The following is a 144,179-nucleotide window of genomic DNA, read 5'->3' as shown; positions in this document are numbered from 1 at the left end:
CTTGAAACCATACGACTTACAAAAATATGTTACAGACATAAACTGTAGGAAATATCCCTCTCTTTATTTTACTACTTAACCACGTTTTGCGTAAACAGATTTCTTTGCAAGTTATGAGATGAAAACCACTAAAAAAGGGTACATTTAGTGGTTTTCTGCTGATTTCTCGTATTTTTCGGAATAGGTTTTGTTTAACAACTCCAGATTCGTGTTCCGTAGAACAGAAAACATAAAATAAGCCACTAAAAACAATTACACCACAACTTTCAACTTCAAACTACCATTTGACTGAGCTGTGGTTGACAGCCGAAACTGAGGTCTAACGGGACCGTAAACTACCATTTGCCTGAACTATATACCTGTGGTTGACAGCCGAATCTAAGGTCTATCGGGACCGTTTCTCGTACATCTGCTACCTCGAACTTGTGTCCCTCCCCCCTCTCCCCCCTCCCGTCCCTTACCGTGTATGGGCATCAGCAAAACGTGGCCCGAATTTATTAGAGGCTTCAAATATTTTCGCGTGTCTATCAACCAGTCTAGCATTTAATTCTAGAAGTTCTTTATTACCTTCCTCTTGTCTCCCGTCGTGCTCTGATAGATCTTTAGAAAAAGCATCGCCGCTTTCGACTTGTATTTTATACAAATCAGCATCGCCTTCGGCTTGTTTCGTAGCCAAATCAGCATCGCGTTCAGCTTGTTACATTCCGAAGCTTTTAATACGTACGAGCAAAACCCAGAAAGTAGTCAGTTTCCAGGAGTACTATTGGTGCATTGTCCACCGTTCCAGGTGTCTCGTCGACTTTTTCGGTCCCTTTCACCACTTTGGAATTCATCTCTACCACACTAGAGGCCATCTGAACACTTTTAGAAGGTTGCTAAATTCAGAAATTGGAATACTGCGAGGAATCATTTCCTGATCATTTTCTAATTCGACGTCTTCTTCATCTTGCGAATTCTTCCTTGACCCTAACTCTATCAGCTGTTGCGTTTCTAACCTTCCGCGCCAAATGCGTTTAACCATTTTCAATTTAATAAAGTGTTAAAAGTCCTGTTTCAAATTTACAAAGAAAAAAAACCTGATTTTAAGCTTCACATGCTTCGTTTGTACCTCTTCCGCGGTACTCTATCAAAAGCAATGCAATATAACGTCCAAAAGATGAAAAAAATAAGCGCAGTGTAAATATCCAGATAGAGAAATAAAATGTATGAAATAAGGCCGGATCTCGCAATTTCCATTGTCTTATCTTTACGTTGATATTGTCCAGATATCTTCAGATTTCACGAGAATAATAAATTCACAGTAATTACCTTTTTCGTTTTCTTCTTGGGCCCCACGTTGCGTCTGCATCAATGAAATCGTCCCTGCCTGGCTGGATGAACATAATGTCTGCTTCTTCCACCCGACTTCACTGGGACCTCAGGGACGCAATTTAGATCAATTATTATGGCAGGAAGTGGCACAGTTTTTTGTATGGGGCACTAATTTATAATGTGAGTGAGACAACTATGTGCTTTGCCTTCTTGTTCACTGCATGCATTTAGGTGTCTTAAGATAGTTGGTATTGGAACAGCATGCGTTATTTCGCTAACTAGTCAGTTACAATCACTTTTCTGGAATAGGTTACTTCCTATATAAAGTCTATTCAGGAAAAGTGGCTGCATTTCTCACAAAATAACTTGGATGGGCTTGTTTCGTAATTATTTAGAAATGTTTATGGCGGCCAGAGATATTAGCTTTTTGCAGTCGTGGAGAGTCAACTCTCAAAAATGTCTGGTGCGTCTCTGACTTTTCGTTGCGAATTATTATTCAGACAAAAAGCTTCCTGATTTTAAACTGTCTTTAACGTTTGCTTTAATCCTTTAGATTCGGATTTAAGTCAGTTAATTCCTTTTTGTAATGAAGCGCTTGTTTGGACAAAGACGTTGTTTTCAAAGATTAAGTTTTTCAATTTAATCAGAACACGAATACAGCATGAAATACTTTTCTCCAATAAATTTTCACAAACTTCACTTCACAAGACATAAATGGCTCACATTAAGACGTACATTGAACAAGGATTTTTCTCAATATTCTTCTTACTTTCACATTGTCGAGGCCATGTAGTAGAAAGGATAGCTTCGCCTTCACGCCATGTGAGTTGAATTTGGCAGGGTTTCCCTGGCAAACAGTTGTTAAATGCACCACACATTTCTTCCTTTAACATTGCAGAGCGTCCCTTGGCTAACTGCTCTTGACAGTCCTTTGACTGCAGATTTTAATCACCATTATGTTATCACAAAGTGATTCTGTAATAGTGTAAGCAGATTCAATTTCTTCTTGCTAAACAGAGTACCAGGCATGGTGTAATTTTGCCAGCGTCTGTAGCAGGACTGTCCAGATTCTCCAATAATATTCACAAACCAAAGCATTCTTCAGTTTGCATCCTCTTCTTTCCTAGTAGCTGGGGATGATTAGCACTTTGGAGCAATGAACGATAACACTTTCCTCTACCACAGAAGACTGATCAGTTATTGTCACCGAACATCTTTTTACGCTGAAGATCAAGGATGGCACCACTTATGATCGCCTGGCCGGCCGAAGTGGCCGAGCGGTTCTAGGCACTGCAGTCTGGAACCGCGCGACCGCTACGGTCGCAGGATCGAATCCTGCCTCGGGCATGGATGTGTGTGATGCCCTTAGGTTAGTTAGGTTTAAGTAGCTTAAGTTCTACTGGACTGATGACCTCAGAAGTTAAGTCCCATAGTGCTCAGAGCCATTTGAACCATTTTTGAACTTATGATCGCCTACACACGTATTCATAAATGAAGCATCTGGGCTAGGTGACATATTGATTTCAGCATCACAGTTCCTTGCTGATTTTGTTATATTCCATTACTTTTAGCTGTAGAGAAACTACTTGAAAGCGTGGATTCAAACACCGAAACAAAATGTGATGTTGTAACTACAAACATTATGGTACACTTCGACCAACTTGTCATAGACTCGCTATATTTGGCAGTCGGTTCAGAAGTGAATACTGCAGACTCCTTAAAACAGAATTTGAAAATTACCTTGTAAAGGATCCATGACTGCGAGATCGGAGTTCGTGGCAGCTACAATTCATTTTCAATAGGCCGGGAAATGTTATGCTTGTATAACAACAGCGCAAAGGTCTTCGCTGCCAGTTTCAAGAAGGTTCTTTGAAAAACTACGAGCAACGAATCTTTGGATTACGGACGATTACAACTTTCTGATTAAAAAAAAAAAAAACGATGAAGAGAAATTAATAGTGGTCTTAAAACCAGGAGGTACGAATATACAGTATTATGTTACCAGCCATAAATTTTTCGGCACACTATATGAAACTTTCAACAGAACAGGCCAAAATATTCCACATGACGTTGTAGTGTTGTTCCTAAATTTATTTATTTATTTATTTATGTACATGTCAAGTTCCGTAGAACCAAACTGAGGAGCCAAACTCTAAGGTCATGGAACGTGTCAGAACATGAAATTACAACATAAAACTAATAATAGATAAAAATAAAATGTTTATGAACCCAAAAAAAGTCAAGCCATGAGTTTCAGTACACGAATGTCAAACGAAAGTAGTGCACCAGGAAACGGCATTCTTGTGAAACCAATAGTCAGTTCTAAGTTATATTCAAGATTTAAATCGATCTGATAGTGGCGAAAATAAATTCATAATGTCGTACCCAGATCCAGTAGACCTTTTAAAAATAACGCAACTGAAGAAGCAGCATATCACCTTATTCAAATGTTTTTGACGCTGGCTAAAATCTGATAATTGTAGCGATGTCTGTAATGAAATCATATCCGAACTTTGCGCTATTTGGAAAGATATTAAGATAGTACATGTAAAGCCTCGTCATAGTCAAACACATGGCTCAGTTGAAAGGGCCAATCAGGATATACATGGTACGTCAACTGCATGAGTGAACGATAACCACACAAATATGCGGAAGTGTGGTTGGCCCTTTCTTCAGTTTGGCAGAATCACTACATACCGTGAGAAAAATTCCATTCCTGATGAAGCCATGTTCGGCGTTAAGCCAAAAGAGACATAATATCGTCATCGTTGCCTGGCGAACAAATTGCAAATATCCAAACCGAAGAACTGCTCGAAGAAATAATTAATTCTTTTGAAGAAATTTTCAGCAGTGGCCATGTCGAAAACCATATTCCAAATAGCAAAGAGGATCTGCAATCCATCATATCTACAGCCGGCCGAAGTGGCCGTGCGGTTAAAGGCGCTGCAGTCTGGAACCGCAAGACCGCTACGGTCGCAGGTTCGAATCCTGCCTCGGGCATGGATGTTTGTGATATCCTTAGGTTAGTTAGGTTTAACTAGTTCTAAGTTCTAGGGGACTAATGACCTCAGCAGTTGAGTCCCATAGTGCTCAGAGCCATTTGAACCATCATATCTACATTTCAAGTTTATTACTATAAAAACAGCTGCCACGAAGGAAATCTACCGCAAGCAACGAAAATTTTACGAACCTCAAAATGAAAATTTCCTATTACTCAAATTGGTGACATCGTACGAATACAACTCTCTGAAGTTGACCGTGATGGTACAGATAGATGTTCGGCATACGAGTATGTTGGCGGTCGTTGTTGGAATAGAAGACTACGATATTTGTAAATTAGAGGAAAAAAACGGTAAGCTGAATCAGCGTTACATCCGCATCTAGTTCGTGATTTGTAAAGAAAGGTTTTTTTTCTCCAAAGATGAGGTTTCTTCTCAAGAAACATAGCTGAGAGAAGAAGCTGCCGCTAATTCGGTAAGTGGAGAACAGGACAGTATACGTAATCCAAGCCCACCTTCGGTGCTGTAGCGGTTCTAACGTGCCTAGCGCTCCGGCCATGCTCCGTTAGCGCGAGCTTTGTTTCATTCCATGAAGCCTCGCGTAGCCATACATTGGTTACTGCAGCATAGGGGTGGTCAGGAATTCGATGAGTGGGCCGTGCCTCGCACAAATGCCATAGCTCTCACTCAACCTGGGTAACACGTTTCCCCCACCGCCACGCCACATTGTCTGAGCGAGAAGATGGGGAAACTGCTAACGCGCTACATTTAAATGTCAATACAGTCGCACTACGTAAGACTTGGTTTTACATTTTACATTTCTCAACAACATAGATGAGAAAGATAACAAATTTTAACTATTATTTCATTATTTTTGGCACGCTCAAGGCACATAATTTTATCAGCTAGGACAGACGCAGACAATTTGAAAGATTTTCGCTCTCATTTTGCCACGTAATCGTTATTTATTTTGTGTAAAAATATAAAAAACGTCTTTAGCACACGTATGTTGATCGATATATTGTAGCATTTTTGCAACCTCATTACGGATGCATGGAAATTCTAACAGCGGAAACAATGTATTGTCCTGGGCAGTGATAACATTAAAGAAATCTGTTTCAAATCGGAAATTACCTTGAGGAACAGTCAGTTACATCTCTTCGTGCACAGGATCGCTTTCAACTAAAACAGCAAACGGTCTCGAGAATACTCATACCTCGGAAACAGATGTAACACTGGCAGTCTCCCCAAAACTTGAAGCAAACCAATCTCGTATTTGTTTCAAGGCCGTTTGGAGGTAGTACCTGGCTGACAGTGGCTGTTGTATGAGGCAATCATGCAGATTATGGTGGCCTTGAAGCATTTCCAGATGCTAACATTTTGTCTTGGAAGACATGGAGTATACCTGAGACTACAGGACTCATGGCTAAACAGCCTTATGGTACTCTTGTTCCAAGTATGCCATTTGTTTTGAGTACGAGAAAGAAGAAGAAGTTAAATGCTGATCAGTACCTCTTTATATGGGCGAAAGTCGGCAATGGAAATTGTAAAATAAAGATCAACGGTGATTGTATGCTTTATTATAGACAAACACAGCGTTTTCGTTACCGTCAGTGAGCTTGGGTAACTGCACTGTGTTTGTCAGAACACTGCAACGCGATTTCCTCTTTAAATGCACCCCCATCAAACCATGAATACGTTTTCCTCTTCTTGAAATGTCCTACTGTGGGCAGTGGGCAGTCAAATGCACATACAACACCAGGTCTGCAATTCATTTTTGATATTCTAATTTTCATTACTGAACTCTTTTTTCCTTCACAAATTGGACTATAGCGAGTTTGAAATCGAAAAATCATTCCAGGCATGGTCCTCGACTTTACGAACGTACTTGGCAGTAATAAGTCTCGTTCAGTTCCATAGCAAATCGAAAGCTCTTGCCACTGATTGCGGAATTATGCGTGCGACTTCAGAAATTTTACTATTAGTACTGCCTGTTTCTTCTCGTGGTCAATGCCTGGAAATCTAGCACAGAGTGCTTCTTGGTGTATAGATCAGTGAATCCTTTCTGTCGATCTCTGTAATCTTTGGCTCTTTCATTGCAGACTAAATGTTTAAATTCTTTCTGCTTGATATTTTAACATCATTTCTTAGCGAATTTGCAGTATCCGTGGCTTAAGCGACTGCATAATGTGTACTGAGAATTCTCGTTCCTCTCTCCTATCACTCTCATTAATTTTTAAAAGCTTGTGCCGATAAATAGATAGCCTGCCTTGTCTGTGCAAACAGCCACTGTACATGTTAACGTCCTCCATACCACGAAGAAATAGCAGAGGGAAAACAGAACTGATACCAGGTTTCTGTCGAACTGAAGAGACTTGTGCCCACCGGAAAATGCCGCACTGCGGTGCTCAATGGAACGTCGCGCTGTTTCGGCTACTTCAGAGAATTACGAGGGAAATGCTGGGCCTTGGATCTCACGTCGCCCGCACACTCTGCACACGTGAAGTTTGGCACACCGTAGCCAACCCGAAGTTTGGCACACCGTAGCCAACCCTGCTGTAGAACATGCTGTCTCTTTCCCACCGAAGGGTGGCAATCAAGTTCCCCTTCGACACACAGTATACAAGACCAAAGGTACACGAATTCGAACATTTCATGCGCGATGTGGCGAAGCTAGACCCCCGGATGCTGACCAGCTGCCCGTGGTGTCCAGCATAGTATACGTCAAACGTATAGACGAGGCAGCGTGCGGAAGACTGTTTGGTTGAACCTAAGACGGTTACTGTTCTTAGCACGCCGGCGGGAACATCAGTGTGGTTTGTGTTGATCACGCCGGCCTCGCAGTTAGAATAGTACGTGTTTTGGAGCTTCGGTTCGAAGTACCTGTTGACATAGTTATCACAGAATTGCGCCCATTTGGCGCGATCCCTACTCGTGCTGCATAGAAACGGACCAACTTCGAGATGTATCTCGCACTCAGCGTGGTGTGTCAAATAAGGATTGAACTCCGGAAGAACATACCATCTTACGTGTCAATCTGTCGACGTCGAGCCATCGTCATAGACGATGGTCAACTTAGGACCTGTGCTGGTTGCTGGCAGGAAGTTCATGTCCGAATTGACTGTCTTCAGTCCGTATAGGACAGCTACTTCGGAGGATTTATTTATTTATTTGTTTCTCCAGTAAACACCCCGCAGCAGGTCGTATACATTGTGTTTCTATACAGTTCCAGCCATCTTGTCTGTGTATTAACTGTCTTATTACTTGGTTCCCTAACCTCGGTCTTATATATCCTAAGACGTCGAAGATGAGCAGGGTGTGTTCAGGTGTGTCACTTTCACCACAGGCACAAGTGGGATTCTGTTTTAGGCCAAACGTGTCAAGATGCGCTGGCGAAGAAAGTGTAGACGCATCTTCGCGTATTACTTGCGTTCCAATCTGTCTTCCGCGTATCAGTTCATGTCTAATGTCCGTTTGCCGTTTATTTCTTGCCTATTTATTTCTCTTACCTTGTCGTGGCTCCTCATCTTCAGCCAGTACATCGTTGCTCCACGGGGGAATTGTAATATCTATGGGCAAAACTCATAGTATCATACACAGTGCCTCAGTCGTGGTCGTGCCGAAAGCCCTCTACGCTCTGAGTTGAATACTCCTCCGTCCGCACCTCTTAAGTTAAGAACAACACAGATACCCATGCCCGAAGGGAGACTCGAACCTCTGGCGGGAGGGGCCGCGCAATCCGTGACACGGCACCTCTAACCTCGCGGCCACTCCATACCGCCGTACCTAAGTATAATCGATGTGCTATGCAGTAATCGCAAAACACGTTATTAACCCAAAGAGTGCTGTGTAATATGCCCTCATATTCTGTATGAATTGTCTGTATCGTACAGTGTTCAGTCTTGCAAATTTATGCTTGAGTTTCGCCTCTTTGTTCTTAAATGGTTCAAATGGCTCTAAGCACTATGGGACTTAACATCTGAGGTGATCAGTCCCCTGGAACTTAGAACTACTTAAAAATAACTAACCTAGGGACATCACACACATCCATGCCCGAGGCAGGATTCGAACCTGCGACCGTAGCGGTCGGGCGGTTCCAGACTAAAGCGCCTAGAGCTGCTCGGCCACATCAGCCTGCGCCTCGTTGTTAATTGTTAGTCTGGCATGTTTGTTAAAGTGTAAAATTTGTCAATATAAATGCCGATGTGTCATTTCATAGCTTTCCTTTTTCTAGATATGTTGTTTAACTCTGTAATTGGATATCTTTTCGGTAAACAGTTTTGTTAGTTGCTATTGTGAGTTTGTTGTTCGTGCACTGACGAACGCGAGGAGCCGTGTTGCTTTATACTCTAATTGGCACCTGTAGTATGCAGATACCATTACCATAAGGTCACCAGCGTACGCATCCATCCCCTTTGCCTGTGGTTGGCTCCTAGTGCATTCGGTACTGGCTCTATGGCTACGGCTCGGAAAATCGGTCTGCGTCTGCATCCTTGTGGACAACTGCTTGTTACCCGCTTTATAAGTTTTTGGGGACCAGTCTTCCATTGCATTATCCGGTTTTTAACTGTCTTTTCTTAGTCTTGTTGGTAGTGTTGACTATTGGTGCCCTTTATTTGGGTGCGTCGCATGCTGCAGATATTTCTGTAGCTTGTGCTCTCTGTAAGACGTCTCCAAAAATGTGAGCTCTGTAATCTATGCTCCCTTGAGTGCCGCATAGAGGAAACTCTTCAGTTACGTGCCTTATTTTTTGCCAGTTTGTTGTGCGTATCTGCAGCCTTGGGTATTGTGATGTGTCTGTGTTTGTTTTAGTGTATATAATTACTGCTTTATGATCAATGAGTATCCTGTTATCGAGCACTTGCCAGTTCGCTAACTGTATTAATGATGCGCCCTTTGCCTGAGAAATGTCTGCCTCCTTCACTATATCCGTGGTAAGTTGACCGCTGGCATAGTGTTCTTAAAAGGAAGAAATTACATTCCTTTACACCGCCGACTATCATTTGTCCTCTGGCGTCTATTCTGTCACTCTGCCGGAGCGGTGACCTAGAATTTATATCTGTTAAGATAAATAATCAGCTGCTACTCGCAAATCGCACGATTTCTTTTATTACTTCAGCAAAAGGCTCTGAAAACAAATGTTTGCTGGACTCAGATCGACTAGATGATACATGTTTCCCTGCCTGAAATTATATCGGCTGTAACAGAAGGTTGTCGCATAGTTGCGTTATTTGCGTTATTACTCGTATAATGTTAGGGTTTACTACAACGATCGTAGCCATGGCTTTGTTTGTGCCTTTATTTGCACGTACTGCCTCGGAAAGCCTGGAACTCTTTCACCTCGTGTGTAGGGTTTTTGGAGGCACAATATGTCCGCCCATACCTCGTTCACCAGCCTACCAAATGGTTCAAATGGCTCTGAGCACTATGGGACTTAACATCTGAGGTGATCAGTCCCCTAGAACTTAGAACTACTTAAACCTAACTAACCTAAGGACATCACACACATCCATGCCCGAGGCAGGATTCGAACCTGCGACTGTAGCAGTCGCGTGGTACCGGACTGAAGCGCCTATAACCGCTCAATCACCGCGGCCGGCCCAGCCTACCGAGCTCAACGTCCAACGTCGTGCCTGCCATACTGTTTTCACTACGGTAATTTAGAAAAAACAAAGCACTTGGTCCCGGTGTGGGTGTAATCGGGGTACACTCGTCCATGCGCCCTTATCAATTCCTTGTAGACATTGTCGAGAGTAAGGTCTTAATTTCTTCATCTATAGTATTTGTGTAAAAGATTACAGAGTTCGAGTTTGACTGTTGGTAGGTTTCTGTGCGTTGAATCATTCTGTCTGTCTTAGTGCATTTTGAAAACCTCTTTGCTTTTCCAGACGATTTGGGCGCAATATCACTTCGATGTATTAGTAGTCTACTTTGTTTCTGACTTCATGGCCTTGTCACTCTGTCTGATGTACTGGGTCATAGTATCTATCTCTTGATGTAGTTTCCGGCTTTGGGCAATTTAGTGTCTCGCCAGTTGAACATTGCTGTTTGCGTATTCATGCTGTTTCTAGTACACATATGGTGTGTGGTCACTTTTTGCTATCTAAAGTTGTCTGTTTGTGTTACTTTCAGACTGATAATTCTTTCTTGCACCTGAATTACCTTCTCATGTTTATTTCCACCGTAGACGAAACGTTTTGCATCTATGTTTTACATTTTGACATGTCATATTCATATTGTTCTGGACTTGTTATTTCATTATACGGCTACCTCTCCCCTGATGATGGAAGAATTATTTTATGTTTATGCTGTTCTCTGAGTCCAGATGTAATGGTGCTTTGTCTGTCTCATCATCCTGTTCTGGATGGGTTTCACCGTGTCTCGGATATCTGTCTTCATCCTTATGTACTTCCGTAATGTAGGGAGTGCTGCGTTTAATGACTATGTCATGATCCTGACCTTGATGGGTATGACCATGTCTTGGATGTTCATTGTTATTTTTATGTTCTTCTGTTGAGTGTAATGTGTTGTTTCCAATATCTTCTTTACTGAGGGCTTCGTCTTCCAGCTATTCTACTCTAGGAGTGTTCCCAATGGAGAAATTCGTCTATGATATGCCACCCCAAATTATAGTTTGTGGCAGGGCACTCGACTGTAGGCTTCTCACAAAGAAAATTTTGACTCTTTTAGTGTGTACGAGGCACACTGCGATCAAGTTATCTGTATCGTGCCAGTGATAAGGACGTGCTAGACTTCTAGTATATACAGCAATAGCATCATATGATATTGCGGCGACACGTGATATATAGAACATGTTTTGCCAGTTACTTGGGTTCGTTATTCACGGACTCGCCGACAAGCCGGGATGTTCAGGGTACGAGAAGTGAAATGAGAACTTATGTACTCAGGGAATTATATATCATTCTTATGTTAGCGAGAAGCCGATCTAGACACACGCTGACTCGGCCGTAGCAGGGTCGCGTTTCCTTGTTAGTGAATCTAGACGGTGTTTGGAGCCGTTCAACGCATGTATTTGTTGAATGGCACTTTTAGTTTCTATATGTTGTGTTCTGCACCTATCAATCGCAAAAAATTAAAATTGAAATGGGTTGCACCGTTGATCAGAAATCAAAACATCATTCCAGGACTCAACCGCGCCACCGTTTAAGTTTTGACCAAAAATCTCAAGCAATGGCGGCTGCAGACTTCCGGCGTAAGAATCCACCCTCATCCTGCCAACGGCCTTGTCAAAGAGGGTTGAGGAGCTGACAGAGGATCAGGGTGCTCTCTTGTTCTTGGAGTGGGAAACTGTCACTAAAGGCGAAAATCAGCAGTGATTAACGGCATAAGGGAGAGGAATGCAATAGAAAAAACTGTATTGAAGACACGTATTGTATACCCACAGGTCATGTGGCCTGTAACTGGCAAAGAGTGACGATGATCTCTCCAGTGGGAAAAGATTCCAGACCAGTCCCTCTTTCGGATATCAGGGAGGGGAATGCTAAGGGCGAGGTGAACATGAGAAAAAGTTTGAATAATTAACAGATAAGATTGTGAAGGAGGAGGCGTGGAATGCCAGAAGTTTGAAAGCGGTAGGGAAACTAGAAAATCTGATAAGGGAAATGGTAAGGTTCAATCTACACACATTAAAAAAAGTTTTGCATCACCCCAGTTCCCAGAACCCCTGATGTGAGATGTTGACTGTGGATATTGTATCGCAGACACATACCATTTGACGGTTAAGATATGTCACTAACCTCGCTCAAAGATGTAAACAACCTTGCATGAGCAGCACCTATTAGACAGAGCGGCCCGACAGCCGACCAGTTCCAGTCATTCCACCAGGAACGAGGTACAAGGCTCGTGTTGTCTGTGGTTTAACCATGCCTTGACGGTCAATACAGAGGTTCCATCGGGTCCGCATTGTTACACTGTGGAGGAGGAGGAGGAGGATATTAGTGTTTAACGTCCCGTCGACAACGAGGTCATTAGAGACGGAGCGCAAGCTCGTGTTAGGAAAGGATGGGTAAGGAAATCGGCCGTGCCCTTTCAAAGGAACCATCCCGGCATTTGCCTGAAGCGATTTAGGGAAATCACGGAAAACCTAAATCAGGATGGCCGGAGACGGGATTGAACCGTCGTCCTCCCGAATGCGAGTCCAGTGTGCTAACCACTGCGCCACCTCGTTCGGTTACACTGTGCTAGGAAGGGCTCTCAACAAGGGAATTTTCTAGGCGTCTCGGTGTCAACCAAACCGATGATGTTCGGATATTGAGGAGATACAGAGGGACAGGAACCGTCGATGACCGCCGCCAAGGGCTCCTACTGCTGTGGATGATCGCTACCTACGGATTACGGCTCAGAGGAACCCTGACACCTACGCCACCATGTTGCGTAATGCTTTTCGTGCAGCCACGGGACGTCGTGTTACGACTCAAATTGTGCGTAGTAGGCTGCATGATGCGCAACATCACTCCCGACGACCATGGCGAGGTCCATCTTTCTAAACCACGAAACTACGCCTCGCGGTACAGATGGATCCAACAACTTGGCGAATGGACCGCTCAGGATAAGCGTCACATTCTCTTCATCGACGAGTGTCGAATGTGCTTTCTACCAGACAATCGTTGGAGACGTGTTTGGAGCCAACCCGGTCGGGCTGAACACCTTAGACACACCGTCTAGCGAGTGCAGCTAGGTGGATGTTCCCTGATGTTTGGGGGGGGGGGGGGGGGGGGGGGCATTATGTGGGGCCCACGTAAGCCGCTGGTCTTCATGGACGACAATTCGCGCTCCATCGCGCACATCTTGTGAATGACCTCCTTCAGGATAACGACATCGCTCGACTAGAGTGGCAAGCCTGTTCTCCAGACATGAACCCTATCAAACATGCCTGGTTCAAATGGCTCAAATGGCTCTGAGCACTATGGGACTTAACTGCTTTGGTCATCAGTCCCCTAGAACTTAGAACTACTTAAACCTTATTAACCTAAGGACATCACACACATCATGCCCGAGGCAGGATTCGAACCTGCGACCGTAGCAGTTGCGCGGTTCCAGACTGTAAAGCCTAAAACCGCTCGGCCACTCTGGCCGGCCAAACATGCCCGGGATACATTGAAAATGGCTGTTTATGGACGACGTGACCCACCAATTGGGACAATCTGGACCAACAATGCCTTGATGAACTTTTAGATAGTATGCCACAACGAATACAGGCATGCATAAATTCAAGAGGACGTGCTACTGGGTATTAGAGGTACTGGTGTGTGCAGTGGACCACCACATCTGAAGGTCTCGCTGTATGGTGGTACAACATACAATGTGTGGTTTTCATGAGCAATAAAAAGGCGGAAATAATGTTTATGTCGTCTCTATTCCAATTTTATGTACAGTTTCCAGAACTCTCAGAACTGAGGTGATGCAAAACTTTTTTTGAGGTGTGTAGATATAGTGCGGGTAGGTGAAGTCAAATGGAATGAAGACATGGATTTCTGGTCAGATGGCTATAGGGTAATATAAAGAAAAACAGAATATGTTATAATGGAAGTAGGATTCGTTATGAGTAGGAAGGTAGAACAGAGAGAAAGTTACTGTGAACTGCTCAGTGACAGGTTTTTTCTCATCTGAATCGGTAGCAAACCAACATTTCATGTGTACCTGCCGACATTAGAAGCTGAAGATGAAGAGGTAGATAAAGTATATGAGCATATATATCGGGTAATTCAGTATATGAAGTAAGATGAAAATCTGATAACGATGAGGGGTTAAAATGCGGTTGTAGGGGAAAGAGTAGAACAAAGCGTTACTGGAGAATATAGCTTGGCACTAGAAATGAGAGAGGAGGAAGCCTAACGTAGTTCTCCATTACATGCCATCTAGTTACACCGGATATTCTGCTCCGATTCAAAATATGAAGGAGGTCTATTTGGAAAAGGCCGGGAGATACGAGAAGAATTCAGACGGATTACATCGTGATCAGCAGAGATTCCGATCTCACATAGTGGTTTGTACGTCCTAACAGGAGCGGATGTAGATTCCGATCACAATTTAGTAATGATGAAGAGTAGGCTGATGTTTAAGAGAGTTATAAGGAAGAAGCAATGCACAAAGAATAGGATACGAAAGTTACTACGGAACGAAACCAACCGCCTGGAGCTATCGATAAGGAATAGCTTAGTAGATAGTTCAGTTGAAAAGTAATGGACATCTCAGAGAAGAAAGAAAATCGCAGGTACAAGGAACATAACTGAGAAGAAACCGCGGATAACAGAAGAAATGCTTCAGATGGTCGATGAAAGAAAAAAGCACAAAAATGTTAAGGGAAATTAGGGAATACCGAAATACCAGTCACTAAGGAATAAGTAAATAGAAATTGCAGGGAAACTGAGGTGGAATGTCTGCTTGAAAAATGTGAAGAAATCGAAGGAAATGAGTGTCGGAAGGACTGGCTCAGCATACAGAGAAGTCGAAAGTGATCAGTGAAATCGAAAGCAGGAGTGGTAACATGAAGAGGGCAGTGGGAATTCCACTGTTGAACGCAGAGAGCGGATACGTAGATGGCTTGTATCTGGAGGAAGATTTGCCTGATTACGCGATATAAGGAGAAATAGGAGTTGGAAACAAAAGTTGATCCGGAGGAAATAGCGATCCAGTATTAGACACAGAATTTATAAGAGCTTTGGAAAACTTGAGATAAAGTAAGGCAGAGAGGACAGACAACATTCATCATAATTTCTGAAATCATTGGGGAAAGTGGTATGTAGAATGTAGGAATCTGGTGACATACATTTGACTTTCCGAAAAACATCATCTACACAACTCCGAAGACTGTAAGAGCTAAAAAGCGCGAGAATAATCACACAACCAGCTTAAGAGTTCATGATCCAAATTGCTGATAAGAATAATATACTGGCGACTGGAAAAGAAAACTGATGATCAATTAGGGAAGGTAAAGGCACAAGACAGCGAGTTCTGACGTTACGGTTGATAACTGAAGCACGCTTAAAGAAAAATCAAGACATCGTCGTAGGATTTGTCGACCTGGAAAAAGCGTTCCACGGTTTCAAGTGGTGCAAGATATTCTAAATTCTAAGAAAACGAGTAAGTCGTTAGGAAAGACAAGTAAGAGACCGGATGTACAAGAACCAAAAGGAAACAGTAAGAGTGGAAGGCCAAGAACGAATGCACGGATTAAAAAGGGTGTAGGACAGAGATGCATCCATTCGTCACTACTATCCGCTCTATGCTCCGTAGCAGCAATGACTGAAATAAAAAAAAGTTCAAGTGTGGAATTAAAATTCAAGGTGAAAGAATTATAATGATAAGACTCGCTGATGGGGCCGCTATCCTCAGTGTAACGAAAAAAAAAAAAAAAAATACCGAATCTACTGAACGATATGAACAGTCTAATGAGTACATAACATCGAATTGAGAGTAAACCGAAGCAGAAATAAGAACAGCGAGAAACGTAACGCCAGAATTGATGATCACGAGTTAGATAAAGTTACGGAATTCTGCAAACTGGGCAGCAAAATAACGCATGAACAACAGTACAAAGACGACATCAAAAGCGGACAAGCACTGGCAAAAAGGACATTCCTGGTCAAGGGAAGTCTCTTGGTATGAAACATAGCGATCAATTTCAGGAAGAAAGTTCTGAGAAGGTAAGTATGGAACACAGCATTGTTTAGTTGTGAAACATGGGCTGCGGGAGAACCAGAGACGTGGTGCTGTAGAGGAACGTTGAAAATTAGGTCTGTCGAGAAGGTAAGCAATGAATATATGGGAACACTAACAAGAAGAGGGGCACAGGATGGCAGGGCATCCATTAAGAGATCACGGAGTAACTTTCGTGGGACTAGAGGGAGTCGCAGAATGTGAAACCTCTAGAGGAAGACAGACACTGGAATAATTCCAGCATATAACTCAGGACACACGTTGATAGTGCTACCCTGAGGTGAAGAGGCTGGCACTGGACATGAATTCGTGACGGCCGCATCAAACCAGTCACAAGACTGATGACTAAAGAAAGAAGAAAAGAAAAGAAGGAATTAACGATATTTCGGGTTGAGAGACAGTATCCTGAATACTGAGAGAAATTGACTGAAAAGCTGACCAGTTTGCAACTAGAACAAGGTACCTTGAAATCCATCCTTCAACATTTAACATTACAAGGATAAGATCTTTAGATGGACCACGAAAAGGAAACAGAAGAATTTTTAAAGAAAAAGGACAATCAAACCACAGAAAGATTAGGAAGAGAATTTAAGGAGGGAATATAGCAAACTATTGCTGCAGTATATTGCGAAAATAGCACTTCTGTAATGGCTGTTAAAAATGAATTGGGCGTCATGCAATGGCCCTCCACATAGGATTTGCCTAAATGGCAAGAGGATTTTCAAACGCACGTTTACGGTCAGATAGGTAACAAAAAAACAAACAAAAAAAAACAACCAAAAAGCAGGTTAGGGTTACACATCCAGGGCAGCTTAGACAGCTGGGGCTTGTGATGTTTGTCATACCCCAGTGCCCAATGAAAATTCTTATGCTGATAAGATGCATTGTAGTAGTCAGCTGCCACACAACCACACAAGTAAAGGTATGGGAGAAGATCCCACTCCATCTTCTGCTTTATCGGACGAAAGTCTATTAAGACACATATAGCTTCAAACGTTCAGCTGTATGACAAGTAGTGATGGTGTCAATAACAAAAACTATAACAACAGCTGTGGTGCGAGTTATATCTAGCGGTTGCATATGATGTTTTGTTGGCGCGCTATGTCAAAAGGCGGAAACGTCAATATGTCACGCAGTCAATGACACGGCAGCTGCGTTACCCCCAGTTCGCATAGCGCGGCCCGCCTTATGTCAATAAACCGAGACTGACAGAAACCCAGACAGTTGTTGTCCTCCAGATTATAACACGTTTGCGATACATGACGCAATTCATATGCTGTGACGCGTTACGCATCATCAGAATGGATGGGGGCAATTTCATTCCAAATAAGTTATTTTCTAACATAACCAATTACCAAATAGGATTAAAGGATTTTATACGCACCGAGACCTTAAGAAATATTTTCCACAAATACATGTAAGCAACTAAGAAGTGAAAAGTAAACGATATGCTCAGTGAGGCACCACGGAATATATTCAAAATATGAATCACCTAGGGTAAAATAAAAGCAAACGTCTATCGTCTAACAACTATGGAATGAGTAAGAGGCCATATTATCTCTTACATACTCCAGCTATGGTTCATTACGCTAGTATTAATGCCATTTTATAAGTAACTCGGTACACATGTGGCTAGTCAAAGTTTTCAGTAGGTATGCACTTCTTATAGCTAAAAAACACAGTTATTACAACCAAAAAGTCAATTGACACGACCCAAATAAATAATTGGACGTAGTTTGGTCGAGAATATGGAGCTTTTTGAGGACACAAGAGCAGTGACCGTTCACAAGGAATGGAACTCAATTGATGGGCGAGTACAAAGGTGTATAAGGATTTTGTGAAATATATACGTGATGAAGCAGATGCTGTCTCATCTACAAGAGGAGTAAAAAAGATTAATATCATCTGCATTAGATAAAGAATAAGCTCCAGTGTTGTCAGAGATCTGGATGATTGGGTAATGTAGTGGCAAACGCCTAGAAGAAACACAAATTTAACTGTACTGATTAATAGAATAAATATGTATACTATAGCCTCAAGCACTGATTATAAACTTACAACCACTGTTTATTCACAATCTTTGTGTAAAAATATTCGCTTGCTATTCTATAGACTAAAGTGAGATTTTCCCCTCATGGAGATCAAAGTAAAGAACTGAATGCAATGAAAATAATGAGACTAATGAAATGCAGTTTACTAAACTAACTGGGGATTTTATTCCTTAGTATATAAGTAAATACCTATGTTTATAAATGAAAGCTGTAAAAATAGTTATAAAGAGCTTTCACAATTAAGTATCTGTTTTAGTAAAGTAACTAAAATGTAGTAAGTCTTTAGTCATCAAACTAACTCGGAATGAGCTGCACTCTTCCTCCAGCAATAAAACTATAAAACTCAATGCCGAGAACTTAATATAACCACGTACTACTAATAAAACTTACCCATATGAAGGACTGATGAAGTGAAAGAGATACATTGACCGAGTAGTTTACACAGTAGGTGATAAGAAACTTACCACTTAGTGTAAATTAGCAGACAATAATATGATGCCTGATACGTTACGTGCACATATCGGATTAAAGTTTTGAAAAAAAATGTAAAACTTTAAATAGCACATGTTAACTGAAATATCTTTTGTTTCCATAAATTCCCTTAAGTTTGTATAAGTAGTCCCACACAGGAATAATTATAGAGATGTTATTTGATGTGTTGGCAAATGAAGAAACACAGTTATGGCTCTAAAAAGCCCACTGTAAATAACCAGGTAAACGAAAAATTATGCTTTTATAGTAATATGCAAGATTTATTTTCATCGAGAAACAAGCGTACGAGAGGTATTACAGAATTATCTGTACAAGTCTCAGACAAATATAAGTTCAATTAATTGCTACTTTATCTTTCCGTAAGCTTCACAGCTTGAATTTCCATTTCTTGTCTCCTCTGGTGGGACTGATTTCTGCAGACATTGGTTCGTGCAACGAGTTATTTCGCGTCTCTGCAGTCTGTTACATTTACTTTTGAATAATTAATGAGTGGATGACGAGAAAAAGTACACGTATTAAGTTGTGTTCCCGTCTGAACGGAAACGAGGAATAAAATATTGCCAACCCATTCAATAGGATGTCCTCCCCACACACAGAAAGATAACTGGAAGTAAATAAAAATTTCTAACGCAATGTAAAAGCATCAGATGACTTCTAAGTAGCGTGCCGTCACACGTTTTGAGCACGCGAGCGAAATTGGGCGTTGTCCACTGCTATAGTCCGCTGTTCCTATCACCCCTTGGTGGAAGCCTGGTACACATTTTCTTCAGCACTGGACTCCACATTTCATTCAATTACACGCCCTCCTCCTTCCTCTGAAATTCAATTCTGTACTGTCGCAAGTGTGGATGGCGATCGCCACCAGAAACGCCTTCAGTAAATGTTTTTATGGAACCCAAGCACCTTTATCTGGGCCCGTAATATAAACAACATATACATGAATCTATCTTGTAACATACGAACCACTAATTAACAGTTCGCGTTTGTAAAACGCAAATAGACTCTGCAAATACACTTGAAAAAGGCGAATGTTGCGCATGAAGCACCTGGTTCAGGAATAAAGAACAAATTTTAATCATACGGGCGGCCAAACTTAGTCAGACAGCTCGAGCACCACTAGTTTAATCACACATACACACAAAAATGTAATCTTAGTGACATACTTTCAAGTATTCGTGAATGAAGAAGTTTACATTTCACGATAGCTGACCAGGATAGCAAGTTAGAATAGCCACTGCGCGGCATAACATTATCATGCACACGGCAGTCGGTCGATCACCGTAATTTCTTGCAGATGCAAGCGTAAGACTGAGAACCGCTCTATTAACGGATCAGGTAGGTGTTACGACGAGTTTGCTTCGAATCAGAAACCTACGGATGCTGTTCACCAGATTTCCCTGCACCTGTCTCTTGAATCTGGCAGACAGGAACCCATCCCGTTACCACAGTGGGCACAAGCTTTTTGCAAATTTCGGTACCAAGAACAAGCCGAGTTCCGTGTACCGCGCAAGACAGCTTTTACAAGGAGCACTCTTCACGGCCCAGTCGACACTCAGGCCCACCAAACCCGAATGCAACTTTTAGAAGCGGGGCAGGGGTAGTGTTGGTCATGACGTCACGGCGTTTCCTCCAGCGGCTGTCAAACACACCCCTCAACCACCCGTCACTTCGACAGCGCCTCCTAGCCACCACAGCGCTTAAATGCTGGACCACAAACCTGCCCTCCACAGGCGACGAAGTGCTCAAGAAGCTATTTCGGCCAGAGAGTGTAATAAGGAGCGGAACCTACGGATACGAAAGCGTGCCAACACAGCACAATTCTCTCTCACCCCTTAAGTTTGAACAGGTGAAGGCGGAGTGAGTGAACGGCTCGACTCTATCCCAGCATCCTGGTTACTCACGGCTACTTTGAGTTGGCTTATTTGGGCCGTAATAAGTTTTTGCGAAGTTGGATCCTGGATCAGGAAGGCTCCACGAACCTCTGAAGCAACTTAGCAGTGACATTCTGAGCACCTTTCCTTTGTGCCCGGAAGTTTTTCAAAAATACCATGCAGGCCACTGGTAACAAGATCGGTGACTCCACTGATTATAACGAGCGTCCTCATGTCTATGCGCCAGCTAAATATTCTTCCTTTCTGCCTCCCAGTTTTTTGTATTTGGTCTCGGGAGTACAGTGCTCTGGGAGCATATCAGTGATTCCCACAAGTTAGAGAGGGAACAAATTCATGTGTAAGCAAACATCGACCTAGCAGGGGTCGTCTTGTGGACCTCGTGCACAGCAACGTTCAGTGCAAAATTTAACCAACACTTCGTGTGTGACTGAGGGAAAGATGGTAAGTACCGACTTCAAATTACGGTTCACTCAGTCTATAAAAGACGGCTGGTGTATTAGGGGATGGTGGTTGCGTGAGATATCCCACTACAAAAACAGAACCTCTTTAAATCTTTAGACACAAACGCCAGCACATTATCACTCACCATTTCTTTGTGAGGGCCATACACAACAAATATCCGAGTCAAAAGCTCAATCGTAGTTCCCGAGATCGCTGACGTGCTCGGCATCAGCCCCACAAATCTAGAAAAGACATCAACCATCACTATTTCCATGCCAAGATAATCGACAAATATTTTGTTCACAGGGTTTGCCGTCCAGGTCGAAGCTAGTTCCCCTTTACGCGTGATGAATGGGGTTAGTCTTACGACATTCTTGGCACTGGCCTACTAACTTCCGGACATCTTCATTGAAGGTACACCAGGTTAGATGTTGCTTCATCTTCATCGTACATCCTAATGACCTCCCACACACGGTCTTTTGAAAGTCCTGGAATAAGGCAGGAACCAACTCCTTTGTCAGACACAACTTGCCTTTGCCGTGGTAGCGACTACGAAAACAAGGAATCCCCTTCGTAATGCAATATAACGGAACCTCTCCACCTTCACACAACTGCTGCTCTCCTGGAGCTAACTGAGGATCTTCATAAGTTCACCCATGTTTCCACGTTTCCAAACAACCAGGAAATCTCCTCAAACACTGCTCCCACACAAACACACTCTCGTCACATTTGCTATATTCGTCCGATTCGTCTTCAGAAAACATACTACTTAAGGCATTGGCTACTTGATTATCGATTTCCTTGATATGACACACCTGAAAACGGAAGGCCAAAATTCTTACCGCCCACTTACCTACACATCCCTTCCTGAAAGGCCAGGCAAGAACCAGCAGCAGCCCGTGGTCGTGCGCTAGCGTTCTCTCTCCCCGCGCCCTGGTTCACGGGTTCGATTCCAAGCGGGGTCAGGGATTTTTTCTGCCTCGTGATGACTGGGTGTTGTGTGATGACCTAAGGTTAGTTAGGTTTAAGTAGTTCTAAGTTCTAGAGGACTCATGACCATAGATGTTAAGTCCCATAGTGCTCAGTGCCATTTGAACCAGAACCAGCGGCAACACTTGGCTGTCAATTTCCAAACAGAACAATTGATGTTCAAGGTAAAACTTGAAACGCTGCAACCCGAATAACGCCACCAACGCCTCTATATCGTGAAGAGAATACATCTTTTCTGCGGAGACAAAGATATCGAGGCATAGCCAGTTGGCTGTATATCTCCATCGTTTTCACCTTCAGAACGTCGGAGGATGCTTCCTGGGATTCTCCCCAAACAAATTTCTCTGCCTTCCCCCTTAATTGATCAGTGGGTACCTCCAGCTGTGCAAAATTCTGGACAAATTTGCAGAAGAAGTTGGTCATCCCGACAAATCTAGCAATACCCTTCTCAATCTTTGGTTTTGGAAACTTCTTGCAAATTCAAATGCTGAGGACAAGTCTGGTTCCATGCAACGTGCAAGATGGTTTTTGCAGCAAGCAATTCCCCACAGCCGCAGCCGACACTCAGTCTCAACAAAACCGCAGCGACTAGAATCGCATATTTCAGCACCTGACTTGGGATAATGTCGGCTACAGGGTCACAGCGTTTAATCCAGCTGGTATCAAACAGGCCGGTTGAGAGCCCGTCACTTCGAGAGCGCTGAAGTTCTGAACCACAGACTGTCCTCTGCAGGCTACAAACCGCTCGAGATGCCACTGCGGCCAGAGAGATTAATAACGAGCGGGGAATATCGATATCAAAACGTGACTGCTTGGCGTAGAGACCCTCAGTACGGCCCAAACTTTCGGTGAACTTGCTAATGGTCTAATACGGCGCTATCGAAAGCAGAACAGTGGTAGACTTTTTTTTTTAATAGAATAACTCAAAGGACTATTGCAGAAGCACGGCGAATCAGTGGAACCCGAGAGGATTAGGAAACTGAACTCCCAAATTTATGAAATACCGCAGAATGTGGAGGCCGTTAGGGTGATTCCGCTTGAAGAACAGGGTTCTAAATTTTTTCTGAGTGATATTTCTGCTAATATGTCAAGCAGAATCAGAATAGAGAATCCAAGTAACTCATCTGGTGCCATAAGGATCGCTACGCAATTGGAGGGAATTGGCAAAGCTGCACAGAGATATAGAGATCGTAGCGTTTTTTCTTCTGAAGTGATGCATTTTAGATGTGGGGGCACGGGCCACCTAAGGAAACAATGTTATCAGTCCGAATGTTATGAATGTGGGAAGGTGGGCCATGAAGCGCGTGATTGTCGGAAGAAAGCACAGGGCGAGCAACGTACAAATAATCTGTGTTTAAATGGGAACGGTGGCACCTAATTCGTCGGTCGATATACGCAGTAGAAAACGAGACTGCAGAAAGGTATGTAGGGACAGATGTGGAGTGTTGTTTGCTAGGCAAGGTAAATGGTACGGAACATAAATTTCTGGGGGACACAGAGCCTCAGGTGTCAGTTGTCTGTCCTGATCTCTTGGGCAGAAGGAGGCTGCTATCTCCGCAGTATAGCTTACAAGGAGTAGGGAATAATGCCTTTAGAAGCATCGCCGGTTTTGGTGAGAAGTATCGTGAGTTTGTGAATCTCGACGTTCTTACTAAACATCACCCAAAAGTTGATCTCTACAGCGTACTGTCGAACCTGAGAGACATTGTTTCCGCTAGGGACAATAGCTACAACTGTTAGATTGTCACAAGGTTCAACTATCATGAGGTGGTACGCAATAAACTAAGGACACATGCACTAAATATCAGTTCGCGTCATACGATTCCGCGAAGTACAGGGAAGTTGATCTGGGTGGCCACGGATACGGACCTACCTAAAGATCTGTTTATACTACAGAGCTATTGGCAACCAACGAAGAACTAGATAAATCAGACTGCTTTGTACGCAGAAATACAGTACTCGTCAGTGAGGTGGACGAAGATTATATGGTTCGGGTCAGTTTGATAATTTTGGCAGGGATGAAGTAATTCTGCCAAAGGATTTGGTGATAGTTAACCTGCCTGTTTCGGCGGGAGATGATACGGATAGGTCAAATGAGGACCTCCATCGCAAGCAAACCGCCAATTCATCTTCATTACGTGTGAACCATGACGTATTTACAGCGAAATGACAGAGAAGTAATGGATGCTTTGTTCCTGCAGGTCACGGATATGTTTAATGCGAGTGGTCCGTTACCAGCAACGCCACTCGTCCAACATAGGAATACCAACAAGGAATAATGCTCCTGAGTACAAGAACCCATAGCGAATTCCGAAGTGTATGTACATAATAATGGAAGAATTTAGCGACCATCAGCTAGATGACGGTGTGATTGAGCATTGTGATAGTCCGTGGGTGTCACCGTTATTTTAGTCCACAAAAAGTCAGCAGATGGCACTAAAAAATACTGATTTTGATGTGACTACCGATACCTGAACGCAAGAAACAACAAGCGACGCATATCCGATATCAAACATAAGAAGGACTCACGACAACTTGGGTCAATGCAACTATCTCTGTACGGTGGATCTCGAGGGTGAATATCACCAAATAGTAGTAGCGCCAGAGGATCGATCAAAAACGAATTTCTCCGTCCCAGGATGTCATTTTTAATATCAGTATGTTCATTCGGACTCATGAATGCACTCGTCACCCCTTACAAACTACTGTATGGTGTACACACGAGATTTAAACCAAAATAATGTTCAGTCTATCTGGAAAACGTAACAGATTTATCAGAGGTATGGCAATGGATGTATGTCGCTTGGAGGAAGTACTGCAGAGATAGAGAACAGCACGACTAATGCTAAGCATCCGTAAGTGTCATTTTGCAGCCATAATAATAATAATGTCGTGTGACTAGGGCCTCCCGTCAGGTAGACCGTTCGCCTGGTGCAAGTCTTTTTCGATTTGACGCCACTTCGGTGACTTGCGCATCGATGGGGATGAAATGATGATGATTAGAACAACACAACACCCAGTCCCTGAGCGGAGAAAATTTCCGACCCAGCTGGGACTCGAACCCAGGCCCTTAGGATTGACATTCCATCGCGCTGACCGCTCAGCCAACGGGGGCGGACTTTGCAGCCACAAAACTAAATTATCTTGGGCATACAATTAGCAAGGAAGGGGTGAGAATAATTTCATGTTTGGACACAGCATTTCGAAGTTTTGGGCCACCGCAATAAGTTAAATGGTCGCAGATTTCATCGGTCTCTGTAATTATTACCGTCGAATTGTAAACGACTTTGTTGAAATTCCCGGACCTTTGAAACGTTTATTACGGAAAATAGCAAAATGTGAATGGTCTATCGAATGTCAGACGGCGTTCGATACTTTAAAGAGAGCACTGACATAGGACAGTTTTTATATTCCCTGATTGGAAAAAGAATTTATGCATTTTTGTGATGCAAATAGTAAGGCTCTCGGATGTGTCCTAGGACAGAATATAGATGGTAAAGAGTGCCTTATAGCTTCAGCATCCTGACAGCTGAACAAGCAGAGCAGAATTATTTCACCACTGAGGATGGGATGCCAAAAGTAACCTATGGTGTTACATATCTCTGCTGTTATTTATATGGCCAAAAGTTTAAGGTAGTGACGGATCACGCTGCTCTGTAATAGTTATTAGGATTGAAGGATCCTTGCTGGAGATTAACAATTACGGAAAAGAAATGCCAACAGCAAAAGTTTGAGTAAAAAACTTACAGTTCTACAACACTGGGCTAGAGCGTCGCTGAATGACGAAAGGGTCAAGTTGCTGATGATGACTATCAACAATTCAGATTTTAATCTCTCTTTGTGAGACATGACGGCTTGCTGTGCAGTACTTTCTACGAGTGATAGTACATGAGCCTAGCAGTCTAAGGCGCTGCAGTCATGGACTTTGCGGCTGGTCCTGGCGGAGGTTCGACTCCTTCCTTGGGCATGGGTGTGTGAGTCTCTCCTTCGGATAGTTTGGGTTAAGTAGTGTGTAAGCTTAGTGACTGATGGCCATAAGATTTCATACACATTTGAAAATTTATAATTGACCATTTCTCGCTTTATGTAGTAATGTCTGCAATTCTTGACCAAAAAGGACCTACAGTTGCTCAAGAGGTAGTAAATAACTAGTTGCTCACATTCTGCGTCCCGGACACACTAAACACAAAGCAGGTTACCAATGTCATGTTCAATCTTATGAAGCAATTTTGTCGACTGCACGGAATTCGCCAGCTGCGAACAAGCCCCTTCCACCCTCAAGCCAATAGGAGAACAGAGAGAGTTCATGACATGATTTCAAATATGTGGACCTGATTTTTTAACAGTGATCATGAAAATCGCGACGTATATTTCAATCTTGTAACCAGTGCGTACAATTCTCTAATGTAAACGACTACTGGTCTTTTACCACACGAGGTAATAAATGAGAGAAAAATACCTTTACCTTTCGAAGTGATTGAACCGGAGTTTGTATCCGACGTCGAATCAATAACACGTTTTGCAAAGAACTTACGAGACTTTTGGCAACAACTTTTTTTTTAACTATGGGACTTAACATCTGAGGTCATCAGTCCCCTAGAAGTTAGAACTACTTAAACCTAACTAACCTAAGGACATCACACACATCCATGCCCGAGGCAGGATTAGAACCTGCGACCGTAGCGGTCGAGAGGTTCCAGACTAAAGCGCCTAGAACCGCTCGGCCCCACCGGCCGGCGGCAACTACTAAAACGCGCAAATACGACCGCCTTCAGGACGATAAGGGCAGATAGGACAATGTGCAGGGAATTTACTGCAATACACGGTTCGCCAATGGGTATTAGTAACGAACCCATTTGCAGATAAAGGTAAAACAAAAAAAAAAAATGCTGATCCGATACCATGGACCATACCAAGTAGCGGAAATCACGTCACCTATCAATGGTCAGTCCAGAGGCCGCCGAAGATTTCGATTATTCACAACGGACATATTTAGCCTTTTGATGCCCTGCTACATATACCAGCAGCATCTGCCGTAGAGACTCTGAATCCTCATGAAACAAAAAAAGACATAGACGACTTGTGAGCAGAGTGCTTCTCAAATGCCTAACACCCTTACGTCACGTCTATAGATAACATTTGAGATTGATGTTTCCTATATTGCGCTTCGTTTGTTCTTATGTAGGTTATTAGGATGTCATATAATTTTATTTTGTTCTGTTTATATTACGTATTAAGTGTTTTTCTTTAATTTTTCACTATCGAAGAATCGATACAATAATAGTTATGTAACTGAGAGTGGTATAATTTTTTCGGGTGATCTCACCTTCGGGTGGGAGGGGAGAAAGTGATAAAGATACCTTTCAAGTAGCATATCATAATGGGTACAGGTCTGTGGTCATAGGTGCATTAATAATTTCAGAGCGAAGAGATGGCTACGCTCTAATGCCATCGGAAGACTTAGAGAGATGCCTGAGGTGTTATGATCTGCCCAAGTAGGATGATGCAGACTGGTGTACAGGCATATGAAGTCCAGTTATTCCTGGTCAAACCGAAGCAAGTGAATGTGAAAGGTATATGTAACGCGATATACATATTTTCCTCTGGCTCTACTCAGTTCTTTCAACAGAAGCAGTAGTGATACCCTTTAATTTGCGTAAAACAATAACTGTCCAGGAGCCGAGCCAGCAGGAAGGACCTTCGGAAGGGTGAAGTCACTAGCAGAGCTGAAAGCGAAGAAAAGGTAGCACACATATCATTGCCGACCTTCGGAAGGGTGAAGTCACTAGCAGAGCTGAAAGCGAAGAAAAGGTAGCACACATATCATTGCCACCCACACCGCTGCAGAGTACACGAGAGGCGCCAACACTAATACCTAATATCTGAGTTCTGATTGACGACTGCCCATTGTGTGGCCTCAGGCCTTGGATCACCTACTGGTGTCCACTGTGAGGGAATGCAATGCTCCTAGTGCCAGTTACATTCCAACTTCTGAGGCGACTCTAATGTGGAGCCAAGTTCACCACCACACTGCACGTGTGCTTGAGGCCTGACATGTAAAAACTGGACACTGTCCACTATCCGCCTGCGAGAGAGAAGGCCACTGCAGCTGCTCATCCCCTTTCTGTAGCAAACACCGATGATGTTGGCCACTGTCCTCTAAACGAGGTTGAGAGTCGACCCTTGTGTGCCACTGTGTACTTCAGGTGGATCTGGAGCGAGACTACTAAGTGCAACTTTTCAGTGTCAATGAGAGTAGTTTTGGAGATCGATACCTAGAGAAGGAGGTCTTGGGTCGACGCCTACCCTATGACGCAGCAGCCGTCACGACTATATGCTGTGCTGCAGTATCATGAAATGAGCGCACGCTCCACTCCAGCTGCTGACGAGGAGTTGCTCTACCATCCAGGCTGTGGCATGGCGCCCTGGAAGACAATCCTGTCTTACTGCAAAGTAAATTTATTATTTCCAACTATGTTTTCTTGGCATTCTTAAAAGTAGTTACATCCTTACCACGTCATCCAACCAAGTTGTCTCCAACGACAGTAGGAGTCTGTGACCAGACTCCTATATATTTCTAATGAATAAATGATGAAACAGTAATAAGTGGTGGTACAAAATAACTCAGTTGCCCATCGATTAAACTATGAGAAAATGATTCTTTTACAACTCCTGCGATATTATCGAGGTGGATGGCAATTCCACACACAAGAGGAGGCCGCCAACTGTGATATTCAGATTCGATTCATACTGCGCATAATAAAAGCTCATGGCCAGAGGTGTAATGTGGCAAAGCACCAAGATGCACTTCTCAGCCGTTGTCGAGAAAACCGACAGTTAAAAAGAAACCGTTGCGGTGAAATACTCTCTACGATTTACAAATCTCCATAGCGTTGTGGCGCAGCGGTAAACACTCTGGTTTGTAATCCGAAAGTCGCCGGATCGAATCTCGCGCCATGGAACTTTTTTTTAGTATTTGTTTTTTGTAATTTAAATGTGTATATGTATACACACGCACATATATATAATTCCCGGCAATCAGTTGCAACAATTATGCATATAATATGTTGTTGAAAGTCGTTTGTCGTGGAAAAACTGGTGACTTCGAACATCATTATGTTTTCCGCAAACAAAGTTGTATTTCACAAATGTTATTATTTGTCTTCATAATGTTTACCACGTATAGTTAACGGAAGACGTCGAAACGATATTCCGAAACGAATACGTATAGCGTAAGTGAAACGTTCGAATTAGAATAGAGACCCCACGACACAAATTTGCTGTGGCAGGTATGAAATATAAACGCCGTTACTCGCTCGGTACACTTGATGGATAGATGTTGAATGGGCCGAAACGAGCCGCCGCATAACAGCGTAGTTGCCTGCTAACTTCGAAAGAAGGTAGATGCAGTCCCTAGCGCAACTTATAACATCGTCGAAAATCAGTGCGGGCGTGAGAGCTTTGGTACACCCTGTTAAACAATCGGAAAAATGGAGGCGGTACAATTGGAGAGCGATTACCGCTGCGCCACGACGCTGCAGATTGATTATTGACCGCAGAAAGTATTTCACCGCAACGGTTTCTTTTAACTGACGATTTTCTCGACAACGGCTGAGAAGTGCATCTTGGTGCTTTGCCACATTACACCTCTGACCATGCGCATTTATTATGCGCAGTATGAATCGAATCTGAATTTCACAATTGGCGGCCTCCCCCTGTCAGTTAAAGGAGTGGTGCTTCATTCAGTGGAATCTGCCAAATTCTGTGAAATCGATGGTCATATACGCATCCGGAATATACATTAAATCAACGCTGCATTTGTAAGCACCTGTTAGCGCTGCAGCACGGCGCGAATCATCCTGTGGGTTGCCCAGTGTTGTGGCATTAAACCCAATTGTTGCCGGTTTACTGCTTCAAGAACCTACATTCTTAACATTTCACATGCAAATAAGACGTGATCTAAAGTTGACAAAACGATGCACAGGGACACTGTATATTGGGCCTGTGTTTATTTGTTTCTAGACAGGTCGGTTACTGCCAAAGACTATTTGGTAAATTACTATGGTATTCCGTCAATAAATTGTGTTAAAGCGAAGACTTTCACGATCGTACCACAATTTTTCGACCTCAAATTACACACAAGAGAATTTCTTGTAAATAAACTCTGCTGCAGGTATTAACGATTATTATGAGATGAACCGAGCGGTCTAAGGCGCTGCAGACGTGGACTGTGCGGGTGGTCCCGGCGGAGGTTCGAGTCCTCCCTCGAGCATCGGTGTGTGTGTTTGTCGTTAGGTTCAAAAATGGCTCTGAGCACTATGGGACTTAACATCTATGGTCATCAGTCCCCTAGAACTTAGAACTAGTTAAACCTAACTAACCTAAGAACAGCACACAACACCCAGTCATTACGAGGCAGAGAAAATCCCTGACCCCGCCAGTAATCGAACCCGGGAACCCGGGCGTGGGAAGCGAGAACGCTACCGCACGACCAAGAGCTGCGGACCTCCTGTTTGTCCTTAGGATATTTTAGGTTAAGTAGTGTGTAAGCTTAGGGAATGATGACCTTAGCAGTTAAGTCCCATAAGATTTCATACACACATTATGAGATGAAGACTAATTAAATGAGATGTACCATAATATAAGTTCTTCTTGTGCCGTATGCAGGTGTGTCGTGTGTGGAACTATCCTAATATAGGTCTGTTTATTGTTTCATGTATAAAACCATCATACGAATGGGAGAGCGGTGTGCTGACCGCACGCCCCTCCTAACCGCATCAGCCACTAGTGCTTTTTGTTTCATGTTTCATGTAATCCATCGAACGTGGACGTCGTCATAATCTCCATATCCAACAAGCTCTTGACCTTTGAAACTGGTTCAAATGGCTCTGAGCACTATGGGACTTAACATCTTAGGTCATCAGTCCCCCAGTACTTAGAACTACTTAAACCTAACTAACCTAAGGAGATTACACATATCCATGCCCGTAGCAGGATTCTGACCTGCGGCCGTAGCGGTCGCGCGGCTCCACACCTGCAAAGCATATCGTAATCTATAGTGTATTGTCCCAGATGTAAAAACGGGTCCGCGATTTCCTCTCTGTGAAATCGAAGTTGGTTCCACAGGTAAAAAAAGACCACTGCTGTTTTTAATCTGTATAAATGATTTACGAGGCAATCTGATCAGACGTCTTAGATTGGTTTCATATGAATCTTACGTTTACCATCTATTAGAGTTATCAGAAGGTCAGAAGCAACTAAAAAATGATTTAGACAGCGTATCTGTTGATTAGAAAAGATGGATGACACGGAACCTAACTTTGGAACAACCATGACATGAGAACTAAATAGTTCCGTTGAATTTCCGCAAACGAGATAAGTCATGCAAATTTAATTGTTGCGACTTGAGTAAGTACATAGCGATTACAACTGCCAACTAATTTTATTGGAAGCACCACAAAGAAGATTTTGTGTGGATATCGAACTGAAGACTGCGTTTCATTTGCAGAAGACTTACAATTACCTGTTACAATAATCTAGTAAACAGAATGCGTACACTACGCCTGTCGGCCCTTCTTCTGAAGTAGCTACGGCTGGGCCATATGAGACGCTCAGTTGGTAACACGGACAGAGTTGAAGGAAGTACACGTCGTTTTCGTTATCACCAAATAGGGGAGTGAATGTGATGGATATGGAAGGCAGGTTAGTGTAGGAAACAATAAAACAATGTTTTTCGTTGTGATATAGACTCTTCCCGAAATTACAATTACCATCTTTCTGCTCCGAAAGCCAAAATATTGTGTTGTGTTCCATGAACACTGCGATGAAAACGATTAAGACAAAGCAGTTCTTCGTTGCACCGAGACCAAGTCAAGAAAATACGGTCGTCTATTTTTCCTACGAATTTAAAGATAATTTCTTGATTCCCAAATATAAGGGGCGATCAAAATGATTTCTTCTGAGGGCGTTGCTGCAGCCGATACGAGTACACGACGTAGCGCGACTAGGACTTGTAGGCAAGGGATTAGTAAAGCATTCGTGTCTTTCCGACAAGCGTGCGGTATATGCGGATACGTGAACTATGGTAACGTTGAAGAAAAAGTGTCGAGAAAGGATCAACGGGCTGCTTTTATTTTCTGGGCTGCCAAAGGATAAAAGCTGGTAGACGTCCATTGGAGATTGAACAAAGCGTATGGGGCAGCTTATCTGTCGAAAGCCACCTACGCGATAACTGGGACAACGATTGCTGTTGCTTCATAATAACGCACGTCCCCAAATCGCAAATATCCTAACGCAGAAATTACACGAAGACAGCCGAGCATCCTGCCTATTATCCTGATTCCTCCCCATGCGATTATCTCGCCTTGGGTCGCTTAAAAATTCCTTGAAGGTTCGATGATCCCTGTCAAACGAGAATGTGCAGCAGGTAGTGACGGATATCTTCACGTAACAGGACGTGGTGTTGTACCAAACAGATAACTGCAACCTGGTGTGTCGGTGAAATGATAGCCTCAGTGTTCTGGACAGTACGGCCTTCGGACGGAATCTTTTTGATAGCCCATTACACATAGACTAAATAACCGTCGTGACGAAGTAAGAGAAATCGGAGCTTTAACGGACCAAGCTAAACGTTTATTTTCCTCGCTTGCTATTCGAGAATAAAACGGCGAACTGGGTGTCTGGAAGCGATTCTGTGACACGTGTGACAGACACTTGCGTGTGAAACGCAGAATAATAATGTAGCTGTTGATTACCTGAGAGGCTTTTGCCTTGAAACTCTTGAGGATTACGACGTTCTCAGTTGACGACCAGAAACTGAGATTGAGAAGACCATCACAGTCTCAATCAAGCAGAAAGAAATTCGCGCAGGTGATTTAAAGATTTTCGTATTCATATACTGATAATGAATGGCATCGAATGATTATCAAGTGTTCTGTGGACCTAATAAACGACTTTCGAGTCGGAAGCTATGAGTTAAATGATATCTTAGATGTAGGAGCTGGGCGAAACGTCGATTGTTCTATATCAGATTAAGAACATCACGCACACCATGCCCGAGGCAGGCCTCGAACCTGCGACCGTAGCAGTATCGCGGTTCCGGACTGAAGCGCGTAGAACCGCTCGGTCACCACGGCCGGCCAACACAAGTGTGAGAGGCATGATATCGCGTATGTTTGGATACCGTTGTCTTTTAACGCATGAAGGTTTACTACAAATTGAGATTTGTATTCAAAACAAGAACATCACTGTGGTGACGAGTCATTTACCGACGTTTATTGCAGAATAAGATTTCCCTTAAGAACAGGACTATACATTGATGTGACAGAGTGATATGCACGTATACAGACATCGGTAGTATTTCGTACACAAGGTATAAAAGGGCACTGCTTCGGAGGAACGGTCATTTGTATTGATGTGTTTTCACCATGATTATGGCCACACGTCGAGAATTACCAGCCTATAACCGCCAAATGATAGTTGCAGCTAAATGCATGGGACATTCTGTTTCTGAGAACGTAAAGAAATTCAGTATTCCAGGATCCACTCTGTCAAGAGTGTGCCCCGAATACCAAATTTCAGGCATTACGTCCAACCAAGGATAACGCTATGTTCGACGGCCTTCGTTTACCTACCGAGAGCCGCGGCGCTTAGAGTTATCAGACAAGCAACTATGGGTGAAATAACGGCAGAAATCAATGTGGGACGTACGACGAAAGTATCCGTTAGGACAATGGGGCCAAATGAGGCGTTAATGGGCTGTGTCACCAGACCGCGGCGCGACTGCTTTTGATAACAGCACGATATCTCCTGCAGCGCCTCTCGTGAGCTCATGACTGTATCGGTTGGATCCCAGACGACTGGAAAACCATGGGCTACTCAGATGAGTCCCAATTTCAGTCGGTAATAGATAATGATAGCGTTCGTGTATGGGACAGACCCCACGAAGCCATGGTCTCAAGTTGTCAACAACGCAGTGTGAAAGCTGGTGGTGGCTCCATAATAGTGGGGACGGTGTTTGCATGGAATCGTCTAGGTCCTCTGCTTCTACTGAACCGATCGCTGGGCTACTTGGAGACGGTTTATACCCGTTAATCGACTTCGTGTTTCGAAACAGCGATAGGATTTTCAATGGGTCACAGTTGTTCGAGACTGGTTTGAAGTAGATTTTTTTGACAATTCGAGCGAATGAATTGGGCATCTAAATCGCCCGACATGAGTGCCATCGAACGTTTGTGGGACATAATTGTGGGATCAGTTCGTGCACAAAATCCTCCAACAGCAACCCTTTTACAATTATGGAAGTCTATAGAGGCAGAAAGGCTCTATATAATGCGAGGGACTTCCAGAAACTTACTGGATCCATGCCACGTCGATATGTTGCACTATTCCGAAAAAAAAGGTCGTCTGACTAGGGTCTCCCGTCAGGTAGACCGTTCGCCGTGTGCAAGTCTTTCGATTTGACGCCACTTCGATGACTTGCGCGTCGATGGGGATGAAAGGATGATGATGACTGGGACAACACAAGAGCCAGTCCGTGAGCGGAGAAAATCTCAGATCCAGCCGGGAATAGAACCAAAGACTGCGAATCATTGGCAGAACACTTAGAAGGTGCAACAGATCTACCAAAGTGACTGCTTACATTACGCTTGCCCGCCCTATTCTGGAGTATTGCTGTGCGGTGTGGGATGCGCATCAGGTGGGACTGACGGATGACATCGAAAAAGTACAAAGAAGGGCAGCTCGTTTTTATGATCGCGAAATAGGAGAGATAGTGTCATAGACATGATACGTGAATTGAAGTGGCAATCATTAAGACAAAGGCGTTTTCCGTTGCGACGGGATCTTCTCATGAAATTTCAATCACCAGTTTTCTCCTCCGTTTGCAAAAACATTCCGATGGCACCCACCTACATAGGGAGAAATGATCATCGCGATAAAATAGGAGAAATCAGGCCTCGCACGGAAAAATGTAAGTGTTCGTTTCTCCCGCGTGCCGTTCGAGAGTGGAACGGTAGAGAGACAGCATGAAGGTGGTTCATTGAACCCTCTGCCAGGCACTTTATTGTGAACAGCAGAGTAATCACGTAGATGTAGAATCCGGGCCCTTAGGGCTGACATTCTGTCGCGCTGACCGCTCAGCTTCCGGGAGCGGACACTACGCCGGTAAAAGGAGCTCCGAATATCAGGACGTATCCCGTGACTCCTGTCAATCAGTGTATAACACATAACAGAAGACATAACCAAATGCAGAACGTGAACAACTGCTACGACAATTTACAGTAAAGCGATGTTCTTAGACGCACTTCCCTGAGGAGCGTGCTACTTGGTGGCATGCAGAGCCAAAAGGAGTCTTCCCGAAGGCCTTGGAAACGTTGATAGGTACCAGCACCACCATTTAGACGGGCTGCAACATTATATATCTACTTCCTTGCTTTGTGGCGTAGGGTGTGCGGGTGTGTGGAGGAGGGGGCGGGGGGGGGGGGGGGGGGCTGGGTGTCGGATTGATCAGTCGTATGACTGGTTAGATGCAGTCTGACGTGACTTCTTATCCTATACCACCTCTTTATCTCAGAGTAGCACTTGCATACAGCGGCATCAGTTATTCGTTGGCTGAAAACGTAACAACCGTACGAGATTATTGATCGAGATACCCACGTATGGACTACGTCGGCTGCCTGCTGCAAGTTTTTTCATTCTGACTCCGCTTCAGCGCGTCAGGAATGATGCTCTGATTACTAGGACAACAGAGCTTCCAGTTCCGGAGTCGAAAGAAACTCAATCCCCACTGCGATTAAAACACATGGCCCCAAACTCTAGAAGCGGCAGCGCAAACAGCTTTTAAAAAATCGTGTTTTACAACATTAATTTAACTGTTCGTCTGAAAATTAACTTGACTATCGGTTTCCTTAATGCATCGATATCATGACTGTATTCTGTAATGGAGGGTAAAATAACTCTAGCTGCGTCTTGTGTCAAATAAAATGTTTAAAAAACGCTTGTGAGTAGAATGAAAGGTGTTCATCTGCTTGCGAGACACCCGTATGAGTTGCGGCCTCTCCTATCACTGAATTACAACACAGCTGGCGGCTGAAGTCTCCTTATAAACATAACTTATACAGGCACCAGGAGGTTGTATTTCAGGAAGACAACAACCCAGTAATCGTAGAGATAATGATGGGGAGAACTATTCAACATCATTCGCTAGCAAGCAATTTATTAATCAACAATAATTACTTTTCCTCAACATCAACGAGGTACAAAGCTCAACTAAAAGGAATATATTAAAGATTAAACTTGATTTTGTATCGTTAAGAAGAGAGTGAAATACCAGAAGCGAAACAGTTTAGACATTATTTAAAGATATTTTTAGTTATATTTCATCAGAACATTAAGTATTAGTAATTCACCTTGAAAGTCATGCTGAGGCATACAGTAATCTGAAACTTACAATATGCAATTGAGCGGCCCCATTTCAGCTCAGGCCACACGCCTATAAATGAAACGACAGACTCCAGAAGCAGACTATAGGACCCAGCCCCTCGGCGACAACAAGCCGAGAGAGGATAGGTAGTACACTACAACAGACACAGCAAAGCTCTCTTAAACAGCGAACAGATTAAATACAACCATTGCCTTTGCCCCGTCTCTAAAATAAATCCAGTAACTAGCATTAAATTGACATTAAGGCACCACTGAATGTTAATTCGTCTCGTGACATTAATTAAAGTTAACAGGTTCGAGCGATGAATCACGTAAAACAGGAATTACTACCGCTCAGTTGTTAAAAAAAAGAACAAAAACTATTACGTGAAGTGTAGAACAAATACCACCACAATCTTAATAAACGCATGAGCTGCCTTCAAACCATTATTTACAACCCAAGGTAAACAAATAGCCTTTTTACTAGCTTAATGATCAAATCAGAGGTTCTCATGAACTCCAATTGTCCGTGTGATTTTGCTTTTAGTACAGTTTTACATACAGCTTAACAAAGGCAAGCATCGTGTAAGCATCGTATAAACTATTCGGCTTACTTCTTCTAAAAGTTGTTGTGGCTCCTAAAAGCTTACTGGCGGCAAGAAGCCGGTCAATGCCACTAAATAAAGCAGATATTTTGTCTTATAACCAACGTAGTGGCAAAATGTGTCCTAGAGTTGGGCACAGGCCTCTAGTGCTTAAAACAACAGTCTGCACTCTACTTAGAACTGGACGCCAAAATTTATTTCTTTAATTTTTTTTTTGAATGTTCGTTCTAAACATTAAGCCAGATTACCCACGGGAGAGAGCTGAGTGCCTGCCCAGTAGCTTTCAGAAACACAAACAAAAAAATTGAAAAACCAAGAGTCAGGCCAGGGCCGAGCTGCTTCAGACACAACCAACAGCAGGCAATGGAGACAAGTCTCTGCAGTACACATACGTTTGCTTCCCAAACATTGCCACGCCATACTGTACGATGAAATGCAGTAGTTTCCAGGTTCCAGCTTCAGTCTGACATCTTTTCGTGTTGTCCTTTGATTCATCTCAATATCGTTTGTGTCTTCATAGTTTTCTTTGACCATTCTTTAGCTGGAAATAGATAATCTGTGTTGGTAGACGGAGTCCAAGCATATGAACAATGTTGTCTGTCCAACAGAGTTGATGCTTGGTGATCATGGCTTCAATGTTCGTACAGTTTGCTCTTTCTAGAACACTGATGTTACTGCGCAATCTCAGGCAGCGCTGACGGTATTTTTCCAGACAACGTGTGTGCCTCTCATATGGAGACCATACTTCGCATCCACACTCGTAAGAGACGGTATAACAGTAGATTGATGTACATAGAGGTTTTATCGCTGATGTTATGATTCTCAAAGAGCGTTACTGGTTCTTATGAGGATATGTTGAATTTCAGCATATATTTGCAGTTGCTGCAGTAATGCTCCCAAGATATTGGAAGTGTTCTATCTCCTGCAGAACTATGTCTTGGACATAAATTGTTGGAGGTATGGCAACAGATTTAGGTGCAGATTTATGTGGGATCTGCGTCCTCTGGATATTATAGTTTAGTCCAATGCTCGTATATGGTTCATCAGTTAGATTTACTATTGGTTGTAGACCTTATTTTGAGATGAAAAGAACGACACTATAATCTGCATAGCCTTGAAGTCGCCACAAACCCGAAGTTGCCCATCTGGTCTCTTGAGGACGACCAAGGGTGTCACCCACGAACTGTAACGGACCGGAGCGACCACTCCCTCCGTGATTAGACGGTCCAGTTCCTGTTTAAGAGGATGCTGGAGGGTGAGGGGAACCTGTTGAGTCAGGAAGTACTTTGGGCGGGCAGATGGTTTCAGCTGGAGCGACACTTGAAAATTTTGAACACAGCCGACGCCTGGCAAGAAGAGGTCTTGGAATTATGTGCACAAGGTATCGACTGCCGGAAACGGAACCTGGGAGGACACCAGATGAACAATATCGTCTATGGCGAAGCCAAAGGCACGGAAGGCATCCAACCCAAAGAGGTCCGTGATGGCTGCATTGTTGACCACAAGGAAGGTAACTTCCCGGCGAACCGATTTATACAGGACAGAAGCCGTGAACTGACGCAAGAGAGCAATCGCTTGCTTATTATGAGTGAGGAGGCGCCGAGGTGTGGGCGCCAGGGGGTCTCCCCAAACTTGGCATAAAAGGAATAGTTGATCAGTGAGACCGCTGATCCGGTAGCCATCTGCATCTGAAGCGGCCGACCGTTGACCTGAACGCTGATCATCAGTTGGGAAAGTCCCGAAGACTGCACCTGGATGACGTCAATGGGTAGTGGCCTCCGACAGTCACTGGCCAGAGGTGGCCAGAGGAGGTGGAGGAGGAGGAGGAGGAGGAGGAGGCTGTCGAGAGCGCGAGACCGCACTGACATGTCCGTTACGGGTACACACTGTACAATACGCTGACCTGTCAGGGCAGTCTTCCCGGGCATGGTCCCGAAAGCATCATGGGAAGGACGGCAGCTGGGGGGGCCGGGGGCGTTGGCGAGGGCGCTGGGGTCTCTTTGCACCGACGGTGCGCACCGGACCCGCGGAGCCGGCCAAGGGTGCGAAGTCCTTGACAGGTCGGCTGCCCTGCCGACGCTGTGCTGAACCTGGCGGTCGGCGCCGGTCATCGGAATGGACGGCGGCAACGTCTTCGACCTCCGCCAGCAATGCCACGGGCTCCGAGATGTCGTGGTAACGGAGGGCCGCCATATCCGCACAGGTTTCCAAACGCTTGTCGGCCGCCGTAGAGACTTCGTACTTGAACGCCAGATGAATGAACTGGTCCAGAGTAGGATCGTCGAGTCTGAAGGCGTCGCGTCGGAAAGACGCGTCAGGGGCGGCCTGGGTGACGTGGTCGCGGAGCATCTCGTCCGCGTAGCATTCTTTGGAGATCCGTGTGCTTAATTGACACTTCTGGCTGAGACTCTTAGTTCCGCTGCCGACTGGCGATAGGATTGGCCTGCCCTCTTGCGACACTGGTAGAATTCGACCTGGGCAGCCAACATGTGGAACCATCGTCGGTAGCAAGGCGCGAGAACCCAACAAATCTCGGAGAAAGTTAAAGAATCCGGAGGTCGAGGTGGCAGTTTCGTCAAGAGAACATACACTTGGGACTGGTTGCAGGACAAAAAGTAGGATCGACGAGCAGCCTCTTGGACAACCTGGTGCATGTGAGAATGCTGAAGGAGCCGTTTCTCGTATGTTTCCCAGTATTCAGTATCTGGGAAACGGCGGCTGAGGCTGAACCGGTTGTTTTTTCAAGAGTTCCGTAAAGAAACGTTCCTGTGTGTCCTGAGATTTGTGGCAAAACTGTTGAAAAGCTTTTGGTAAGTCGTGCACACTTTGGATCAGCTGCTGAAGCTCTATTTACGCCATAATGAAGACACACACAGGCACAAACTCGTCGTCGCTTGCGTTGTAACTGACTTTCATTTACGAGAGTCTCCATGATAATGACTGAATAATAACGAAAAGTCACAATCACAAAGCCAGTAAGAATATCCTACTAGAGGCAACAAAAGATAACTTTCAAGTTTCCCACAAGAGTCCGTGGTAACACACGTACACTTAATGCCAAGTCCTATTCCGATGGCGAAGACGTAGTCTTCCGTGGACACGTCCTTGAGGTCGGTATTCGGCGTGAACTGAAGTCCGGTGCTGGTTCTAGCCTTTAAACAGTATTGGCCAGCCAATCAGATGTTGATGTAGTAATACTTCCTGCAGGCCATCTCGAAATCCCTCTGCAGGAAGTAGTACGCGGAGAGTCTGTTTCCAAAACAGCCGATTTTAACCATTGCTTACGCCTTTGGCATAGACAACCTCGCTCGTGTCTGGTGTTAGATGAGTTGGCTGCCAGCAGGGGCTACAACTATGATACCTTTTGCTCAACTCAAAAGAGATGCTCCTACATCAAAACCACGAACGTCGAATTTTTTCAGCACAATGAAGAAATTACATAAAACTTATGTTTGTGAGTAATTTCTGATCCTTGGGTTCACAGTCATATGGAACTTTTTAAACGACATCACGTTCGTCGTGACTGTAGAGGTTATTTACATCACAAACCCCCACTATCAAGTGGTACTGCAGAATATTTTGCTTCATCATGTGCTAAATTTTGAATTCGTCTGACGTATATACATGTCATTATCGGAATTGAGCCTTTTCATTCTATGAATACAACAGGTGTGAACAAGCGTGGAGCTCCGTGTAAATTACATGAGCTATTGCCGATGTTAACATCCTTCACACAAGTCGCCGTAAATTGATGTTGTTACACAGACTTACATGAGGAATGTGCTTCCTGCCGAAACGCAGAATGGAAGGGAGTGTTGCCAAATGTCGTGGAAGCGTTTAGAGGTACTCCTGAGACCATTTCGACGACTCTCTAAACTATAAATTTGTTACATGTATTTCGGGCGGAACGTGGGGTGGGTATAATCAGTCGTATGGTGTAACAAGATTGCTTTGCATTAATGTGTTGTATATACGTTTATATACATGATAGAGAATATCTAATTCATGTGCGAGAAGAATTTCACTGACACTAAGGTCAATAAAACTTCATTCTCTTCAAAAAGTCCGTACGGGAGTATCTTGTGAAGAGAACGTGTACGCTGTCCTAGCAGCCAGGCTGAAACTTCAAGAATGCCAGATATATGATTTACTTGCTTTCTGGAGCATTTATGCATTGTAATGTCCTTTTACGTATTGACTTATAAGCATCAATGAGTAGTTTCTCCATAACTTTGATTAGAATTTCACTATTTTAGTAGATAAATTAAGACAGTATTTATGTGTTTTCTGTGTAATGTGTTAGTGTTACATTGTAAAGTGAACATCAACAGCATTACGACACTAACATTTTTGCGTGTGTAGAGATTAATATAGACTCTTGTGCGAAGACTTAGTAGTGAAACTATCTGTTGCTTATTTACATTGTGATAGCTAGGTCCATGTTTAAAGCCAATAAGCAAGCACGTAATATCACGATGGCACAAAATCAAACAAGTAATGTAATTACATCCTCAAATAATGCCACAGAATTTCAACCCCGCATAGTTAGCGAAGTGTCGGTTACGGTTGAGGAACCTGCAGTAATTTCTGCGCTCACGTCGGCGACACAAACGGTTGCAATTTTCGACATTCACGTGTGGAGTTAAATCCAGAGACAGACGCAGCAACCAAATAGTAACATGAATATGATACAGAAGCATTCGCTAGGGGAAAAATTCCCGCAGCTACACGCTAAACCGAAATAACTATGGCGAAAACTGTGTCACTTTTCAATAAACCCAGTGCAAACCTCAATTGCTGAGAACACTGATTTGTTATCCCAGCTGCTGTCTAATTTGAGCGTCGTATCACAAGTGATTAATGTAACTTCGAATGAGATCCATACATAGGAAACTGCGCAAATTAATTTTGCAATGGCACAATCCACTTTTGCAAATGATATAAAAACCATGCAAACTAATTTCGCTACAGCACAGTTCACCTTCGCTCAGGAGCAATCCAAAAAACTAAAAGCAATAAGCGATAATATTACTGAAAAATCCAAAATTTGGAAGCAAAACACATGGTCAGTCAAGCATAACTTGTCGTCACACAAGAACAGCAATACAAAGAATTAACAACCAAATATTAAGATATCTTATATCGTCAAGATAAACAAAATAATCAACAGCAAGAAGGTATCTGTTGTGAATTGGCAGGAGCCAATTCACGGGGTTTGGAGGAAGCCGAAAGGCACGCGTTTAAGCTCACGCAGGCTGGCGTCAGGTCTGGAACAGGTAAAGTAATTATACTATCAATAAAAGTACGTAGCTGCTGGAATACTTAACTTTGATCCATAATTGGTGAACATCGGTCTGACTATACATGCATCAAAAGATAAATAGCAAATGATAATGGCGCCTTGCTAGGTCGTAGCAAATGACGTAGCTGAAGGCTATGCTAACTATCGTCTCGGCTAATGAGAGCGCAATTTGTCAGTGAACCATCGCTAGCAAAGTCGGCTGTACAACTGGGGCGAGTGCTAGGACGTCTCTCTAGACTTGCCGTGTGGCGGCGCTCGGTCTGCAATCACTGATAGTGGCGACACGCGGGTCCGACGTATACTAGCGGACCGCGGCCGATTTAAAGGCTACCACCTAGCAAGTGTGGTGTCTGGCTGTGACACCACATTATCCATGTACAGAACAGCATTGCACGGGACGTGACTACAATCAAGCATGAAAACCAGCAAGCAATCATTGATCTTACTCGGAGGATAGACACTCGTAGTCTCGAAGGAGAGAAACAAATAGAGAAACGTTTCAACCGACATAAGATCGCTTTTTCTAAGACCATAGAGGAATTGGCGAAAGAGCGAACTGAGACGGTGCGAAATTATGTAGATGAAACCTTGGCAGCAGCGGTTGCTAACGTACAAGTTAACAACAAAATTGCACAAGGGCAACTTAAATCAGAAATTCAAGAAATCAAATGAAATATGAGAGAAGAATTTTCTGCTTGGAAGGCAAAGATTGAAACTGAACTCAAACCACACCAGCAAGTTTTAGTAAATACTAGAGGGGCACCTGTTACCTGGAGTTTATCAAAAGCAAACATTATTCTTAACGAAATCAGTGAAACTGTATTCATGCTATAATATCCACGCATTGGTGCATATTCACGTAATCAACAGGAACCAAATTATCAGAAATATCATCCACCACGAAATAGTCACCAGAATACACATGTGACTATGAATGAAGATAAATTGCTTAAATATCGTCAATTTCAGATATTTAACTCCCAAAGAAATTCGATCAATCCTGTGGTCTTTATCTAGCAATTAGAGGGATATTGCCTCGAATATGGACTGAGCATCGACAAATTATGTACGTTGCAGGTTTCATACATGGGGATGGATCGATGTGGGCGTCAGAAGCATTCGAATGATGTCAGGAGTATCAGCAATTTGAAAACGCTTTCTTGCACAAATACTGGAATAAAGGAGTGCAAGAAAGACTACGCAATAAGTTTTTTCTCTACAACCACTTTCTTTCGAAAACAGAACTTTAAGGAAGTATTTCGAGAAATACATAAAGAAAAGCAAATAATGAAATGTACCAATCCCGACACAAGATGATATTCGAATATTAAAGGAAAAACTTCCGCTAGAAGTAAACTTCTACATGTGCCTGAACAACATGAGGAAGGTTTCTTAGCTACATTGGATTCTATAGACATCCTATTCCATGAATAGGACGTCTGCGCTATACCCAACCAAGTTACCAACCTGACAAATATAGTAGTAACAACAAAACGTGTGAAACCAAACACTTTACACACATTTCACCAAACCACAGGTGAACTACTTCCAGAAAAACGTGAAATCTTGTAATGAAAATCCTGACCAACGTAATCAAAATCAACAAAGTGAACAAACATATAAACGGAAATGGAGGAAAAATAATAAGAAGAGGAAAGGATATTATCAAGAGGGGAATTACCAGCCAAGACTCCGATATCAGCAACAAACCCGAGAGTATCACAACCAACGACTACCTTGAGGTTGGGAACCAAACGTTAATGCAAAAGAACAGTGAACCAACCTCCAGTAATAACTGACCTAACGCCCCAAACATCTAACAATAATGGAAAAGCATTAAACTAGGCTCGACTGTCAGAGGCCCCGACGGCGTAGTCGACGAAGTTTGGAGGGGCAAAAATTGAAGCACCAATTTTTCCAGGTACAATGATGACAGATTATTAATAGAAAAACTTCTGCAAGATATGATGCCTTGTCAAGAGAAACATACCACTGAACCTGTTGCGAAAATTCAAGCGGAAATTGAAGGCATTACTGTGCCGGTTACTTGAGACACGGGAGTGGCAGTAAATGTCGTTTCTGAGATCTTATTTCAAAAAATACTTCAGTAAGTAAATCCACCGATTTTCCCTGTTCAATGTTGTAGGACTGTGGGCCAAATTTGTCGTAAGTCTCCTCAGGTTAAAGTGCAGACTCAACTACAGTTATGTATAGGAGATATAGCTATAAATTGCATATTCCTTGTAATAGAAAAATTACTAGAGGACTGTGTCTTGGGAATCTATAGAGAGGAGTTGCCATATTTATTTTTCTCTTAACCCTGCCAGTTTTCCAATAATGAATCAGAGACATCAGGTGAATCTTCTCAGGGAACATAGTCGTCATGGATAATACTGCCAAGAACAAAACCTACAAATCAAATCGATACATTGTGAACCTGCACAGGAATACCAATTAATTATTTGCAACCAGTCTTAAAAACCGAAGATGTGGTGTGCGAAAAAGTACAATAACCTGAATATTTGCAACACCATCAAAGAAAGCAATTATACGATCTTCTATAGGAATATCATGAAACCTTTAAAGAAAAGATAGGTGTAATCAAGAGGTACACGTGCCATTTGGACGTGATTTCACACCAAGTTGTCTGTCGTACTTGTTACCCAGTACCGTAGCATCTAACAAAGGCAGTTGAAGCAGAAATCCAACAGATTCCTGAATGGGAGCTGATCGAACGTTCAACGAGTTCATACTGTAGCCCTACTCATATTGTCCCGAAACAGGAAGGAGAGATTCGTCTCGGGCTAGAAGCACGGTTAATAAATAAGATTATTGTGCCCATACGAACTCATCCGGTAAATAAAGGTGAGTTAGTTAAAAGATTCGAAGGATTAAAATACTTATCGAATATTGATCTCAGGAGTTCATTTTGGCAGGTGGCGCTAGACGAACAATCAAAAAAGTATACCGCGTTTGTACACGCAGGTAGAAGCTACTAATTTAAAGTTCTACCTTTCGGGCTGAACATGAGATCGGGAGTTTTTATAAATGTCCTAGATTACGCATAGGGGCCTGCGCTTCGTAGGAGTTTAACTGTGTTTTTGGACGACATGCTCATTGCTACGACCACATTGAACGCACACGTCAATTTAATGAGGAGAGTGTTGAAACGTTTCAAGGATGCAGGCATAACCGCAGATCAGCAGAAGTCCCATTTTGCTCGGGATAAAATTGAATTTTAAGTCATCTTACAAATGGAAAAGAAATGTTACCGGACTCCGAGAAATTGAAGGCAATCAAAAACTTTGTAGTTCCAACAACTATAAAGCAATTAAAGGGATTACTCGGAGATGCTTCTTTTTTCAGGAACTTCGTTTATGACCCCTCTATTAATGCAGAACAGTTGTACAGCTTGTTGTGAAAAAGTACTCCGTGGGTGTGGACGCAACAATGCCAGCATGCATTTGAAGCAATAAAAGATGCCTTAGTTAATTCACAGATATTATATAATCCAGATATGCGCCAAGAATTCGTTTTAATGGCGGATGCTTCGGAAATTGGAATCGGTTCCAGCCTCTTCCAAGTAAAAATAATATATGGAAAAACAACTTTCTGTTCCATAGCTTTCGCCAGCCACTATTAACTGCTTGTGAACGAGCGTATACAACTACCGAAAAGGCAGCACTGGCCGTAGTCTGGTCATTTAAAAAATTTCGCTATTACTTATACTGAGCAAAGACAACAGTATACTGTGACCGCAAAGCCTTAAGGTTTATGCAGATGTGTAAGTTATTATAGCCAAGATCAGTAAGATGGATGCTCTCACTCCAAGATTTCCAGTTTAAAATTAAATACATAACCGGACAAGATAATTTGATCACCGATGTACTGTCAAGAATGCCAGAAGGTGATGTGTCAACAGTTAACATCACGGACAATCCGTTGGAGCTCAATATTCTGTTAATGACTAATAAAAAACAAAGAAATCATTTTCTAAGAATGTGTAAACACATGGGAAAACTACAAAATGGAGATCCTCGTTGGCTTTCAATAAAAGAAGCTTTAGGAAAACCGGGAAACGAAGATCTGAAGCCACTGCACAAAGCTGAGGACGACGTCTTATTTTTCAGAGGGCACATTGATTCAGATAATTGGAGAGTGTGTATTCTCGAGAGGAATGAGGATGACTTAATTTTCTACACGCACATTACTTGGGGACATTTTGGAGTACTAAAATGTCCTGAATATGTTAAAGCATATTGCTACTTAACAAATACTAGCAGGAAAGTACGCCGACAGTTAAGAAAATGTAAAATTGGTCAGGTAGCCAAAACAGGAAATTTTATTCATGCCTACTAGACCACTGTCGATCGTTTCGGTTGACGTCTGTGGTCCTCTACCGCCATAAAGAGGAGGATGCAAGTATATTGTAGCTTCTCTCGATCTAATCAGTAAATATCTCAAACTACATCAGTCAAAATCAGCTACTGGTCAAAGATTATATAGTCAATGTAGGCAAACCCGAGGCTAATCTTTCTGTCAATGGGTAAACGTTCACTGGATTTCGTTGGAGGAAAACACTAAGTAACTGTGGTATAAACCAGATTCTAACATCAGTGTAGCACCCTTCGGCAAATCATGTTTTAACGTATCTTCCGGGAACTAAACCGATTCATGAGAACATATTGCCCCAACCAGCAAACGAAATGAATCTATATCTTGACAATATTCAGGATATTGTGAACAACATGACACATACTACAACAGAGTACACACCGTACAAACTGATGCTTGGAAAACAGGAGCAGAATGACTGGATTCGACAAATTCCTAAGACAGCATTTGGCGGAATGTCTCTAAAAAGTAAGTTACACCACGCCTTACTCAATATAATTTACAAGGCAAATATAATGAAAAGTCTATTTTGACAATCGACCTGGAAGAGTAAAAACATATCAAGTGAAAGACCAAGTTTTAGTAAAAACTCAGCCTAAGGATTCACTTATACAGAGGAGGAACAAAAAATCGCAATTATTGTATCAAGGACCATTTGTGATTACAAAAATACTTCATCCCAGAACTTATGTTTTGAAGGATGTGAGGAAAGATATGAGAAAGGAATGTGTCCTCATCATTTAATCTGAAATCTTGGCATGGAATCCAAAGACATATCGGCAAAGTATTTTCACTTGTAATTTTAACATCATTTCATGTGACTTAGATCACTATGTACTTATAAATTTCGAATTGGTTGGTTGCCCTACGTGGCCTTCTTCTTTCAATTCTTCTCCAAACAAGCATGTTTTGGCTAAGGCCATATTCAGTGTGATTATTCTACATCCCCTGAAGCCAACTGTAGCATTTCAACACTGCCTGAATTAACTGGCCCTGAGTTGAGTAGTTTTCCAAAATGAACACGGTTTATTTTCCTGGATATATTATTGACGCTGAAAGTTTAGTAAGCGTTGCCGAACTTAGTTTTCAGTGGTTTGAAAAATGAGTGGTCCACAAACTACAATAAGTGAAATCAGTGTGGAGGTAGATTCCCTATTTTTTTTTTTTTTTTTTTTTTTTACTGTGGAAAAACTAACATTACTAAAGAACACGTGAGTGACGTGCGCCCAACAAATGCGTTGGGTTTTCAATGCAAGGTATTACTTTCCTCCGTCAATTTCGGTTGAAAAAAATGTGGGAATGGTTGGGCGTCATGGTGAAGTATTCCTGGTTCATCCGATACAGATTCATGAGTACCCATATGTGGAGGCGCTATACACAGTCTTCAAAATGCTGTCTGTAACAGAGATGCGTTCCATACAGAAAGCTGCTATTGGGTTTCTTTTGGCGGGGAAACAGAGCATCACAGATATTCATAGGCGCTTGCAGAATGTCTACGGAGATCTGGCGGTGAAGAGAAGCACGATGGGTCGTTGGCTGAGGCGTCTGTCATAATCGCAACAAAGTAGCATAAACGTAACCGATCTCCACCTCAGAGTCCGAATCTTGTACCTTCCTACTTCAATCTGTTTGGACCAATGATGGATGCACTCTGAGGGAAGCAGGACGTGGATGAACTGGAGGTTATCGATGCACCGACACGTCAACCAGTAGAGTGGTTCCATGCAAGGACACAGGCCCTCCAAGTAAGGTAGCATAAGGCCATCGCACTGAACGGAGATTAAGTCGAAAAATGGCGTTTTGTAGCCAAAACAGTAGAAACTAATGTGGTGTATTCGAATCCTGAATAAAACCTAACCGCTTTCAGAAAATAAGTGATGCATTACTTATCGAAAACTCCTGTTAGAAGCAATACTTAGGCATCTCGTTTCCTGGAAGTGAAATGAGTTTTTAAATAATAAATAAAATGTTGCTATTTGCATACTCAGACTACTGAGCCATTCTCACAGTTGCAACAGACACCATTACATTGATACATTCCTGCCTTAGGTTTTCGTCCTTCACTACTGAACATGACGAAAGAGATGTTTCGTCAGCGTTGACATAACACTGAACGCATTTTCGCCAGATGTGACTGAGGTAAGTAAGATCTCTTGAACATCTGATTTGCTAAACCGCTTCCAGGCTCGTGGCGCAGCCGCAGTCCGGTTTCATCCATCTTGTGAATGTGCCCTCGTTTCCGAGGCTAATTGTTTCAGTGCGTAGCGGTTTTATGTCTTTGTTTATCCCTTTGGCGGCAAACACCTTCTGCCTCAGACGACAGACACAATCTGCTCTGCTATAACTGTAATTCTATTACGTCTAGGAAGGGAATTAAGCAGGTCATAAATCGCTTTATCTCATTCTTTACTGAAAGTATGTGGTACATTTAGCGTATCTACTAAAATTAATTACATACTACGTACTGGCTCATTAAAAGGTGTGGACCGGAATTCCTGTAAAATTTTAATGTGAGCTATGAACCTTAGGTCATTCCCAATCCCCAGGAGAGAAAGAGGTTCCTTACTACACAGTTTTTGTTTACCACAGTCTTTTGTTTAGTGTGTTTGCAAATACACAGAACACCGCAGCAGCAACATTTAAATCCATCAAATTGTTCCTTAAGGTATTCTTTGTTTTCAATGAGTCCTTTTTCCGTACTTCGTCTCGCCCAGTAAACCCAGTGCTTTTGCAATTAGTCAACATTTTATAAACCGGAAAGAGATCAACCACTGAACACCTTTTACAAATATAGATTAAGTTTCCATGAACCTTCAAGTTAAATGACGGGTCGAGACAACATTTCACAGTAAGATCACGTAAATTCACGTATTGAAAACTGAAATGTGGGTTTCTTCTGAGTAAAAGCATTGAAAGTGATTTCCTGCAAAGTGCCACAACCTGCGATGATGAATATTGAGCTCAAAGCCAATTCCGGGACTGAATTTAGAATACGACCAGTACAATTGAAATAGCGGACACTAGGAGAATTGCTGTTATGCTTAATGAGTGTGCTGGTATGTAATTTTTTGAAAGTGCAACAATTGCAGAATGTGTAACGCGCTAGCTGCTTCATCATGAGTGATGTCTGTTCTATAGTGCATGTCCCACAGAACACCACACCTACCTATACAGATGTACTCTGTAGGTTTGCTACTTTCAACTAACGAAGTGAAAGCAGACTGCCAAATTCACATTTCTGCAAACTCCAAAGAGACCTTTTACATGTCATGTAAACGGTCTCCGGTGTAGCGGTTTCACACGCAGACTGTTAAAACATGTCAGCAGCGGGCTTTGAACGCGGGGTCTTTCGCACGATGACCCCACACTCTACCAACTCAACCGTACGACATCTGCGAAACTGTTACTCACTAATACACTTTTTCTGTGCTCCGTAGCTCTGGTGTTACTTTTAATTACCATTTACGAATGTTCTACTGGACGACACCACACAGCAGGAACGAAAACGGTGTTTTTGTTGATACTCTGTCTATATACAACGTTTAGTACCGAACTAAGTGTCTGGCATCTGGAGGTTTGGGTGTGAGGTGCCCCCACAGTGACGGCAGCTGTACCATTGTACAGTGATTCATTGAGAGTTACTGCATAACTCTGACTTCTGCGTATGTGTCTTGTGCGTCTTCATTATTGCACGTTACACAGTCTTCACGACTGTGCAGATATTTTCATAGAATCAAGGGTGGTAATATTATTACACTGATAGGAAGGCGTCCTTGAACAACTTGCAAAGTTTGCCGCCGAAATTGTGGTTCATCCTATACGTTATCCCACCAATGTTCCTTCTTACCCATTCCTTCCCTTCATACGGCGAACAGTTTATTGCGATACAACTTGCATAAATATATACGAGGCTTGGAACTTTGATAGTGACAACTATTTGTTTACAGCTCTTACGAAATAAATACGTATTTCAAAGTTTTACTGACCTTTAAAGTGGTCACCAACATTGTGGATAGCCCGTTGCCAGTGATGTGGAAGTCGCAGGATACTCTTAGCAGTGCCAGTTGTGTTGACACTTCGAGTGGCGCGGTCTATTGCCCGACGAATTCGTAGCAGTTCTCACGCGAATGCCGTGAAGTGTTTCCTTCAGTTTATAAATATAGTTACTCTCACGAGGGCTTAACTCAGCGGAGTGCTGTAGGTAGTATAGTACTTATCAACCCCAACAAATCAGTGGCAGCTTGCACTGCAAGTGCATGAGCATTTTCCTGCGAGATGATGGTCATGTCCCGCAGAAAGCGTCATCACTGCTGTCTCTATGCTGTCCATTTTTGGAACACAACATACGGCCAGGTTAGAGACAGAAGTGATCACACATTCTGTAGGACCTGACCATCATTTTGCAGGACAATGCTCAAACACGTACAGTGCAAGCTGTTACTGATTTGTTTGATTGGTGGGGCTGCTAAGTGGTTTACCACCTACTCCACTCCTCTGACGTAAGCCCTTGTGACGTCAACTAGATTTCTAAACTGAAGGAAATACTTCTCGGAATATGCTTCAGAACAGATACAAATTCATCGGGCAATAGAACTCCCCGCTCGAAGTGGCAACACAACTGGCACAGCTAAGAGTAGCCTACGAAATCCATATCGCTGGCAACGGGTTAGACACAATGGTGATGACTACTTTGAAGGTCAGGAAAACATTGAATGACGTGTCTATTTTGTACGAGCTGTAAATAAATAGTTGCCACTATTAAAGTTCCAACCCCTCGTAGAACGCAATTCACTCCAAATTCAGCCAAATGCTTTGAATAATACAAAAATGTTGCAGTGCAACACTCGATATTTTGTTTTTATAACTTCACACAAAGCGCCATTTCCCATGCAGTGGTTGGGCAAAAATAGATAATACGCGAAAAATTATGCTTGAACATAAACGGAGATCCTCGCCAAATCTGCGATTTGAGCTGCTGTGTTTGAGCACAAACGGCGCCTATACAACGTCCTCAATACATTTCCAGCGTCAGTCGTTAACAGAACAGTGTTCCGTGTAGCTGCCAGTGCATTATGTCGGAGCCAAGCGAATTCGGATGTGGCCATGTTGTTGCTGCTCGCATGGTGGGTTCTTCCGTAAACAGTGCAGCCAACTGTTTCTTGTTTCAAGAGACACCGTAGGATATGTAAGACTTATACCGCGTGAGGCAAACGGAAAAACATGATCCGCTAAATGTCAACGCGGACGAAAATGGATTCCGACTGACCGAGACAGAGGGTCGTCGAACAGGATTGTTGCGAAAACCGATTGGACCACAGCTGAAAATGTCAGTGCAGAACTAAATGTCGCACTCACGAATCCAGTCAACAGCAAGACAACACGAATGGAGCTCCGTAAGCATGAGATTGCAGGGTGAGATAGAGTTCAAAAACCATTCATCAGTGACGCAAATGCACGAAACAGCATAACGTGGTGCCGAAGCCAGTCAACCTGTACAACGGAGCAATGGAAGAAAGTCATTTGGTTGGATGGTTCTTGTCGCACACTGTTTCTAGCTTCTAGCCGAATGGACGTCGCCAGGAGTGGAATGTGACAGGGTTCGGTGCTGATTTGGACATCTATATCACGGTTATCTACGGACCGCATGGTTTCTGTGCAAGCTCGTATTACTGCCGAGAATTGTGTGACCGTTTTGGATTATCAGGTACATCCCACAGTACAATGTTTACTACACAGCAGTGAAGCTGAGTTCAAAGACGACAGGGCCCCAGGTCACACAGTTCACCTCGAGCAGGACTGGTTCAGTGAGCACGTGGATGAACTGCCGCAACGCCCCTGGCCACCAGACTCACCTGATTTTCAGTACTACACATCCGCTGTGGTCTACTTTCTACGTAAGAGTGCGTGAATCCTACCCAACTTTATCATCTTTAAATGAACTTGCCATTATTTTGCAGGAAAAATTGCATACGATTACCTTGAAAATCACAAACGAACACTAGAAGCAGCTTTGAATGCCCAAGATTTTTCTACGTCATATTGGGCATGGTAATGAGTTGTGTTTTTGGTATTGTAACACTGAAAATGCAGGATGCATGGCACCTGCTACCGATATATAATTTTTTTTAATTGTATGTAAATATTTGTAATTTAAATGCTTTCTCTTAATAAGAATGGACACTGCTACTCTTAATGTGAACATTTAGGTAGAAGTCTGTTGACGTTTCATTGTATTCATCTGTGTCTTACTGGGAAACTTATCAGCTCTGGGAAAAAGCCAAAGGAATTGTTACGTGAATCGACTAGCAACGATAATAGCAGTGTTTGTGCGTTGTAAACTCTTTGGGTAGGGAGTTGTTGCGCAGAGCGCGCGGTGAGAGGGAGAGACGGGTTCCAGCGATTGTAGTGTGCGGAAGTGTAGTATTAACGCCGGCGCAGTAGAGAGTACCATTTTCGGCGGCATCATGTACGCGCGCCGGCCAGATGTCTAGAGCAGGAGTACGGACAGTTGACGGGCGGAAGAGGCTGTATTAATTACGATTGCCCGTTCCTGTAATTAGCCGTGGCTCCACAATATGCTACCGACTTCAACAACAGCAGCAGTTCCAGCAACACAGTTTCGTCGTCGGCTCCGAGTTTCGTCGAATGCATAGCACTGAAGTAAGATTGTTCATTGATAGAAAGTATCAACGGCTAACCCAGCAGCACAACTGAATGTGATTTGATCGATAAGATTTATTTAAATAATAATCAGTTAAACTCAGCGCGATAGTGTCCTCATTGTCCTCAGACATTGTTACCAAGCTGGATCCTTGTTCCTCTTTTTACTGATATGTTAACTGAGTGTCATAAGAAACAAATTGAATAGTTATAGCCAGTTTATTAATGAATAATTTCTCTTTTAAGAATTTTAACCTCAGTCTTCTTTCAATTAACTGTTTGTACAACAGAGGTTTCAGTATATGACTAAAGTAATGCAATTTAATTTTTCACGTTTGATAATCAACCACTGGAAAAAATCCAAATCTAAATAAATGCTCAAATTAAGAGTGCGGAAGTTTTATATATTTTACATATAGCTTGGAGCACATGGCTGTTTGGTTTGGTGCATATTCTAGTCCCCCCCTCTCTGTATATTATTCTGTTAAAGTCAGTAGAAAAAAAGGCTCAGTTCTTGAGACAATAACATGAGATCCAACAAGTAACGGCAAAGTAAAAAGTGCGTGCTTTTTTTTCTAAATTTCTTTGATAACGTTATTCTGAGGTCACTGAAAGTCATTGTTTACGTAACCAAGTTCAGAACTAACATCCAGTATAAACGCATATCTTCAAATCATTACCCGATTGCCGTTTTCAATATTTAATGCCAAACATAACGTAAGAGTGACTTCTCAGTTTTCTTTATTATTACATACTCACTTAAAATTAGTACCAAAAAATGTGAGAACCTTCAGTTGCCACGTCAGTGTTTGACAATCCATGTTTTACTTTCCCATCATCTTGTACAGGATTTTGGATGTAAATTTCCCTAGTGGGCTGGCGATCGTTAATTATTTCCTTTTCGTTCATTAGTGTAACTTTTCGATTCATGATAAGTGGTAACCCATTATGTCCAGTGTTGTTCGTGAGTGAATGCACAAAATAACTTTCATTTTCCTAATTATAGCCCTGTCCAGTTTAATTACTTTTATTTTTAGTACACTTTCCAGCAGAAGAGTCGGTTGTATACTTTCCTCCTACTTATCGGTATCACTTCTTCGGGAAAGATAGCCTTATGCAATTAGAAAAAATCCACTAGGCATACACGCGATCCACAGTCATATTTTATATCGCAGGCAGGATAGGTCGATTAGTAAGAGGGAGGTTACAGTGTTCCATATTTTTGTCCACCCCCGAAACACGCGCGCTTTTTGGATGAAAGGCAGAATGTTATTCTATGATGGAACGCAAGAATATAATCCTTTTCTTAAGTAGAGGACACTTCAGTCATATGAAATGGCCAGCACAGGCGAGAAATGGCTCGTTAGGATCTGCTAAAATGTCCACTGCAAAATGTTTCACATTACTGGACCGCAACACTGTTATGATGGATTTAAACCTGTGAAACGACAAATTACATCAAAATTTGCTGAATGAATGACAATGCCGCAACAAGCGATGAAAGTCTGGCGTGAGGTCAGTCGCTTGACGGCGCGTTTCGGCGCGGGCCCGCCCGTTGCCGGCGTGCCGTAAGGCACGGAGGCTCGCACTGGGGCGTATCGCTTCCCAGTCGGGTGTCCCGCGGCAGTCCTCACAGGGGAAGTGAAGCGTCTCTTATAGCCTCTCCCTCCCAAGTGGCTCTTTCCGCCTTCCCGTGGTGCCAGATGTTAAGCTTGGCATTCTGCCTTGCGACAAAAGGGAGAGCTGCGACCCAACCCGATGCGAAAGCGAAGGGTGGGTGGCACAGGGGGAGCTGTGTCGAGGGACGAACACCAGTCCCTTTCTGTTCGCAGGGCACAGACCAGCAGGTGCTCTGCATGCCGGCGACTTCGTTTGTCGGCGTGGGATCACGGCGCGAATCGGCAAGGGTGCGTCGCCGCGCCCCTGGGTAACCGGGGCGTGTTCTGCCAAACCCAGGAGGTGGTGACATCGCCTGGGCTAGGTTAGATGGGCCCAGACCGCTGAACGACTGGGGGACTGACCCACCACCTGAGTAGGAGTGGGTCCTCGGCCTTCTGGTGGAAGCTCGGGCAAGTAGGCGGCGAAGGGCGAGGGTTGCATCCGCCTCTCCGGAGTGCGGGGTGCAGTTGCCGAGGAGCGTCATGTGAAATCGTCGACGACGGGGCCATCGATGGGGACCAGTGCGCTGGTGACGGCGCGCTGAATCCGGCAGCTCTGGAGAGCCCTTGACCTTGGGGCGAGGTCGGTGGGCGAGCTGCAGAAGTTCCCCCCCCCCCCCCCCCCCCCCCATGCCAGAGGAGCCAGTCCGGGGCCAGAGACGGGCTCCCACCCCCCTTTTTTGATCACTCGTAAATCATGGCGACAAATGAAACGAGTGATTCGTGTGCGTCTCGAATGTCTTCCGCTGCGCCTGATCCCTCTCCCCAGGACGAGCAGGGACAGGCAGAGAATGAGACAGTTATGGAGAGGTACTCGAGAATCTCGTTGCTCATGGAGCAACAAATAAAGAATGGCAAAATCAGCCTAGCAGGACTTGCCATCATAAAAAATTAGTTGGCAGCATGGGCTATTCCCCACGCCAAACGTGAAGGAAGAGTAGAAGAACTTGAGAAAGAAAATGACAGGTTAAGAAGGCAACCGGCAAAGATGCGGGCAGCTGCGGCTGCGCAAGCGCCCACCAAGCGCCCACAGAGTACGACTAGAGACATCATTGACAAGGTCACAAAAAGGACAGACACGGGTGTCTTCCTCAGGACACTACCTGGGCAAGACACAAGTGTCAAGAAAATACAGGAACTTTTTACAAAAACTATCGACCCCGTTAAAGACAAGATCAAAATCAAAAAGGTAAAACCAAGCAGAAACTCCGTGATCGTTGAAGTTGCCTCGGAAAAAGATAAAGAAAAGCTACTGAACAACCAGAAATTGAACTCGGTGGTCAAATGTGAACCACCGAGAAAAAGAAACCCTCTCGTCATATTATATGACGTACCTGCAATTATGACGAATGAAGAAGTAGCAGAAACAATTAGGTTACAGAACTTTGACAAAATGAAAGAAGATGAATTCAAGAACAACTTTAAGTTAAAATTTAAGACTGGTCCGCGGGGTCGTGATGTTGTTCATCACGTCGCCGAGGTATCGGCGCCGATGTGGAAAAATGTAACAACAATGGGCAGATTGTATGTTGGTTTCCATGCCATCAACACAAGAGACTATGTCGTGGTACCTCGTTGCCACAACTGTGGTGACCTGGATCACATCCTAAGGCTGTGCACCAGGAAGCCGGCGTGCACCAAGTGCGGGGAGAAAGGTCATAGCCGCAAAGACTGCAAGGCGGCGGCAGTTTGCATACCGTGTAAGATTCGAGGAAAAAAGTCTTGTGGAACCACCGGTAGAAACTGCCCCACACACAGAATGCTGGAGCAAAGAATGATCTCCAGGACTGATTATGGCTGAGCCCAGTATACCGAACAGGATGCCAAAGCGAAAGTCCCCGAGCAAAAGGAGGAGGGATGCCATGCGGGCAAATAGATTCAAGGACTTTTTGAGGTCGCTTACGGGAGTCATCAAAACTGAAACAAAGGACATGGCTATACAAACTGATTTTCCAACAATGGATGTAGGAATACAAACAAATCTCCCCATGGCAGAAACTCTCTCCTCTGGAAGCCGGGAAACTAAGCCGAAACCACACCAACAGCGGCAAGGGCATCCTGCGGCTCCAGCAACTCATAAGGACAGTAATACTAATAACCAACCAATACAGGAAAATGTAGTGACGAGCTCTAGTATGAGCCTCAGCACTCAGTGCACACCAATAGTTAGACTACCGCCGGTCGATCCGGTTAGGGTGTACCCCAACTTGGAGTACACCATGCAGCTATCCAGATTGGAGCAGCTGGCTACCCTGACCACTGCCTTACGACATGTGGTCCGCGTAGGACACGAAGATGGCAGAAAAATAACCTTTCCGGTTATGGAGGCTGTTGACAGAATCCAGCTAAAATCAGTGAATCTCCCCACCGACTTTGGAGCCTTGCGAGACCTGCTCAAGAAAGCATTCGAAAGACGAGGAGAGAAATTCGACCTTGACGACATTTATCAACAATCAGTAGTGGCACATGGACGAATTGCATTCGACTAGAGTAAGACCTGGCCACATGACCGAATACATACATACTACCCATAATGACAAAAATTACTATAGGACAGCTTAACACACACAACAGCAGACTCGCAATGCAAGAGCTCCGAAGGGAGGTGGAGGAGAGGAGACTTGATGTACTCTGTCTACAGGAGCCATACTCCCTAGCTGGGAAAATAGGTTTTGCTGCCGCAAGCTGGCAAATAGTCAGTATAGGGGATGACCCGAAGGCAGCAATCATAATCACTAACAAACTCTTGAGAGTCACCACACTCTCGCAGTTCACAACTAGCCACTGCAACGACGTGGAGCTTCAATCCCCTACGGGAATTATAACTCTCATCAATATGTACTTTCAGTATGGGGACAATATAGAACTTCACATAGACCACCTAGCGAGAGTTACCACGGCGTTGCGGGGAAGAAAAGTCATAATAACTGCCGCCATTAATGCAAAATCCTCCCTGTGGTACAGTGGCACAAGAGATGCAAATGGTGAAAAGGTTGAAGAATTTATTATGGCATCACAACTTGTGGTGGCTAAAAGACCCGGCAATCCTCCCACCTACGCTGCAGGTGGAGGACAGGGCACAAACATTGACATCACCCTTGTAACTCCGAATACAGCCAATAACCTTCAAAATTGGAGAGTCACAGAGAATGCTACCACAAGCGACCACAATCTGATAACTTTCACCATAGGAGAAAGAGAGAGCCACTGGGCCACGGGGTGGGAAACACAACTAAATTATAAAAGAACCGATTGGGAACGCCTAGCTAGGGAGTGTGACATTCCTCCATTACCGGAAGACGACATGCACTTAGACATGGACGTGGATCAGAGGGCGGGGGAACTGGTGAACGCAGTGACAAGAGCGGTGAGGGCAGCCGTACCTACTAGGAGGAGGGCCATGGCGGCCTCACCGTCACCATGGTCTGCTGAACTAAGCGAACTGCATCAGTCTGTCAAAAGGCTGAGGAGGTACTATCAGAGCAGTGTCGTCTGGCAGGAACGACAAAGGTGGCAGCTGCTGTACAGGGAGGAAAAGCGAAAATTCCAAAAGGAACTGCGGGATGTCAGAATGAGAAGCTGGGAAAACTTCGTGCTCAACCAGCTAGTCACGGACCCATGGGGGCTCCCATATAAGCTAGTTAGAGAAAAAATCCGCTCTCCTCTGGAATTATCCACAGTCAGGTACGGGGATAGGATGACGGAGTCCTGGCAGGAGACTGCGGGGGTCCTCCTCCACTCCCTGCTGCCTGACGACAATGCGGATGGGGAAACAGAGAGGCTGCAGCAACTCAGAGATCAAGACCGAGAAATATACACCAATGATACGGCTGTCTACCCCTTCTCAGAAGAGGAGGTAGCAACCCACATAAGATCTCTGCAAAGAGGAAAAGCACCTGGGCCAGATGGCATTGTGGCGGAGGTGGTGCAGTTTCTGGCGCCCCAGCTGACTGCACCTCTAACACATCTGTACAATGAATGCCGCAGACAGCGTAAGTTCCCTAAGATATGGAAAATGGCACATGTAGTCATCATAAAGAAAGGACCAGATAAGGATCCCGCAGAAACGAAACCCTACAGGCCGATTTGCCTGCTGGATATATTTGGCTAAATATTGGAAAAATTGCGGGCTGACAGACTGACAGCACACCGGGTGTTGTGCGGGATGAGTGACAGGCAGTTCGGGTTCAGGCCGGGGCGGTCGGCATCTGATGCAATCGCCCTGGCGGCCGAGGTCTGTGGCTCGACCCCGCACAAATACGTGGTTGGCATCAGTGGCGCCTTCGACAACCTGTGGTGGCCTTCGCTCTTCTCCTGCCTGCGGGAGAAAGAGTGTCCAGGGCCGCTATATGATTGCCTGAGGAGCTATTGTGAGGTTCGGGAGGTCTGGCTATCATCCTCTAGCGAAAGAGTTGGCAAGACAATCACTAAAGGATGTCCCCAAGGCTCCGTCTTAGGACCCCTCTTCTGGGACATCCATATGGAGCCTTTGCTAGATAGCAGATAGCTTACAACAGAGTGAAGAGGTGCTAGAGGTGATAGCTTACGCAGATGACCTCCTCCTGTTGGTTGGCGGCCGCAGCCGCGAAGACATTGAACCAAAGATAGCGACAGCACTAGACAAACTCCAACAGTGGTGCCACGCGACTAAAATGACGATATCGCCCAGCAAATCTACTTACCTCCTGCTAAAAGGACATCTCATTAGAAATCCGACTGTCAGAATAGACGGTTCACCAGTTCTTAGACGACGCGAGACACGCTACCTAGGAGTCATCGTTGATGAGAGGTGGAGTTTCGGCAAGCACATTGATACCGTCACCCAGAGAGCCCTTCAGATACTAAACAATCTCATCTCAATAGGTCATAAAAGATTCCACCTTCCCTCACACTTAATCAGACTATATCACAACAGCATCTTAACTTCAGTCGTGGGTTACGGCTCGGGAGTCTGGGCGCACAGGCTCACGAGGGTAGTGCCCGCCATGGCAGTGAGAAGGGTCCAGAGAAGCATGCTACTTAGAGCTGTGGGTGCCTACAGAACATCTCCAGGGGGGGCCCTGTTAGTCATAATGGGGCTCTGCCCTCTGGACATCAAGATAAGGTAACAGGCGGCCTGGTACTGGGCCAAAAGGGATAATTACGAAAAGATTGTAGATATTATGGGTATCAGATTGGGGGACAAAAGAGAAATAAGGATAAGAGGGGAGGAACTCTGGCAGGAGACCTGGGCTGTAGAAGAGGCTGGACGAAGAACCTTCCAGTTTCTACCTGATGTGAGGGAACGTCTGGGTATGAAGTACTTCGAGCCCACACGAGGTCTGATTCACTTTCTCACTGGCCATGGACCCTACCCGACATACTTATGTCGATTTGGGAAAAGGGCGACACCAGCGTGCGACTGTGGCGATCCGGAGGGTACACCCGAACATGTTGTTTACGAATGCCCTCTCTTCAATGATGTTGCAAATACACTACGAGACAGACTTCCTAACCATGACAGGTATCAACTGCTTAGACGTGAGGAAACCTTTCAGACACTAAACACCTTGGCAAACGAGGTATCTCGAAAAGTTTTAACTGAATATTTAAGAGAGATACAGTAAGAACAAGGAAATAATTATTACCGATTGTGACCAAGAGCCCTGGTCCCATACCGCCTGTGCGTGGACTGGCCAACTCCACCAAAGTTGGAATCCGCCATGTACAGGACTAGGGGGACTAGGGACCAACTACCGACTATGACACACCAAATATGACGCAGGATAAGTTAGTTTGTAGGACTTAGTTATAGGAAATTAGAATAGGGACTGCAGCGATTTATAACGTCGAGGCCTGCCCAGTGCCAGGGGCATGTTCTTCGGGGTTAGCTCGAAGAACAAGGCATATTAAGTAGGTTTATATTCTTACTGGCACACATGTGACGCTGCAGAAAATACATAAATTCAATTAGTTATAGGAATTAGATATAAACAGTAGATATAGATATTAAATGCCCATAGTTGTTAGTGTAACTGTAGCTCACTATTAAATTAAAAGCCAGCTGCACAATTCAATATAAATGTATAACTGTTAGGACCCACTAATGAGCTTAAGGTAGTGGGTCAATTTGTATAATTATAATGGTTATCAATAAAGATTTTTCTTTTTTAAAAAAATTAAAAAAAATGAATACCACAAAAAATCACATGGCATCATGTTTATGTGTCTATTTCCTCGTCATCACTGAGCTCGTAAATATCATCAGAGATAAACAGAGATAAAAGAAAAATCGTGATCTGGACATTGTTTGGTGCCGCCATTTCTCTATAATCCAAAGGTTATCGGAATGTGCAGTGGCCACAGCGAGGCAAACGTTCCAGTTGTACAGAGTGACGGTCTTTGCCATGTGATACAGAATGTGAGAAATACAAAGGGCGCAATATAAATACCTTCATTCATATCATGAACAACCTCTTCCGAAAACCAATATACACCTATTACGGAATATAGCAAATTGGGATTCACACAACTGAAAAAGAGGAACATCTCGTAACGGGGAATATGTATCCATAAATTGCAGTGTTTCTTAATGCTTTCATATCTAATTAGTCAACTTTTTTCCAAAAGGAACTTTAATATGCAGAGACACGGAAGAAATGTAAGCTTCTGACATTTGCGGAGAATCTCATTAGCACAATGAATTTCCATTTTTTAAATATTAATGAGTCTCGCATTGCCTCTCAGCGACCACCTACTGAGACTCGTTTTGCTGCTAAATTTCCGACGGTCAGTTGAAGTCGTAGGATATGAAGGCTAATTAAACATTTCGTTTTAAGCGTCCTTCAGACAAAATATAATAAAGTAGGAAAGAGTTAAGTATTTAGAAGATGAATTCAACATACGAACTTATGGACTGTTTAAAATATCAGTTGCTGAAAAAACTTTTACAAGCTTTCCAACCTTACGTCGAAGTAAACAGAATACAAATAAATTTGATGGCAATGTTAGTTTCGCGTTTCAAAGCGATCGCTACTATTAGAGCTCCAGTAGAGATTCTTCATACCCACTCTTGGGAAGAAACTTACCGTTTATCCAGTGCAGGAACGTGGTTATCACCTGCTTCACTTAACTGGTGGATATCGCGCTGTTGACATATGTGGCCAGTCTGAACTCCTTTTTGCATGGGCGTCACCAGCACTATAATAGTGTGGTGTGGAGGGAAACTCAATAGATACGGTACTGATCGCGAGTGGTTCTAAACAGGAGATCCCCTTGCAAAAATTTGAAGAAAATTGGGACCTAAAAAGAGTTTTAGGATATTAAGGATGCCTCAGACCATATATTTCAAGGACAGCTAATACTCTTGAAGCGTGCCAATTAAATCCTGGATTGAAATATACTTTGCGATTATCGGGTACAAAAAATTTCATGATACTGACGTTTAAATTTATGGGCAGAGTGCGAACGATTATTACGTATTATGTCCTTAACAATTATGGAACTATTTCACACTGAATCATTTTCAGACTAAATAGAAACTCCGTTCACGCAAAATTTAGGCTCAGACAGTTCAGTAAAACAGTAACACACGAAGAGCTTTACATTTTTGAATACTCTATTTAGTGAATAATTTAAGTGGATTTTATTCCCTGGCACGTTAGTAAATCCTTCAAATCATTAGTTCTTATTGCACAGGAGCCTTTAGTCTGTTTGTATAACATTCAAATCGCATTTAAGATCAATATTCCCAAAAAATATCTCTTATTCTTAAGTAATTAAAGCTTAGAAATCATTAACTATCAAGGTATCGTCAAGTGATCGGAAATTATGTTATTTTTTCCTCCAAACAGTTCAGCTATTTTGTGATATAAAATGCCTTAACAACATTTAAGTAGCAATAGGAAGGAATTTTGTGACCGCTGATAGTCAAAACTTTACGAACATTGATAAACTCATATAGAGCAGCATATGTGCAAGTACGAACATTCTATTCTCTGCTCCCTGCAACATCCTTAAACCCACTCAAAACTAAGGAACTGAGGAACTTTTGCAAATGGTTACATATCTTATAACTAGATTGTCAACTGTCAGTCATGATATACGAAGGAAAGCACAAGAAAATTATTCTTGGCAAATTTTAGTGCTGATTTCCGGTATGCAAGACACCCAGCATAGGTTCTGCTAACAGTAACTGATGTGAGGCACAAGGGATAGCTCATTCATTTACGAATAAGACTAACTCGAGTTCAGATACAGGAAGAGTTGTCAGTATTTTAAAGTCTTAAGCGAAATATTAACTTTTACATCTAATATGACAATAGCAATAGCAAGAACTCATTGTGGCAGTTGTTTCGATGGTGGGATGTGTTCTAGCTTCACATTAATCTTCCTCCTGAGTATAAATGCAACTACATCGCTTACAAACAGTTACCTTTTTTTGGAAAGCATTGCTATTAGTGAAGATATCACCATACTCCCACAGTACGGGGTGCATTCAAGTTCTAAGGCCTCCGCTTTTTTTTCTCCGGACTGGAAAGAGATAGAAACATGCGCATTGTTTTAAAATGAGGCTGCGTTCATTGTCAATACGTCCCAGAGATGGCAGCACCGTAACGCAGATGGAATTTTACCGCCAGCGGTGAGAATGAGAACTGTTTTAAATACTTAAAATGGCGACGTTTTCCTTACTTGAACAGCGTGCAATCATTCGTTTTCTGAATTTGCGTGGTGTGAAACCAATTGAAATTCATCGACAGTTGATGGAGACATGTGGTGATGGAGTTATGGATGTGTCGAAAGTGCGTTTGTGGGTGCGACAGTTTAATGAAGGCAGAACATCGTGTGACAAGAAACCGAAACATCCTGGGGCTCGCACAAGCCGGTCAGACGAAATGATCGAGAAAGTGGAGGGAATTGTTTTGGGGGATCGCTGAATGACTGTTCGACAGATCGCCTCCAGAGTTGGCATTTCTCTGGGTTCTGTGCACACAATTCTGCATGACGACCTGAAAATGCGAAAAGTGTCATCCAGGTGGGTGCCACAAATGCTGACGAACGACCACATGGCTTCTCGGGTGGCATTCTGCCAAGCAATGTTGACGTGCAATGACAGCATGAATGGGACTTTCTTTTCGTCCGTTGTGACAATGGATGAGACGTGGATGCCATTTTTCAATCCAGAAACAAAGCGCCAGTCAGCTCAATGGAAGACACAGATTCACCGCCACCAAAAAAATTTCGGGTAACCGCCAGTGCTGAAAAAATGATGGTGTCCATGTTCTGGGACAGCGAGGGCGTAATCCTTACCCATTGCGTCCCAAAGGCCACTACGGTAACAGGTGCATCCTACGAAAATGTTTTGAAGAACAAATTCCTTCCTGCACTGCAACAAAAACGTCCGGAAAGGGCTGCGCGTGTGCTGTTTCACCAAGGCAACGCACCCGCACATCGAGCTAACGTTACGCAACAGTTTCTTCGTGATAACAACTTTGAAGTGATTCCTCATGCTCCCTACTCACCTCACCTGACCTGGCTCCTAGTGACTTTTGGCTTTTTCCAACTATGAAAGACACTCACCGTGGCCGCACGTTCACCAGTCGTGCTGCTATTGCCTCGGCGATTTTCCAGTGGTCAAAACAGACTCCTAAAGAAGCCGTCGCCGCTGCCATGGAATCATGGCGTCAGCGTTGTGAAAAATGCGGGGCGATTACGTGGAGAAGTAACGCCAGTTTCATCGATTTCGGGTGAGTAGTTAATTAGAAAAAAAATCGGAGGCCTTAGAACTTGAATGCACCTCGTACAACGAAATGTAGGACGATGAGGTTTTGTAAGCGAAGGGAAATAAAGCATGTACTAAGTGCAGGTCACGTGAATGCAAGGACTGTGGGAATGTAAACTATCGGCAGTGTCTGAAACAGACTTAATTTCATCTTATGTAACGTGAGGAAAATTCAGAAGCTTAAAAAATACGGTTCCTGGCTGGACGGTACAAAAATAAAAAAAAACATTATTTGCATAAAGTAAAAAGCGTGTAGCCACATTACCTAGAAAAAATCTTTTTGAAAGTTACGTGTGTGAACAGCTATTGCAAATGTAAGTGAATGCAGACGCCAACGAAAACTCAATAAATTCTTTGTTTCTACTGGGTACGGTGAAGTTTTGTAAATCTCATTCGATTTTCACATGAAAGGACTGTCGATTTGTTTTATAAATCAGTTAAAATATTGTTGCAGGCTTGATTCGAACCAACGATCTATAGCTATCGTATTTAAATATTCGAGAGTCCACCACTCTAAAGACAGAGCTAACAATGACTGGCATGAAAATATCCGTAAGGACAATTTTTAATAAAATTTTGATTTTGGCGAGTGACGCAATCCTTCTTTGCAGCTGTGGGAAAGCGTATCTCGGACGTAAATTAATGTTAACTTCAGGGCGCAATACATTTTTAATTAAGTAAAGGAAGGGGATTTCGACAACGACCAGTTTTTATGCTCCTTCTCATTCTCTGAAACGCTCAAAAACAATTTTTTAAGACAGAATGAAATTTTCACTCTGCAGCGGAGTGTGCGGTGATACGAAACTTCCTGGCAGATTAAAACTGTGTGCCGGACCGAGACCCGAACTCGGGAGCATTGCCTTTCGCGGGCTAGTGCTCTACCATATTTTTTTAATCTAATTTTGTTCTATATGGTTCGTTGACTTTGGCCGTAGCGGACGTCCGATGACACTCGCTCAGGTTGTTCGTTGATCCGTTCACTCAGGGTAGCTAAACCATTTAACCGAACACGCTGAGCTAATTAGCCGGCAACTTGCTAATCTTCTCTGTATCGTCCGAATTTTAGTATATGTACCGCCGAAGCAAGTACACCATCTGAGCCACCCAAGCACGACTCACGCCACGTCTTCACAGCTTTACTTCTGCCAGAAACTCGTTTCCTACCTTATAAACTTTACAGAAGTTCTCCTCCGAGCTTGCAGAACAAGTACTCCTGAAGGAAAGGATATTGCGGAGGCATGGCTTAGCCACAGCCCGGAGGATGTTTCCAGTATGAAATTTTCACTCAGCACCAGAGTGTGCGCTGATATGAAACTTCCTGGCAGATTAAAAGATTTTTAAGGGTTCTTGTGGATGTATTTCTAAAGTGTCGTACTACATACCATTTGTAATATATTTTGAGAAACGTGAATTCCAAAACAAGATATTACTGTGAATTAGCGTTATGATAGTAGGAGCAGTAAGCTAGCCAGTGACGTCACAGGCATTACATGAATCGAAGGGAGCGTTTTAACAGGCTTTTAAATTATTTTACAATCATTTCTTTTTTATGAAAGACTACCGAAATTCAAGAAGGAGAAAAGCATGTTATGAGCATAAAATGACACATAATTAGCCATTTAAGACGATTTCCAGGAAACAGTCATGTAGCCTATTAGTTAAGGTTCGATACATTCGTTCCACGGTGTCATTTTTTGTCAACTAGGACAAAAAACTGTAATTTATTTTCATAAAGTATTGAGGGCCAGCATGCCCCACAGCCACTATGTACAGGGTGTCCCACTCAGACTTCCTTGATTTCAAAGACCCAGGAAAAAAAGAAAAACACAGTAGATACGACAATGAAAAATGCACTACATTGTAGAGCATCTCAAAGAATTTATTTATTTATCATCAATACACCTCTACGTGTGAACCATTTGTAACACGAACCATATCGAGTCTATATTCAATTTCTTTTGAAGTTCTTCATAACATTTCCTCTGTTATTGCAGCAATCGCATTTGTGACACGATATCGCAACGTAGGAGTATCGTCCAGTTTGGTCGCATACACGCGGTCCTTCACGAATCCCCGTATAAAGAATTGAAGCGGCGTAATGTCGGGTAAATGTGGTGAACAGGCAATGGGTCCTCCGTTTCCGATCCAACGATTGGGAAATTTCCTATCCAGGAACTTGCGAACAGCCTTTGACCAATGCGGCGGAGTTCCAACTTGTTCAAAAAAAAAAAAATTATATATATATATATATATATATATATATATATATATATATATATATATATATATACTCCTGGAAATGGAAAAAAGAACACATTGACACCGGTGTGTCAGACCCACCATACTTGCTCCGGACACTGCGAGAGGGCTGTACAAGCAATGATCACACGCACGGCACAGCGGACACACCAGGAACCGCGGTGTTGGCCGTCGAATGGCGCTAGCTGCACAGCATTTGTGCACCGCCGCCGTCAGTGTCAGCCAGTTTGCCGTGGCATACGGAGCTCCATCGCAGTCTTTAACACTGGTAGCATGCCGCGACAGCGTGGACGTGAACCGTATGTGCAGTTGACGGACTTTGAGCGAGGGCGTATAGTGGGCATGCGGGAGGCCGGGTGGACGTACCGCCGAATTGCTCAACACGTGGGGCGTGAGGTCTCCACAGTACATCGATGTTGTCGCCAGTGGTCGGCGGAAGGTGCACGTGCCCGTCGACCTGGGACCGGACCGCAGCGACGCACGGATGCACGCCAAGACCGTAGGATCCTACGCAGTGCCGTAGGGGACCGCACCGCCACTTCCCAGCAAATTAGGGACACTGTTGCTCCTGGGGTATCGGCGAGGACCATTCGCAACCGTCTCCATGAAGCTGGGCTACGGTCCCGCACACCGTTAGGCCGTCTTCCGCTCATGCCCCAACATCGTGCAGCCCGCCTCCAGTGGTGTCGCGACAGGCGTGAATGGAGGGACGAATGGAGACGTGTCGTCTTCAGCGATGAGAGTCGCTTCTGCCTTGGTGCCAATGATGGTCGTATGCGTGTTTGGCGCCGTGCAGGTGAGCGCCACAATCAGGACTGCATACGACTGAGGCACACAGGGCCAACACCCGGCATCATGGTGTGGGGAGCGATCTCCTACGCTGGCCGTACACCACTGGTGATCGTCGAGGGGACACTGAATAGTGCACGGTACATCCAAACCGTCATCGAACCCATCGTTCTACCATTCCTAGACCGGCAAGGGAACTTGCTGTTCCAACAGGACAATGCACGTCCGCATGTATCCCGTGCCACCCAACGTGCTCTAGAAGGTGTAAGTCAACTACCCTGGCCAGCAAGATCTCCGGATCTGTCCCCCATTGAGCATGTTTGGGACTGGATGAAGCGTCGTCTCACGCGGTCTGCACGTCCAGCACGAACGCTGGTCCAACTGAGGCGCCAGGTGGAAATGGCATGGCAAGCCGTTCCACAGGACTACATCCAGCATCTCTACGATCATCTCCATGGGAGAATAGCAGCCAGCATTGCTGCGAAAGGTGGATATACACTGTACTAGTGCAGACATTGTGCATGCTCTGTTGCCTGTGTCTATGTGCCTGTGGTTCTGTCAGTGTGATCATGTGATGTATCTGACCCCAGGAATGTGTCAATAAAGTTTCCCCTTCCTGGGACAATGAATTCACGGTGTTCTTATTTCAATTTCCAGGAGTGTATATATATATATATATATATATACGGCCCGGCCCTGCCGCAGTGATAACTCCGGTTCCCGTCAGAACACCGAAGTTAAGCACTGTCGGGCTGGGCTAGCGGGCTACCACTGGGATGGGTGACCAGCCGATCTGCCGAGCCGAGCGCTGTTGGCAAGCGGGGTGCACTCAGCCCTTGCGTGACAATCTGAGGAGCCACTTGATTGAGAAGAAGCGGCTCCGGTCTCGTAAACTGACCAAACGGCCGGGAAAGCGGTGAGCTTACCACATGCCCCGTCATATCCACATCCAGTGACATCCGACACGGCGGCCGGGCGGTGCCGTTGGACCTTCATGGCCTGTTCGGACGAAGTTTTTTTATATGAAGAATTTCCAGTTCCGCATTGTATTTCTACTCAACACACAGTTCAACTGCATAAGTGCAGCTGCATTTTATGGGTTAGTCCCGAGATATCTGATACGCAGTTAATGCCGACAGTGGATGGCTTGACAAGTCCTTCTCACCTAGGTCGCTTCATGGTTCAACATTCTTTACAGTCACAGCGTAGGTGGTGGCCGCCAAGAGGACTACCAAGGTGACTTACAGAGAAAACTTGTATTATTTTCCCACTGATTTGAATTTTTACACTTTTGGTATTTTTATTCCTATGAAGGGGTACATATATTTGAAGGTTATGGCTGTTCTCCCGAAAGCCGTCAGTTTCTGAGTGACAGTTATTTTACGGTGTGTAACGTCATAAATATGACTAACAAGGGGAAGGCCCCAGACACGGCCAACCGATCCGGCTCAAATTTGGCAGGTCACTTGTGTACAACCTAAAACGAAGGACTCTAAGATAGTTTGGGTCAACACCTCCGCGTTTTTGAGAAAATCACCCCTAAAGCTTATGACGGGCAATCGGCTCAAAACTGAAGGGATCGATAGATAATTGTAAATAGAGCATTTTTCATCATAAGATATGGAGTCCGCAAACGCAGACTTTTCCAGAAATCAAGGAAAGGAACTTTTACAACTGTTGGTTCTGTACCCACATGGTAAACGCTTTAACACATTCGTACACGGCACAATATGCCATCACAGCCTCTGGAAAAGTGTTGCCTATGGTTTTCCTGTGTACAAGAAACGAATATTACATTTGGTCCTCGGGTTATAGAAGAGGTCAATCGTTTATCCGACTCGTTGAAAAATGTTTACGTTACCTGCTCCAAATCCGGGAAACTGACGAAAGCGATTTACAGAACATTTCTTGAGAATGTTTTAAAACCATACGTTTCCGATAACAAGTGTTGTCTAATATTGGATTCCTGGAGTGGACAAATTAATACTACAATATATGAGACAAAGTTTATAGATGGCGAGGGTCAGCCGACGTGCACAGTAAAAGTAATACCGCCAAACTTCACACCTGTGTGCCAGCCGTGTGATGTTTATTTCTATCGCCAGCTTAAAAACTATTTCCAGGCTTCAGAATTGCAGAGTGCTTCTGGAAACCCAGCAAGAATTACACAAACGCACGGATGCAATAACTATTCACAGTATAATTCATAACCAATTTTCAGCACAGATTTTTCAAGGCAATGATATCGTATGCGTGGTATGCATCAAAATTAATTCCCAAAAAATACATATTTACATATAAATCAAGTTTGTTTTCCGCCAACTCTTCGGAAGGAACAGTGTGTCTGTCGAAAGATTGCATTCATTAGACGTTCTCGGCACCGTGAGTATATTTGTTTCGAATGTTTATATGACAAGTACCACCCATCTACTTGTGAGATGGAGTAACATTTTAGTTGTTGACTATCCCAAGAGGTTAGAAAAATTTATTTTCCTGCCTTATTATTATCATTCCTTATTGATTTACTTACCTTATTAACCATCCTATCAATTGAGATATGGAAAAATACAGACGAAAAGAAGAACATCCGTTAGTTTTATTCGAGGTTCGAACCCGGGTTCTCCGATTCCCAGCCATTTACCTTGGCCATTGCGTTATCAGTGCTGTCGGTGAAAAATCTTTTACCATGTAGGTACGGAAGCGGCAGTTGTAAAAGTTTCTTACCTCGATTTCTGGGAAAGTATGCGTTTTCGGACCCCATACCTGATGATGAAAAATGCTCTGTTTACAATTATCTATCGATATCGCCAATTTTGAGTCGTTTGCTCGTCATAACCTTTAGGGGTGATTTTTTCAAAAACGCGGTGTTGACCCAAAGTATCTTAGATTCCTTAGTTTTAGGTTGTACACAAGCGACCTGCCAAAATTGAGCTGAATCGGTTGGCCGTGTCTGAGGGAATCCCCTTGTAACCCATATACTTTCTTCGGAAAATACGTTTTTGTAAGGAAATGTTTCTGTCAGAAACACCGACTAAAAATCTGAAAACAGCTATGTAACAATTCGGCTATTCAGCCGTGCATCCGCATGTTTATTTCCTCGTCTCAGATAGTAACGCTAGGTTAATGTGGTAAAATAGTCCGCTGAAAGATGAACAAATGATTGCAAGTGGGTGATAATTATGTTATTTAATGTTTATCAAAATTTGTTATACATACTCGCCACCTAGCTGCACCCAATGGCGGATTGAGTACTTACACGGATGATGCATAAGCGGTAACGGCTGACCCAGCGTGCACAGGACATGCAGATGCTGTTACCGAGAAAAAACTGTTAAAATAATCTTTGTAAAGATTCAGTCATTGTCTTGTGTCGTTCGCAGTTGTGCAACGAAACAATCGTTGTACTGCATATTGCTTCGTTTCCATAAAAAAGGTCAGTGCAATGATTGTCAATGTGTTTTTGATTAACTTACTGATACACAGTACAAAGCATCTCGTCAATTCATTTACCGAATATTGACACTTTAAAAGCAAATGAAACAGGAGGTAGAGATTACTAACGTCTAAAAGTGAGAATGTGCAAACTGGCTGAGCAGGAAAGGCTACAGGACAAATGTTAGCATTTAGAAGCACATATCACTAGGTGAAAGACAGATAGCACCTACAGAAAAATTATAGATAGAGAAATGAAACGGAACGTAAATGAAAACGAAATGGGAGATAGGATACTGCGAGAAGAATTTGGCAGAGTACTGAAAGACGTTAAGAGGAATGAAGGCCCCAGGAGTAGGTGACATTCCGTCAGAACTACTGATAACCTTGGGAGAACCAGCCATGACAAAACCCTTCCATCCGATGTGCAAGACATATGAGACAGGCGAATTACCCTTGGTCTTCGGGAAGAATATAATAATTACAATGCCAAGGAAAGCAACTGTTGACAGTTGTGAATATTACCAAACTATCATTTTAATAAGTCATGGTTGCAAAATATTAACACGAATTGTTTGCAGAAGAATAAAAAAAATTGCCAGAAGGCGACATTGTGCAAGATAAATTTGGATTCCGGGGAAATGTAGGAACACCCGAGGCAGTACTGACTCTACGACTCATCTCAGAACAGAGCTTAAGGAAAGGCAAAACTACGTTTATAGCATTTATAGGCTTAGAGAGGCTTTTACAATGTTAACTGGAATTCTGTCTTTGAAATTATAAAGTTAGCAGTTGTAAAATACATGGAGCCAAAGGCCATTTACAACTTGTACCGAAACAAAATTCTAAGAATATGAAAAGGAAGCAGTCGTTGACAATGGACTGAAACAGGATTTTACCCTTTCCCCAAATGATATTCAATCAGTACACAGGGCAAGCAGTAAATGAAACCAAAGAAAAATTGGGAGAAAGGACTGAGGTTGAGCAGGAGAAATAAAAACAATGCGGTTCGCTGATGACATAGGCAGCAAAAGACTTAGAAGGCAGTTGATCGGAATGGATAATGTCTTGAAAGATGGACGTAGGATGAAGATCAACAAAAGCAAAGCAAGGATAATGGAATATAGTTGAATTAAATTAGGTTATGCTCAGGGACTTAGATAGGGAGACGAGGAACGTAAAGGAGAAGGAGGAGGTGGAGGAGATTACAGTTCAACTTCCCGTCGACAGTGAGGTCACTAGAGACGGAGCACAAGCTCGGATTAGCGAAAGACGGGAAAGGAAGTCAGCCGTGATTTTTCAAAAGAACCATCTCGGTATTTGCGTGAATCGATGTAGGGAAATCACGAAGAAACTAAATCAGGGTGGCCGGACGCGGGCTTGAACCGTTGTCCTTCCGAATGCCAGTCCACTGTGCAAACAACTGCTCCACCTTGCTGAGTAGTAAAGCAATAGATGAGTTATTCTATTTCGGCAGTAAAATACAAATATCTGATGATGGCCAAAGCAGAAGGGATATGGAGTCTAGACTGGCCATGGCAATAAAAGTGTTCCTGAAGAAGAGAAATTTGTCAACATTGAACATAGATTAAGTGTTAGGAAGCTTTATTGTAAGTATTTGTATGCAGTGTAGCTATGTTCGCACGTCAAACGTGGATGATAAGCAGTTTAGACAAGAAGAGAATTTAAGCATTAGAAATGTGGTGCTACAGAAGAATGCTGAACATTAGGAGGGAAGTTCACGTAACTAGTAAAGAGGTACTGAACGGAATAGGGGAGAAAAGAAATTTGAGGCACAACCTGACTACAAGAAAGAATGTAAAGATAGGACACACTCTGAGACCACAAGGGATGCCAGTTTTGTTTCGGAGTAGAATGTGGGGGTAAAAACTGTAGAGGGAGACCAACAGATGAATACAGAAAGCAGATTCAGAAGGATTTAAGATGCAGAAGCTCCTCGAGGTGAAGAGGCTTTCACAGGATAGAGTAGCATGGAGAGATGCATGAAACCAGTCTTCGGACTGAACATCTCAGCAACAGGAACTTTTTAAGCGAGAAATAACTATTGATTGTTGTTTTATTTTCTGCATGATTACGCACCTGGAGTGGCAGTACTTTTATTGTTGTAGAAGCTGGGTAAGAACAGTCAGTAGGATGCATATCTGGGAATTTAGTAATACTCAGTGCATTGGATCTGTTGCTACAATCGGTTATTTCTACGTTAGACGCCTTTATATGGACGGCTCACCCTTGCGAGAGCAGAACTGATTTTAGAAGGGAAGTGAGCACTCGAGAACTGGAAGCTGTAATTATGAGAGTTAAACTCAATGCTTCAGGCGAAAATTAAGATGTTACAGGGTTAAAAACTGTGTTAGAACCATGCTGTTTTCCTGATCGATTCAACAAACATCAAAATACATTTTACTACTAATCATACATGGTAATTAAAAACTGGAAAAAAGGTGAGCTGTAAGGTTACACAACTGTTACACTGAATTTCGCTGTTGTCAAAAATAACTCGTATATTTATTTGAAGAAAACGGTACTCAGCTCTCACCGGGGTGCAATTCGAATTCTGTTCCTCCAGAAATTACGGCGAATCTTGTATCCTTTATTCCTGCAACAATATTCGTTATCTGTAGTTGGGTCGCTTTAATAAAGTACGATGCGAGATTCATAGGCTTCAATGAATCGGTATGGAACAAATAGCGGCGAAACGTTATAATACACTCCTGGAAATGGAAAAAAGAACACATTGACACCGGTGTGTCAGACCCACCATACTTGCTCCGGACACTGCGAGAGGGCTGTACAAGCAATGATCACACGCACGGCACAGCGGACACACCAGGAACCGCGGTGTTGGCCGTCGAATGGCGCTAGCTGCGCAGCATTTGTGCACCGCCGCCGTCAGTGTCAGCCAGTTTGCCGTGGCATACGGAGCTCCATCGCAGTCTTTAACACTGGTAGCATGCCAAGACAGCGTGGACGTGAACTGTATGTGCAGTTGACGGACTTCGAGCGAGGGCGTATAGTGGGCATGCGGGAGGCCGGGTGGACGTACCGCCGAATTGCTCAACACGTGGGGCGTGAGGTCTCCACAGTACATCGATGTTGTCGCCAGTGGTCGGCGGAAGGTGCACGCGCCCGTCGACCTGGGACCGGACCGCAGCGACGCACGGATGCACGCCAAGACCGTAGGATCCTACGCAGTGCCGTAGGGGACCGCACCGCCACTTTCCAGCAAATTAGGGACACTGTTGCTCCTGGGGTATCGGCGAGGACCATTCGCAACCGTCTCCATGAAGCTGGGCTACGGTCCCGCACACCGTTAGGCCGTCTTCCGCTCACGCCCCAACATCGTGCAGCCCGCCTCCAGTGGTGTCGCAACAGGCGTGAATGGAGGGACGAATGGAGACGTGTCGTCTTCAGCGATGAGAGTCGCTTCTGCCTTGGTGCCAATGATGGTCGTATGCGTATTTGGCGCCGTGCAGGTGAGCACCACAATCAGGACTGCATACGACCGAGGCACACAGGGCCAACACCCGGCATCATGGTGTGAGGAGCGATCTCCTACACTGGCCGTACACCACTGGTGATCGTCGAGGGGACACTGAATAGTGCACGGTACATCCAAACCGTCATCGAACCCATCGTTCTACCATTCCTAGACCGGAAAGGGAACTTGCTGTTCCAACAGGGCAATGCACGTCTGCATGTATCCCGTGCCACCCAACGTGCTCTAGAAGGTGTAAGTCAACTACCCTGGCCAGCAAGATCTCCGGATCTGTCCCCCATTGAGCATGTTTGGGACTGGATGAAGCGTCGTCTCACGCGGTCTGCACGTCCAGCACGAACGCTGGTCCAACTGAGGCGCCAGGTGGAAATGGCATGGCAAGCCGTTCCACAGGACTACATCCAGCATCTCTACGATCGTCTCCATGGGAGAATAGCAGCCAGCATTGCTGCGAAAGGTGGATATACACTGTACTAGTGCAGACATTGTGCATGCTCTGTTGCCTGTGTCTATGTGCCTGTGGTTCTGTCAGTGTGATCATGTGATGTATCTGACCCCAGGAATGTGTCAATAAAGTTTCCCCTTCCTGGGACAAAGAATTCACGGTGTTCTTATTTCAATTTCCAGGAGTGTAGTATTCAGCTACCCGTATTGTGCAACAGTCTGCACTAGTTACTGAGGATATCGCATAGAGAAACTAAATCGAACGATTGTGACGTAAGATACGCAAAAACCACTGCCTATTGGAGGACCTTCTCACTAAATTAGAAAGCTATTTGTCATCTGAATGTGGCCTACCTGTAGGGCTCTGAAAATTACAGCACTCCGCTTGTGAGGCAAAATGAATGTACAAATGAGCCTAACAGTTAGTTTCAACGATAGCATATTATTCTCAGTCCGTCCAATCTATTCTAAGTATCATCAAATATTCCTTTCAACTTCATCAGCAAGGCGGCCCAGGCGTATCGCTGATGTACTACCTACAAGATTTTTGATACATTATTCTTTGGCAGACATGTAGGATAACTCCTTCTTGTCATCCAAAACCCCAACTATGCAGCCGAATAAGACCGCTCTATTCAGTAATTTCAAAGAGACAAAAATTTTTTTTCCTAATATTTCAGCCGATAAGGGCTCATTAGATTCAGATGCCATGTAGTCTGATATGGCTATCACCCACGTGTTTAGTCTGGATGTTTGCTTAGGTATGGAACTGCGACACCTTGAAGTCTGTTCTAACTGTTTAACAAACGTTGCAATAATTCCAGATTTTTTTCCCTTTAAATTAAGATTTACATCAGAACGTTTATATAATCGTTAGTCAGCTGTTTAGAAAGAAGGTTTTAAACCACAAATCTAATCCATAGTTGATTCTGAGCTTACGTTTTTGGTTATGAAGTGTAGGAGGAACTTAAGGTGAAGGAAAAGAAGCATTTTCAAAGGAAGCGTCAGAGAAAATCGACCGAAACAGGGAAAAGGCATACTGTACCACGTAATTTGGTAGATGTAAGAGGTGAAATGGTGAAGGCAGTGAAGAAACAACTATACAAAAAGGACCAGTCTGAGTAGATTCTTGGATAATACACAATAAATTAAGTTTAATCGACGGAATGAGGAAATAGAGAAATGCAGCAAATGACGAGATATCATAACGAGCTTCACATGAAGTGCAATATCAGAAAGAAGGAGTAGCTAAAGGGGAACAGAGAAAACTGTAGGATGCATAGCCACGCCTATAAGAAAGTTAAACAAATCTTATGAAAAAGAGATTCAGTTGTATGGACATCAAGAGCTCAAATGGGAAATGAGTAATAAGTAAATGAGGGAATGCTAAAAGGTGGAAACGGTATATAAAATACCTATACGGTAACAACGAACTTGTGAAGATATTGTTATAGAGAAATGAGACGAAGTAGACGAATTTCATAAAAGGGATAAGAATTTTATACAGACCTGAGAGATCTAATATGAAATACGATACATCAAGTGGACAATCGCTCACTTTTCTTACGATCCTGGGATGAACCAGGCATGACTTACAGGGTGTTTCATTTATCTGGACCATACTAAAAAACTGTTTGTCCAGAAGAAAATTACAAAACGGTTCAAGCAAATGTCCCTTAGCCGTCAGGGGGACATAAATCAGCATGATTGCCTTCGTTGTGGCTTAGTTTTTATAAGGATATGAACATCGGTATGACATTTTGAAATGGCACCCTGAATTTTTATTCGATAAATCATTTCCTCTCCTAAAGAGCTATTCAAAAAAGTATCACAGTATACCATTCAGTGAAACACAACTTTATTAATTACATAACACCACACAGACTTTGAGCCCAGGATCACAAACCCGTCCACTTACTGGAGTTGTCAGTAAAACAAATGAAAACCGAGTAAAAACATGACTCAAAATTGGCTTTCACTCTCCTGTACCATTGCCTAGGAGTAGAACATTCGAAGGAGCTCAGAGTGTTTACCCTGGACACCGATACACTGATGCACCGTTAAATGAAAGAATTATTTACATCTTTCAGTGTTGCCTGTTGAAGAGAATTACAAGCGAGCACGATACGTTACTTTCATGTCCTCTGGGGTTGTTGGAATATCGCAAAGGACAACGTCTTTAATGCATCCCCAAAGAAAAAGGTCTAGAGGATTTAAAACAGGAGCCGGCCACTGTGGAAGAGAGGTTCTAGGGGCTTCAGTCTGGAAACGCGCGATCGCTTAGATCGCAGGTTCGAATCCTGCCTCGGTCATGGAAGTGTGTGATGTCCTTAGATTAGTTAGGTTTAAGTAGTTTAAAGCTCTAGGGGACTGATGACCACAGATATTAATTCCCATAGTGCTCAGAGCCATTTGAACTATTTAAATCAGGAGAACTAGCAGGCCAAGTAACTGTTCCTCCTCGACCAATTCATCTGGCTGGATACCTTCGGTTCAGAACACGACGTGAACGCAAGGTATTATGTGCTGGATACCCATCGTGTTGATACCACATAAGCATTCTGGTTCTTAGCGGTACTTCATCCAGAAGGAGGAGGAAGAATCCGTCTGAGGAAGTTGGCATACGCTGTGCCTTCCTTGAGGAAATTGTGAGAAGTCATACATAGGTCAAACAACACGCAACGTTCATGAGAGATGTGAGGTGCATAAAAGATACATACGCCTATTACAGTCAGACGAGTCAACTGTGGCCGAACATTGTATTGATACAGGACATTCCTTGAATAACAGTGATGTGAAGATTTTAACATCCACTTCTTCATTTGAGCATCTGTCTTCATGGAAGCTATAGAGATTAGATTAGCTAATAATTTAATAAATAGAGTTAATGATTTTAATTTGGACAGATCATGAAATCCGGCTCTTGAGGTAATTAAACTCGAGAGAAGTCGTCATGGTGTCACCGCCCCCGATCATACATCGATAAGCGAATCGAATGTCTGTACGTCTTCGACAGAGGCGGCGAGAGTGTAAGCGTATTTCTTTGCCGCCGACCAGCATCTGCGACCCGCATGCGCAGTACCGCCACGGCAATGACAAAAATCTTTCGCCGAATATTAGTTCTATCAAATACAAAACAGGCTTTCCCGCAAATTTATTACGGTTAGAATGTTCGAAGTGAAAGGTCAAATGACTATGCAAGTTACGGTATAGAAATCTGGCTCACTTAAAGAATTGCAGAAGTAATTCCGAAATTATATAGTAAGTCTGGAAGAAATTACCGGAAGATTCCAAGAGATATTCATTTTTACTAAAAGTAACTGACGAAGACCACTGGCGAGAACTTAACAGTTTCCATCAAAATGACAACAGTATGAACAGTTGAAATAACATCTGCCAGCAGTATGGTAACCAATGTCAAGTTAATACTGTTCAAAGAGGAATAGGTAGAGGAGGATTTTCCTCTGACCATTGCAGAAGATGTAATAGGCAGCGAAATAATTCAGTAGAGAGGAGGAAAACTAATAATCACTAAAGTTATGGGTCAGATGGACGACTGAGCAAGATACAATAGGCCCAAATGCTGAAAGTATTCTTAACATTGACAGCCAAGCTTTGATACACCACTCTACTGTATGGATGCGACACTGGGCGGTAGTCCTGCCGTGACAGACGGTACAGAGTGTGAATCACACACAGGTGAGTTTAGTGCGCTAAGGAACAGCTGCGACGAGAAGCCATAGGAAGAGTAAATTCTATAGCAATGGAGAGTGAGACTGACGCCACAGAGCAGGTCACTTAACTCGGGCCGTAATCGGTTGATGGAGGAAGTGAGCGAGCGGACGGTGATTCACTCTGTATAACACGTTCTGTGGCAATGGACAAGCAACTTGCAGCAAATAGAAAGGAAGACTACAACCGTAAATGTGTTATATATAGCAACGAAGTTGAGGAGAAAGATTTATTTAATGGGGGCACGCAGAGTACATGAGCTGCCAATGCAAATGAATCCAATGCACCGCGCAAAGGACGGACGTAGCTGACGTCAGGGTAAGTGAATAGGTCATGAGTGGACATGAAATGCGAGACAAAAATTTGCATCTTGCCAAAGAGTCATTCTGTGACAACGAACATCTACGAAAAATGTGTCTGTGATTCACAAGCCTGACTTAAAAGAAACTGAATTTGTGCGACTGATAGAAATTCACAAATATTATCAACGTATATGAAGTACAAGAGGATGACGTCATAGAAGATGAGGAGACAGCTCAGATGATGATGAACTAAAACTTTCAGTAAGTAATCTGGCTGTGAATGACGATAAGCAAGGGGAACTAGTTACTATCGAACGATTTCTGAAGTACATGAACTATGAGACTGGCAATGAACTGCTTTCTCAGAGAAATTAAGAATGCCTTTCATGTTGGAACTCAACAGTGATGTTGAAGATAACGACTGAAGTGAAAACGAAGATATCATCCGATGAAGTGATTCAGAATCAGATGAAAAGAATCTTACGGGAAACCTCTGTCTTATTGAAACAATAATGCCATAAAATTGCAATTTTCCGTCCGATAAGTAGCCAGAACGACATATCAAACGTGAAGAAGTATTTATTCAAGATGAAAGAAAAATACTAGAAGATGAGCAATGTGAAGAAAGAATAATTTCAGTGCAGGATCAGAAGACGTAATGGTGCCAAAGAAGGAGGAATCACCGGATCAGATGATAGTGACAAACAACAACTGAAGATCGTGAAAGAATCTGTGATCAGAAAAAAGTAAGAACCACCTCTCACGCGGTTTAAAGAAATCAACACCATTTCATGGGAAGATTCAATGATAGGCCAGGACTTGCTGTGGGAAGAGCAAGGTGATACGGAGGTGAATGTAACTAAACAAACCGCAATTCCGATAGACGTTTATGGCTACAACATTAGATCATTACTGGACACTGGCGCTCATACTATTGCTTCATCTCAGTCTTTTTACGACTACATAAAAGACAGTCCAGCTTTGTTCTTAATATCTGTCCGAGGAATCAGAATTGTAGGTGCAACTCGAAAAAAGGTAAAGAAATAAAGAAGCAAGTTTTAACAGAATTTGTAATAAAAGGTCATGTTTTAACACACGATTTTGCTGGTGACCTCAGATCTTAGTGCCAGAGTAATTATTGGCATAGATTGGCTGCAGAAACTAAAGGTAGTAATAACTGTGCCAATGAAATAGTTAGCACTAGGAATGAAGTTGTTGTTGTTGTGGTCCTCAGTCCTGAGACTAGTTTGATGCAGCTCTCCATGCTACTCTATCCTGTGCAAGCTTCTTCATCTTCCAGTATTTACTGCAACCTACATCCTTCTGAATCTGTTTAGTGTATTCATCGTGTATACGAATGAAGAGGGAACAGTTAACATGGACTTTGAAGAAACAGACGAAAGCATTGAACTGAAATTTCGGTCTACGATGATGGAAACAAATACAGATAATGAAGGAATAGCAGAATTATTTGAAGGTCATACATACGGAGCATCAGAAGTTTATACTAAACGTTAAACGAATTTCGGAAAATTGTCATTGACTTCCCATATTTAGATTCAATGCAGAAAAATGAAATGCTACAAATACTAGAACAAAATTACCGCTTGTTCTCAGATACCTCTTGCAGAGTGCAACATTTAGAACATCATATGGAAATACTGCCACTTAAACCGTTTTTCGTTTACCCATATCCGATAACTGCAACGAAAAACGGGCCTTTCAAGCTGAAATTGATAAGATGCTTAGATGGGAAGTCATAGAGCGTAGCAACAGTGAATATAATAATCCACTGATTATTGTAGGTAAAGACAGCGGAGTAAGAGTGGTAATTGATGCCAGAAGTTTGAATAAGATAGATAAGAAGGAAACAGATTGTCCTGAATCATTACCCAAAATGTTGCAAAGATTTTACAATATTAAATATTTATTATACCTGCACATGACAGCTAGTTACTGGCAATTCGCTTTGGATGTTGAATCGAGAATGTATACAGCTTTCCTTATCGCTGGGATATTTTATCACAACAATGTAGAACTGTTTGGCTTAAATAAATGTTTCTCTGTTCAAACGTGCGCTAGATTCGGTGTTTGGAAGAGAATTAGGCAGGAGGCTCACTATTCATGTAGACGATTTATTAATAGCGAAACAACAATGGAAAGAACATTGTAAGGTACTTGAACAGGTATGTATTGCATTGCAGAAAGGGGGAATGACTCTGAAAATTAAAAAAAGGTGAACTGGTGAGAAAAGATATGAAATATTCAGGACATATTATTACAACAGACAAGGACCCAGAGAAACTACAAGCTATTGAAAGGTGTCTTCCTCCAAAGAATAGGAAACAGTTAAAAGGTATTTTAGGTTTACGTGGGTCTATAGAAAATTTGCAAAGGGGCAATCTTTTAGTACTCAAATTTCAATCAACTTGTTACGAACTAACAGTGGGATTCTTTTGAATCTTTGAATGCTAAAGAGAGTTTGAAGAAATAAAAAGGAAACTGCTTAAAAGCAACATTTTACACAACCCTTATATATCATTACCATTCTGTATGAATACAGATAGTAACTGTGGGGCAGGTATAGAAATCTTTCAGAAAATAGAATATGAAGCTTTCGAAAAGCAGAAAATTAAAAAAATGAGAACGAAGCTACACTATTTCGAAAGAGGAGGCTTTAGCCATAATTTGGGAATTGAAAAAAATTCGTTATTATATGTGGGAACGTAAAATTGTGATACATACATACCATAAAGCCCTTACATTTTAGAAGTATTGTGGACTATTGAACCAGAGGTTATCTTGTTGGACTTTACAGCAATACGTCTATGAGCGACGATCCGAAAACCATATTGCAGATGCGCTTCCGAGGTTTTCCGGGGGGCAATGGTCAAACTAGTCTCGAAACCAATGACGAAGGAACATTTAAACTGTTATATTTGAAAAAAGTAGCTGGTAGTAAAAAAATAGGCACTATATGCACAAAAGGGGTTCAAAATGAAGACGAAGTGTGAAAACCAGTGAAGATCAAATTTGACTGAGATGGTTGTCCACAAAGGCCAAAGCTTTACAAAATCTTGAAATGTGTACTGCGTATTAGAAAGACAAACAGGAGTGAAGAAAGGCAGGTTTGTTGGCAATCACAGTTTGTAGCAGAACTAGCTGATTACTTCTCTGTAGCATAGAAACATTGCGGAGTGAAATGCGACCAGAGCAAATAGCGAGTGTAGTCAAAATTGGGAGTAATGCAGTGAAGAAGGTTACAGGACGATTAAAATCTTGTGATGGTTGTCAATGGGCAAAAGTGACAATCAATACTAAGGAGGAGCTACATAGAGCCTCTAACCTGAAGATAACTTAGAGTTATTGTCTATAGATCTGTATGGGCTCCTGTCGAAATCTGCTGGAAATTTGTCATGTATACCAGAAATTTTTGACGTTTCCTTCAGATTTATTCAACTTCACCCTCTCAGAAAAGATACAGGTGAAGCAATATTCAATAAAATATTAGAGTACTTCAATGAAATAGGAATACCTAAAAAAGTACTGTCTTACAACAGTCCACAGTTTGTTGCTAAGTTACGGTTAGAAAGTGGGGAACAAAGTACAAGTAACACATATTTCAGCTTACCACCCATCCAACAATTCTTTTGACGCTATATGCATAAGTTAAAGAGACTGTGTAGGACTTACTGTCACCAAAATCATAGAAACTGGGGGAAATTTATTCCAAATTTTTAGATTCCTTGACTTGCACCATAGAGTGGTGGGGTTTCGGGTTCCGCTGAATAGGTCAGGAGTTCACTACACTCATCTGTCGGATAAACGGATAGCGGAGGCTGTGTGGCGTGGACTGGGCGGTTTTTTGGGTTAGAAGGCCTCGGGAAAGTACGGAATGGGCTGAAATCTCAAAGGGTGCATGGCAAATACAGGACGTGCTTAGATCAAGGAACAGTCGGAATTGTAGTTGTACTGGGAAAGTCCCTGAACTTCAAGCGCTAATAGAAAGCACAGAATCTGAAATCGTTATAGGTACTAAGCTGGCTAAAGCCTGAAGTAAGTTCTGCGGAGTTATTGAACACAGTTTCCCGAAATTCCTTCACCAGGGAAGAATGGAATATTCCAGAATTTGAAACATGAACAGCTGCTAGCATGAGTTTCTTAGAAATAGGTACCTTAGGGGTTGCGAAGCAACTCAAATCGCTTGATACGGGTAAGTCTTCAGGTACAGATTGTATACCGATTAAGTTCCTTTCAGATTACGCTGATACAATAGCTCCCTACTTAGCAATCAACAACCGATCGCTCCCGGGTTCGATTCCCGGCGGGGTCAGGGATTTTCTCTGCCTCGTGATGGCTGGGTGTTGTGTGCTGTCCTTAGGTTAGTTAGGTTTAAGTAGTTCTGAGTTCTAGGGGACTGATGACCATAGATGTTAAGTCCCATAGTGCTCAGAGCCAGCCAGCCAGCCAACCGCTCGCTCACCGATAGATCTGTACCTTAAGATTGTAAAATTGTGCAGGTCGCACCAGTGTTTAAGAATGGTAGTAGGAGTAATCCATCGAACTTCAGACCTATATCATTGACGTCGGTTTGCAGTAGGGTTTTGGAGCATATACTGTATTCAAACATTATGAATCACCTCGAAGGGAACGATCTATTGATACGTAATCAGCATGGTTTCAGAAAACATCGTTCTTCTGTAACGCAGCTAGCTCTTTATTCGCACGAAGTAATGGCCGCTGTCGACAGGGGATCTCAAGTTGATTCCGTATTTCTAGAGGAAAGCCTTTGACAACGTTCCTCACAAGCGACTTCTAATCAACCTGCGGTCCTATGGGGTATCGTCTCAGTTGTGGGACTGGATTCATGATTTCCTGTCAGGATGGTCGCAGTTCGTAGTAATAGACGGCAAATCATCGAGTTAAACTGAATTGATATCAGGTGTTCCAAAGGGAAGCGTCCTGGGACCTCTGCTGTTCCTGATCTATATAAATGACCTGGGTGACAATCTGAGCAGTTCTCTTAGGTTGTTCGCAGATGATACTGTAATTTACCGTCTAGTAAGGTCACCTGAAGACCAGTATCGGTTGGAAAGCGATTTAGAAAAGATTGCTGTATGGTGTGGCAGGTGGCAGTTGACGCTAACTAACAAAAAGTGTGAGGTGATCCACATGAGTTCGAAAGGAAATCCGTTGGAAATCGATTACTAAATAAATAGTACAATTCTCAAGGCTGTCAATTCAACTAAGTAGCTGGGTGTTAAAATTACTTCAGTTGGAAGGACTACATAGATAATATTGGGGGAAGGCGAAACTAAAGGTTGCGTTTCATTGGCAGGACACTTAGGAGATGCAACAAGTCCATTAAAGAGACAGCTTACACTACACTCGTTCATGCTCTGTTAGAATATTGCTGCGTAGTGCGTGATCCTTACCAGGTGGGATTGACGGAGGACATCGAAAGGGTGCAAAAAAGGCAGCTCGTGTTGTATTATCACGTAATAGGGGAGAGGCTGTGGCAGATAAGATACGCGAGTTGGAATGTAAGTCATGAAAGCAAAGACGTTCTTCGTCGCGGCGAGATCAATTTACGAAATTTCAGTCACCAACTTTCTCTTCCGAATGCGAAAATATTTTTTTGAGCCCAACCTACATAGGTAGGAATGATCATCAAAATAAAATAAGAGAAATCAGAGCTCGAACAGAAAGGCTTAGGAGTTCGTTTGTCCCGCGCGCTGTTCGGGAGTACAATGGTAGAGGGATAGTACGATTGTGGTTCGATGAACCCCACTGCCAAGCACTTACGTAAGAATTGCAGAGTAATCATGTAGATTTAGATGTAATCATGAATTCATTATAACATGAATCCACTGGCAACAGTTCTGAAGGAATTATGCTATGTTACAATAGTAAGAGTTTAATAGAGGAAATAATAGAATTCCCACTCAGAAAACAGATAGATTAGTTAAGAAAAAAAGGAATTGGTAAATGGTTAATTAGAAGAAAAGCATAAGTAAGATCCAAAAGCCACGATGAACGATTAAAATTAATAAAATTTAATGTAGTCCTTGTGAAAGCACACGAAAAACCAGTGAGGTAGACCATGAGATGTCCAAATTTAAATATCTTCATTATAATCTTTTTGAAATTCAAGGAATAACAGAAAAAATCCATAATTCCTGGTGTATCCTAAATCCTGGAAACAACTAGTAGTCAGAAACATAGTTAATTTAAAGAAATATTTAGCTAGAAAACTGTAAAATACTGCAATTAGTATGGATGATGGCAAATCTGTATGTTGTATGCAATAGTGTTATACCTACACTAATATTGTCGAGTTATGGGTTCTGAATTACTTTTTCATAATGGAATAAATGAAACGATTGTGTCACTTGGAGGAATTTTAAATAAGCAGTGCTGCCTAAGGGGCATAGCAAGCATGTAATTTTGACACTAGAGGACTGCCCGAATATGTCAAGGTGAAAAGGCAGCCAACGAACAAAATTGTACAGACTGTAACTAAGTAAAGTGGAAAATGGACTGCTTATAAATTTACTAAGAGGCAGCCAAAAAGTGGAGTTTATGCAATATGGTTCAGGGGAACCGAAAGGACTGACGTAGTACCCATTCTGGGGGCACAAAGCTATTTTAATAAAATGTAAAATTTTGTATAATCTCGGTAAAAGTGCTTTCTAGGTAAAATGCAATTATATGATACATTTTGTAATGGAATTTCAGTGTAAAATGTCTATAGGGTAGGGTGAGGTAAATCCGACCTAGTAATTTATTGTGGTTATTAAACGCTTATCCGAGGTCGGATCTTACTTTTATATACGTTTAAATACAGGTAATATAGAGGAGCAACTGTTTACAAAATATTTTTGTTATACCATCAATAGTTTTTGAGATATCCGGATTTTAAGAAACGTCCACTTTTGCCATTTGCAAAATGATGGGGTAAATCCGACTCCCTATTTGTTATTCTGATTTAGCACGGAAATAGTTCTAAATGAATGGTTTTTAGGGAAAGAATTATAAGCAATTATGTTTTTTACATAAATTAACAAAATATATTGAAAATATAACAATGCTTGGAGTCCTAAATGTACTTAATGTTAAATGAATGCCACTGTTAACTGAAGAAATATGATTTCTTGCAGGGCGGTGCAACAGCAATGTCGATCTCCGAATGTTAAAATCACGAGCGACAGTGCGTAAAGACATTCCCATCAGCACTGCAGCAACTGCTCGGCGAATATAATTTTGATTATGTTTTGTCGTTTTCCGTTTGTAATTTCGTACCATTTTCCTAAAAATAAAGAATAATTAATTTTGTTTCCATAAATAAAGAATTACATACGCATAAACGATAAAAAAAATATGCGGTCGGATTTACCCCACCATTTAGCGGTCGGCTTTACCCCACCATGTGAATTTTAATTAACAAACGTAGAAACAATTTACACGAAACTTCCAACACAAACGATACATACACTGAGTAGGTCACTAAATCCACTACAAAATCACCTACCGTTTGTTTTGCGATCGTTTTATTTAATAAGGTAGATCTAGTGATGCAATTTGCACAGAAATTAAATTGAAACAATCGGAAACACACCAGTTGTCTTTTGAAGGTCTAAATGTCAAATGCGGCAAAGCTGTCGAGGTGACATTTTCGTTACTTCGAATGGGCTATATGGTAACACTAATGAGAAATCGCTCCACTTTGCCGTTTCTCACAAATAGAGGGCAATCGGGTTCACCTACCCGGTCGGATTTAACCCACCTTACCCTATTATTTGTATAAGAGTTAAGATACTGTTTTCTTGATGACAATGCTTGAAAGTAGATGAACAGACAAACTAGACTTTTCTTGTGTATTTCAGTTATGTTTATCTGTTAGGACACGAAATAGAAAGAGGGACATATCTAACTATTTTATTCAATCAGTCGTCTGATGTATAAAACATTGTTGCCTTTAAAATTCGTTGTAATGTGATTGTGATATTCAAATACTATATGGAAAGCGTTGTATGTGTGATGTTAGAGTGCATTTCTACTGTATGTTTGTATTGCGTGTAAAGAGATATGTGAGATGTGTAATTTCCTAAATAATATTTTGTTATGGATTACTAAAATTAAGATGTTAGTGATGTTATTTTATGCATTTGTGTACGTTATAATTTGTGTAAACGTGTAGAATATGTGTTATGTAAAATATGGAGTGCTTTCGCACCTTCTGTCACTTGGGTTTTTGGTGTGCTACCTGTGGAGAGAGCGGGAACGAGAGGACACAATGTGTATACAGCAATGAAAGGGGCAACACGGACGGAACACGCGATAACTTGCCTGGAAACTGTTGCACAATAACCTGGATGACGACTGCTGAATTATTATGTCTTCGGTACAAGTTTATGGACAACGTTATGGACGCTAAAACGACGTTCAGCTGAATTAATTGGTCAATAGTTCAATAAACTTGTACGCCATACCATGGGTAGTGTAGCCGCCATCACTGTCCGCCACACCCAACAAATACAACCAACGAGTTACGAATTTTACAATCACAATTTGAAACGTCCCCTTTGAACAATTTATACAGGACTGTGCTTAACCTGACACACAATATTTTTAGCGCAACGCAATCTGACTTTCAAAATTCCCTACTAAAGAATGGCCCTGACAAACATTAAACTATACCTTTCACAAATCACTTACCTCACAAAAATCTTCGCTGCTCAAGCTACTGCAATACAGCGAGCGCCACTACTGCCAGCTAAATAAAAGATTCAAACTACTGAAGGCACTAACTACTGATAGGGGTAGTTAGCAAATGAAAGATATTAATAGAGAGCAAACAATGTATTTACCTTAATATCATCACAAGTCATAATATATATATCAGTTCATGACAAATTACAAACCTCCGCCATCTCTCTCCCCACATCCACCACTGCTGGCGGCTCACCTCCAACCGCGCAACGCTACGCGCTGTTCACAGCCAGCTGCCGCTGCCCAACACTACAATGGCAGACAACAATGCAAACTAGCCACAGACTGCACACAGCACAGCCAGTGATTTTCATATTGAGCGCTACGTAACGTTGCCAATAAGAAAACATAAACAGCCTACTTACATAGAGAAAACATAAACAGCCTACTTACATAGAGAAAACATAAACAGCCTACTTACATAGAGAAAACATAAACAGCCTACTTACATAGAGAAAACATAAACAGCCTACTTACATAGCCCCCATGCTCCCCGCAAAAAATTTTACAAAATATTTTTTGGGCAGTGGCCAATAATGATTTGATAAAATTTTTCATAATTAAAATAACAAACATGTCAAATGCACACACTTATTGATACAATGTTGGTCAAAAGCTAAAATTTTCTCACAGTCCATAAAGACAGTCCTAATCATACATAACAGTAGAATAGCAGTGTTTTTTCTCAAAGTCTGAGCAGTAAAAGAAAATGCACACGGAAGTAGTGGATTTCCATGCAGTCTTGAAGAAGTAGTGTTGTTCTTCCAATGGAAAGACAGTGCTGACTCTTGATATGCATACAGGTAATGGGCCACAACAGAGCAAACCCACAGCAGAGTCAGTCGAAGTTTTGATGAATATTGGTAGGTAGGTCATCACAGAGCAGACCCACTGTAGTCCTGGTAGAGATTACGGTATTGGTGGGCCATCAAAGATGTAGACCCACTGTAGTCCTTGTAGAGATGGCCAGCAGCCATCTGTTGCGATTGTGCAGGTGCACATTCACCATCGAAGAGTCTTGCGGAGAATATAGCAAGTCCATAAACCACCACTTGTGCACTCACAAAGTTTCTGGAATTGTCCTTAGATCCAGCAATGCTGTTATCCAGTCCCTTGCTGAGTTATTAACACACGTGCAAACACTAACAGTCCCTACTTCTCATATATTGTCCACATACTATGACCAACAGAAACGTGTGCAGTGAAATGTAACTAACAAGTTAATAATGTCATGAACTGGTGACAATTACAATTTTATAACATAAGAATACAATGACAAAGGTACAAAATACATCATTAAAAACATAATAATACAGATAACATTTGTAGTACAGGCTTTACAAAAGAATAGAAATAAACATATACATGAGTGTTACAAAAATAGTGACATAAGTACATACATAAAATAATGAGAATAGTTTTCGAAACATTAATTTCACACAAGAACATTGAAACAGAACAGAATTGTAAACAACTTTACAAAGAAAATAACATATTATTAATGCAACTTATATTTGAGGATAACAGTATTCCTCCTCATAGTGAATATAGCTTAGTATTAGAAGAGAAAAAAATTCTATGAAACAGTACACAGAGACAGGATGAAAACAAATACTCAAGGGTACACAAACACATAGTGGGATAACACCAATAGGAAAGGACAGGGTTCGTTTTCAGTGTAACATTTGGTACTGCAGTCCAACCCAAAACTTCATATATCTTTCCTCTTATTTCATCCTTTGTTTCCACCAAAAAAATTCTATCTAAGCATGCTTTCTGTGTTTATATGTTCACACATTTCTTACCTCATTTTTATTTTCCATTATCTTACCTCATCATTTATTTCCAAGAAAATCCTACCTAAACCTGTTTTCTCAATGCATTTCTTCCAATTCATCGCAACTCATTCTCTTAGAGGCTACCCCCTCTTAAGCTAACTTAAATCTACTGAGCTCAGATGCTAAACTAAGGGACGAGGCAATGCAGCATCACATAACAAATCAACACAAACAGCAATGCAAAAAATGCAAATTGGCAAAGGTAGCAGCATAAATGAGCAAAAGTCAAATTCAATAACACTATGCCTGGCAAACAGCAGCAACTTATACCTAAACATGACATAGCGCAAGCAGAAAAAATATTACACTAAACAACAATGCAGATAAGGGAAATGTATATTCACATCTTAATGTCTATGTAATTAAAGTGGTGCACCACAAGAAGTTATTCTACCAAAAAGTTACCAATTACTTGAAAAGAAAATTATGAATGCAGTTACTAGTTCCTTCTTATTGTTCTTTCCTTTCCAAGTGCTCCTTTTTTAAAGAATGTGGATCATAAAATAATTATTTAATAGATCTGTTGACAGAAAGTGTTCACATTAGCAAATGCATTTCATTTTATAAAAGCAATGCTGCAACACAGCTGAAATACAGGTATCAAATGAAATAAGCAGTTACGCAAACCAAAGCATAAAAATATCATTCAATAGTCAACTCTCGTAGAAAGACGCTTGTCGTAATCAGGTGTGCAGATGTACGAATATTTCCCATCAATTCATAAGCATTTCAGTAATTAGCACAAAGTGCGAGTAATCATATGTTTTCAAGTAACGAGGGTGTCGCATTAGCGATGAAAGGCACACCCTAATGGCTTGTTCTCCAGGTGTTTGACACGTCCCACGTCCCCTTTTTTTTCTACCTGTGCCGCTGAAAAGGGCTCGCAATAATGGCTTTTTCTCCAGGCGTCTGACACAGCTGGGTGCCCGCGACGCATTACGTGCAGGTGGTCACTTAACTTTCTTACGGAAATATTTACCGCTACAGTGACAGCCTCACATAAAAATATTTCACAGGTCAAGAATTAGCGTTGCAAATCTGTAGAAACAAAATGCTATTGATATAACAGTGTCCAAAAAATTTTCGTCTGCATTGTAATACATTCATGCATATACACACACATTTCATAACTCTTAAAGTACGATTCTTGGTTTCCAACAACCTTTTCATAAATCAGAGTCCCTAACCCCTACTCCTTATTCCTTACCTTATTACACATATACATATTCATATTCATCAACACGTCTTCAATATTTCATCATAATAGCTACATAGCATAATCAGATTCCTCATATAGCATCAGCTTATTTATCATAAACATACCTCAACAGCATAATACACATCGTCGTCATAATAATATCATAACATCTTAGTCAACTCTCAAAATCGTCCCAGCTTCCTCCAATAATTTCAAAACCTAAAAAATTCTCTGCTCATGTCAATAGTGTCATCTGCCTGAAACGTACTTTAAAAATCATGACCCCATACGAAATACGTCATTCAAAGCTCTCATAGTATCACAATGGTTCCGAAAAAATATGAAGAGTTCACACAGTACAGACAAAATACAATTTCGTAAGTGTGAAGTTATCCAACGGTGTAATTACGTAAACATCTGTCACTGATATAGTAAAAAACATGTTTATCTCTCAGTTAAATGATCAGATAGCTGTGTAATTTGTGTGTTAGAGAAATATGGTACCGATGTGTAAAGTTGTATAAGCAAATACCATATTAGCTAGGGCTCCTTGTGCTTGCCAAACACATGGTACACAAAGTAAGCGTGTACCCCCCTGAGGATTAATGTAATTATACCCTCAGGTGTTACAGATTACACCAATGGAATGAAATATATCACGGAAAAACTTTGTATCATTGTGTTTCAAATATCTTTGAAAATAAATGTTTTTAGTACGAAATTGATCACTCAAATACGTGTCCTGTAGCGCTAAACATGCGTCTTGCTGTAAGATAATCTCTGTGGAAGTGTCGTAGTTATCGTCCCCCAAAGCTAAGTTCTGCAGAAGTCAATGTACTGACCTCATGATAAACAAAGTGAAATGCTTTGCGTATAGATATCATACTTATTACGCTTATTGCCGTGATGAAGAAAGTACTGTGCTGTGACGTATTGTTGTGCTACAGAAAAGGCTGTCTCCTTGTAGCTATACCACAAACGTTACTACTAAAATATGTTTTACTTTCCAGAAGAATTCAGAAAACTGTGCAGATATAAAACAGATACACCGCAAAAGCAACATTGTAAATTGTCACTCATTAGTAGCGTCGTGATAAAAATCGTGTAGCTGTCACATAAACTAACCTCTGTGTCATCTGGTATCTCTCAGAAAGCACTTTAAATCGAGAATGTATTTTCAAGTAAACCAAAATGTTGCATTAAAATCTCATTAGCAGTACCAGATATAATGTTATTTTTCTCGGAGCCAGCCGGCGCACGTGTATGCCTGCGGTGCGAGTCATTGTCTGTTCCTTTGTTGGCGCGCGTCGTTATTGGAATTAGGAGACCTAGCTTCTAGAAATTCACCTTGTCGAAAGTGCCCTGCTCTGTTTGAATCCCGCCAGTTCTGATGCAATTCAGGCCTGTCGTTACGATCATATCGTCTTTCGTCATGTCGGTAGATTCCATAGTTCCTTTCTTGTCGGTCACGTGGTGGAGAATTGCTCCCTGAATCGTAACTGTGCGCCGAACTGTTGCGTCTGAAGTTATTCTGCTTCCCTTGATAATAATTGTTTTGGTTCCCATATTGTCTGTTTCTGTGGTTGTCTCTGTAATAGTCATTACTACGGAAATGCGATCTTTCTCTGTAACTATTATTACTCTGCCAGTGGTTGTCATATGGGTGGTGTCTGTTTTGATCACGATTTGCGTTGTAAGAATAGCCTTGTCGTGTCCAGTTATTATTTCTGTCGTCACGGAATTGTGACGGATGTGCCCTGTAGTGATTGTTTTCCCGTTTTCGCATCCCGCGACTGTCTGTGTCAATTCTAATTCATGTAAGAGTCCCTGAAAAGCTTCAATGTCGTCTTTGCAACGTCCTGCCAAAATAATATGCCGTAAATGTTCAGGTAATTTGAGTAAGCAAATGCGGATGAGTTCTGAGGGGCTGTATGGGTTTGAAAGATACTGATTCTTATGCAACATGTCTTCAAAATATTTGACAAGACTGGAAAATTCAGATTGTTCAAAGTGTTTCATCATCATGATGCTATGTTTTACCCGGTCTTGTGTGGCCTGAGACCAATATGCTGAGAGGAAGGCATGGTAAAACTCTCCTTCACTGTGGCAATCGTGAATGACCGATCGCATTCTTACAGCTGGTTCATTCTCTAAGTAACCACACATAAATTCTAACCTGTGCTCCAATGACCAGTTGGGAGGGAAACAATGAGAGAATTGATGGAGCCATGCTTGTGGATGAATGTCGTTGGCAGAATTCTTAAACGTTTTGAATTTACGTGTAGTAATGAACAGCTTATAGTCAAAATCATCGTGTCGGCGAGTAGCATCTCGGTCATAGTTACGTCGTTTCGGCGGTTCCATCTCAAAATTCGGCGTACCTTGCCAACTTCTTTCACAATTTCCGAAATGCCCTGTGTTATTATTTTGTGGCTTTTGCGTATTTCTAAGTCCCTCTTCCCGTGTTGGAGCGCGAGTGTCTCCTGAAATACGTAATTCTTGTATTACCTGTGTCAGCTGATCTTGTACTTCCCGGATTTCTCTTTGGTGTTGCGTATCAATTTGATTCAGATTTTGTTTCAGTTTCCTAATTTGTTCGCTCTGTTCTGTGTCATTAAAGACTACCGGTTTTGCGTCATTTAGATTATCATCTACCTTCGTAGATAAATTATTTAGCTGATCCGAAAGTTCAACTACTTTCTCTGATAATGAACACATTTCCTCAGTGTGTTTTTCTGAACCAAGCTTCAGAGTGTCCATTTGTGTTGAAATCGAATCTACTGTGTCCTTTAAGTTTTCCTGAGTTTTTGCAAGTTGCGTAACCGAATCGGTAGATGCAACTGAGTCAATTTTAGCCCACAAGGTCTCATGATTTTCATGAACAATGGTTTGCAGTTCTTTTATGGCTGCTTCGTGATTCTGTAATGCATTTTCATGCCGCGAAAAAATAGGTTGAAAATGCTCACAAATTTGTGTTTTTACGTCATTACACACTTTCTGACATTTCGATTCAATGTTATGTAACTCAGCAGTTAAATCTTCACGCGTTTGTTCAAGAGTTTGTTCCAATGAGTCTAACTTTTGAAGCTGTTGCTGTGTTTGTCTCTGATTTTGTTCCAGTGTGTCTAACTTTTGAAGCTTTTGCTGTGTTTGTCTCTGATTTTGTTCCATTTGTTGCATTAATTGCAATAATAATGTATTAGTGTCTGGAATCTGTTTCTCTACGCTTTTCGGCAGTGCATTTGCACCGGCAACATTCACATTTTGACAAGCAGAAAATGTGTCTTGACTTATTTGAGAAAACGGTGATGACCCAAAACCTGAATCTACAGTATTTGCGAAATTGTGTCCTGTCATTTCGGATTCCTGAGGCGAGCTATTGCCGACCGGTCGATCGATAATGCTTCCCTCTTCACTAATTGTTTCACTGTCCGTGCCATTGTTTGCCGCCCGCTCCATTTCCCTATGCACGATTACCAAATTACTACTTTGAACATCAGTTAATTCATTACTCGGCGGCGCCGATAAGCTACGCTCGTCGTCACTATTATTTCTCAATTTAGTTTGGAGCCTAGTGTTACGTTTTTCACACGCCATTATTGTCACAATATTTCACACGACAACACAGAAAAGCACAATTTGAAGAGCAAAAATAAGAGAACACATTAACATAACACTGAAAAAATATCTAGTTAATTGCACGCGCTGCTGAGAAATACTTGGTGTAAAACTGCATGCATGCTACAACTGTTTTACTGTACCACAATGAAAGACTGCAACTACAAAGGAAATTCTCTCTATAATTACGCGCTAGCAATAAACAAAATCTACACTAATTGCACAAACTACAAGAAAAAAATCAGAAGATTCCAGTGAGGTATCCTAAGCTAAGGGTCGACATATGAAACGTCCCCTTAGAACAATTGTACAAAACTGTGCTTAACCTGACACACAATATTTTTAGCGCAACGCAATCTGACTTTCAAAATTCCCTACTAAATAATGGCCCTGACAAACATTAAACTATACCTTTCACAAATCACTTACCTCACAAAAATCTTCGCTGCTCATGCTACTGCAATACAGCGAGCGCCACTACTGCCAGCTAAATAAAAGATTCAAACTACTGAAGGCACTAACTACTGATAGGGGTAGTTAGCAAATGAAAGATATTAATAGAGAGCAAACAATGTATTTACCTTAATATCATCACAAGTCATAATATATATATCAGTTCATGACAAATTACAAACCTCCGCCATCTCTCTCCCCACATCCACCACTGCTGGCGGCTCACCTCCAACTGCGCAACGCTACGCGCTGTTCACAGCCAGCTGCCGCTGCCCAACACTACAATGGCAGACAACAATGCAAACTAGCCACAGACTGCACACAGCACAGCCAGTGATTTTCATATTGAGCGCTACGTAACGTTGCCAATAAGAAAACATAAACAGCCTACTTACATAGAGAAAACATAAACAGCCTACTTACATAGAGAAAACATAAACAGCCTACTTACATAGAGAAAACATAAACAGCCTACTTACATAGAGAAAACATAAACAGCCTACTTACAAATTGTAGAAGCGTGAACAATTAATTCAAAATTAACGTTTTTTGAAAAATTATTGCGTTAAACACAAAATTTGGTTTATCCAATTACTTTATTACTAATAATTCACCTATATAGGGTCCTTTCCTGGTGTTTGATTAATCCGAGTAAATCTGTTATAGAAACATTAAAGCGTAGGTAAAATTAGAAATACTGAAGCGAAATTTTGCGTAAGTAGTGAAATAGATGTTTTTATATAAATTTAATGATTTTAAATTTCTCACTCTCTTTGTCGTGATGTAATGAAATGAGCGAATGGCATTGTTGTTCAGGTGGCCCCATGCAGCGAAATTCAGCCGTCGAGTGCAAGTCTTATTTCAGTCTACGCCACATTGGGCAACTTACGTGGCAGTGATGTGGATGAAATGATGATGAGGATAGCACAACACCCAGTCCACGAGAGGAGAAAATCTCCAACTCGACCGGGATTTGAAACCGGGCCCGCTGCACGGGATGCAAGCACGTTACCACCCAGCTAAGCAGGCGAACTTTGTGGTACAGATCTATGTGGAAGAGAGTAAATAAGTTTTGCCAAAAATACGAACTTGCCATGCATAAATACTGAAATTTTGCATGTTTGAGCTGTGGTGCTACAGAAGAATGCTGAAGATTAGATGGGTAGTTCACGTAACTAATGAGGAGGTATTGAATAGAATTGAGGGAGAAGAAGAGTTTGTGGCATAACTTGACCAGAAGAAGGGACCGGTTGGTAGGACATGTTCTGAGGCATCAAGGTATACCAAATTTAGCATTGGAGGGCAGCGTGGAGGGTAAAAATCGTAGAGGGAGACCAAGAGATGAATACACTAAGCAGATTAAGAAGAATGTAGGTTGCAGTTAGTACTGGGAGATGAAGAAGCTAGCACAGGATAGAGTAGCATGGAGAGCTGCATCAAACCAGTCTCAGGACTGAAGACAACAACAACAACAACGAGTTTTGAGTAAACTAAAGATAAAATTTATTTATTTACAAACGAAATTCAGAAAGGTAAGAAGAGTTACAAAAAAAAATGTTGATGTGCCTCACTAACACTGAAGTAGGGTTGCATAAAATTAGTGAACGGCAACACCACACTCCTACCTTTGGCTTTCGACGTATCGTTTGTTAAAGGAATGATTTAGTCAAAGCGTCTTAATAAATTTAAATGTGCTTTACGCTGTTAGAATATTAAAGTATCCAATTTGTTGGTTATACAAAATGCAGACATAGAAGCCTCCCCTGCCCAAAATTTTTAGCACATAGCATAACAAATTCGTGGCCTTTCTAGATCAAATCTATATGTGTACGTGGGTATAGTAACTAACAGATTTCTGTGTCTACCTTAGAACCATAGCCTAAAAAGCTATATTTAGTTCGGGAGTTATGTTAGGGAACAGCAAGAAAACAGGCCAAATTTACGGCTTTTCCGAATCTTAAACATTTCTTGCCTAGATAGGCTGGAGACCGTAAATCCATTAGACAAACCACTTAATGAACGTGGCAGAAAATGTCCCTAGGTTCAGTATTATTCCATTTTTATTTCGTTACTTTCTGACAGCTAGGAAACTCTTACGAAAGGGCACTAATAGTCTAATTTCCATGTACATTAGTCATATTAGTCATATTAGTCAAATCCTCTAAAAGATGAAAGATGACAGGTGTGGAAAGTAGGCACGTTTATGAGTTGTATACTTCATGCAATTTCCCCGTGTTATATGTGGTTTTTCTCGTGACAGGACTATTTGTTGTGTTGGGGTATAGTGTTACAGTCTGCTGCCATACGACATTAGCGCCAAATTTCGCCTCACTGTCCTGACAGATACTTTCGTTGCACGTCCTGCACTGGTTTCCGCGGTGATTTCAAGCAGTGTTGCTTGTCTGTTCGGACTGACAACTCTACGTAAACACCGTTGCTCTTGTTTCGATAAGTGATAGTCGACGGCTACAGCATCGTTCTTGGTGGGAAGTGATAAGTTAAATCCGGTATTTTTGGCACGCTCTTCACACTATGGGTCGGGGACGATTGAGTTCCCTAATGACTTCCAAAATAGGAGGTTCCATGCACATAAATCCAAGTCCCATTCAGCGTTCGAAGTATGCAGATTTCCGTCGGAAACCTTTTCACTTGTGTCACCTGAGAACAAATGACAGCTCCATCAATCTACTGGTCTTTTATTTCTTGTGTACCTTTCAGTACCCTCATCTGTGTATGTGCACCTCGCTATTCTAAGACTTTTGTCATTCCACTGAATATGATACTGTATTTTTCCAGTACCCAAAAACGTTTGTGTAGAGCTTTCGAAGATGCCAATGGCAGTATGTTTGTATTTCTATCCATACGTTGACTATCAAGAACAAAACGAAAAGATTTCCGTTGATTGACCCTGGTGCCGTGGGTCGGTCGCACGCAGTAGAGCGTAGACCGCGCGCAATATGTCACGGTTTGGTGAATGATGGAGTGGGAAATGGCGAGGTGGTTGGGTGAGGGGGAGGGGGGGTGGTGGAGGCGCTGCAAGCCGACGCCTGCCATGGCTGATGGCACACAGACCGACTGGGCGTCAGCCGTCAGCCGTCAGCCGTCAGCCGTCAGCCGTGCGCTGTGCTGTCGAGCTTAAGGTATCAATCTCACGGAGAGATGATATTTCGGCTGTTAATTAACTCACAGCACAGCCAGTAAGCTCCGTGCCGTCTCGGCTCGGAACACATTGAGTAAGCTGCTGTAGGATTTGAGTCAATATACTCCACATATGATGTACCTGGTAGGAGCTAAATTGTCTCTGTGAAAACATCAGAAGTTATTTTAGTGATTAATAACATTATAAACAACAAATGCTCTTCACACATCATACAGGGTGAAGAAAAGATGTCGCACTTGTAAGTCGGCATGAGATTCCTCACGCAGATGCCAGACAAAACTTTAATGTAGCAAAATCAGATCGGGTGCATTCTGAAAACACGTGAATAAAAATGAGCAACTGCCAACACTGTCACATTGTGCAGTCCATAGAAATGTACAAAGGAACGTGGATCACCAGACACTAATGTACGAACCGTCGTGGCTCACTGAGTGGACTCCAGGGCATCAAAACACATCCCCCATGGAGCTATGGCTTGGACCCACGTCAGGTTCCTATTTTACTTTCTAGACGTCCGTTCCATAGTTCCCATCGTTTACAAGAAGGTCGTCGTTTTGCCACATGACTATAGCTTATCACATGACAGTGAGATCCATTAAACTACAAGCACGTGTCTACTAACTGCACAGTGCACAACCGTAATTGATCCTGTCAGGTTAATGTAGGATGACTTCCCTATGAAGTATACAAATGACGAATACATCGATATTCCTTTGTTGCTGAGTGCATCTGATAACTACTCTGTTACTTCTGCTCGAGCATATACTGCACGGTACTCTCAAAGGCGCCATCCCGATAGGAATGTTTTTCGTCGCCTGGAGCCTTCGGGAAACGACAAACAATCGACAGAGGTCGCCCTATGCTTGAACATACTGCTCCACAAATAGAGAGCACAACTCTTCAAACCATCCACCAGTCAACTCGACGAAGTACCCATGATATTGCAGGGCATTTCCAGATATCTCAAAGACTGGTTGTTGAAGTGTTGTACGATGAAGAACTGCACCTACGTTGACTGAACACCACAAATCGAGTTGCCATAAGACAGCATTCGATGAGTACAATTTTGTGAATTGCTCTTACACCAAGTGGAAAACAGCAAAAATTTTATTAATAACGTGATATGCAGAGATGGGTAGAGATTGACTCATGAAGTTATTTTCAAGCTGCACAATAGCCATTATTGGTCGGAACACAACCCACATCTCGTGGCTTTCACGCACGCTTTGGCATAAACGTGTGGGCTAGCATTGTGTGAGAAGTGTTTTTGGACCCCTACCTATTGCCGGAAAAGTTGAATGCGCCCCAACATCGTGCGTTTCTTTTGCAATACTTTGCCTGACGCACTTGGTGTTTGGCGACAGATATGGTTTCTGCACGATGGTGCACCGAAACACTACAAATTGAATTTGTCTAACTATAAATGAAGCGTTTGTGGGAAATGGATTCATCGACGAGGTCCAATGTTCTGGCCTTCACCTTCCCCGGACCTTGACTCGCTAGATTTTTGTTTGTGGGAACACTTAAATGAACAAGTTTATAGTACTCCAAACATGCATGAACATAATGTAATAACTCGTGTGCATGGGGCTTTGGCAATTGTAGATGCGTGTGTGTTGCGTAGGGTCCTAGAAAGTGTGATCCAGTGAGTGGTGAAGTGTTAACAAGTTTGAGGTGGTCGCTTTGAAAATCTTCTCTAAACTGAATGTTCTTCGTAAGTGTATGTACCAGCTGTTCGAAGAAAAGCCTGGATGTCGAATGTACAGATTGAAATTATTGCGCTTAGCACGACGTGCAGCCTAGTCCAACGTGGCTATTGCGTTTTTTTACTTTGTTGCATACAGGTGATGTTACTGTATCTGCTATTATTTTGTATTGGCTTTATAGTGTCGTGGACGAAGCAAAACAAATGGTCACGCCGGTAAGAAGTTTATGTAATGTCTGAACGTTTAAATAAATGTGACTGTGACAGTAACAGAAAGAAATACAGAACATACCACAATATGGAGGTATAAATTCGATACAATTTGATGCTTGGCATATCTTTGGAAGACACGTGACTCGAACGTCGGTGAGTCTACATGTTCACTCCCCCCAGTATTACTAATGTCTTTCGATTATTTATATTTTTGTTTTGGTCTTTTTTGTCTTCTTTAATTTCTCTTTCTCCATAATTAGTGAGTTAAAAGTGTCCCCTATGGAATACAACAATTTCTTCGCCGTTGAATGCATGTGTCTTTCTTAATGACGTATCAGTTTTTGGACATGCCTTATGCCTATTGATATGTGTATTCTACGTTCTTCGTAATTAAACAAACTTCCAGAACTTATAATAATATCTTCTGTGTGATTAATTGAGTCGATATAGTAAAATAACTGCAAACTGAATGTGCTTCTTCTGTATTTGAAATACAATCCCTTAGTGGTAAATAAAAGCTATATTTCTGTAATACAAGGAGAATATAAATTGCAGCATACGAATGTCCCATAGGCAAAAGTTACTTCAATTCTACCCTTCTTCAATGAAATGACGCCTGACGACATGAGTCTCCTCACAAAAAAAAAAAAAAAAAAAAAAAAAAAAATGGTTCAAATGGCTCTGAGCACTATGGGACTTAACAGCTGTGGTCATCAGTCCCCTAGAACGTAGAACAACTTAAACCTAACTAACCAAAGGACATCACACACATCCATGCCCAAGGCAGGATTCGAACCTGCGACCGCAGCAGTCGCGCAGTTCCGGACTGCGCGCCTAGAACCGCGAGACCACCGCCGCCGGCGTCTCCTCACACTCTGGTGCTGCGACATGAGGGACAATACGTAGTCCCGTGACGAGCGAGAGTTCGTCGAGATTGCGTAGTGAACAAATTGGCCTAGAATCAACATAACTATTGGTTTTTGCTTTATGGTATAGCTGATGACTCTGTTTGGCTATGTGTTTTGTATCTATCATCATTTCGGTTGCCTGTTAGGACTGTAAGCTACCTCCTCGTCCAGCTCAAAATTTCGCTTTGGTTTCTGCAGATTACCACGTTTACAAGCGTGTCTCCGAAGTGACATTACATGCGCTACGGAGTAGGTCATAATTTTATGCAGCTTTTCTCTTGTAGGTATCGTTTCACTGAGGTCTTACAACAACGTATTTTTCTGGCTCCCAGTGTTGGGTTGTGTATGATACCCATTTTACTAACGCTTGAAGCTCTTCGTGATGTCCTTCCGTGTTTGCGATTTAAAATTGGTTGTTTTGAAAATGAGCCTTATGCGAACACAACTGTGTACGATACCATTTACTTTCTACATAGCTACATATCAGCTGCACTTACTGCATGCGATCTAAATTTCTTCCAACATGTTCTCTCAATACGGCGTATACCATGTTGTGCTTTCCTTGCCAGGTCCATGTCATCTTTGATTTGGGCTCTGCTGTGATAATCAAGCCCAGATGTTTTCTTACGTCCACTCGTTGCACCGAGCTGGTCTGAGTGTGATCTTCATACGGTCCTAACAATAAAATCTGAGATTTATTTCTGTTTGATTGGACGCCGGTATCTTTCACACAGTCTAATACCATGAATTGGGCTCTATGGAAGTTATAGTTGTTTGTGACTATTATGCTGGCGCCGTTTGTATAAGTTTGACAAACAACTTTGGTTTCATAATTCACAAACCTGGTTATTCGAGGCAGGACTTTTCCAAAAGTGGTCCCACGAAAATTGCTTGTAAGTTCGCTGTAAGGTGACATTCCAGTCATATCGCCCATTTATGTGAATAGGCTTCGTTAATTAGCCATTAAATTTGCATTTGGAGTGGGTTCTGCCCATTTTTGTATTATTTTCAGAAAGTCATTGTTAAATCGCATTCATTTCATCACTTGGAGCAAGAAAGCTTAAAAACTATTTCCAGGCTTCAGAATTGCATTGTGCTTCTGGAAACCCAGCAAGAATTACACAAACGCACGGATGCAATAACTATTCACAGTATAATTCATAACCAACTTTTAGCACAGATTTTTCAAGGCAATGATATCGCATGCGTGGTATGCATCAAAATTAATTCCCGAAAAATACATTTTTAAATATAAACCAAGTTTGTTTTCCACCGACTCTTCGGAAGGAACAGTGTATCTGTCGAAAGATTGCATTCATTAGACGTTCTCGGCGCCGAGAGTATATTTGTTTCGAATGTTTATATGACAAGTACCACCCATCAACTTGTGACATGGAGTAACATTTTAGTTCTTGACTATCCCAAGAGGTTAGAAAAATTTATTTTCCTACCTCATTATTATCATTCCTTATTGATTTACTTACCTTATTAACCATCCTATCCCTATCAATTGAGATATGGAAAAATACAGACGAAAAGAAGAACATCCGTTAGTTTTATTCGAGGTTCAAACCCGGGTTCTCCGATTCCCAGCCAGTTACCTTGGCCATTGCGCTATCGGTGCTGTCGGTGAAAAAGCTTTTATCATGTAGGTACAGAAGCGGCAGTTGTAAAAGTTTCTTACCTCGATTTCTGGGAAAGTATGCGTTTTCGGACCCCATACCTGATGATGAAAAATGCTCTATTTACAATTATCTATCGATATCGCCAATTTTGAGTCGATTGCTCGTCATAAACTTAAGGGGTGATTTTCGCAAAAACGCGGTGTTGACCCAAAGTATCTTAGATTCCTTAGTTTTAGGTTGTACACAAGCGACCATCCAAATTTGAGCTGAATCGGTTGGCCGTGTCTGAGGCCATCCCCTTGTAAGCCATATACTTTCTTCGGAAAATACGTTTTTGTAAGGAAATGTTTCTGTCAGAAACACCGACTAAAAATCTGAAAACCGCTATGTAACAATTCGACTATTCAGCCGTGCATCCGCATGTTTATTTCCTCGTCTCAGATAGTAACGCTAGGTTAATGTGGTAAAATAGTCCGCTGAAAGATGAAGAAATGGCAGCAAGTGGGTGATAATTATGTTATTTAATGTTTATCAAAATTTGTTATACATACTCGAATAGCTGCTGATTCGCCCCCTAGCTGCACCCAATGGCGGATTGAGTACTTACACGGATGATGCACAGGACATGCAGATGCTGTTACCGAGAAAAAACTGTTGAAATAATCTTTGTAAAGATTCAGTCATTGTCTTGTGTCGTTCGTAGTTGTGCAACGGAACAATCGTTGTACTGCATATTGCTTCGTTTCCATAAAAAAACAGTCAGTGCAATGATTGTCAATGTGTTTTTGATTAACTTACTAATACACAGTACAAAGCATCTCGTCAATTCATTTACCGAATATTGATGCTTTAAAAGCAGATGAAAGAGACGGTAGAGATTACTAACGTCTAAAAGTGAGAATGACAGAATGTGCAAACTGGCTCAGCAGGAAAGGCTACGGGACAAATGTAAGCATTTAGAAGCATATATCACTAGGTGAAAAACAGATAGCACCTACAGAAAAATTATAGATAAAGAAATGAAACGGAACGTAAATGAAAACGAAATGGGAGATAGGATACTGCGAGAAGAATTTGACAGAGTACTGAAAGACGTAAGAGGAATGAAGGCCCCAGGAGTAGGTGACATTCCGTCAGAACTACTGATAACCTTGGGAGAACCAGCCATGACAAAACCCTTCCATCCGATGTGCAAGACATATGAGACAGGCGAATTACCCTTGGTCTTCAGGAAGAATATAATAATTACAATGCCAAGGAAAGCAACTGTTGACAGTTGTGATTATTACCGAACTATCATTTTAATAAGTCATGGTTGCAAAATATTAACACGAATTGTTTCCAGAAGAATGAAAAAACTGCCAGATGGCGACATTGTGCAAGGTAAATTTGGATTCCGGAGAAATGTAGGAACACCCGAGGCAGTACTGACCCTACGACTCATCTCAGAACAGAGCTTAAGGAAAGGCAAAACTACGTTTATAGCATTTATAGGCTTAGAAAAGGCTTTTACAATGTTAACTGGAATACTGTCTCTGAAATTATAAAGTTAGCAGTTGTAAAATACATGGAGCCAAAGGCCATTTACAACTTGTACCGAAACAAAATTCTAAGAATATGAAAAGGAAGCAGTCGTTGACAATGGACTGAAACAGGATTTTACCCTTTCCCCAAATGATATTCAATCAGTACACAGGGCAAGCAGTAAATGAAACCAAAGAAAAATTGGGAGAAAGGACTGAGGTTGAGCAGGAGAAATAAAAACAATGAGGTTCGCTGATGACATAGGCAGCAAAAGACTTAGAAGAGCAGTTGAACGGGATGGATAATGTCTTGAAAGATAGACGTAGGAGGAAGATCAACAAAAGCAAAGCTAGGATAATGGAATACAGTTGAAATAAATTTGGTTATGCTGAGGGACTTAGATAGGGAAACGAGAAACGTAATGGAGAAGGAGGAGGTGGAGGAGATTACAGTTCAACTTCCCGTCGACAGTGAGGTCACTAGAGACGGAGCACAAGCTTGGATTAGCGAAGGACGGGGAAGGAAGCCGGCCGTGATATTTCAAAAGAACCATCCCGGCATTTGTGTGAATCGATGTAGGGAAATCACGAAGAAACAAAATCAGGGTGGCCGGACGCGGGTTTGAACCGTTGTCCTTCCGAATGCCAGTCCAGTGTGCAAACAACTGCTCCACCTTGCTGAGTAGGAACTTAAAGCAATAGATGAGTTATTCTATTTCGGCAGTAAAATACAAATATCTGATGATGGCCAAAGCAGAAGGGATATGGAGTCTAGACTGGACATGGCAATAAAAGCGTTTCTGAAGAAGAGAGATTTGTCAACATTGAACATAGATTAAGTGTTAGGAAGCTTTATTGTAAGTATTTGTATGCAGTGTAGCTACGTACGCACGTCAAACGTGTATGATAAGCAGTTTAGACAAGAAGAGAATAGAAGCATTTGAAATGTGGTGCTACAGAAGAATGCTGAAGATTAGGACGGAAGATCACGTAACTAGTAAAGAGGTATTGAACGGAATAGGGGAGAAAAGAAATTTGTGGCACCACCTGACTACAAGAAGGAATGTAAAGATAGGACACACTTTGAGACCACAAGGGATCGCCAGTTTTGTTTCGGAGTAGAATGTGGGGGTAAAAGCTGTAGTGGGAGACCAACAGATGAATACAGTAAGCCGATTCAGAAGGATTTAAGATGCAGAAGCTCCTCGAGGTGAAGAGGCTTTCACAGGATAGAGTAGCATGGAGAGATGCTTGAAACCAGTCTTCGGACTGAACATCTCAGCAACAGGAACTTTTTAAGCGAGAGATAACTATTGATTGTTGTTTTATTTTCTGCATGATTACGCATCTGGAGTGGCAGAACTTTTATTGTTGTAGAAGCAGGGTAAGAACAGTCAGTAAGATGCATATGTGGGAATCTAGAATACTCAGTGCATTGGATCTGTTGCTACAATCGGCTATTTCTACGTTAGACGCCTTTATATGGATGGCTCACCCTTGCGAGAACAGAACTGATTTTAGAAGGGAAGTGAGCACTCGAGAACTGGAAGCTGTAATTTTGAAAGTTAAACTCAATGCTTCAGGCGAAAATTAATATGTTACAGGGTTAAAAACTGTGTTAGAAACATGCTGTTTTCCTCATCGATTCAGCAAACATCAAAATACATTTTACTACTAATCATACATGGTAATTAAAAACTGGAAAAAAGGTGAGCTGTAAGGTTACACAACTGTTCCACTGAATTTCGCTGTTGTCAAAAATAACTCGTATATTTATTTGAAGAAATCGATACTCAGCTCTCACCGGGGTACAATTCGAATTCTGTTCCTCCATAAAATACGACGAATGTTGTATCCTTTATTCCTGCAACAATATTCGTTATCTGTAGTTGGGTCGCTTTAATAAAGTACGATGTGAGATACATAGGCTTCAATGAATCGGTATGGAACAAATAGCGGCGAAACGTTATAATAGTATTCAACTACCTGTATTGTGCAACAGTCTGCACTAGTTACTGAGGATATCGCATAGAGAAACTAAATCGAACGATTGTGACGTAAGATACGCAAAAACCACTGCCTATTGGAGGACCTTCTCACTAAATTAGAAAGCTATTTGTCATCTTAATGTGGCCTACCTGTACGGCTCTGAAAATTACAGCACCCCGCTTGTGAGGCAAAATGAATGTACAAATGAGCCTCACAGTTAGTTTCAACGATAGCATATTATTCTCAGTCCGTCCAATCTATTCTAAGTATCATCAAATATTCCTTTCAACTTCATCAGCAAGGCGGCCCATGCGTGTCGCTGATGTACTACCTACAGGATTTTTGATGCATTATTCTTTGGCTGACATGTAGGATAACTCCTTCTTGTTATCCAAGACCCCAACTATGCAGCCGAATAAGACCGCTCTATTTAGTCATTTCAAAGGGAGAAAATATTTTTTTCCTAATATTTCGGCCGATAAAGGCTTATTAGATTCAGATGACATGTAGTCTGATATGGCTATCACCCACGTGTTCAGTCTGGATGTTTGCTTAGGTATGGATCTGCGACACCTTGAAGTCTGTTCTAACTGTTTAACAAACGTTGCAATAATTTCAGATTTTTTTTCCTTTAAATTAAGATTTATTTATGAACGTTTATATAATCGTTAGTCAGCTGTTTAGAAAGAAGATTTTAAACCACAAATCTTATCCAGAGTTGATTCTGAGCTTACGTTTTTGGTTATGAAGTGTAGGAGGAACTTAAGGTGCAGGAAAAGAAGCATTTTCAAAGGATGTATCAGACAAAACCGACCGAAACAAGGAAAAGGAATACTGTACCACGTAATTTGGTACATGTAAGAGGTGAAATAGTGAAGGCAGCGAAGAAACAACTACACAAAAAGGACCAGTCTGAGTAGATTCTTGGATAATACACAATAAATTGAGTTTAATCGAAGGAATGAGGAAATAAAGAAATGCAGCAAATGACGAGATACCAAAATGAGCTCCACATGAAGTGCAATATCAGAAAGAAGGAATAGCTAAAGGGGAACAGAGAAAACTGTAGGATGCATAGCCACGGGAGAGATAGGGTGCCGCCTATAAGAACGTTAAACAAATCATATGAAAAAGAGATTCAGTTGTATGGACATCAAGAGCTCAAATGGGAAATGAGTAAAAAGTAAATGAGGGAATGCTAAAAAGTGGAAACGGTATATAAAATACCTATAAGGTAACAACGAACTTGTGCAGATACTATTATAGAGAAATGAGACGAAGTAGAAGAATTTCATAAAAGGGATAAGAATTTTACACAGTCCTGAGAGACATAATATGAAATACGATACATCAAGTGGACAATCGCTCACTTTTCTTACGATTCTGGGATGAACCAGGCATGACTTACAGGGTGTTTCATTTATCTGGACCATGCTAAAAAACTGTTTGTCCAGAAGAAAATTACAAAACGGTTCAAGCAAATGTCCCTTAGCCGTCAGGGGGACATAAATCAGCATGATTGCCTTCTTTGTGGCTTAGTTTTTATAAAGATATTAACATCGGTATGACATTTTCAAATGGCACCCTGAATCTTTATTCGGTAAATCATTTCCTCTCCTAAAGAGCTATTCAAAAAAGTATCACAGTATACCATTCAGTGAAACACAACTTTATTAATTACATAACACCACACAGACTTTGAGCCCGAGATCACAAACCCGTCCACTTGCTGGAGTTGTCCGAAAACAAATGAAAACCTAGTAAAAATATGACTCAAAATTGGCTGTGACTCTCCTGTACCATTGCCTAGGAGTAGAACATACAAAGGAGCTCAGAGTGTTGACCCTGGTGACCGATACACTGATGCACCGTTAAATGAAACAATTATTACTTCTTTCAGTATTGCCTGCTGATGAGAATATCAAGCGAGCACGATACGTTCCTGCACGTCCTCTGGGGTTGTTGGAATATCGCGATGGACAACGTCTTTAATGCATCCCCCAAAGAAAAAGGTCTAGAGGATTTAAAACAGGAGCCGGCCACTGAGGAAGAGCGGTTCTAGGCGCTCCAGTCTGGAAATGCGCGATCGCTTAGGTCGCAGGTTCGAATCCTGCCTCGGTCATGGACGTGTGTGATGTCCTTCGATTTGTTAGGTTTAAGTAGTTTAAAGCTCTAGGGGGCTGATGGCCTCAGATTTTAATTCCCATAGTGCTCAGAGCCATTTGAACAATTTAAATCAGGAGAACTAGCAGGCCAAGTAACTGTTCCTCCTCGACCAATCCATCTGGCAAGAAACCTTCGGTTCAGAACACGACGTGAACGCAAGGTATTATGTGCTGGATACCCATCGTGTTGATACCACATAAGCATTCTGGTTCTTAGCGGTACTTCATCCAGAAGGAGGAGGAAGAATCCGTCTGAGGAAGTTGGCATACGCTGTGCCTTCCTTGAGGAAATTGTGAGAAGTCGTACACAGGTCAAACAACACGCAACGTTCATGAGAGATGTGAGGAGCATCAAAGATACACACGCCTATTACAGCCAGACAAGTCAACTGTGGCCGATCATTGTATTGATACAGGACATTCCTTGAATGTGAAGATTTTAACATCCACTTCTTCATTTGAGCATCTGTCTTCGTGGAAGCTATAGAGATTAGATTAGCTAATAATTTAATAAATAGAGATAATGATTTTAATTTGGACAGATCATGAAATCCGGCTCTTGAGGTAATTAAACTCGAGAGAAGTCGTCATGGTGTCACCGCCCCCGATCATACATCGATAAGCGAATCGAATGTCTGTACGTCTTCGACAGAGGCGGCGAGAGTGTAAGCGTATTTCTTTGCCGCCGACCAGCATCTGCGACCCGCATGCGCAGTACCGCCACGGTGGAGCACATTAGGACGCGCTTGGCATCTTGTCGCCAGTCTCGTGACTCACTCTGAGGATGGCCGGACGATAAGCGGCCGAAATATCACTGGGGGTAATTTTATTTGCGCGGCTGCATGCCAGAAATTTAATGGACTATTCACTACGCCGTATGAAGTTGGAAATGCACATTCTGATTACTACTTTAGCAGGATATGCAAAACAAAGGGGGAATAACGTAAGCAATGAGGCAATGACAAAATTTTTTCGCCGAATATTAGTTCTATCAAATACAAAACAGGCTTTCCCGCAAATTTATTAAGGTTAGAATGTTCGAAGGGAAAGGCCAAATGACTATGAAAGTTACGGTATAGAAATCTGGCTACTTAAAGAATTGCAGGAGTAATTCCGAAATTGTATAGGAAGTCTGGAAGAAATTACCGGAAGATTCCAAGAGATATTCATTTTTACAAAAAGTAACTGACGAAGACCACTGGCGAGAACTTCACAGTTTCCATCAAAATGACAACAGTATGAACATTTGAAATAACATCTGCCAGCAGTATGGTAACCAATGTCAAGTTAATTCTGTTCAAAGAGAAATAGGTAGAAGAAGATTTTCCTCTGACCATTGCAGAAGATGTAATAGGCAGCGAAATAATTCAGTAGAGAGGAGGAAAACTAATAACCACGAAAGTTACGGGTCAGATGGTCGACTGAGCAAGATACAATAGGCCCAAATGCAGAAAGCATTCTCAACATTGACAGCCAAGCTTTGATACACCACTCTACTGTATGGATGCGACACTGGGCGGTAGTCCTGCCGTGACAGACGGTACAGAGTGTGAACCACACACAGGTGAGTTTAGTGCGCTAAGGAACAGCTGCGGCGAGCAGCCATAGGAAGAGTAAATTCTATAGCAATGGAGAGTGAGACTGACGCCACAGAGCAGGTCACTTAACTCTCGCCGTAATCGGTTGATCCAGGAAGTGAGCGAGCAGACGGTGATTCACTCTGTATAACACGTTCTGTGGCAATGGACAAGCAACTTGCAGTAAATAGAAAGGAAGACTACAACCGTAAATGTGTTATAAATAGCAACGAAGTTGAGGAGAGAGATTTATTTAATGGAGTCGCGCAGAGTACATGAGCTGCTAATGCAAATGAATCCAATACACCGCGCAAAGGACGGACGTAGCTGACGTCAGGGTAAATGAAGAGGTCATGAGCGGACGTGAAATGTGAAACAAAAATTTGCATCTTGCCAAAGAGTCATTCTGTGACAACGAACATCTACGAAAAATGTGTCTGTGATTCACGAGCCTGACTTAAAAGAAACTGAATTTGTGCGACTGATAGAAATTCTTAAAGATAACAACGTATATGAAGTACAAGCTGATGACGTAATAGAAGATGAGGAGACACCTCAGATGATGATGAACTAAAACTTACAGTAAGTAACCTGGCTGCGAATGAAGATAAGCAAGGGGAACTCGATACTATCGAACGAATTCAGAAGTACATGAACTATGAGACTGGCAATGAACTACTTTCTCAGAGAAATTATGTTGGAACTCAACAGTGATGTTGAAGATAACGACTGAAGTGAAAATGAAGATATCATTCGATGAAGTGATTCAGAATCAGATGAAAAGAATCTTACGGGAAACCTCTGCCTTATAGAAACAATAATGCCATAAAATTGCAATTTTCCATCCGATAAGTAGCCACAACGACATATCAAACGTGAAGAAGTATTTATTCAAGATGAAAGAAAAATACTAGAAGATGAGCAATGTGAAGAAAGAATAATTTCAGTGCAGGATCAGAAGACGTGATGGAGCCAAAGAAGAAGGAATCACCGGATCAGATGATTGTGACAAACAACAACCGAAGATCGTGAAAGAATCTGTGATCAAATAAAAGTAAGAACCAACTGACACGCAGCTTAACGTAATCAACACCATTTCATGGGAAGATTCAATGATAGGCCACGACTTTCTGTGGGAAGAGCAAGGGGATGCGGAGGTGAAAGTAACTAAACAAACCGCAATTCCGATAGACGTTTATGGCTACAACATTAGAGCATTACTGGACACTGGCTCTCAAACTACTGCTTCATCTCAGTTTTTTACGACTACATAAAAGACAGTCCAGCTTTGTTCTTAATATCTGTCCGAGGAATCAGAATTGTAGGTGCAACTCAAAAAAAAGTAAAGAAATGAAGAAGCAAGTTTTAACAGAATTTGTAATAAAAGGTCATGTTGTAACACACGATTTCCAGGTGACCTCAGAACTTAGCGCCAGAGTAATTATTGGCATAGATTGGCTGCAGAAACTAAAGGTAGTAATAACTGTGCAAATGAAATAGTTAGCACTAGGATTGAAGTTTTTGTTGTTGTGGTCTTCAGTCCTGAGACTAGTTTGATGCAGCTATCCATGCTACTCTATCCTGTGCAAGCTTCTTCATCTTCCAGTATCTACTGCAACCTACGTCCTTCTGAAACTGTTTAGTGTATTCATCGTGTATACGAATGAAGAAGGAACAGTTAACATGAACTTTGAAGAAACAGACGAAAGCATTGAACTGGAATTTCGGTCTACAATGATGGAAACAAATACCGATAATGAAGGAATAGCAAAATTATTTGAAGGTCATACATACGGAGCATCAGAAGTTTATACTAAACGTTAAACGAATTTCGGAAAATTGTCATTGACTTCCCATATTTATATTCAATGCAGAAAAATGAGTTGCTACAAATACTAGAACAAAATTACCGCTTGTTCTCAGATACTTCTTGCAGAGTGAAGCATTTAGAACATCATATGGAAATACTGCCACTGAAACCGTTTTTCGTTTACCCATATCCGATAACTGCAACGAAAAACGGGCCTTCCAAGCTGAAATTGATAAGATGCTTAGATGGGAAGTCATAGAGCGTAGCAACAGTGAATATAATAATCCACTGATTATTGTAGGTAAAGACAGTGGAGTAAGAGTGGTAATTGAGGCCAGAAGTTTGAATAAGATAGGTAAGAAGGAAACAGATTGTCCTGAATCATTACTCAAAATGTTGCAAAGATTTTACAATATTAAATATTTATTATACCTGCACATGACAGCTAGTTACTGGCAATTCGCTTTGGATGTTGAATCGAGAATGTATACAGCTTTCCTTATCGCTGGGATATTTTATCACAACAATGTAGAACTGTTTGGCTTAAATAAATGTTTCTCTGTTCAAACGTGCGCTAGATTCGGTGTTTGGAAGAGAATTAGGCAGGAGGCTCACTATTCATGTAGACGATTTATTAATAGCGAAACAACAATGGAAAGAACATTGTAAGGTACTTGAACAGGTATGTATTGCATTGCAGAAAGGGGGAATGACTTTGAAAATTAAAAAAAGGTGAACTGGTGAGAAAAGATATGAAATATTCAGGACATATTATTACAACAGAGAGAACAGAGAAGGACCCAGAGAAACTACAAGCTATTGAAAGGTGTCTTCCTCCAAAGAATAGGAAACAGTTAAAAGGTATTTTAGGTTCACGTGGGTCTATAGAAAATTTGCAAAGGGGCAATCTTTTAGTACTCAAATTTCAATCAACTTGTTACGAAATAACAGTGGGATTCTTTTGAATCTTTGAATGCTAAAGAGAGTTTGAAGAAATAAAAAGGAAACTGCTTACAAGCAACATTTTACACAACCCTTATATATCATTACCATTCTGTATGAATACAGATAGTAACTGTGGGGCAGGTATAGAAATCTTTCAGAAAATAGAATATGAAGCTTTCGAAAAGCAGAAAATTAAAAAAATGTGAACGAAGCTACACTATTTCGAAAGAGGAGGCTTTAGCCATAATTTGGGGATTGAAAAAATTCGTTATTATATGTGGGAACGTAAAATTGTAATACATACATACCATAAAGCCCTTACATTTTAGAAGTATTGTGGACTATTGAACCAGAGGTTATCTTGTTGGACTTTACAGCAATACGTCTATGAGCGATGATCCAAAAACCATATTGCAGATGCGCTTCCGAGGTTTCCCGGGGGGCAAAGGTCAAACAAGTCTCGAAAACAATGACGAAGGAACATTTAAACTGTTATATTTGAAAAACGTAGCTGGTAGTAAAGAAATAGGCACTATATGCAAAAAGAGGTTCAAAATGAAGACGAAGTGTGGAAACCAGTGAAGATCAAATTTGACTGTGATGATTGTCCACAAAGGCCAAAGCTTTACAAAATCTTGAAATGTGTACTGCGTATTAGAAAGACAAACAGGAGTGAAGAATGGCAGGTTTGTTGGCAATCACAGTTTGTAGCAGAACTAGCTGATTACTTCTCTGTAGCATAGAAACATTGCGGAGCGAAATGCGACCAGAGCAAATAGCGAGTGTAGTCAAAATTGGGAGTAATGCAGTGAAGAAGGTTACAGGACGATTAAAATCTTGTGATGGTTGTCAATGGGCTAAAGTGACAATCAATATTAAGGAGGAGCTACATAGAGCTTCAAACCTGAAAATAACTTAGAGTTATTGTCTATAGACATGTATGGGCTCCTGTCGAAATCTGCTGGAAATTTGTCATGTATACCAGAAAGTTTAGACGTTTTCTTCAGATTTATTCAACTTCACCCTCTCAGAAAAGATACCGGTGAAGCAATATTCAATAAAATATTAGGGTACTTCAATGAAATAGGAATACCTAAAAAAGTACTGTCTGACAACAGTCCACAGTTTATTGCTAAATTACGGTTAGAAAGTAGGGAACAAAGTACAAGAAACACATATTTCAGCTTACCACCCATCCAACAATTCTTTTGACGCTATAGGCAAGAGCTAAAAAGACTGTGTAGGACTTACTGTCACCAAAATCATAGAAACTGGGGGAAATTTATTCCAAAATTTTAAGATTCCTTGACTTGCACCATAGCTTGGTGGGGTTTCGGGTTCCGCTGAATAGGTCAGGAGTTCACTACACTCATCTGTCGGATAAACGGGTAGCGGAGGCTGTGTGGCGTGGACTGGGCGGTTTTTTAGGTTAGAAGGCCTCGGGAAAGTACGGAATGGGCTGAAATCTCAAAGGGTGCATGGCAAATACAGGACGTGCTTGGATCAAGGAACAGTCGGAATTGTAGTTGTAGATTGTTGTAGTTGTACTGGGAAAGTCCCTGAACTTCAAGCGCTAATAGAAAGCACAGAAGCAGAAATCGTTATAGGTACTAAGATGGCTAAAGCCTGAAAGAAGTTCTGCGGAGTTATTGAACACAGTTTCCCGAAATTGCTTCACCAGGGAAGAATAGAATATTCCAGAATTTGAAACATGAACAGCTGCTAGCATGAGTTTCTTAGAAATAGGTACCTTAGGGGTTGCGAAGCAACTCAAATCGCTTGATACGGGCAAGTCTTCAGGTACAGATTGTATGCCGATTAAGTTCCTTTCAGATTACGCTGATACAATAGCTCCCTACTTAGCAATCAACAACCGCTCGCTCACCGATAGATCTGTACCTAAAGATTGGAAAATTGTGCAGGTCGCACCAGTGTTTAAGAATGGTTGTAGGAGTAATCCATCGAACTTCAGATCTATGTCATTGACGTCGGTTTGCAGTAGGGTTTTGGAGCATATACTGTATTCAAACATTATGAATCACCTCGAAGGGAACGATCTATTGATACGTAATCAGCATGGTTTCAGAAAACATCGTTCTTCTGTAACGCAGCTAGCTCTTTATTCGCACGAAGTAATGGCCGCTGTCGACAGGGGATCTCAAGTTGATTCCGTATTTCTAGAGGAAAGCCTTTGACAACGTTCCTCACAAGCGACTTCTAATCAACCTGCGGTCCTATGGGGTATCGTCTCAGTTGTGCGACTGGATTCGTGATTTCCTGTCAGGAAGGTCGCAGTTCGTAGTAATAGACGGCCAATCATCGAGTAAAACTGAAGTGATATCAGGTGTTCCAAAGGGAAGCGTCCTGGGACCTCTGCTGTTCCTGATCTATATAAATGACCTGGGTGACAATCTTAGCAGTTCTCTTAGATTGTTCGCAGATGATGCTGTAATTTACCGTCTAGTAAGGTCACCCGAAGACCAGTATCAGTTGGAAAGCGATTTAGAAAAGATTGCTGTATGGTGTGGCAGGTGGCAGTTGACGCTAAATAACAAAAAGTGTGAGGTGATCCACATGAGTTCGAAAGGAAATCCGTTGGAAATCGATTACTCAATAAATAGTACAATTCTCAAGGCTGTCAATTCAACTAAGTAGCTGGGTGTTAAAATTACTTCAGTTGGAAGGACTACATAGATAATATTGGGGGAAGGCGAAACTAAAGGTTGCGTTTCATTGGCAGGACACTTAGAAGATGCAACAAGTCCATTAAAGAGACAGCTTACACTACACTCGTTCATCCTCTGTTAGAATATTGCTGCGTGGTGCGTGATCCTCACCAGGTGGGATTGACGGAGGACATCGAAAGGGTGCAAAAAAGGCAGCTCGTGTTGTATTATCACGTAATAGGGGAGAGGCTGTGGCAGATAAGATACGCGAGTTGGAATGTAAGTCATGAAAGCAAAGACGTTCTTCGTCGCGGCGAGATCTATTTACGAAATTTCAGTCACCAACTTTCTCTTCCGAATGCGAAAATACTTTTTTGAGCCCAACCTACATAGGTAGGAATGATCATCAAAATAAAATAAGAGAAATCAGAGCTCGAACAGAAAGGCTTAGGTATTCGTTTATGCCGCGCGCTGTTCGGGAGTGCAATGGTAGAGGGATAGTATGATTGTGGTTCGATGAACCCTCTGCCAAGCACTTACGTATGAATTGCTGAGTAATCATGTAGATTTAGATGTAATCATGAACTCATTATAACATGAATCCACTGGCATCACTTCTGAAGGAATTATGCTATGTTACAATAGTAAGAGTTTAATAGAGGAAATAATAGAATTCCCACTCAGAAAACATATAGATTAGTTCAGAAAAAAGGAATTGGTAGAGGGTTTAGTAGAAGAAAAGCAGAAGTAAGATCCAAAAGCCACGATGAACGATTAAAATTAATAAAATTTAATGTAGTCCTTGTGAAAGCACACGAAAAACCAGTGAGGTAGACCATGAGATGTCTAAATTTAAATATGTTCATTATAATCTTTTTGAAATTCAAGGAATAACAGAAAAAATCCATAATTCCTGGTGGATCCTAAATCCTGGAAACAACTAGTAGTCAGAAACATAGTTAATTTAAAGAAATATTTAGCCAGAAAACTGTAAAATACTCCAATTAGTATGGATGATGGCAAATCTGTATGTTGTATGCAATAGTGTTATACCTACACTAATATTGTCAAGTTATGGGTTCTGAATTACTTTTTCATAACGGAATAAATGAAACGACTGTGTCACTTGGAGGAATTTTAAATAAGCAGTGCTGCCTAAGGGGCATAGCAAGCATGTAATTTTGACACTAGAGGACTGCCCGAATATGTCAAGGTGATAAGGCAGCCAATGAACAAAATTGTACAGACTGTAACTAAGTAAAGTGGAAAATGGACTTCTTATAATCTTATTAAGAGGCAGCCTAAAAGTGGAGTTTATGCAGTATGGTTCAGGGGAACCGAAAGGACTGCCGTAGTACCCATTCTAGGGGCACAAATCTATTTCAATAAAATGTAAAATTTTGTATAATCTCGGTAAAAGTGTTTTCTAGGTAAAATGCAATTATATGATACATTTTGTAATGGAATTTCAGTGTAAAATGTCTATAGGGTAGGGTGAGGCAAATCCGACCTAGTAATTTATTGTGGTTGTTAAATACTTATCCGAGGTCGGATCTTAGTTTTATATACGATTAAATACAGGTAATATAGAGGAGCAACTGTTTACAAAATATATTTGTTATACCATCAATAGTTTTTGAGATATCCGGATTTTAAGAAACGTCCACTTTTGCCATTTGCAAAATGATGGGGTAAATCCGACTCCCTATTTGTTTTTCTGATTTAGCACGGAAATAGTTCTAAATGAATGGTTGTTAGGGAGAGAATTATAAGTAATTATGTTCTTACATAAATTAACAAAATATATTGAAAAAATAACAATACTTGGAGTCCTAAATGTACTTAAGGTTAAATGAATGCCACTGTTAACTGAAGAAATATGATTTCTTGCATGGCGGTGCAACAGCAATGTCAATCTCAGAACGTTAAAATCACGAGCGACAGTGCGTAAAGACATTCCCATCAGCATTGCAGCAACTGCTCGGCGAATATAATTATGATTATGTTTTTTCGTTTTCCGTTTGTAATTTCGTACCATTTTCCTAAAAATTAAGAATAATTAATTTTGTTTCCATAAATAAAGAATTACATACGCATAAACGATAAAAAAATATGCGGTCGGATGTACCCCACCATTTAGCGGTCGGCTTTACCCCACCATGTGAATTTTAATTAACAAACGTAGAAACAATTTACACGAAACTTCCAACAAAAACGATACATACACTGAATAGGTCACTAAATCCACTACAAAATCACCTACCGTTTGTTTTGCGATCGTTTTATTTAATAAGGTAGATCTAGTGATGCAATTTTCACAGAAATTAAATTGAAACGATCGGAAACACACCTGTTGTCTTTTGAGTGTCTAAATGTCAAATGCGGCACAGCTGTCGAGGTGACACTTTCGTTACTTCGAATGGGCTATATGGTAACACTAATGAAAAATCGCTCCACTATGCCGTTTCTCACAAGTAGAGGGCAATCGGGTTCACCTACCCAGTCGGATTTAACCCACCTTAGCCTACTATTTGTATAAGAGTTATGATACTGTTTTCTTGATGACAATGCTTGAAAGTAGATGAACAGACAAACTAGACTTTTCTTGTGTATTTCAGTTATGTTTATCTGTTAGGACACGAAATAGAAAGAGGGACATATCTAACTATTTTATTCAATCAGTCGTCTGATGTATAAAAATTTATTGCCTTTAAAATTCGTTGTAATGTGATTGTGATATTCAAATACTATATGATAAGCGTTGTATATGTGATGTTAGAGTGCATTTCTACTGTATGTTTGTATTGTATGTAAAGAGATATGTGAGATGTGTAATTTCCTAAATAATATTTTGTTATGGATTAATGAAATGAAGATGTTAGTGATGTAATTTTATGTATTTGTGTACGTTATAATTTGTGTAAAGCGGAGAGAGCGGGAACGAGAGGACACAATGTGTATACAGCAATGGAAGAGGCAACACGGACGGAACACGCGATACCGTGCCTGGAAACTGCTGCACAATAGCCTGGATGACGACTGCTCAATTATTATGGCTTCGGTACAAGTTTCTGGACAACGTTATGGACGCTTAAACGACGTTCAGCGGAATTAATTGGTCCATAGTTCAATAAACTTGTACGCCATACCATGGGTAGTGTAGCCGCCATCACTATTTGCCACACCCAGCAAATACAACCAACAAGTTACGAATTTTACAATCACAATTGTAGAAGCGTGAACAATTAATTCAAAATTAACGTTTTTTGAAAAATTATTGCGTTAAACACAAAATTTGTTTTATCCAATTACTTTATTACTAATCATTCACCTGTATAGGGTCCTTTCCTGGTGTTTCATTAATCCGAGTAAACCTGTTATAGAAACATTAATGTGCAGGTAAAATTAGAAATACTGAAGCCAAATTTTGCAATTTTGCGTAAGTAGTGAAATAGAGGATTTCAGACAAATTTAACGATTTTAAATTTCTTACTCTCTTTGTGGTGATGAAATGAAATGAGCGAATGGCATTGTTGTTCAGGTGGCCCCATCCAGCGAAATTCAGCCGTCGAGTGCTTGTCTTATTTCAGTCTACGCCACATTGGGCAACTTATGTGCCAGTGATGTGGATGATATGATGATGAGGATAGCACAACACCCAGACCACGAGAGGAGAAAATCTCCAACTCGGCCGGGAATCGAAACCGGGCCCGCTGCACGGAATGCAAGCACGTTACCACCCAGCTAAGCAGGCGAAATTTGTGGTACACATTTATGTGGAAGAGAGTAAATACGTTTTGCCAAAAATACGAACTTGCCATGCATAAATACTGAAGTTTTGCACGTTTAAGTTGTGGTGCTACAGAAGAATGCTGAAGATTAGATGCGTAGAACACGTAACTAATGAGGAGGTATTGAATAGAATTGGGGAGAAGAGGAGTTTGTGGCACAAATTGACAAGAAGAAGGGACCGGTTGGTAGGACATGTTCTGAGGCATCAAGGTATCACAAATTTAGAATTGGAGGGCAGCGTGGAGGGTAAAAATCGTAGAGGGAGACCAGGAGATGAATACACTAAGCAGATTAAGAAGGATGTAGGTTGCAGTAAGTACTGGGAGATGAAGAAGCTTGCACAGGATAGTGTAGCATGGAGAGTTGTATCAAACCAGTCTCAGGACTGAAGACAACAACAACAACAACAACAAATTTTGAGTAAAGTTAAGATAAAATTCATTTATTTATAAACGAAATTCAGAAAGGTAAGAAGAGTTACAAAAAAAATAATTCTGATGTGCCTCACTAACACTGAAGTAGGGTTGCATAAAAATACTGAACGACAACGCCACACTCCTACCTTTGGCTTTCGACGGATCATTTGTTAAAAGAATGATATAGACAAAGCGTCTTAATAAATTTGAATGTGCTTTAGGCTATTAGAATATTAAAGTATCCAATTTGTTGGTTATACAAAATGCAGACATAGAAGCCTCCCCTGGCCAAAATTTTTAGCACATAGCATAACAAATTCGTGGCCTTTCTAGATAAAATCTATATGTGTACATGGGTATAGTAACTAACAGATTTCTGTGTCTTCCTTAGAACCATATCCTGAAAAGCTAGATTTAGTTCGGGAGTTATGTTAGGGAACAGCAAGAAAGTAGGCCAAATTTACGGCCTTTCCGAATCTTAAACATTTTTTCCCTAGATAGGCTGGAGACCGTAAATCAATTAGAAAAATCACTTAATGAACGTGGAAGAATATGTCCCTAGGTTCAGTATAATTCCATTTTTATTTCGTTACTTTCTGACAGCTAGGAAACTCTTACGAAGGGGCACTAGTAGTCTAATTTCCATATACATTAGTCATATTAGTCAAATCCTCTAAAAGAGTAGCATTATATGACAGGTGTGGAAAGTAGGCACGTTTATGAGTTGTATACTTCATGCAATTTTCCCGTGTTATATGTGGTTTTTCTCGTGACAGGACTATTCGTTGTGTTGGGGTATAGTGTTACAGTCTGCTGCCATACGACATTAGCGCCAAATTTCGCCTCACTGTCCAAACGGATACTTATGTTGCACGTCCTGCACTGGTTTCCGCGGTGATTTCAAGCAGTGTTGCTTGTCTGTTCGGACTGACAACTCTACGTAAACACCGTTGCTCTTGTTTCGATAAGCGATAGTCGTCGGCTACAGCATCGTTCTTGGTGGGAAGTGATACGTGATATCCGGTATTTTTGGCACGCTCTTCACACTGTGGGTCGGGGACTATTGAGTTCCCTAATGACTTCCAAAATAGGAGGTTCCATGCAGATAAATCCAAGTCCCATTCAGCGTTCGAAGTGTGCTGATTTCCGTCGGAAACCTTTTCACTTGTATCACGTGAGTACAAATGACAGCTCCAACAATGTACCGGCCTTTTATTTCTTGTGTACCTTTCAGTACCCTTATCTGTGCATGTGCACCTCGCTGTTTTACGACTTTTGTCATTCCACTGAATATGATACTGTATTTTTCCAGTAACCAAAAACGTTAGTGTAGAGCTTTCGAAGATGCTACTAGCAGTACGTTTGTATATCTAGCCATACGTTGACTATCAAGAACAAAACGAAGAGATTTCCGTTGATTGACCCTAGTGCCGTGGGCCGGTCGCACGCAGTAGAGCGTAGACCGCGCGCAATATGTCACGGTTTGGTGAATGATGGAGTGGGAAATGGCGAGGTGGTTGGGTGAGGGGGAGGGGGGGGGGGGTGGAGGCGCTGCTAGCCGACGCCTGTCATGGCTGATGGCACACAGACCGACTGGGCGTCAGCCGTCAGCCGTCAGCTGTGCGCTGTGCTGTCGAGCTTAAGGTATCAATCTCACGGAGAGATGATATTTCGGCTGTTAATTAACTCACAGCACAGCCAGTAAGCTCCGTGCCGTCTCGGCTCGGAACACACTGAGCTTAGCTGCTGTAGGATTTGGGTCTATATACTCTACATATGATGGACATGGTAGGAGCTAAATTGTCTCTGTGAAAACATCAGAAGTTATTTTAGTGATTAATAACATTATAAACAACAAATGCTCTTCACACATCATACAGGATGAAGAAAAGATGTCGCACTTGTAAGTCGGCATGAGATTCCTCACGCAGATTCCAGACAAAACTTTAATGTAACAAAATCAGATCGGGTGCATTCTGAAAACACATGAATGAAAATGAGCAATTGCCAAAATTGTCACATTGTGCAGTCCATAGAAATGTACAAAGGAACGTGGATCACCCCACACTAATGTACGAACCGTCGTAGCTCACTGAGTGGACTACAGGGCATCAAAACACATCCCCCATGGAGCTATGGCTTGGACCCACGTCAGGTTCCTATTTTACTTTGTAGACGTCCGTTCCATAGTTCCCACGTCGTTTTGCCACATGACTATAGCTTATCACATGACAGTGAGATCCATTAAACTACAAGCATGTGTCTACTAACGGCACAGTGCACAACCGTAATTGATCCTGTCAAGTTAATGTAGGATGACTTCCCTATGGAGTATACAAATGATGAATACATCGATATTCCTTTGTTGCTGAGTGCATCTGATAACTACTCTGTTACTTCTGCTCGTGCATATACTGCACGGTACTCTCAAAGGCGCCATCCCGATAACAATGTTTTTCGTCGCCTGGAGCCTTCGGGAAACGACAAACAATCGACAGAGGTCGCCCTATGCTTGAACATACTGCTCTACAAATAGAGAGCACAACCCTTCAAACCATCCACCAGTCACCTCGACGAAGTACCCATGATATTGCAGCGCATTTCCAGATATCTCAAAGACTGGTTGTTGAAGTGTTGTACGATGAAGAACTGCATCTACGTTAACTGAACACCACAAATCGAGTTGCCAGAAGACAGCATTCGATGAGTACAATTTTTTGAATTGTTCTCACTAAAAGTGGAAACCAGCAAAAATATTATAAATAACGTGATATGGAGAGATGAGTAGAGATTGACTCATGAAGTTATTTTCAAGCTGCACAATAGCCATTATTGATCGGAACACAACCCACATCTCGTGGCTTTCACGCACGCTTTGGCATAAACGTGTGGGCTGACATTGTGGGAGAAGTGTTTTTGGACCCTTACCTATTGCCGGAAAAGTTGAATGCGCCCCTACATCGTACGTTTCTTTTGCAATACTTTGCCGGACGCACTTGGTGTTTGGCGACAGATGTGGTTTCAGCACGATGGTGCACCGCAACACTACAAAATGGATTTGTCTCACTGTAAATGAAGCGTTTGAGGGAAATTGATTCATCGAGGAGGTCCAATGTTCTGGCCTTCACATTCCCCGGACCTTGACTCGCTAGATTTTTGTTTGTGGGAACACTTAAATGAACAAGTTTATAGTACTCCAAACATGCATGAACACAACGTAATAAGTCGTGTGCATGGGGCTTTGGCAATTGTAGATGCATGTGTGTTGCGTAGGGTCCTAGAAAGTGTGATCCAGTGAGTGGTGAAGTGTTAACAAGTTTGAGGTGGTCGCTTTGAAAACCTTCTCTAAACTGAATGTTCTTCGTAAGTGTATGTACCAGCTGTTCGAAGAAAAGCCTGGATGTCGAATGTACAGATTGAAATTATTGCGCTTAGCACAACATGCAGCCTAGTCCAACCTGCCTATTGCGTTTCTTTACTTTGTTGCATACAGGTGATGTTACTGTATCTACTATTATTTTGTATTGGCTTTACAGTGTCGTGGACGAAACAAAACAAATGTTCACGCCTGTAAGAGGTTTATGTTATGTCTTAACGTATAAATAAATGTGACAGTAACAGAAAGAAATACAGATCATACCACAGTATGGAGGTATAAATTCGATACAGTTCGATGCTTGGCATATATTTGGAAGACACGTGACTCGAACATGGGTGAGTCTAGATGCTCATTCCCCTCAGTATTACTAATGTCTTTCGATTTTTTATTTTTTTTTGTTTTTTATCTTTTTTGTCTTCTTTAATTTCTCTTTCCCTATAATTAGTGAGTTAAGAGTGTCCCCTATGAAATACAACAATTTCTTCGCCGTTGAATGCATGTGTCTTTCTTACTGACGTATCAGTTTTTGGACATGCCTTATGCCTATTGATAAGTGTAATTCTACGTTCTTTGTAATTAAACAAACTTCCAGAACTTTTAATAATATCTTCTGTGTGATTAATTGAGTCGATATAGTAAAATAACTGCAAACTGAATGTGCTTCTTCTGTATTTGAAATACAATCCCTTAGTCGTAAATAAAAGCTATATTTCTGTAATACAAGGAGAATATAAATTGCAGCATACGAATGTCCCATAGGCAAAAGTTACTTCATTTCTACCCTTCTTCAATGAAATGACGCCTGACGACATGAGTCTCCTTTAAATTCTCAACATAGAGTGAATTAAACAAAAGGAGGGTGGGGCACATGCATAAGTCCTTTCACCGCCTGACAACGTTATGACTGCTCGGCCAAGTCGAGCTGGCTGTCGAATTTTTAAACTAAAACAATAAGGACATAAGATCAAGCATCTTTGCTCCATCCAAGGGCGTCTTGATGCATGTGTCAAATAACCAGTATGTTGCCGTAAATGTAAGTTCCAATGCAAAGGTATAACAATAAATATTACAGCTACATCTTGTTGTACCTCTGTGGATCACATAATTGAAGACCTATTGTAACAGTGAGTATTGTTCGTAAGTGTATATCTAAGACGCTTCCTTCGTTGGAATAGTAGCTATTTGAAAGTTTTGGAACCTTTTCCTGTAATGTTTGTGTCTCCTCACAAAAAAAAAAAAAAGGTTCAAATGGCTCTGAGCACTATGGGACTTAACAGCTGTGGTCATCAGTCCCCTAGAACTTAGAACTACTTAAACCTAACTAACCTAAGGACATCACACACATCCATGCCCAAGGCAGGATTCGAACCTGCGACCGCAGCAGTCGCGCAGTTCCGGACTGCGCGCCTAGAACCGCGAGACCACCGCCGCCGGCGTCTCCTCACACTTTGGTGCTGCGACATGAGGGACAATACGTAGTCCCGTGACGAGCGAGAGTTCGTCGAGATTGCGTAGTGAACAAATTGGCCTAGGAATCAACATAACTATTGGTTTTTGCTTTATGGTATAGCTGATGACCCAGTTTGGCTATGTGTTTTGTATCTATCGTCATTTCGGTTGCCTGTTAGGACTGTAAGCTACCTCCTCGTCCAGCGCAAAATTTCGCTTTGGTTTCTGCAGATTACCACGTTTACAATTTTGTCTCCGAAGTGACATTACATGCGCTACGGAGTAGGTCATAATTTTATGCAGCTTTTCTCTTGTAGGTATCGTTTTACTGAGGTCTTACAACAACGTATTTTTCTGGCTCCTAGTGTTGGGTTGTGTATGATACCCATTTTACTAACGCTTGAAGCTCTTCGTGATGTCCTTCCGTGTTTGCGATTTAAAATTTGGTTGTTTTGAAAATGAGCCTTATGCGAACACAACTGTGTACGATACCATTTACTTTCTACATAACTACATATCAGCTGCTCTTTCTGCATGCGATCTAAATTTCTTCCAACATGTTCTCTCAATACGGCGTATACCATGTTGTGCTTTCTTGCCAGGTCCATGTCATCTTTGAATTGGGCTCTGCTGTGATAATCAAGCCCAGATGTTTTCTTACGTCCACTCGTTGCACCGAGCTGGTCTGAGTGTGATCTTCATAGGGTCCTAACAATAAAATCTGAGTTTTATTTCTGTTTAATTGGGCGCCGGTATCATTCACACAGTCTAGTACCATGAATTGGGCTCTATGGAAGTTATGGTTGTTTGTGACTATTATGCTGGCGCCGTTTGTATAAGTTTGACAAACAACTTTGGTTTCCCAATTCACAAACCTGGTTATTCGAGGCAGGACTTCTCCAAAAGTGGTCCCACGAAAATTGCTTATAAGTTCGCTGGAAGGTGACATTCCTGTCTTATCGCCCTTTTATGTGAATAGGCTTCTTTAATTAGCCATTAAATTTGCATTTGGAGTGGGTTCTGCCCATTTTTGTATTATTTGCAGAAAGTCATTGTTAAATCGCATTCGTTTCATGACTTGGAGCAAGAAATCGCGATGCACTCTGTCGAATGTCTTACCGAAACCGAGAAATGCTATGGTTGTTTTGGTCTTGCAGACCCACCTGAGATACCTGCTGTCTCTGCACTCTTCTAGTGCAGCTAGCATTGAGCGTCTGGTCACAGTGTTGGACTGATAATGCCGAATCACTTGCGGGAGTATAGTTTTTATCCTGTTATTTATTATGCGAGTGAATAATTTGAAATCTGAATTCGACAGTGTGATTGGTCCACGATTTAATAGGGTGGTAGGCTAGGTTTCTTTGGTATAAGCACTATTAAACCTTCTTGCAACATTGGTTGGAAAGTAATTTCTTGAACATCTTCGTGTTTTCCGCGCCAATGTAGTTCCAGCCGCGAGATGAGTATAAAATTCAATTGGCAGCCGATCTAAACAAGGTGCTTTGGTTTGGGGCACCGTCAATTATTTCCTCCATTTCTGCGGACGTTATACTTCCTACTAATGTCACATAGTCCATTTGGGTAGTAGTTGTTGAGCTGGTGCGCTGCTGTCTCCAGTATCCATCGATTGTCATCCCGATTGTTGTGAACGGATGTTCGATGGCTGCTTGTCCATTTCGCATCTTTGGCGGATGGCGATTTAACTGAGGCGCGCGCTCTGCTGGGGGTGAGTTCGGGTATCAATGGTGTGAGCGACAGTGAAGTGTGGCTGTGGATGTATGTAGCGTAGCGAATGGCCGAGTTTGTAAGACGGAGGAGCGTGGGCTGCTGCTGCGGCGCGATTAGCAGTTGGAATGCAGATCCGCTGCCGACTGAGATCGGGATTTCCTTATCATTTGAAGAACAGGTTTCCTTCGCGTCTGATACATGTAACTCAGAGTGAATGAACTGGAGTCGTCGAATTGCTCCTTGGTGGGTTCTGTTCATGTTAATTGAAAACCCGAATGCACTGTGAACTATCTTGATTGTTTCAGTTACTTGTCACTGTATTTGGCCTGTCCGCCTGATACGCTGACGAGGTTTAAGGGAGTTCTAGCTACGCACAACAAATAGACATGAAGCCGTGCTAAATGCGTAGCTACAGGTCACACCAAGTGTTGCCTAAGCCTGTGCCTGGCGTTCGAGTGCGGGAAGGAAGTAATTTTCCCTATTTCCTATTCCTATGTTATTATTTTATTTGTGTATTCTGGAGAAATGGGTAATCAATCAAGCCGTTACTGGGCAAGTGGTCACGTAGGTTAGTTCTGCTTGGGTTCATTTTGTGCCGTGTATAGTTAAAGGTTTATTTATAACCAGTTGGGCAGATATGTGTTGTGTATCTGATGCACCAGAATGTAGTCTGCGCTGATGTGTTCATGTTTCAGATAATTGGCAGTGGTCGATGCGAGCAAACTCCGATAGGGGTATCACCGAGGAAGAGTTAAATTTAAGGATCTGGATCGGTGTCTATGGCTACGTTGTTAGTGTCCTGAAATACCATCTTTCCGGTGGAGCGTCGTGGTTTACCGGAAGCTTAATGGTAGCTCAAAGTCGAGTATAGTTGTACTTCATGTGCTGGTCCGTGGATCTTCTGTGTCTGTTAGAACCTTTCGGTCTGCTTGCGTATATCAATAATTTTCAACGTAAAATTGAAACTGCACCATTTTAAGACTATTTAATATGCTACTATTATATTCTGGGGATGCAATGTGAACCTCGTACCTGTAAGTAATAATAAAGAGATGCCTACTTGAGTGTATTAATCTCATGATAATTTTAAGTTGTTAGAATTTCTTAAGATCTGTCCTCGGAAGGTGTCTTAGTTGTTGGAAGTCGTTTTAGAATTTGATATGAGTTATGTGAAAGTCAGTTTCTATGTACGTCATAAATCATGTTTAAAAGGCTTGTGTGATTCAGTTATGTCAGTTAAATTTGATTAATGTTGGTTTTATGAACATTGTTTTAATTAGTGAAAATTGTTTGAGTAAATTTTTAATGATCTGTGTCTATCGAACTTAAATGGATTAATGGTTTAATCTGAATCCTGCTGGTGGTTTTGTAGGGCAGGTGCCTTTTATTATTATCGTTGTTACTGTTTATTTCATTAAGAGCATATGTTTGTAATAAAGAAGTGTATGGCAACTACGAACTGGTTATGTGTTTAATTTGGATGTGTCGAAACGAATAACACATCAGTTGTTACTGTTATATAAGAGCGTGTTCTTTTGAAGGAATAGGTACCATGCATTAAAATAACTGATTCGCCGAGATGGGCAACAGATCCACCTTCTTCACTGCAGATACATAAGTACGTCCGACATCCTGTAGCAGTCTCAAGAGTAGCGAGCATAGAAGAAATGGACAGGGTCAGTGAATAGGTGGCGCTATATGGGAGTGTGGGTCGGCTATGAGGCGTGCTGAGGTAGTCCGCCCAGTTACGATAACGCTGTGTCCTGGATGGCGCAGTGGTTGACACACCTGCCTCGTGTGCATGAGAACGTCGGTTCGAATCCTGGTCCTTTAAACATTTTCACTCGTCGGCGCTGATTTTGCGTAATGGTGAAGTGCGGCTGACATCAGTAACACCTTTTCTTTCCTTTCTCCTCCCCATCCACCTTCAAAAAGGTTTCAAATGGCTCTGAGCACTATGGGACTTAACATCTGACGTCATCAGTTCCCTAGATGTTAAAACTACTTAAACCTATCTAACTTAAGGACATCACACACATCCGCACCCGAGGCAGGACTCGAACCTGCGACCGTAGCGGTCGCGCGGTTCCAGACTGAAGCGCCTAGAAGCGCTAGGCCACTCCGGCCAGCATCAACATTCAATTTACATATGAGGTTTGAGCCGTGTGCGGCTCGTGTTCATGCCATTTATTGTTTGTCATCTTATTTTACGGTACTGTAACCCCATTTTCTTATTGCATTTACTGGCGTCATTAACCTCTGCCTTATTTGCCCGTGAGTGGCAGCAGCAGCGCTTATCGATAAGTGCACCGTTGTACCATCTTGTGAGCGACCGATGCTATTTCCGGGTCGTCGTGTGACTGGAAGTCAGTTGGAGACAGACCAGGAGTGCAGTCGGCGACGGAGCAGTGTCGGAAGCTCAGTCGGGATGTAGCAGCAGTGAAGTCGGGACGGAGCGCCAGTGAAGTGCGCATAGCCAGTGCTCTCCGACCGTTGGCGACACACACAAATTAGAGATTGGAGTGGGACGACCGTTGGTTGGTCGTTCGGTTGGTCATCTCATCGGCCGACGTGTATTTGGTCCTTTGACCGTTTCCGGGCCTGGGCAGTCAGTTGGTTGGGGCAGAGCAGCGAGGAAGTCTCTCTGGCGCATCTTCAGACCGAAGCCTCTGGCGGCGTTCACGCTCGGGGTTGTTATGAGGCGCTTCTTGCGAGTGTACGAAGTTCGTCGCCCACCGGTACTCTACACTGGGGCTGAGTGCTCACTTAATCTATTATGAAGCCTCAACTGCTATCACATCTCTTCGTTTGATCATGGTTGTTGCTTTCTGGAAGATTCCCACGAGCAAAAACAAGTGTGCATTGAAGTCGGTTAGAATTGCACCCGTTTTCCTGTGTGGTCATTAACTTAATGTAATTCATTCTTTCGTTAATGAAGCGTGCCAGCGGTATCTTCTGCCTTGTGGCCGTTGACGTTCTGGTTACCTGTCCTGGGCGTTGACCTAGTTTTCGGTAGTGTATTTTCCTCGTCGTGTTGATGCTGTCCAGCACAGCGTGTAGTTCGACTGCTGAGGTGTTGCTGGTGGTTTTGAGAGTTTATTCTGACTTGGCTGGATTGGGCACCAGTTTCCAGAACGTTGTGCGATTGACATCTTGTTGTCGTTTTGCTGGTCGTGTGGAGTAGAACTGATCTTGTTGGTTGGTTGTCGGCTGGCTTTCGGTTGGGTTGCCTTCCGATTAAGAGGTTGTCTGTCTGGCTGCCTGTCTCACCTAAAAGTGTGTTAGTGTTATCTTCCCAGGCTCATCCTTGGAACCTTCTGAGCGCCGCTGTGTTTTACATAGTGATTTTATTTTTAGTCTTAAGTACTCTTCAGCCGGGTTTTAGATTATTAAAATTCCAAGGATTTTCTTTTAGGCCTTAAGCCATAAAAAGAAGAAATTGTTTCTTGTTTGGTACGTGCACATCAGCCAAGTTTCAGCCTTTCGAAATTGAAACTGAAAATTCCATGTGCCTTGGCTTTAAGCCGTAAATTTGTTTCAAGTTGGTATGTGGCCTTCTGCCGAGTTTTCTGCCTTTTAAAATCAAAAGTTGAAGAATTTTGTCTAGGCTTTAAGCTGTAATAAATATCTTCTAGTCTGTATGTGACCTTCAGCCGAGTTTTCCCGCTTAAATTAAATATTGGAAAGTTCTTTGCCTGGGCTTTTAGCCGTGAGATTGTTTTGGTTTTGCATATGGCCTTCAGCCGAGTTTTATGTGAAGCATTTTAGTATAAAGTGTTTAGCCAATTTAAGTTGAAATTTAGAAGCTCTTCCCTTTAGGCCTTTAGCTGTAAAATTGATTTCTACATGGTGTGCGGCCTTCTGCCGAGTTTAAATTCTCTTAAATTAAATAATTAAAAATCCTCATTATGCCCTTAAGTCATAAGATTGTTATCCTTTAGCATGAGGTATTCAGCCAAATTTTACGTTATATGTTTTGAGCTATGGCCTTCAGGCTTTTCAGACTGAAAGCTGTTGTTCCTAGACTTTAAGCCATTACATTGTTTTGTTGACATGCGGTCTTCAGTCGAGTTTCAGCCTATTTAGACTAAACATTGAAAATCATTGTCTTGGTCTTAAGCCGTAACACATTGATTAATGTGTGGCTTTCGGCTGAGTTCTATGAGAACTCAGCCTATATATACTGAAGATAAAAAATTTTTCTTTCTGTAGAAGTTAAACCTGCAGTAGAACTGTACCTCAATTCCTTTTTAGGCCCTGTACCTTGGATTTTCGATGTGGCCTTCAACCGATCTAAATTAAATCAAAGGGGGTCCTTCGATAAAGTCTTGAGAGTTTTTGATTCTTGCCTGTGTGATTGTGTGATTAAACAAATAAAGTTTATATGTTGAGTGCAACTGACAGTTACTTATTTATGCCCCTTTCCACTAAATAACCTCATCCGCACTGTCCTGCTAGCCCAGGGATTTCAAGGTTGTTAGTGTGTTACATAACACATTACGTTGTGTAATATCACTAATTTCCGGTTTTGTAAAAAGCTCATTAAATATTTCACAGTATATTTCTTGATAGCGGGTTGAGTGTTTTACATTCTGTGGGTCCACGAGTTTGGTAATTGCCTTATGTTCACCTCGTTTAGTTTCAAGGATAATGCGATTTATGGAGGTTGGTTCATTAAGAGCGTCACTTGACTTGGATGCCATTCATGGTTTGTCTAGCGAATGCAATTATTTTGGCTTTCGTACGCTTAACCCATTGTATACCTGAAGTTATATTCGTTTAATCCTAGCACAGTCTCGTAGTAAAGTTAAGTAATACTCTTGTGTATGTGTCCCCACCCCCGTGCGATTTTTGTTTCGTGGAGTTCTTTATGCACTTTTTTCTGCATGGTTTAGTTAGTTGCGCCCACAATACAACACATTCGGTGTATGTTTGTAACTGTCTTACACATTTGTTCCAGGTTTCTTCGACTGCCTGCGTCACAGAAGCATTTTTAACAAGGAGACATTCTCCTGGCACACATCCCTCCCCATAAAAATATTTTGTAGGGGAAACATCGGAGATGTATGATAGTCAATGTGGTTGGAGAAACTAACCGGTCATGTTTCGCAACTGGTAATTCGACTTATGTTCTTAAGAACGTAGTGCAGCGTCTGCACGTGTCTTGGTAGCTGGTACACCTAAAACTGGATTTGTTTGGACGGAGGTGAATCCACGTCTCTTTTAGTGGAGGCCTTCGGAAAGTAGTCGTGACTCATGGTATACTCTAAAAATGGTGGTTTGACCCAGTTCGTTTAACATACAGCTAGGATATCCCTCAATTATTATGGTAGTGTAAGGTCTGGTAAACGAACTGGCTATTTCGTTCAAATGTGTGTGAAATCTTATGGGACTTAACTGTTAACGTCATCAGTACGTAAGCTTACACACTACTTAACCTAAATTATCCTAAGGACAAAGACACATACCCATGCCCGAGGGAGGACTCGAACCTCCGCCGGGACCAGCCGCTCAGTCCATGACTGCAGCGCCTTAGACCGGCTATATGGTCTCGGAAAAAAGTGCTCCTATGTCTTTGTCCGATACTTCCCTAGGATATATAAATGTTCGCTAATCAATGTTCCTGGGGAATCGTTGGGATTCCTCTGACTCGAGGTGTAAATGCTTGTGTTTTGGGTTATACGCCTTGCTTGAATAAATTACCTCTGTCGCTTTCAGTTCCTGTATTTAAACTCGCATCGTACCCTACGTTATCGCTAATTTTATGGGTCATCACTTTCTGAATATATATTTTCAGCATATAAGTAATATGTTAAAACTTTCAATTTAATACACAACTCGATTCTATTAATATTTACCAGCCCAAATTTATAAATCTGCATGGTGCTAACGCAGCTGACTATTTAAGCTGTCTGATCTCCCATCCTCTCAGACCAGTCCATGTTAATGTCTAATGCGTTCGAGTCAGTTGTGGCAACAGACTTCGTTCCTGCTGTTGTCGTTCATAGCGTCGATCTCATCGTCCGTGTTGGGCCCAGGTCATGCCTGACGTCCTTCTGTCGGTATGACATTCCCCTCTTTTTTCAGCATTTCACAGATGCATTGTTATTTCCTGCTTAAGTCTTATAACTCTTCGGGCTTTTGGTAGCGCGCAGGCCATTTCACTCTCTCAGATTTCGTGGTGTGTTGTCAGTTTCCCCAGAGTTAATGGGACACCTCCGGTACAGCGCACAGCTCATTCTACTTGTTCTTGGCTACTCTGCATGCAGTTACAGTGTTGCCAGAGCCTCGTTTTTTAAATCACATTCATATTAAGCCTACTGGCAGGACTAGGTTTCCTACATACACTTTTGTATTGAACTGGAGTGAGAAACCGCATACCGACTAGCACGTTCACCAGTTTTCCTTCATCCCCATATACTAAGTACTATGGTCAGTTGCAACCAGGTGGTCTGGGTGATGCTCGACGGTTTAATAGCTTTTTACTCATCACCACATCGATATATATATATATATATACATTATTATTATTATTATGTGCGATTGGACCCATACCGATCACGCAAAGCTTTTCCGAATCAATTTTTTAATTCTTCAAACTTCTCTCATTCTCTCCCCATGAATTCTCTTGCTTTCCTCTGTCCATTTTGTCCCCTGTCTCTTGCAAACTTCATTCTCGGGTTGTATTTTCCCACTATTGATTTTTTGCCTGTATACATTTCTGTTTATAACTTCTGAAGAATTTATTTGTGCATTTGCTAGATCTGTTTTGGTTTCTTGTATCCAGGGTATGGTTTTCAATTTTTCAATGTATATTAAAATTTTGTGGGAGAGTCTGGGTGTTGGGAGTCTGTGGATATGACCGTAAAATTTTAGTCTTCTTTTCCGGATGTCTGCGGCGAGGTTAGATAATTTTTCTGTAACCTGTATCCATCTTCCGTTCTTTTTGGGCCAAGAATCTTTCTGATAATTTTGCGTTCCTCTTTCAGGATGCCTTCCAGGTCGCCTTTTCTATGGAGTGTGAGTGTTTCGCTGGCATATAGTGCTTCGGGCTTGATTACTGTATATTTGAGTGAATGGAGAGAAACTTTTTATTGTAGATGTTGTGGGTTTTCCAGTATGCTCTTTTCAGTTTTTGCAGTCGAACTTTTTGTGCAGTTTTCTCTCCCCCTGTGGGTTCTAGGACCTCACCTAAGTATTTAAAGAATGGAACTCTCTCAATTTGTCCATATTTTGTAGTCAGTTTTTGAGTTTCAAATTTTGAGCAGATGAATTTGGTTTTTTGGAAGGAAATTTGTAGCCCAACTTTTTCGGCGCATTCTTTGAGAATGTCTATCTGTTTAATTGCTGTGGACTCGTTTTCTGCTAGAGTGGCCACGTCATCTGCAAATGACAAGCATGAAATTTTAATACCATCTTTAGATCTTCCTAGTTGTATATGCTTCCAGTAATTTTGATTCTTCAGTTCATTTTCCCATTCTCGGATGACTTTGTCTAAGACAAGGTTGAAGAGGAGTGGAGACAAGCCGTCACCTTGTCTGACGCCAGTTTTGATCAGGAAGGGCTCTGATATTTCACCCAGGAATTTTATCTTAGAAGTTGTGTTTGTGAGCGTTTCTTTGATAAGGTTTAGGGTTTTCGGATCGAGTCCTAGCTCCTCATGGATAATAAAGAGAGATTGCCTATCGATTGAATCATAAGCCTTTGCCATATCAACAAAGGAACAAATGATCGGACTGTTTCTGACTGCTTTGTATTTTAGTGTTGTCTTCAAATTGAAAATTTGTTCTGCACAGGATCGGTGAGGGCGAAAGCCAGCTTGGTATTCACCAATACTGTGTTCGAGTTGTTCTTGTGTTCGTTGAAGAAGACAAGCTGAGAGGATTTTATAAGTGACTTGGAGAAGGGAGATTCCTCGATAGTTGTTTATATCTGGCATGTCTCCCTTTTTATGCAGTGGATGAATTAGGGCGCATTTCCAGTCTTCTGGTAGTTTTTCTGTCTGCCAAATGTCTGTGATGATTTGAGTGAGTTCTTTGAGGGAATTTGGTCCAAGATTTTTAAGTAGTTCTGCAGTGATATTATCTTCTCCGGATGCCTAGTTGTTTTTCAGTCTATGAATATGTCTTTGGATCTCCTCTAGTGTAGGTGGTGGGGATTCTGGATTTGTGTAGATAGCAGTTTCTTGAGGGAATCTTGAAGAAGGTTCAGGGCAATTGAGGAGTCCGGAAAAGTATCTTGCCAGCTCCTCACAATTTTCCCGATTTGTGAGCGCTAGTTTTCCATCTGGTTTTCTGAAACATAGATTTCGTGAGCCGTATCCATTGATTCTCCCAGCAAAGGTCTTATTGAAGTCTCGTACATTATAGTTACGGAAATTTTCTTCAATAGACTCACACTGTTCCTTGAGGTACTTCCTCTTGACTTGTCTGATTGTTTTTGCCACTTGTCTTCTGGTGTTGTGGAAGTGATCTAGATTTTCTGGGGATTTTTTACTGTTATACTTCAGAAAGACTTTCTTTCTTTCTTCCAGCGCTTTTTCACATCCAGAGTCCCACCATGGGTGTTTTGTGTTCTTTTTCAATGGGATCAGTTCTTTTGCCTTCTTTGTAATTTTTGTTCGAAATTTTTCCCAAGAGTCAGCTGGTTCCTTTTCCCACTCCTCCTTCAGATTGGTTTCTTTGATTGTTCGTGTGTCAAATTTCATCATGTGTGTTTTCTTCGGATAGAATTTTTTTGGGGTGAATTTCACTTTAATGCGTGTTAAGTAGTGTTCTGAGTCAATGTTCGCTCCTCTGCGGACTTGGACATCATGGATCTCTTTCTGTACGAAATAGGAGATGGCAATGTGGTCAATCTGATATCCGCCGATCTCTTGTATGGGGGACCTCCAGGTCTTTTGTTTTCTAGGCTTTTTTCTCAAAGATGTAGACATTATTTTTAGATTATTTTGTTGGCATAGTTCAATAAATCTCAGTCCGTTTCTGTTGGTGAATCTGTGTGCTGGATATTTTCCTACAGTTTTTTGGTGTTCTTTCTCTCTGCCAATTTGTGCATTGAAATCTCCCATTAAGATTTTGATATCATCCCGGGGAATTTTGGCCATGACATCTTCAAGTTTAGTCCAGAATTTTTCAGTTTGTAGTTGGCGTTTTTTGTTGTCTATGTTTGTGAGTGCATGAACATTTATCAATGTGTATTTCTTGTTGGCGCACTGGATACGCGTGGTCATGAGACGATTATTTATGGAAGAGACGTCTCTTATTGAGCCTAATATATTTCTGTGCACCGCAAATGCCATGCCCAGGAGTGGCGTACCATTGGCAATTCGTTTGTCAGTCCTGCTCTTGAAGATGCGATAGTTTCCATAGTCTATTGTATTTTCATCCATGAATCTAGTTTCTTGTAACGCTAAGATCTTAATTTTTTGTTGGTCTAGCTCTGTTACTAAGTTGTGTAATTTTCCAGGTTCAATTAGGGTCTGAATGTTAAAGGTACCAATGTACATGGGAACCTTGGGACGAAGTTTGCTTGAGAACTCTGATCGTGATGGCCCGGGTTCCCCAGAATCCGAAAACCCAGTTGTCGTCTGTCGACGAGTGGATTGGTTACCACCTGGGGTAATTCTGTCATTACTCTCACGAATCATGATAGCTTGTAAGTTTTGGTCCAGTGTTTCCACTGGGTGTTTAGAACCAGGGATTGTCAGTTCCTGGAGCATATAATACAGCCGCACCTACTAGATGGACAGACGCTGACCTCGCTGCCGCTCGGCTCGAGTACAGACGCATTGAGGATTTGGAATGTGAGATTTTTTTTCAAGGTTTTCTCCTATAGATCCGCCGTGTTCTGCGTTAACAGGGTCACCTCGTGTAGGATGTGGCTCTTCATCACGCACGGACGGTCCTGGACGTAGCTTCCTCAGAGGCAAAAGTCTTGCATACCTCCTCAGCTCATCCCTGGGGTGGTGAGGACCAGTACTGAGTCAACCCCAAGCAAAGGTGCTACCTCTACCAACCACCTTGACCCCCGATATATATATATATATATATATATATATATATATATATATATATATCAGAGAGATCGGTAGACAAGTACTTTGGGGCAACACCAGGAAATTTGTCAGTCTACTCTTTTCATAGTATCAATTTTAGCAGTTTTGGTTTTTTAGAGATTTGCTTCGTAAGGCGACTACGTCATCAAAAAAAAATTACTAATGTATCAAGGGTTACAATTAAATCAAGTAAGTTCAGTTGTAACGAATTAAAAATGAATTTTCAAAATTGTTGTGGAGACTGTTAATAGTGGACTGGTTATGACACTCATTCCTCATTGTTACTAAAATATTATTACTGTCCAAATGACCAACTTATTGAAATTTATAGGCTCAGAAGGTAATCTTACCAAACAGCAGATCAATGCTAATTATAAGTGCACATTTCCTTCCTGACGTGGATGACAGGAAATTCGCTTCGGATCAGTACTCAAAGAATAAAACACTACATAAAAAAATCCACGTACATTCCTGAATAAGTCTACAATCCGTGAATGATATAGTTAGAGACTCTAGTTCAAAATGTTCAAATGTGTGTGAATTTCTAAGGCACCAAACTGCTTAGGTCATTGGTCCCAAGACTTGCACACTACTTAAAGTCACTTAAACTAACTTACGCTAAGAACAACACACACACCCATGCAAGAGGGAGGATTCGAACCTCCGGCGGGAGGGGCCGCGCAGTCCGTAACATGACACCTGACACCACACGGCCACTCCGCGCGGCTGTACCTCTAGAACGACACGAAAAGTAATTTCTGTTGTGCTCTTCCGAACGATTCACATTATGAATATAGATGCAATGTCTACTTGTTAATATTGAACCCCCTTTAAGTCGTCTGGAATCCATTCAGAGGAAATTTTATATTTCTTCCAGTAATTAGACAATTTTTAGCAATATAGATATGTACCGGTAATGCAACTGTTTCCTTTCACGAGGATGAAACTGTAAACAGGAAACAGAGAAAATCAGTGAACTGATATTTACAAGGTACACAGAGTTATTATAATTTCGATCTCACAGAAAATCCGTTTACAGTGGAATGACGATTACACATATGACAATGAAAGGCTATGCAGTAGACATGGTATCAGCACACATTCCTGCGTAGTTCAGAAAAGATCGTGAGCATTTTGTGCCTTTCTCAACTTTACATGTACGTCGGGTGTCGTCTTGAACGCCAGCGATAACACATATAATGCAATAGAAGCTATCATCTTTTGCGGTTTGCTGGTGTGTGAAACATGGCTGTTACTTGTTTCATAATAATTAAGTCACAGAAAACATGATTAAAGGCACTCGTTACTATTGCCGGAATAGTCTTCTCGAGATACAGACACTACACATACGCTATAAAAATGAACCTCATTCATATTATATCACTGTTTAGTGCGCTACCAAGTATATACTGATCTGACTTTATAGTCACCAGTATTCGATGGTGATATGTTCATCATAGCGCTACGACAAAAGGATGGCACAGGTTTCCTTACAAAATAATTTAGTTTTGTTTCGGTTTCCCGTTGTTGTGTAATGTATCGTTAACGCAGCACCGAACTCTGTTTTTATATCTTACAAAATATTCCACTATGAGTTAGTTACCAGTTAGTGTAAATATTTGATATGCGCAAACCTCTTAGTTAACTGGCCGATTCAGCGAGTACAATTTGACGGGGTTGGTTGAGAACATGAGACTTCCACCTCATACGGATCACTAATGATATGAAACACGCGGCGTTGTTTTTTATAATGTGAGTCAACGTCAATAAGCACCATTTCAAACCCTTCGTTTTTCCCTTAGGATTAAATAGTTCAAATACTTCGCAAAACAACAATACCTTCAAGCGTCAGAGAGAGAGAATATTTATGTCTTTCTTCGTACTGATTCACAAGTTTAATCCGTGTTTAGCACAAGATAACTTGCAGTTCCAAACCAATCGAAGTCACAAGGAAGCCTGAAGGAAGTTGAGTTGTTATGTATGTTATGTGCTCTGACAACCACACTGAAATGTTAATATATGCATCTGACGACACACGAGATTGAGATGTAAGCTAACTCATGGTCTCATTATCCACATTATGTCAACTGGCAAACACACCAAAATATTTTAGTGTGTCACCTCTGTTCATATTCAGAAAAAGATACTGTACAGAATCAGTAGCAACAGTATAAAGCACAAGAACACCTTGTTGAGAACCGAAGAATTCATGAAGATCATAAAATCATTGACACTGTATGCCTTTGTGAAAACAAGTTCTCATAATTACATAGAATATCAAAAGTCTCATCTACGACACAATAACAGAAATGATTCATAACAAATAATTGAATAATACTAAGTTACATACACTTGAATATAGAAGTCAACATTATATGAATGGTTTCAGGAACGCAGTGGTCAGTAAATGACTCACAATATGTATGACCACAGATAATTATATATGTGTGACAAGTTCCTTGAAGTACAGTTGTAAATACGAAGTTTCGACAAATCAAATGGTGGTAAATTTGTTCTATACAAATTTTTTTTTCTGGTGGTGCAGTACATAGTGTAGTATAAAGTACATATTTTTATACAGAACATGCAAAATGTGTAACATATAACATCACTGAAAGACATATGTATTTGTCCAAAGACATTAATGGTGACATATTCAAGAAATGTTACAATCAATTGTAGATCACAGAGATGATCTATACATAATAATTACATGTGATTTAAATTATCATACAATAGAAAATTAGCATCGGTCGAAGATTCATTCACATACACAGTAAAACTGGTGCTAAACAATCAAAATAAGAAGTTCATATACACGTATTTCTGTGGTAGACATTTAAGAAAAAAAATGTGCGTCTACAGCAATTCCTTCTGATACAGTATAAGTGACTTGAGTGAGTTAGTCAACTATGTCATTTCGTATCCCTGCATAATAACTTTGGTTCTCATAATTTGTTACACATTCAATCACTGAGTAACGGGTCTGTAATTATCACGAGTAGTTCCTTATCATCACAACATAATTATTTGTAATTTAAAAAACATAGTAATGTTTACATGATGATCATCGAATTCAAAATAGTAAGTAGCATCACATGGTCAATATCGACAGATGTTAAATGTCAACTTGTTGTGTGTGGAGTCTGAATCGAATGGAGTCATAACCTTATGGTGTCAGGATCGTATGGAGTCATGATCTTCTGAAGTGAGAATCGTAGAGAGTAATAATATTATGGAGTCTGAATCGTATGACCGTACACGGTCCATCACAACAGCAAAATATGTACTACATTCACAAGACATATATTATAAGGCAACTGATAATGGCCTAACTTAATCTGAGATCCAACACTGAAGGAAAGAAATAGTTTAATAACCGGAAACTCAGTAAATAACTTCTCTTGAGCTTCGGTAATGCTTAATGACAAGAGAAAAATCATCATCTTACGATCATTAAATTAGCGCTATAGGAACGCCACTGAGTCACTGCTGCAGCAGAACCTTAAGGGAAAATGAGAAATAAAATTGTTTAAACAGAAGGTGACTAAAGAACTGAAGTAATTTATTTTACAGAATTACTTACACCATGTATAAATATGTAGTTGATAAACTTTGCATAAAGATGTATAAATACCACAAGCTGAAAAGAAAGAAATTGTCAAAATCCATAACATATTTAGATAGAAGTAATGGATCAGTGCTTTTAACACAACTTTGTACTTCTGACTTCTGGAATGTTTAGACCACTGGAGCATTAGCGTTGTTAGGATGTAAATAGCTTACTGCGTACATTATACTCCAACCACAAAATGTTTAGATCAAGTAAATCAATAGAATTCTGTGTTATTTTTATTACTTCCGCAATAAAGAAAAGTACAATTATGATCATGGAAGATACAAAAAATAAATTATACTGAGTGAAAACAGTAATAAGTACAAAAACACAAACTTTCACTGAGAAAGTTTCATTTTACAGCTTCGCAAAGCTAGATAATTTATTTCACACATACCTCACACAGAAGTAGAAAAAGAAAACCATGCATGCTGATTACTCGACAGATACACCCACATGTGCACTGTATCTCCTAATACGTGAAAAGAAAATTTACCATCTGCAAGCGCTGGTCTTTATACAGGAAAAATTTTGGCTTATTCTGGAGTTTTCAATGTACATAACAGGTGTTATTGGTATCTGAAACTGCAATTCGTGTTATTTTCATAATCGATAGCTCTTAACGTCATAACACATCTCGCCAATAGCAACACAACTGCAGTAGTACCGTTCTATCAGATATCCTTTCATTAAAAATATATCTCTTATGAAAATATGACTGTGTCTCTACCTTCAAATAAAGTATGCACAACAGAACCTCCATGTATGTACTACAGGTATGGGTTGCTTTTTTCAAAGAGTGTTACGTTACCTTGTTCCATAAATAGCTGCAAAAAATATTTCCTTACTAAACTGTACGTAATGCATCATTTGTCTTCCTCAGAACAACATATTTCATTAATCTTCAGCATAACCTGCAACAAATCATAATCTGCTTAACATAACATGCCATAATTGCTCCATAATATTCCATAGTAGCACCATATTAAACCATAATAACATCATACCCCTCATATAGCAATCCTAAAGCAAAATTCATCATATTCCATATATATATATATATATTGCACAGTATTCCCTAGATTCATCATGTGCGTGCTTCAACTCTGAAATTATCACTCTTCAGAATACTTCCTGAATAACAGAAGTATCACTACTAAGGAATGTCTGTACCAGGCCTACTGCCTTCCGGAAATACCTTTCCCAGTTTAGAGCGACTCGTACACAGTATTCCATTCAAAATAAATTCAGCAGTTATACCTCTAGAATTCAAGACCTACTTCACGAAATATGTACCTACAGAAAAAATCTTCTCATGCACTTTCCTCAAAAATGGCACAGTATTCTGTTCGGTAAAGTTAAAGCAAAATGTACAACACAAGTAACTACAACACACAAAAAATTCATTGTATATGACAACTATCTTCCTTAAGAAATTAAATGGTTATCTTAGAACTTGAAAACCAAGTCTACTCTACTATACCAAGTTCTCACAATAAAAGATCCAAACTCATGAAATAAGTGAACTATGTTACTTTTCAGTCAGATACCTCAACACTAAGCCCAGAATAATAACAGCTGATTACAGTTTGTTCAGGGATGGCCTACCGTTCCACATTGTCATAGTCCAAATACAGATGCAAAAAAATTGTCTAGTTTCACTGTGGTATAACCTTGTCAGGCGATGCTTAGAAAATTCAGAGGACTTTTGTTCACACAACAAAAATAATTGATCATCACTATTTATTAAATTTCCCTATTAAACAGATTGACAGTAAGAGGTGCACTAGCAGATGTACAGATTAGTCGAAGAGTATCACTCTCAAAGATAATGGAAGAAATGCACATTAATGTGTTTACCAAAAGTACAGTAAAACAGCAAGGGTACTACTGTTTGCACACTATGATGTTCGATAAATGATGAAGACCTCGTCGTTTATGTGTATGTATGGTTTCACGTTCTATAGTACTTGCATATAGAATTTGCCGAATGCGAAAAGGACCTTCACACACGAAGAAAAACTTGTTAATTAATTACCTTCCCGCATGAGATAAACGATGCGATTTGAACAACACTTCCTGTCCGGGTTGTAAACTATTGATGTTCACTCGTGGGTTCTGTAGCTTCTTCCTTTTCTCTGTTGTTTTCATGATGTTTTGCAATGCTAAATTGATTATTTCATGGTGTTTTAAGCGTTGTTGTGTAGGGAAGGCTACTAACTGTTTTATACGATGTGGTGGATTATTCTAGAAGAAGTGTTATTGGGTACTTCGTTAAAGAAATTTTGAGGATCAGGTAGTTGTAAATCCCAATTTCCGTACTGACGACAGCAATGCAAACGGTAAAGTTTACCTCATTCTTTTATTATGCGTTTTGAGGGGTTAGAAAATAGCATGATGGCGACATACAACGTGAGTATAGGATTAATTGTTCTACCTTCCTTACAGCGAAATTGTAGGCCATTATCAGAAATTACTTTGTCAACATGCCCTTCTGTTGGCAGCAGCATTCCGTAGAGGGTGTAACTGGCGCATATTCGGTGGTAGGTTCAGCATCCAGCAGGGTGAATGTCTTCATTTGGATGTCGTGGCGGAGCCGAAATCGTTGGCAGTGGCTAATTGCCTCGATAACGGTATAGTTATGACGAACGATCTTTTCTTTGTTGTTGACAAGCTGTTCCTGTACCTTTCTTACGGCACTTTTGTTTTATTGATTAATCGTCATTTGCCCTGCTTTGAAAACGTTGCAAAGAGAAATTCTTCGGTATCAACGAAAGAAACCGGCTGAGTAGCAGTATGGTTCCTTAGCGTTACTCTCTAGGATCATTCTTTGACAAGTTTTGCAACAATCATCGACTGTAACTGTTATGACTCGAACTTTAGCGCTAATTCCTCTATTTGCAATTCTTGCTGTGACGTCTAATGTCGCAACTCAACAATATCAACAGACTGTACATGGTTAAGGCTGAACTCAAGGTTATTAATATCTTCGTGTACTTGAGTTCTCAACTGTTCCGAGATTTCCTCGAATTTAGAATTTAAATTATCATTTATCTCGTCACGAAACAATTTGAAGTCCTCTTCCTGTTTGCTACTAGATTCTTCGATCTCTCATGAAGTTTGTCATTGGATTTTCTAATTTGATTATTCTATTTTCTAATTTCATTATTGTATTTTCTAATTTCACCAAGTTGAGCTAATATTAATTGCGTAACAGTACTACTGAAAGAGGAGAAGGCTAAATTATTTTTCCTATAATAAAGGTGGTTCAATGAACTCTCTGCCAGGCACTCAAATGTGATTTGAAGAGTATTCATGTAGATGAAGATGAAAGTAGAAGCAATACTTGAATCTGTGATACAATCGAATTGTATTACAATATTTCGATCGCCTGAATTGCGGTGTAGTTCCCTGCAGTCCATCACGCATGACTGGCAAATAATAGTATACACTCTGGTTATTCACAGTATTGTTCGAAACTTCCCTGACATCATTATCCTACGCCAAGCCTCAAATTTTCCGAAATTTCATTTGATGCTACCTCTACAGTCTTGTCCATTCCCGTTTGTGGTCTAGTTTTGATTGTCGTTGTAGCAATGAAGAAAATACTACGAAAAGCCAAACTATCTTACACAAAACTATTAACTTCACTGTTACGGAACAAATTCTGAACTAGAAAACTGCTGTAAAATGACTTGAATTAATATGGAGCCGCGGGAAAGCAACAAAAAATGCAATGCAACAACTGCTGACCAGGTATTGCTGCAATAAATTTTGCAAAAGAAGTAGCGAGAGAAAGCATCTCCAACTGCGGAATCATCCGACAAAACGAAATCCTAGCAGTTTTGTCATGTGAAGAAAAACGTACGGAAATATGTGATGTTGTATTTGTTACAATAATGAAATTCAGATAGAGAAGAAAAAGAAACAGAAGTTCATTACTCTTCCCATAAATCATACAGAAGCCAGTATTCTCTAACAACTCCTAACAACTGTTCTGCAATGCTCATGTACGCAATGGACAACTTACTGTATCTCGTCTTGCCGCTGCGACTATGTAATCAGCAACATGCTACAAAATATTGCACAGACAATACTGCGATCCATGCAAGTGCAATGCATGGTCGACATAACTGCACTAACTACTGCCATTTTTTTAAAATATAGAAATTGATTGATCAGGAGGCGTTTGGTCAACTAAACGTAAACAGTGTGAAAAGTATAAACTAATAAAGACTTAACTTTACTATATTCGCAAAACAGACTATTTAAACATTGAGAAACTTTACACAGACCTAAATTATTTCGCAATGTCTATACTCAATAAACACATCTCGGCCCACAGCAGAGATACGAATATTAGCCTTAATGGATGGATACACAACTCTGCCAAAGTTTTTTCCGACATTAGATGCTGTTATGTGGGGAGGTGTCTTTGTGTAGTTT

Source organism: Schistocerca americana, chromosome 4, assembly GCF_021461395.2.
Source record: "Schistocerca americana isolate TAMUIC-IGC-003095 chromosome 4, iqSchAmer2.1, whole genome shotgun sequence".
Classification (NCBI taxonomy): Eukaryota; Metazoa; Arthropoda; class Insecta; order Orthoptera; family Acrididae; genus Schistocerca; species Schistocerca americana.
Note: the sequence above shows the minus strand (reverse complement) of the source record.